A 144,179-nucleotide genomic window follows, 5' to 3' on the forward strand; every position below is an offset into this window, starting at 1 on the left:
CCGGGGAGGGGCCGCGGCAGGGGGGAGACACAGGTGTGGGCGGGCAGATGTGGGCAGGGAGAGGTCTGGACACAGGTGTGTTATCCCTGGCTGGGCTCTCCGAAACCGCAGGGCCAGAACGTAGCGGGCTGTCCCATGCCATCAGCGATGACCGGGATGACCACAGCACCCGGGTAGGAGCAGGGAGTCCCGGAGAGCCGTGTCCCGGAGCGGGGTGTCCCCGTCGGGGTCGCCGGGAAGGGACAAGCCGTCCCGATCTGTCGCCTCGCGAGCGGCTCGGGACCTCCGAGCCTCCAGGGGGAGACGCATGTCACTGCCGCCATGCTTTGTACTTCCGCGGCGGGCCGGAAGCACCCGCCCTTTCTCGGCAGAGCGCAGCCATGGTGAGAGCGCGGTGGTGCGGCTCCCCGCCGCCATCCGCCGCCATCCGCCGCTCATCGCGGGCTGTGGCCACCCTCCCTGCGCGACAAGCGCGGGAGGGAGCTCGGCGCTTGGGTCTGGGGGACGGGAGTTGGAGGGAGCCGGGGAGGGATGGCTGGGGGGGGCAGGGCCTGGCGGCGGCCCGTAACACACCGCTTAACACGTCCCGTCCTGTAGGCCCGCGGCCCCAAGAAGCATCTGAAGCGCGTGGCTGCACCTAAGCACTGGATGTTGGACAAGCTGACAGGCGTCTTCGTGAGTGCCGGCCTGGTTTGGGTTAAAGCTGGGGTCGGGCGTGGGTTTGGGATTCAGTCTGGGGTCGGAGGTGGAGCCTGGGGTCATGGCAGCCGCAGTCACATCAGGAGAAGTGTTCGGGTGCTGCGTGGGGGCGGCCGTGAACAAGGGCAGTTGGACGCGGCTGGAGGTAGGGTCTTTGTGAATAGCGTTCGTGTTCCCCCGTTTGCGGAGGATGTGATAGGGTCGTTGAATGTTCTCTTTTAATCTGTCTGCTGTGCTTTTCCACCTCCGAGTTGAGATGGATGGTTGTGCTCTGTTGGGGACTGTGCTCTGTGAGGCTGGCAGGACTTAAAGAGACTACTGTGAATACCAAGAAGAGAGAGCTTGAGCCGGTCGCTGGGTCGCTGCCTGCGTGGCAGCTGCGCTTTGTGCCGCTGCCCTTCCGTGGTCTTGCGGGAGCTCTTGGCGCTATGGTTTCCTTCTGTGGGGTGGTTGATGCTGCTTGAGCCTCCAGCAGAAACTTTCTGTCGGCAGGCTCCCCGCCCATCAACAGGCCCACACAAACTGAGGGAGTGCCTTCCCCTTATCATCTTCCTTCGCAACCGGCTGAAGTATGCTCTGACGGGGGATGAGGTCAAGAAGATCTGCATGCAGAGATTCATCAAAATAGATGGCAAAGTCCGCACCGACATCACCTACCCTGCAGGCTTCATGGGTGAGTAGGGTTGGGGCAATTCCTTACGCAACTCTTCTACGCTGGAAGGAGAGTGTTTTGTGGGGCTGGCATTATTTGAGGGGTAAGGTTTCCCTGCTGGAGTTAAAGAAAATATAAGCAGTGGTTGCTTCGTTTGGAATTGTGCACTCCAGTGAGTACCATACTCATATACTTGTAGCCTGTAAGTGCCTGCTTGACCTGAGTACCTTGCTGTTCAGATTCCAGCCTTCAGCAGTTTTTGCTAATTTGCAGTCTGTTGCCTGCAAAAGATTGTGAGTGTTTGCTCAAGGGTAAATCCCAGCCTCATCAGTCACACCCTAAGTGTTGTTCAGCATCTTCTATTTCTTTTTAAGCGTGAACTTCATCCTAAGTTAGGGTCTTGGGTAGTGAGCTGATAACAGCTGCTGTTATATTTCCCTATCTGCAATCAGATGTCATCAGCATTGAGAAGACAGGTGAGCATTTCCGCCTGGTGTATGATACCAAGGGCCGGTTTGCTGTTCACCGCATCACACCTGAGGAGGCCAAGGTGAGGAGCTTTGATGGTGGTGTAAGGGTGGGCCCACTTGGGTTTGGTTGGGGCAGTCCTTCCTCTTTGGTATCTCCTGAATGAGAGCTGATGTCTCTCTTCTCTGACAGTTGAGGCTATGCTGCACTTGGGATTGGGGCACTCAGAGTTGTGGTGAAGCCTGTGTGGGGGGGGGGAGATCTCCTTGTTACATAGAAGTAGTTCACAGATGGCTGTAGGGTCATTGTCTGGTGCTGGAGATGATGCTGTTGGCATCAGAGAATTTTGGGGTGGAGGGGAGTCTTGGCTTTGCCAGCTAACAGTGACTAGAAACATGGAACTGTCTGTGGCAAAAAGCCTTGAACTTCTTCCCAGAGCAACAAAACTGCGTACTCACCCTGGATGCTGGGGAGCAACTTCCTCATGCATCCCTTAACCCAGGCGTGGTGTTCCTCAGCTGCAATGCTGCTCTCTGGTTTGCGTCTCCTTCTTTAAGGCAGGCTGTGCAGGCACGCAGCTGTGTGGATGGCAGAGCTGGCTGTGCTGGAGCCAACTATGGTGTAGTTCTCCTTGTGATGTTCTTCTCTGATGACTACTCTGTGTTGATCTGTGAGGTCCAGAGAGGCTGTGAGGGAGTTAGGGTGATAGGCAGGAGAGAAATCAGTGCCCTTGAGGGGACAGATCTCTGTTCGGTCCTGGAGAAATGCAGCCTCTGTCTCTGTTGTGTTTCACAGGCTTTGGGGAAAAATAAGGGAACTGTCCTGGTAAAGATTTGGCTGTGAAAGTGCAGCCAGTGTTTGTGGGGAGGCTGAAGCTCAAGATGGGCTGCTACTGCCAACAGCAAAGGTGTTTTGGTGTGGGGCTGTAGCAGAGCTGCTTGGCAGCTGTTCAAAAGTAGTTACTGAGGCAGGGAGCTGGACAGGTCACTCTGTGGGCTCATGTGTAAGCCCTGAGTGTCTGGGTGTTCTGCTGGCTGGTGGCTCTTTGGAGTACAAGAATTCCCTAGTCCAAGGTACTGCTCGCTGCCTCAGCTGAGAGATGTTGGGTTTTGTTTGCAGTACAAGCTGTGCAAGGTGAGGAAGATCTTTGTGGGCACCAAAGGAATCCCTCACTTGGTCACTCATGATGCCCGCACTATCCGCTATCCAGACCCCCTCATCAAGGTGAATGATACAGTCCAGATTGACTTGGAGACAGGCAAGATCACAGACTTCATTAAGTTTGACACAGGTAGGTCTTGCATCACATTAAAGCACTGTACCCTTCCCCACTGCGGAGAGCAGTTGAAGTTAAATGCTAGGCATATTTGCACTGAAATAGGGAGGCAGCGGTGTCATCCTTGAGAAGGGGTTTGTTTCCCAGGAGCATGTCCACCTGGAGGTGGAGCAGGGGATTCTTCCTGCAGTGGGAAGCATTTCACAGGGACTTGGCAGTTCTGAGGCCTCAGGTAGAAGCAGCGAGCTGGTGGAGAGGTGCTTCAGCTTGTCTTTTGGTGATGAGAGACAGTTTCAGTCACAGAGCTGTGAGCAGTGCTAGCACGGGTGGGATGGGAATGTTTGGTAATGGGCAGAGAGCCCAAGTGGAAGGACTTCACAGCACGTGGTGCCAGCTCTTATCACACCTGTATTCCCTTACTCAGGTAACCTGTGCATGGTGACCGGCGGCGCAAACTTGGGCCGTATTGGGGTGATCACCAACCGGGAGAGGCACCCTGGGTCATTTGATGTGGTTCATGTGAAGGATGCCAACGGCAACAGCTTTGCCACCCGGCTGTCCAACATCTTCGTTATTGGCAAAGTAAGGCTGTGGAGGCGCCAAGTGGGGGGGTTCTCTTGAGAGGGGCTCTCTCTTGTGAGGAGCTGCTGGCTGAGACAAAGAGCCTTGCTGTTTCCTTGGGCAGCTGTCTTCCCACACAGTGGAGCTTCAGTGCTGGCCTCAGTTCTGACTCGGCTCCCTGTATTTTTCCTGCTCTGGGAAGGGGAAGAAGCATTTGCAACTTTAGCAATGACTGTGTTTTCAAGAAGCAGCCCTGAAACCTGAGAGCTGGGGGCTGACCAGTGCTCAGACTTGGTGTGATCTGAGCAGCTGCTATGACTCCGAGTGCCCCCCAGAAAACCTCTGCTGTTTTGCCATCCCTGAAGACTCTTTGTTGAGGTTATGGAGGGACAGTGTTTTGGTTTTGGCTGAAGCGCATTCTTCATGGATGTGACTGAAAGGCAGCTGTAGACCTGTGCATCCTTGGCACCTTCCTTAGGGGCCTCTGCTGCACCAGTGCCATCACCATGTACACCTGACCCAGCATGAGCAGGGGTGGGCTTGTGCTGCTTTCCCCCTTAGAGAGAGAGAGAGCTGTGTTGCTATCTGGATTTCCTGATGTGAAGTGGTTTCTTCTCCCTTGCTGCAGGGCAACAAGCCATGGATCTCCTTGCCCCGTGGAAAGGGCATCCGCCTGACCATTGCTGAAGAGAGAGACAAGAGACTGGCGGCCAAGCAGAGCAGCGGATAAAGTCCAGCTCAGGCTGGCTCTGGTGCTGTCAGTGTGTTAATTAAACTGTTTACTACATGGCTCTGACTGCTGGGGAGTGTTCTGGGGCTAGGGTGGGGAGCCATGCTGCCAGTGCAGGCCCTGCTCCCCAGAAGGTCCTGCTTCTCCTGTCTGGGCAAGTACCACAGCCTTATTCCAGAAGGGCAAGGAGGAAGGGTGGGAGAGCCTTCAGACTGCTCTGTCTGTCCCTGCGAAGGTGTTTGCACGAATGCTTCTGGATGTGCGGGAGGAGCAAGGATATGGGGAGAGCTAGCTGGGCTCTCCTGTAGCCAGTAGTGCCAGATCAGTTTGAGGGGCTACCCCAGCTTTGTTGGCTTCAAGGGTGTTGGCACTAAGTGTCCAAGTGGGACTTCTCCTCCATGTCTTTTCTGTGGAGGTGGAGGGTGCAAGTGATCACACTGACAGCCTGACCTAAGCGGGAGGGGAATGGGCTGCTGGGGACACTTGAGCATCAGCCTGGCCTTCAGGAGCCAAGGAGCTGGGGACTGGTTGTGGCATTGGGAATGGCCCTGGAGGACAAGGTGGGCTGGTGTGGGCAGTGCGTCCAGTCAGGAAGGGCAGCTGCACAACTGGGCTGTGCCAGGAAGGGTGAAAGAGGCATTTAGGAAAGGGGAGTCTGTGCCTGGGCACGGTGTGCATGGTGTACCACCAGGTCCAGGCAAGTATGGGCACTGGAGCAATGCCAGTGGAAAAGCTGGAGTGATGGAGGCATAGAAGAGGCTGAGGGCACAACCTCTGCTCTGCTCAGCCTGGGGAAGAGGAGTCCTGGGGCCTCTCCCACTGTGCCTGCTTGTGTCAGCCTTGTGAGCACCTGTCTTCCAAGATGGATGGGGCACAGATGCGCACGATTGCAAAATTGGCATCTTTTATCAGCTTCATCAGGTGTCCATGGTGAAATGTAATTGAGCCTCATGAAGTGTCTGCAGCCAGCTGTATTCTCATGTTATGCTCTTGGGAAAGCTGAATGCTTGTGGCACTGCCCATGTTCCCTCGAGTGTTGCTGTGCTGCTCCCTCTGGATGCTGCACAGGCTCAGAGCAGCAGCATCTCCAGGGTGCTGGCAGTGGGCTTGGTGCTTGGGCTGTCCTGTGATGCACAGATGTGAGCAGCTAGAAATGTAGGGAAAATCCCCACATTTTCATGCACAGAGCCAAAAGTAAATGTCACTTGGTTTTTATGTTGTGAAAAAGCTTTAGAAAATAGGCAAGTTGAATATTTGGGAAAGAAAAACCCAGTTGTTATACTAGCAAAAAATTCCAAAATGGCAATGAAAACGACAGGTGGGAAAATTCGAGGTGAAGTGTGTGCAGTTTGGAGGTGGGTATTGCAATGGATTATCCACTGTGGGTCAGTTAGCCGCATGAGGTTGCTTCGTGTGGATTATCCCAAATGAACTGTCTGCTGAGCATTATCGCGGGTGGATCTGGTGTATGTCATCTCTGTGTGTTTCTCGTGCATCTCCCCGCCTCCCTCCGTGTCCTTTCCCCGCTCCTCGGCTGTGTCCTCCCACTCTCAGTGCCCCCAAGGCGGCCCCGCTGAGGCGCCACCGTGCGGTCAGTAGCTGCTCCTGCAGCCAAGAAAGCCGCGAATGCGCGTTCACCGCAAAAGGGGGTTTCTCCCTGCTGCCGCCCCCTGGCCAAACTGCCGTACTGCAAGTACCCAGCGAAACCCGCGTGTGCGGGACCGGGCTGGGAGCCGCCTCTCGGTAAGCGCGCTCCGCTGCCGTCCCAGGGGCACCATGTCGGCGCCGCTAGGAGTGTAAAGCTCGGAACTGCGGCGCCGTTACTGTCGGAGCGCTGCTGTCGCCCAACGTTTGAGTGCCCCTCGCGGCCGCCGGGCCTGGTGCCCGCGCGGATTTTGGGAGCGGTGTGGCAGAGCACTGGGCGTGGGGCCGGGCGGTGGCAGCGGCAGAAGAGGGATGAGGTCGCGGCAGCGGTGAGGTGACAGAAAGCCTCAGCGAGTGAGGAAGAGCCGCCTCGGGGCCGCCGCGGATGGCAGGGAAGAAGCTACAGCCCACCGCCGCGGCTGCCGGCCCGGGCGGGGGCGGCCACATCTCGAGGCCAGAGCTGGGTGTCTCTCCATGTGGCCAGAGCTCTCCTGAGCCTCTCGACCGCCCCTGTTCGCCTTGTGCCGTTGCCTCTGCTCCAGCATCGCCCCTGAAACCTGCCCTGTGTCCACTAGCCACCCCACGCGGCAGGTTGGCTGTCGAGGTGTCCCCCAGAAGCCCCTGCAGAATGAGGGATTCGTGCAAGGTATCTACGGTAATAACAGTCGCTGCTGCTTCTTTCCCTCTGCCAGAGGCCGCAGCTGAGCATCTGCATGTCCATTCTTCCCCGAAGCATCCCCAGGCAATGATGCGAGTGACTGCACCCGCCTGGGGCTTGTTTGGGTCGTTAGTGTTATAGATACATATTATAATAGTGGCTTTTCACAAATATTAAAATGGATTTATATGTGGGATGTTAAAGTAACTTTCTAACAAAGATACTGTTTTTATTTCTGTTGTTAATTAAGCTTAGTGAAATAGCTGATATAAGTATGCTTGTGTTAAAATGCCTGCTTGGATGAAATAACATCCAGTGAACACAGGATGAGGACACCTGCTACAGATATGCCAACTATCAGCACTCACCGTCTGAAGGCAGTGTGGATCAAGGCCCAAAACAGGAGATGATAAGAATGGATTAAAACCCCAACCAAGGAATACACATGCTCTAAAAATGTGGAACTGAGGAGGAACCATGCTGAACAGTTCTTGGAACATGTAAACTAGTTTGGGGAAAAAGTTTACTATGCATAAGGGCCTATGAATATGTAACAGGCTGATGTAATAGAATAGTGTATAAAGGGTGTTTCCAAACTAGCAGGCATGGTCTTGGCTGAGTGCCAAGATGCACCCGGCCATAATAACCTTTGCTCTGCAGTCCTTGTCTCCTTTGGTCCTTTATTAAACTTTTTAAATTTTCACAGGAGAGTGAACAGACTTTTCACATTAGTGTCACTGAAACTGCAGGAAAAACAAAAACAGCTCTTCAAAGTTTTTAGTGTTAGAGAATCAAGGCATTACTTTATTCTGGCCAGGATGTTGTTCTGGCCAGGATGTGCAACAGAAATAATTTCATCCACACATTGCCCAGATTGTGCAGAGAAAATAATTCAATGACTCAGCTCTTTACTCGATTTTTCACGTATTTTATACAGTCAAAACCCATAGAAATTAGTTGGTTCAATCTCAATTATTTCCAAGTTGCACAGTTCTTAATATTTGGTTTCCTGTTGGATACGAATTTCTTCACCTTCAATGCTAATTAGGTTTTCATTCTTATCTCTGTTTTCTCAGAGCAGGTGTCTCTGATCATGCCAGGAGTGTTGTCTGATGTTGATGGTTGTTAATGGTTATTTCCTTTTGTGTATCTTCTGAGCTACTTCCAGTCCCTTGAGTTTAAGCTCATCAGACCTCACCTGGTGAACCAGTCCCCTGAAAAGAAACTTCAATTCTCTTCTCCCTGGGCAACAGCGAGCTAAACTGACTAAAGTTACATTAGAATTTAAAAATTTTACATGAAAAACTGAAACTGTATATAATTTCCAACCTTAGTACCAGCCTTACTCCCTCCAGGCCGTAGGTTGAAGAGGGACAGGATGAGCACTTACTGGCTCAGACAGGAGCTGCTGTGGCAGAGACTGGAGAGGCCATAAAAAAGACAAATAAAAATTGGAGGCCATCCGGCAGGTCTCTGCAGACAAGTGAAAGCCTGCCTCACTGGGTGAGAAGGGGAAAGATGCATTCAAACTGGTAAATTTTCCCGGCAGTGCCAAGAATCATCCGAGAATCATAGCTGAGGTAAGTCTAAGGTCCCTTGGGCCCTGTCTTCCGTTTTGTGTGTCTCAAGGCCTCTTTGCTTCTCTCCTGACTCGCTTTTTTTCACATGCTGCTGTGACTGTTTTATTTTGCTTCCCTATACCTCTCTTTTTGTCTCTTATTTGTCTTGCTTCCTCTTCCTACCTGTGAGAAACAGCTACTCACTTTTCATAGTTTAGGAAGATTTATTAAACCTTATCAAAAATACAACAGAAGACTGAATAGAGAAAAAAGGTTACGGTGCTGGGAGGAAAAGATTTCCCCCACCATGTGCTCAGCCCCCCTCACAATGGATGTTTCCCCTTTTTAACCCTTTAACCTCTCCCAAAGTTCTGTCCATCATCCCCTTCTTTGCTGTCCAGTGGTGGAGATCTCTTCCTCAAATCCTGACTGGAAGTCAGATGTCCCCATAGTGACAAGCCAGCCCTTCCAGATGTCCCAACCCAGCTGTCCCTTGGTAACAACATGAGGGGGTAAAACATAACAAAAAATCAATAAAACTTTTGTAAACCTATATACATGATATTTGTCTATTAATTGTGAGAGCCAATCATCGCATTACTCATCTATCACGCTACCACACTCCCTTTCCTTTTTCTCTCTATGCTTCTGTCTCTCACCAGTTCTGTCTCCTTTTTTTATCCTCTGTCTCTCTTCTGCAGCTTACAGCTGTTTTTTACTTCTCCATTGATTTGTTCTGAGGTGAATATGCCTCTTTTCTCTTCACAATTTATCTGGCCTGTTCTTTGGCATTTTTTCCTCTCTGTACCTCTGTCTACTGCAGTGTGTTCCTGCATTCCTATCTCTTTCCTCCTTCCTTTTATTTCTCTCTATCCTTTTGTTTTGCTAACTGTTGCTGTTTGTTTCAGTTCTGGATCTCACTTGTGTTATAAATAAGCAATACGATGGTTAGCTTTCACAATTAAGAGATGAATATTATGTGTAAGTAAAGAGAAGTTTTATAGATGTACAGTTACGTTATATGTTCTCCCCATAGTCCTCTTTCACTTCCCCCTTGTACTGTAGTCACTGGTCGGGGCATTTGGGGGGGCAGGCTTGTTACTAGGAGGTGCGGCACGGCAACACCTGACCGCTAATCAAGTTGTAAGAAAGGGATCTCCATCAATGGACGGCAGAGAAGGAATTGACTGAAAAGACTTTGGGAAGGGCCAAGAGTATAAAAAGCAGACCATCCATTTTCTAGACAAACACGTGGCTGCTGGTCACAGAGACTTCCAGCATTGTAATTTTTTCTTATTCAGTCCTTTGTTTTATTTTTGTTAAGGTTTAATAAACCTTTGAAATTTTAAAAGTGACCACTGATTTCTCACACTTTCCCTTTCCAATTTGCTGTTCATGTATTAGTGTGATCCTTTTGCTGTTTCCCCAACCCTGATATTTATTACTCCAGCCAGCTGGCCCTGTTTTTTCTTGTTCTTCATATCTCTGTTATTCTCTGTTGCTCTCATTGTCTCTATCCCAGCATCCTTCTCCCTTTCACAGTATCCCACTTTCTCACTCCTTGGTTTCTATATTGGTCTGCTCTTCCTGGTTTTTCTTGTTGCTCTGGCCTGCTGCCTGTTGCTGTCTTCTGTCTTTTTATTGTTTTTTTCCCCCCATTGCTCTGCCTTAGTCCTGTCATTCTTCTGCTCTGTCTCAATTTATAAACACAGAGTGTGAAAAATGCATGTATTTTATGATTGGCTTTTTGCAAATATTAAAATGAATATTATATGTGTTGTGTTAGAAAATAATGTTGTATTAATTTTCTTAAGTACTGTGTTAAATATAATTTTAGGTTATAAAAATTGTTAAAATAGAAACTATGCTATGTAAGATGCTTTGTTTAACAGAAAGGGCTTGCAGCGAGATAGCAGCCACAGGACACCTAAATCTATGAGAGAAAGGGAATTTATTGCCTTTTCAGAAGAAATGAACTTCTTCCCGCCTTGGAGGCACTGTTAGGATTGGAAGGAAGAAGTTGACACTGCCCAGACAGAATCCTGTGTTTGAATGGAATTTATGCATAATGTATAAAGTGTATGAATATGCAACGGGCTATTCTTCTTAAGGATTAATCCTTTGTTAACAGGTGTCCTTTTTCGGGCTTGTGATGCCCAGAAAAAGGTACCCGGACGTCCATAACTCTTTGTTTTTTATTGTCTCATATTGTCCTAATTCAATTTGTCCAAATTGTTATTACTCTAATTGTGTTACTATTCCTTTTAACCATTTTATTATGATTAAACTTTTAAAAATTTTAAAAGCAAGTGATTGGTGTTTTTCACAATTTGGTAGCAGAGGATGGTTGCTAACACCTCGCTGCCGGTGCTTTAGGAGAGTCAGAGTGGGGAAGGCGCGCCCTGCCCTCTTTGGCAGCCTCGCTCTGTCTCCCGTGGGGTGACCGACAGACGCAGGTTACGATCTGTGGACAAAAGGAGGCAATAAAACAAAGAGAAGGGAAAAAGGCTCCCTACAACCGCGGTAATTGGCCCCCTAGGACTAGTAGTGCGCACGAATAACCCGGGAAGGAAAAAGGATTGGTAAGTATTTCTCGGGGGGGGGCAGGTACAGGGGGATGAATGCGTGTCAATGAGAGGCGGGCTGCTTGTCCCAGACCTGCCAAGTGAGTGCGGAGTCTCCCGTGCTGCGTTTCCGACTTTTCGCGAGAAAAGCGGCCAGTAAAGAGACGAAGCGAATGGTAAGAGAGTGAAAGAATCCCCCGGAGTAACTGGGACTGGGTCGCAGGGAGGGGTTGGACCCCTCGGAGGTAGGGAGCAGGGTTTCCTAGCCCAATCCACTAGGAAACGGGACAGGAGGGGCCCCTAAAACCTGCTGGGTTGAGGGATTTATATTCCAAGAGCATCCAAGAGCAGGGTTGAGCAGAATTCTGTCCGAGTGAGGATATGCCCAAGAGCACTCAGGGTGGGACAACACAGCTAGATTGGGGGATGAAAATTTTGCCCAACCGCATCCAGGGTTGGACAACACAGCTAGATTGAGGGATGAAAATTTTGCCTAACAGCAGCCGGGGTTGGACAACACAGCTAGATTGAGGGAAAAATTTTTGCCCAACAAGATCCAGGGTTGAACAACACAGCCGGATTGAGGGATAAAAAATGCCCAAGAACATCCAGGGTTGGACAACACAGCAAAACAAATTAAATGCCCAAGAGCATCTGTAGTTATACCACACTGCTGGGTTGAGGGACAGAAAATGCCCAAGAGCATCTGGGGTTGAACAACACAGCTGGATTGAGGGAAAAATACCCGAGAGCATCTGGGATTGGACAACATGGCAGGATTGAGGGAAAAATTGCCCAAGAGCATTTGAGGTTGGATAACACAGCTGGGTTGAGGGATATCCAATAGCACCGGGACTGGCCAGTAACACCTAAACTTGTAATAGGTGATGTGAAAGTAAAAGGCACCTTACTGTTGTTTTGTGGTGTGCGAGAGTGAGACCCACACAAAGTCAGCCTCAACTTCCCGGGCGGGTGGGAAGGGGGAGGCAGCGGAAAGAGGAGTGAGTGACCTGCACACCAGGCTGTAGCTCCCGGCTGGGTGGGGGCTTCTGGGCCGAAGAGGAGTGAGTGACCTGCGAACCAGGCTAGCGTTCCCTGGGCGTGTGAGGGGCCGTAGCTGAAGAGTGTGAAAGACACGCAGACAGCCTCACAGGGGAACGGACACCAGAGGCAGCCAGAGTCAGGGCCCTTCTAGGGGGCCTGGTGACACTGAGACCTGGAGGTAAACCCCAAAGCAAAAGAGGGGGCCACAAGGACCTGTGATTTTCTAGCAATAAGGATCCACTTTCTGTCTTGAGAGTGTGAAGGAATGTGTGAAAGTGAATGAGAAATAAAAGTGAGTGAATGGAGACGAATGAAAGTATAGGTAATGTAGATTGTGCACTTTAAGCCTTACCATATCTCCTTGGAGGGAGGTGGATTGTATTGAAAAGCAGTGTGAGAAAAAGGGGTTTTTTTTGGGTGTAAGTAGTTGAAAGAAAAGTGGTATTTAAATTGTTAGTAAAAAGTGAAAAATGGAAGCAGGGGATGAATAGATAGAAAATTGAAAAATGAGACAGAAATCCAGTAAGGTGGATACAGGAAAAGAAAAGCAAAAAAATTACCACCAGAAATACCCCAAGACAGCACTTTGGGAGTTATGTCAACAAACAGATACAACTCCTTGCAAAATACAGGGTATGCAGAAGTTGATGAGAAAAAACATGCAAACTTGTGAATTCTATACTTTAAAAGAGCATTAGAAAAATTAACACAAAAGAAAGGAGTTATATATTGATTCAAGGTATGCCTTTAGAGTAGCACATACCTTAAGAAAAATTTAAAAAGGGAGATTACTTAATTAAAGAAGAAAGATTAGTACATGAGAAACTTACTTTCGAGGTTTTAGAGGCATTAAAATTACCTAAGAGAGATAGCAATAATACATATTAAAGGACACCAAAAGGTAAAGACCCAGAAATAAGAAGAAATAATTGGCAGATCAAGAAGCTAAAGATGTAGCAGAAAATAGAGCTGAAAGAGTTAATATTAACTCCAAATGAAGAAAAATTGGAAATTCCAAAGTTTAGAGAAGCAAAAAAAGGGAATTAAAACAAGATAGGTGGCGAACAATATAAATCGGGGAAAAAGAAACGTCTTGATGGAAGACAATTAGATAATAAAACGCTTACTAGGGAATAGCAGAGGACATGTATCAAAAAGCCCGGTGGGATACTCAGGCTTTGTGTGATCATTTTTTTAAAAGAACTATGGGTGCACGGAGACTTTTAGAGTAGAAAAGCAAGTACCTGAAACATGTATAATTTGCCAACAGATAAATAAAAGGGTGATGAGAAAAACAATATGAGAAGGCTCGTCGACCATTTCAAAGTATCCAAGCAGAAGTTTAGATTTGTTAAGCTCTGGATTTATTTGTAAAAACCGTTTAATCCAGAAGAAAAAGAGTATACCACATGCTGGGGAGGGGGGAGGCTGTAAGAAAATAACGTTTTTGAAAGGCAGTAAAAGAAAAACGGGGAAAGTATAGAGCTGAGAACAAAATTACCTCATCCATTGCCGTTCGTTCCCCCACTCGTTCGCAGCTGCACCCCCCCAGCCCCTGTGCCGGCTCCGGCACAGTCCGTCTGTCCCGGTCCGTCTGTCCCAGTCCGTCTGTCCCAGTCCGGCCGCCTGGCCCGCGGCCGCTCCGCAGTTCGTGCCGGGGCTGGGGGTCTGTCCGGCCGTGTGCACCGTGGTTACCGCGCTGATCGCACCGAAAGAGAGTCCCATCTGTCCCGTCTGTCCCATCCCCGGCTGCCCTGACTCTGTCGGCTCCCGCCGCTGCAGCCGGGGTCAGTCCCGGCTTTGTCTGTGCCGGATCAGCCACCGTGAGCCGTGAGGGGGCGATCCCCGCTCCAGCTCGGCCTGCACCGGAACGGCCCCTCGGGCGATCCGAACCACAGACCCCGCCTTTGGAGCCCCCAGACCCTGAGCTGGGCCGATCCCCTCGGGCGATCCCAACCACAGACCCCGCCTTTGGAGCCCCCAGACCCTGAGCTGTGCCGATCCCCTCGGGCCATCCCGGCTGCAGACCCCGCCTTTGGAGCCCCCAGACCCTGAGCTGGGCCGAGTCTCCCCGTCCTGCCCTGAGCTCCATTCCCTTGGTAACCACAGCTCCGGCTGCTCCGGGAAACTCTCTAAAGGAATCACCTTATCCCAACACTAAAAGTTCAGTTAGAAAAAAGCCCTCTCCTGATTCTTCCTAAAAATACGGGAGAAAGGCTATAGAAGATAAAAATCCAAAAAGAATGGGATAAAGAGATTGGTCTATTTCCATTAAGAGAGGTTCTCATAAGAGGGAACAGATCAGAGTTTGTAAATGCTCCTTTGACTTCGTCTGAGGTCTGAAATTTTAAGAAATAATTAAAAGGGATATTTGGAGGATCCCATAGGCATAGCTGAACAATTTGACCAAATTTAGGTCCAAACATTTATACTTGAGAAGAGATGTGGTTGGTAATGAAAATAATGTTTTTCTCAGGAAGAAAAGCAATTAATGAGAGCAACTGAAATAAAAGCTTAAGAAAAAGATAATCTGCGGAGACCCCCAGAGAAGACAAAATGCCAACTGTACCTCCTGAGTGGGGTTAAAATAATGAGGAGGGGAGCAAACCCATTAATAGTTATCGTAATTACATAACCAAGAGAATAAATGAGACAGCATATCAAAGGTGAAATATGAAAACAAAAGGTTTTTGAGGGACAGCTTTTAGAGGGGAAAGAAGAAATTCCAAATAAATAGATAAACAAACTTGAGAGAAAAAGGAAAATGATTCTAAGTAAGCAGAAGATCTGAAAATCTTTAAAGAAATGGGCGCATAAAAAAATAAAAAAGTCATAGGCTCTAATTTTTTTTGGGGGGGACAAATACCATCTGGAGCTGGTGATAACTTTAAAAGTGAGTCCCTGAGAAGAAGAATTAGAATTTGTAATAGACACAGGGAGAGAGAGAACCTGCCTGTTAAACGTTCCAAAAGGTTATAGTGTGAGCAAACATATAGTGAAAGTAACAGGGGCAAGAAGAGAAAGTTTTACATTTCTAGTCATTAAAGATGCGGTAATTGAGGGAAGAAACTAAAATTTAGATGGGAGATGTGTTATTGGTCCCAGGGGCAGGTAGCAATTTATTGGGAAGAGTCTTACAAGTGCAATTAAGAATGAGAGTTATATCAGAAAATAGGAAAATGAGAGCTAGAGATTTGAAATTACACCAAGAGGATGGAGAAAAAAAATCAGCAAAGAAGTTAGGACTGGAGAAGGAAATAGGGGAGGATTAAATATCAATCCCATAAGGGTTACAATTGAGAGAGAAGAAAGACAGAAGTTGAAGTAGAGAAGTAGTTAGGAAACTCTGAGATGTTAGAATGTGAAGTGATGACATCTTGGTGCTAGAAGAGACCAGAAGTGTGAATGAAGGTTTTTTGCATGAAAGGCAGGGAAGTATCTTAACACATTGTTGTTAAGAGGTTATTCAATGCCGCACTGGGGTCCAGAAAAGCCTTGCAGAACGGGCCCTCCTTGAAGAGGAAAGAGGATAAGTTGATGAGAGAAAGAAAAAGATTGTCAGGAGCAGCTGGGCACGCCAAATTTGGGGTTGTCAAGGCTGGGAGGTGTCTGACCGCTCCCTACGAGCAGCAGGGTCTCGGTGGCTGCGGCAGGGACCGATCCATGGAGGTGACCCGTGGCAGGGCTGGCAGCAGAGGACACAGGTTTGCCAGCCAGGAGCGGGCTGGCAACATGGCAGAACTGCTGGGGGGGCTCCCAGACTGTCAGGGTCCCAAGTCCAGGATGGCAGCAGAAGTGATTTTACAACGGTTGCAGAGTATTTTGAAGTTTATTTCCCTAGTGACTGGTAAGGAATGGACGTGAGCCATGCGTTGAAATATGCTCACTGTCTGTATTCTCTGATGAGGGAATGCTCTATAGAACTTGTCTGCTGGCAGAGATTAGGATTTGTCGGTCTGCACCTGTGTTTGAAAATGTCTCTTGTGCCTTGAGATGCACAATACAGAACTATTACCCTTCCAAAGCCATCTAAAGATAATGAAGACTGTTGCATAAAAGTTTTACTGGCATTTTGTTTTCTTTTGAGGGAAATGTGATACTTGTTTACAGATATTATGCAGCAGTCAGCAGCCCTTGAATAGTGTCCGTCCGGCTAGCAAGGGCGGCCAACAGCCCACTGCAGCAGTGGGGAGTCAATCCCGGTGACAGGGCCCCAGGATCACTCCTACGGACGCCCCTCGGTGGCAGTGGCTTTTGGGCTGCGTCCGTGGGGACGAGATCGTCGCTATGAGTCCAATACCAAGCTGCAAGGAATGACGAGACAAGAGACGGACACTCTCTGGGGACGGTCAGGTTTATTGCCTAGACGGAGGCCAGCCAGGGAATGACAATCTGGCTCACACCCAACACAGGTCCAACAGGGACTGACCACGAACAACAAGTGCAACAGAGTTATAAAGGGGGGAGGAATCCAGGGGTGGGGTTCAACCAGAACCAATCCAGGGCGTAGAGGGAGTGAACTTAGGGTAATAGACAGTAAAAGGGAACCAATCGATACATAACAAAGGAGGGGCCCTGGTCCCACAGCCAATCATAGCTCCCAAAGTAAGGAACATTCTGGAAAATAGGTGGAGTAGGGAGTGACTGGCAGGGCCCAGGGAGGGAGGAGTATGCTCCCATATAAGGGAACAGGGGGAGAAGAACTTATATAACAAGGGGATTGACAGGGCATAGGGCAGGAGAAACCATAGCAACAGTGACAATACAGTGGCGGGAAAACAGTTGAGGACAGAACCATTATACAAAATGGGAGAGCAACTGGGCAAACTAACATAACACAACACACTACAACAATATTATCGATGGATAATGAGATGATTGGCTCTTGCAATTAAGGGATGAATATTGTGTGAATATTAAGAGAAGCTTTATTGATGTATAGTTATGTTATTGTAGTTTAAATGTCCTCTGTTCTCCCCATAGTTCTGTTATAAATGATCAATCAAAAGCCTAATTATCAAAAATTAGAAAAGATTTATTTATCTTTTTCCACCACCAAAATATGGTCCTCAAAACCACCAGAGCCAAAGAGAAAGCGTTGAGCCCAGGTTTGGTGCTGGGTGAATCTGGATCCGACCTCTATCACATCAGACACTCCCTTGTTCATGAGGGCCACTTTTAGTGGGGATGTTTTATACAGTTTATTATGCCTGAGGCAAAGGAGTCCAAGTTTCTTTTGTAACTCTGCATATTCATAGTTGGTTCTTTCACTGTGCAGAGCTGGACAAAGGCTGTTTCCTGGTTGACAGCTGGCATTGATCGAATCCCGGGAAGTCGTGTATTCATATGTATCTTTCTGACCACTCTGGCTGTCTTGATCTATGTTATCAACAGGGCAATGATCGCTCTTAGGTATCTTCCAATGGCTCAAGATGGTGGTGATCATCGAGCAGGGTGAATCTATTCATAAACTAAGTGCTGATTGCTCTCCTGCCGCCTTCAGGAATTTTGGAATTCGAATAGACACAGACGTCTGCCTCTCAGGCTGCTTGTGGTCAGAGACTCGTTTGGATTTCACAATCTTTATAAAATACATTCTTTTATAGCATGAATTATTTCCCAACGTATATTACAATCCCTCCCCTTTTACATCAACACATTAATTCATGCTCCCTCTACAACCCAAATTACTATTATCTATTTAATTTCTACATCTACCCTCCACCTCTACGGGTCTCCTACAAGGAGAAGGCTTTATTAAATTCTCATCACGCCCTGTTGTCCTTGCGGGATCCCTTGATAACCATTATATTTGTTCTCGTTGCGTGTGACCTGTTTCTCAAATTTTGCCAGTACTTTGGCAGCACTGCTTGCACACTTTCCTTCTCCCAGGCTCATGATTTTGGACATGCTGTTTCTGGAAGCCAGCTCCAGGTCCACAGGTACTACTGCTATCTGCATACCCTGCACCACGGAATGTATCAGTCTAATAAAACAAGGGGTTAGACATGGAAGGAATATGACTCCTGCTACTGAACAGAACACAAAAACCATTATTTTGTTTCACCAGGCCCCGTCAAATAATCTGTCCCACCAAGATGACTGTAACATTGAATTCCATTTCTGAACTGGGACATGGGCCACTTTCTTATTTTGGCTGCCAAACCTCTTATGGTCTCTCCATAATCATAAATTTCAATGTAACACTCTGATTCATTGAATTTTCCACACGCTCCCCCTTCCCCGGCCAGCAAATAGTCTAAAGCTATTCAATTTTGGTACAGAAAAGCCCATACCTGAGTGTGCTGCTGACTTAATGAGTCCAGGGCCTCTGAGGTGTGATTTGACGCAATTTCCACCACTGCCTGCAGCCTGATCAATCAGTTCAGCAGATTGATTGGAGTCCTATATCCATAGCTTCCGTCCTGAGCCCATGTGGCTGGCCCGTAATCATCAATTAGCCTTGCTGCTGTCTATTCTTCCTCCCCTCAAGTTTGCCTGCTACTTATGACAGCTATCATTTTCTTCAAGCTTCTTCTCTCCCTGTTCAAGGTCTCATATAGTGGGGCCCCTAGCAGTTGCTTTTTGTTCGAGGAAGAGTGAAGAAAACTGGCCGGATCATGCCCAAAGTGCATGATCCCTTCCCCCTGGGAGGTAATTCACTGTACGCTTTCTTTCCACAAATCCAATCAATTCCATCTGGATCTTTCCACCTGATATTAATTTTCCCTGGGTTGCCCCAATACTCTTTCAGCCCTCCCAAGGATTGATACGGATTAGCTCTGGGACTCTTGACCCAGTAAAGTCCCATCTGACCATTCCAATCACAATTTCTCTCGTTTTTCTGACTCCAGCATCCTGTAGGAGGTTCTGGTTGCCAGACTTTGGTCCTACTATTTGAATTTACCGACAAAATGGTTATACACAGAGTATATCCCACCCTTTCACTATATTCCTTCCCTTCTTGACTGATGCAGATTGTTCCCATCACTCACTGGTCCAACACCCATCCCTCAGGTCTCTGTGTCAATTTTGAGACCCTTGGATTGTCCCATTTCAAAAGCTCTTCCAGAGCTAAACTCTCACCCTTCCAGGGCCACTTCTCTGCTGATTTCAGCTCTCCACAAATCCAGCAGTTTGACAGTCCCAATTCGGTGGCAATCTCTTGAACCAAATCAATGAATAAGTTTTGATCTGGGGGAGGTAATCCCCCATCAGCGTATTGTTTCTCAAGCTGCTTGTACTGTTCACTCAGGGTCTTCATCCTCTCTTGCTCCACCCTTTTCTTTCTTAATTCGGACTCCCTTATTTTCAGTTCCTGGGTAATTTCTTTCATTTTTCCCTCAGGATCTATTCCATCTTTGTTCCTCGCAAAACAGACAGCTCTATCATATTGCAGGCAAACTCTATCATTGTTTGCCTGTGCTAAATCCAATATGGTCAGCTCTCTATTCATGGTGAATTTGCTATCAGACTTTGTATTTCTTCCCACCCAGTACATTTTCCTGTTCATCACCCACGTTCTCAACTTTGAATTGTCACAACACAATGGATTGACTGGATGATATGTGACAAAAATCGATTCCGTCTTTCCCCTGACCCACATTGTCCGATTACATTGACTGCAAATGGGGATCGACATTGGCTCCACATTTCTTTTCATTATTTGGTGTTTGTGCTTGTCTGGCTGTCTGTTCTGTGTCACAGCCTTCAGATCTAAACACAGGATCTTTTTGCCCATTCTACACAATTTTACCTGAGTGCTGTTTGTCAAACAGTACTTGCCAGACTCCCTGATGCATTCCTTTTGGGCTTGGTATGCTGAGATCCCCTTGTCCCTTTGCTCAGTCAGGACCATCTGAGTACACTCACTGCACTCATCCACGAAGCTCTGATTTCCATCATGGATTAGGGCCTCAATGTGCAGACTCTGTGTCCCGCACATGGCTAGGCTCAGGCCAATCAGGATTCCCACTAGGCGCACTTCTCTGCCTTTGCCTCCGCCACCTGGCGTGCCACCAGTAGCGAGGTAGACCATCTTTGTGGCAGCAGGAGTATTCTTCAGAGAATACATTCTTGGACGTTGCCGCATACCTCCTCTTATAGGCGCCCCACCTCAATATCTTGACAGCATGTGAGCTGCATGGTACCTTGACTGACTTTTGGCACTCCACATCCAATATCTCTGCCTTAGATTTGAGCTTTCCACACACACCGTTCTGAAAAATGTGGAACCACTCTTGTGAGTCTAATTCGATAATACCTAAAGTTGTGACTAGGGTTAGATTGTGGTCAGTCAGCTCAAGCTCCTCCTCCAAACACTGGGTGCATGTCGCAGACATTTTTTCACAGAAATTCTTTCTTTCAGATTTGTTCATCTTCTGGGAAGCAAAGGCCCCAGAAGAAGAATGTAAACAATGATTATCAGCTGCTGTGAAACGCAATAGGATGCACCTGTTTCCATGTGTACCATTAAGGGCCAATCACAGAAGCAAGCTCGGGGACAGATTCCCTGGATACAGAACTTTGTTATTCATTCTTTCTATTCTATGCTTAGCTTAGCAGCTCTGCAACTTCCCTCTTTATTCTATTTAGTATAGTTATAATGTATTATATATCATATATCAATAAATCCAGCCTTCTGATCAAGAAACAAGATTCTCGTCCTTCTCTCTCACCCCAGCGACCTCCTCAGGTCGCTGTAATAGGTGCACAATTCGTTTGGTCTCTGCCCCCTTCTACAATGCACAACAAAAACCCCTTGACAATATTCACACTTGAAGTGTTCAAACGGGTAGCACACACAGTCTGACAGTATACAACCTATCCGGTCCCCTTCGGTCATTTATGTGGACGATGAAGCTTGATCTTTAGGTCGCCTGGAGAAGAGGTGATCCTCCACTTGGGAGCCTCCTCCTGATGCTCGACATTTTTCACTCTGGACGCATGTGTCCAACCTTTTTCTGCTATCTGTATGGCCGTGTCCGTTGTCAGAAGGACAAGAAAGGGGCCTTCCCAGTGAGGGGAGAGGGGTACATCTTTTCATACTTTTCCAAGCACCCTGTCACCTGGTTGAATTTTGTGGACAGCAAATCCCAGAGGGGTGCTCTGAGATACTATCCTCTGTTTTCTCAATTCCTGTAGGTTTTTATTTATCACTAGTAAATACGGTTGAATCTGGCTGTCCTCCAACCTGGGGTGTCCCAGCAGCATCCCGTGCTTATATGGCATTCCATATAGCAATTCGAATGGTGAGAGCTCAGTTTCTGGGTGAGGCATAGTCCTGATATTAAGCAAGGCAAGAGGGAGGCATTTCAGCCAGGACATCTGAGTTTCTAATATTAATTTAGATAACTGCATTTTCAAGGTCTGATTCATCCTTTCAACTTGTCCCAAGCTCTGGGGGTGCCACGGGGTGTGATGCTTAGTGCCTCTGCCATCTGCTTAATAATCTTTGAAGTAAAATGAGTCCCTTGATCTGAGTCAATGTAATTCACTACCCCATATAAGGGCACAATTTCTTCCAGCAATTTTCTGGACACTGTCTGATCTGTTGCCCTTGGACTGAGGAAAGCTTCCACACAGTGGGTTAATTTGTCCACTATTTCAAGCAGAAATTTGAACTTTCCCACTTTGGGCAACTCAGTAAAATCAACTTGGATTCTCTCAAAATTTCGGTATGCAATGGGGCAACTCCCCAGGATTGCCTGTCTCGCCTTAGTCTTGTTAATTTTCTGGCAGATCAGGCATCCCTGTACCTCTTGTTTGGCCAATTCATAAATTCCTCTGCACCCAAAGAACTTCAAAAATTGTTCACCTAGAGCCTGAGCCCCCAATGTGTTCGCTGGTGCAGTCTCTTTAAAATTCTCCTGGTAAAACCTTTAGAGACTAGTTCTCTCCCATCTGGTAATTTCCACTTATCTTCCTCCAATTTTCCCCCTATTTTCTCATAACTTTCAATCTCCTTTTGGGAGGGTTGAAGAGGCTTGTCTGGGACCTTGATCTCTTCAATCTCTGGGGACCTTACTGTCACCAATGCCAGGCTTTTGACCTCCTGGTTTGCCAAATTGTTTCTCCGGGTCCGAAACTGCATCCCTGCCTCATGTCCCTTCACATGGACAACTGAAATTTCTTGTGGCTCCCTTATCACTTCCAGAATTTGCTGCATCAATTCCCTGTGCATCAGTCCCCATCCTCGTGTGTTGATCAACCCCCTTTCCTCCCAAATTTTCCCAAAGGTGTGAACCACCCCAAAGGCATACCTAGAGTCTGCAAAAATCGTTCCCTTTTTTCCCTTCAGTCCTTTCAAGGCTCGCAGATCTGTGTACAATTTGCAAGCCTGTGCCGACTAACCTGTGTTCAAAAGGCCTGCCTCTATCGCTTTTCCTGTTCTCCCATCCACAACTGCATATCCTGATTTCCTATTCCCTTCAGTCACCCTGCTTGAGCCATCTACAAACCATTTTTCCCCTTTGTCCAATTCTTATTCTTCCAAATCTAGTCTTATTTCTATCTGCAATTTGACCGCTTCCACACAGTCATGGACTAGCTTTTCTGAGGCTTCCCCAAACAAGAACTGAGCTGGATTTTGCATGGTTGTTGTCTGCAATTCCAAATCCGATGAATGAATCAAAATTGCTTCATATTTCAACAACCTAGCATCCTTGAGCCATTTATCTGCTTTCTGTTGTAGTATACCCCGCACATTATGCAGTGTGAATACTACCAAAGGTGCTCCAAAACTTATTGTCTTGGCTTCCTCCACCAACAATGCTACAGCTATGATCGCTTGCAAGCAGGTGGGCCAGCCCCTGCTTACAGGGTCCAAAAGCCTTGACAAGTAACCCACCGGTTTCCTGAGCCCAGCCCAGTCCTATGTCAGCACACATTGGGCTGTGTGATTGCTCACGTCCACAAACAGCTGGAATGGCCGTCTCATATCAGGGAGGCTCAGCACTGGTGGTGCTGTGAGTGCGTTCTTGACACCCCTAAATTCCTCCTCATCCTTTTCTGTCCATTTGATTCTGTCTGTGGTGAGTTTTTCATACAAAAACTTCACCTTCTCACTGTATCCTTCAATCCATTGCCGTCAATATCCCATCAACCCCAGCAACTGCCTTACTTCTCTTTTTGTCCGTGGGGGTGGTAGGGCAATAATCCCCCCCACCCTTTCAGGAGCCAACTTCTTTTCCCTTTGGTTAACCAATGTCCCAAATATCTGACCTCGGGCTCTGTGAACTGCAACTTTGACTTAGACACCTTTAGTCCTTTTTCCCCTAAAAGGTTTAATGAGCTTTTAAACTTGGTGCTCATTCTCATATCCTCTTCCCTTGGACCTGCAATCAACAAATCATCTACATAATGTAGCAATTTTGTTCCCTCTGTTGGTACAAAGTGACTCAGCACTTGTTCGAGTGCTTGCCTGAAAAGGTTTGGAGAATCAATGAAGCCCTGAGGCAACGATGTCCATCTGAGTTGTTGCTTTCTGTTCATTTCTGGGTCTTCCCACTGAAATGCAAAGTAATCTCTGCTGTGCTTTGCTAAAGGTCAGGTCCAGAAAGCATCTTTCAAATCAATCACACTGTACCACATGTCCTCAGGAGAGATGTTGTTCAGCAGGATGTAAGGATTCGAGACCGTGGGGAACAGTGTCTTAGTCCTTTGACTCACAGCCCTTAAATCCTGCACTAGCCTGTAGCTACCATCCATCTTTCGCACTGCCAAAATCGGGATGTTGTGCCAGGACATGCACAGCTTCAACGTTCCTTTGGAGCTCTATGTCCAGTCTCCTGGCCTCCCCTTGGACATGCCAAACCTTCGGATTAATTTTCTCCTCATCCTGAGTGCTGAGTTGATACAATCTCACCTTGAGCTGGGAATCTTGCACTGCTAAACCAATTTCCAATGCCACTATCAAATCCCTTCCCAGGAAATTGAAGTCTGCATCTTTTATCAATAATATATTTGCTATACACTTTTTAGTTTCCATCTCTATTTCGACATTCTTTATGATTGGAACCTTAAAAGGCTCCCCCTTTGCTCCTATTACCATCATTGCGTCATCGCTCAGAAAGCACCCTCGTGGTAACTGCTGCACCATGGTCTGCTCAGCTCCAGAATCTACTAAAACCAAATCTCCTGCCTGTGGGGTCCCACTCTCAATTTTATCAAGGGCTTCCTTGGTATTCCAGACCCCAAACTGGAAAGCCTCTGACACACCTAATCTTCCTGAAACATAGTTTCATCTTTGACCTTGTTGGGACACTTACTCCGAATGTACACTTTTTGCTTGCAGTAGTAGCACTCAAAGTCCTTCTTCTGGTTGTTTGAGCCCTTCCCTTGGGAAGGATTTTGTTTCTTCGCCGGTGCTGTTTTTGCCAAGTCTCTGACCTGTTCCTGTTTCTGTGCCTCCCTCACTGCAGCCACTAGCACTTTCACCTGAATCTTTTGCTTTTCTTCATCTCTTCTCTTGTAGATCTTCTGGGCTTCTCAGAGCAATTCCTGCAGTTCTCTGTCCTGCCATTCATCTATCTTTTCCAATTTCTTCTTTATGTCTTCCCATGATTTTGCCACAAATTGGGTCTTCAACAAGACCACCCCAGTCAGGGATTCAGGGTCTGTCCCAGAATACATTCTTAGACTCTTTCAGAGCCTTTCCAGCCATTTTGTGGGGTCTTGTCATTTCCCTGACATTCCCTGAGTACTTTGCTCATGTTCTGTTCCTTCAGCACCGGCTCCCTGATATGTTGTATTAACATATTTCTCAAGTTTATAATTTTCTGTCTCACTTCCTCTGTCTGGGTGTTCCAAGATGGCTTCTGGTCCAGCCACCTCTGATCTCCTCTCTCCCCCTGGGGATTTCTCTGTTCCCAGTCCTTGATCCCAGTTTGTCTGAAAATTTCTCTGTCCTTGTTGTTGAACAGCAACCTCAGGATCGCATTGAGATCCTCGTATGTGTAGATGCTGATTCCTAGGAATTCATCTTGTCTTTCTGCCATCCCCAAAGGGTCATCCATCAGCTTCTCCATCTCTTTCTTGAAAGCCCTCATGTCCCCAGTGTTGATCAGTGCGTGTACAAAGCTGATAACTCCCAGAGCCGTCGGTACCTCCTGGTCTTTTCTTCCTCGTTATCACTACCTCCATTGGTTGCCCTTCTTGTCCTTTGCCTTGTTCGATGGGCGGGAGGAGAGCCTGCTTTCTTTGAGGAAAATATCTGTTTCTCCTCAGTCTTGGGAAGGGTCGGTGGCTGGGGCTGCTCTCATGGAAGTGGAGGCATCGATGCCTGCTCACGTGGGAGGGAAGGCACTGCGGCCAGCTCCGGTGGGAGCAGTGGCACCGAAGCCTCTCCCTGCGGGATCGATGCCTCGGGAGGCAACGTGGGTGCATGAGGTACCTGGACTGGCAGGAGCTGGGGCGGAGGGACAAGGTACGGAGATGGAAGATTTTCCAGTGGTTCCCACTCCTTGCCCAGGTTTGCTGAGCATCTGAGAGTTCTGATAGGGTACAATCCTGAACAAGTGTATTTCCACATCTTAGCGTACTCAATTTACTCAAAATCCTGCAGGTGGTGATCGACTATGTAGTTGTACAGGGATTCGCACATCCTTATCTTGAAAGTGCCAAACACTGGCCAAACCATGTATTTTACTATCTCCTTCTCCTCCCCCCCCCCCCCCCCCCCACTTTTCCATACAAAAATGTATCATCTTTTCCTTGGATTTCCCCATCCTCCTGGGGCTTTGTCCCAATGTTCCAGCATCCATCCCAATGGGCTTCCCCTCGGGATTTCAGGCAAAAACTTCTCGGGATCTTGGGGAAGTTTTTCCAGGGGCTTTTTCTGGCACTTACTCTTTTTCAGTCCCATTTTCCCAAAAACCCCACTTGCTATTTTTCTCACCTTGAGTCCTTCGGATGGGATTCTCGACGCAAGTCCCAAGTCTGGTCCGGTATCGATTTCCTAAGTCTGTGAAACACCACAAGTCTACTCAGCTGCACAGAGAACTGCTCCATGGGTCTTTCAACTAGTATCGAGCTCTCTTACCTGCTTCTCCAGATCAGAAGATGGACTGGCTACCGAAATCTTTCGGGAACATTCTTTCCCCTCCTGACCCCAACTGTGATCGACCCCCTGAACTCTCTATGAGTCCCAGCTCCCACATGTAACAAAAAAAAGCACTCGCTTCCCCCTTGATCAACCACTTCCCTCGCGGGAGAGTGGAACTGCAATCTTGGGGTCCACACTCGCTTTGTGATAGAATCACGTCTCACACACATGCTCGATCACATCCCACTCAACCACACGGTACTCACAGTTCCTTTTCCTGTGTGGATTCTTTGTGCACGTCAATTTTCCAAGTGAAAAAAAGCAACGCAGTCTTGGAAATCCCTCTTCATAGTGTTCTGAGTTTCTGAAAGCTCTGAGCCCATTTTATCCCTCTTTGGCTGTGGTTCTGGATTCGGTTCGGTGTTTGATTGGTTTTACGAACTCCCAATCCCATCACACTACTGAAATCAGTGGGGCGCCTCCTGACTGGAGAGAGGTCCCCGAACCCCAAATTCAAATCACGTCAGGGTCACCAGAATTGTTATAAATGATCAATCAAAAGCCTAATTATCAAAAATTAGAAAATATTTATTTATCTTTTTCCGCCACCAAAATATGGTCCTCAAAACCACTAGAGCCCAAGAGAAAGTGTCGAGCCAGGTTCAGCACGGGGTGATCCCAGATCCAACCTCTTACACATTGGACCCTTCCCTGTTCACAAGAGCCACTTCTAAGCGCGGATGTTTTATACAGTTTATTATGTCTGAGGCAAAGGAGTCCAAGTTTCTTTTGTAACTCTGCATATTCATAGTTGGTTCTTTCACTGTGCAGAGCTGGACAATCGCCGTTTCCTGGTTGATAGCCGGCATTGATCGAATCCCGGGAAGTCGCGTATTCACACGTATTTTTCTGAGGACTTCAGCTATCTTGATCAATGTTATCAACAGGGCAATGATTGCTCTTAGGTATCTTCCGATGACTGGGTGCGTCTATTCATAAGCTAAATGCCGACTGTTATCCTGCCTTCTTCAGGAATTTCAAAGTTTGAATAGATGTCTGCCTCTCAGGCTGCTTACAGTCAGAGACTCGTTTGGATTTCACAATCTTTATAAAATACATTCTTTTATAGCATGAATTATTTCCCAACATATATTACAGTACCCTTTCTCCCTCCTCTGTATTGTTCCCACCAGGCAGCATGGGCTGCCTAGGACAGGTAAAAAGAAGGCGTACACATGTCCATTGAATGTCAGTTGGGAATGGAAAAGCTTGGTGCTTAGGGGGTGAGGCATGGCAACATCTGACCTCCAATCAAGTTACAAGAAAGCAGTGTCCACCAATAAATGGTAAAAAAGAGCTGACAGACAGACTTTGGGAGGGGCCAGGGTTGGCTGATGCAACCCCAAGGGGTATTAAAGACTGAGTGTTCATCTTCAAGATGAGCTGCCCACATAGTACACAGCCACAAGGGCAGTTCCCAGCACTGCAATTTTTCCTTATTTAGTCCTTTTGTTGATTTTTTTTTGAAGTTTAATAAGCCTTTTTAAATTTTGAAAGTGAGCAGTTGCATCTCATGCTATTGCAGTAACAGTGGTGTGTGTGAAAATAATCACAGTATTGTGAAGTGCCTTGTACTGCTTTCCTCTCCCTGTTTTCTGAAGGAGAATAAACTTATACTTCAGTAGCAGTGGAACTGATTCCATGCAAAGTTCATGACTTTGGGAATGCTGCTAAAGTTAAAAGGTTTGAACTCTTCTCTTGGGTGCAAGCTCATAGAAATGAACAGCCTCACTTCTCTGTCAGGTTAATGTTTTGGTTATTTTGGTTGTTTTGGTTATTACTTATTTTGAGTATCAATAATTGCATTGATCTCCAACACACATACCCAGTGTGAAAAACGCCAATACTTTTTTTTTTAATTTTAAAAGTTTAATAGTAATAAAATGGTTGTAAAAATAGTAATACAATTAGAGTAATAATAATGTGGACAATTTGAATTAGGACAATATGAGACAATAGAAACAAAGAGTTACAGATGTCCAGGTACTGTTTTCTGGGCAGCACAAGCCTGCAAAACATGTTAACAGAGGATTAACCCTTAAAAACAACAGCCTGTTGTATGTTCATACATTTCATACATGAGGCACAAATTCCATTCAAACAAAGGATTCTGTCTGTTCATCATCAACTTCTTCCTCCTAAACCTAAGGCGCCTTCAATCCTTAGCCAGGCAGGAAGAAGTCAATTTTTTCTGATAAGAAGGCAATAAATTATTTTTGTCTGAAAGATTTAGGTGTCCTGCGGCTGCTATCTTGCTGCGAGTCCTTTCTCTAAAAAAAGTATCCTACATAGCATAGTTTCTATTTTAACATTTTTTATAACCTAAAACTATATTGAACAGACTACTTAAGAGAATTAATACAGCATTACTTTCTAACACAACACATAAAATATTAATTTTAATATTTGGGAGAAGCCAGTCATAAAATACACATTTTTCACACCCAGGTATTGAGTTGATGCTGTGCATTTCAGGTGCTCAATTCACATTTGTTCCCTGAGGCTACTGATGAGTCAAGGCTTTTTTACCTTGATCCACAGAGGTGATATATTCTGTCTGACAAGCACTTGGGCTCAGGTAGCACTTGGGCTCAGGTAGCACTTGGCAATGCAGCTCGTTACACAAATCATTGCTCTAATTTTTCACTCTGGCACAACTCAAGCCCAGTCTGCAAGAAACAGCTCCTGCAGAGTTGCTATTCTGCTTCCTGTGTCCCTTTGTGCCTGAGTCTTCCTGCTGGCTCTGTGGTCAACGCAGTTCTCAGCCCAGCCCGGGCCTGTCAGGCAGGGAGATGCAGAGGTGCAGATGGACCTCCTGTTGTCTCAGCTGATGCCCTTTAACAGTGTTTGCAGGTTAACATGAGCTGGGAGACACCTACTGCTTCATGCCCAGTTGTCTGGGAGGAGCTCAGTGTGCCATCACTACAGAGAACCAAAGATGCTCAGGCTGATGTTCACAACAGCATACGACTGGTAGTGTTAGTGATTGATCTGGTGTTTCTACAAGAAGAAAGTGTGAAAAACACGTTCACTCTCCTGTGAAAATTTAAAGAGTTTAATAAAAGACAATGGGAAACAAAGAGAGTAAAGCAAAGATTACGACTGGGTGCATCTTAGCACTCAGCCAAGAGCACACCGTCACCTTTGGGGATACCCCTTCAATGCCTTTTCCATTAGATCAATCTTGTGAAACATGCCAATCATTTGTTTTGAAATTTTAAAAGTTTAACAGTAATAAAATGGTCATAAAAACAGTAATGCAAATTGGAGCAATAAGAATTTGGACAATCAGAGTTAGGACAATAAAGGACAATAAAAACAGAGAATACGAACATTCAGATGCTTTCCTAAAAAAGCATGTCTTGCTAACAAAGGATTAACTCTTAAAAGCAATAGCCTGTTCCCTATTCATACATCTCATACATGATTCAAAAACTCTTTTCAAACAAAGGGTGTTTTCTGGTTATAATTCAACTTCCCCCCCTTCATCTTGTAAATCATGTCAGACTCCATGAAGTCTGCAAGGAGACTAGTTTTTCATGATAAGGAGGATAATTCTGTCTCTTTTGGATTTTAGTGTCTTGTTGCTGTTATCTCTGTGCGAAGAATTTCTTGATTATCTCATCTCTTTTTTGAGCTAGTTAAAAAGTATCTTACGTAGCATAGCTTCTATTTTAACATTATATTATAACCTCAAACTATATTTAACACATGACTTAAGAAAATTAATACAGCATAACTTTCTAACGTAACACATATAACATTTACTTTAATATTTGCAAAAAGCCAATCATAAAATATACAGTTTTCACAACCTGTTGCACATTCATAGACCCTCATGCATATCCATAAACTAGTTTACATTTTCCAGGAACCATTTAACATGGTCCCTCCCTCCTCGGGTCTGCCTTTTTAGCATATGGGTGTTTCTTGGTTGTGGTTTTGGCTCCTCGTTGTCACTTCCAGTTTGGGCCTTTGTCCATACTTTCTTCAGATGGCAGACGCTGATAGTTGGCATATCAATAGCAGGGTCCTCCTTACATATTCACTGGATTTTATCTCGACCAAACAGAGAGTTCACCCATAGCTATCAGCTACCACTACTACTATGTCTACGTTTTTGTTAATAGCAGAAATGAAAGCAAAGTTATTTTAACATTATGCATATAACATTCATCCTAGTATTTGCGAAAAGCCAACAACATATTATATATTTATAACAAAAGTTTGGATCCAGAATTCTCAGTGTGCCATGAGCTCTGCTTCCCTGCCCAGGGGCTGCCCCTGCGGCTTTGGGTACACTCTTTTCCCCAGCTTTCTGCCTGTGACCAGCTGCCTTTGGAAGCTCATCAGGGGCAAAAGTTTCTGTTCATTTGCCCAGCTGTGACGGGACAACTCTAGCAATTTATTCCAGAGATTAGGTCAGTCTGTTGTTTCTCCATGGTTTAAAATCACTCTGCTGTTCAAGCCAATGTTATAAATAAAGTGGACTTTTGTAGGCAGGGTTATGAATCATTAACGATGTAATTTTATTCTGAATTGTTAATTAATGTAATAGATTGTGATACGTAATTTATGTAGTAAGTTATGAAGTAATAACTTAGAGTTAAATGTACTGTGGTATCAGTGTGTGCCCACTAGAGGGGAGGTGGTGGAATGAGTGGGCGAGTTTTCTAAAAAGCTACCTCATGAGATGATGACATTAATATGAACTATGTTTGGAAGACTAGCCAGCCAATGAAGCCTCAGAATTCTAGAATAACTGGCCAGGAATGCACTATCTTATGGACCAACTAGCAACCAGGAAAAGGACCCATCAACAACTGAATTGAAAGCCTGGTGTCTTTCTGTGAAACGTGAAACTCGAGTTGGAGGAAGCACCCTGTATTGCAGTTTGTTAGTTTGTATCAGTTTGTTAGTTTGTATCTCTGACTTGTCACGTAGGCCCCTGGCTTACCCTGAGGTCTCATCTTCTGTTGCCTCGATTTTTAATGAAGAGGCCCAAGCCTTTTAAAAGAGCTTGCCCTCATTTCACCTGTTTCTATCAGCCAACATTGTAACACAGTGCAGAAATAGGTTTTCTGTAAGACTAGCATGGATTTGTATCTGATAAAACCCTCTCTCTTTGCTCCTGAGCTGAGCGCTTGCTCTGTTTGCAGCCTCTTCTACAGTAAGGGCTCATTGCAATGCTAATAGCAGGAGTGGGTGGTGTGGACACACTTGTGAATACTAGTCTGAGAAGGTGGATTGTTTTTCAGTTTGTTTTGCACCAGTCAGCCCTGCTAGAACTTAAGATTCAGTGGCAAAAATACAAGAGAAAACCTTCATGTTTGTGCTTACCATCATTACTACACACTGAACGATTAAGTACGGTGCCACAGATGTTGGGGATGGTGTCACAAACAAAGGCGACACCTGCCCTCCCTCGTTCCAGTGTTGCCAGGAGCCGGCCCGGCCCCTCACACCGAGTGCAGCTTCCCCGCAGCTGGGACGCTCTTCTCGCATTCCCGCAGGCTCTATGTCATCCCTGGTGGGGGCCGAGGCGGCGGAGCAGACTCTGCTCGTGGGGAACTTGGAGAGTCGGGTCCAGGAGGAGATCCTCTATGAGCTCTTCCTGCAGGTAGCAGACAGGTACCCTTATATATCGAAATGCTGTTCTAATGCTCGAGAAGAAAAATTCGACCAACGGGATGTTCAGTTAGGAAAGCTGGACATGCTCTCCAAAGATCCCTTCAAACCCTGACCTTTCAGTGACAGTGTAGAAGCACAAAGTAGTTGGACCTGTTTGAAGATTCCTGCCTGTTTTCAAGATTAAACAGTAGTCTGCTGTATAACTGTAAACTGTAAATGTGATCTTAAGTTTATCTTCTTAGGGGACATAAGTAATACAAGACAAAATGTAAAAGTGATAAAGATGGTCTTAGAACACAGTTTTGCATTATTCTTCTGCATAATCTGCAACAGCCATCCAACTGCCAGCTTTTATCTGGGTCGTTAGGTCATCCCAGTAACTTGTCTTTCCCTTGTTTTATCTTGCTTTCATTCCCTTTTGCTGCAACAGCCTATGCTTCTCATTTTAGTTTTGCCCTGTCATTGAAAATATCCAGTTCAATATTCCTGCAATGGCATAGTCCTGAACATAGATCCCTGACCTCCAGCTCTTCCCCTCCATCAAATGATGACCATGTATCTACTGCTACTTCTAAACTATTAATATTTTTATTTATGAACTGGAAGGTAACTTTTGCTATGGAGTCAGCAAATTATTCTTCCCCTTTGGGAAACTAATTATTATGGCATGGTATTCTAAAAATAATAAAAATTATGGTTATGAATGATTAAACATGAATTGATGCTTGGTTCCCTTTTAACTTGGCTCCCTTTTAATTTCTGGAGTTGATTTTTGTTTGTAGAAGACTCAGAATTTGAGCTTTGGGAATGTGGAGACACATTTTCAAAGTAAGAAACTTACTGGTTTCTGACTATGGCTGAAGAAAAATTATTAAATATTCAAAACATAATGAAGTGTCAGTTTCTCCTAAATAATAGAAATTTCTTTCAGGCTGGACCATTAACCAAAGTGATGATTTGTGAGGACAAAGAAGGAAAACCTCAGTCTTTTGGATATGTCTGCTTTAAACACAAAGTATCAGTGCCTTATGCAAAAGCTCTGCTGGATGGAATCTGTTTGTATGGAAGACCAATTACCGTGCAGTATTGGAGGGGTATGTTTTGTAGTCCCAATGGTAAAGTTTAAGTGTAAATGTTTATACTTTTTAAAGAACAGTTTTGAATCCTAAAGCCTTTTACAAAGATAAGAATTTGTAGTTGGAAAATTAATTTTTTTGTTAAGAAACAAAGACTTCCTGTGGCTTTTACATAGGGAAGGATTCAGTCTTTGTATTTTTTTATTTTCTAAGAGAATACAATAGATTGGGTCAGAACATCATAGCTTGCAAGCTGTGTCAGACACTGCTGTATGGAAAACAGCAATCCAGGTTTTCATGCCAGATTACATTTAGGAATTGGGGTGTAACTTTACCTTGCAGCCTGACAGAAAAAATTGATTCAGTATGGCCAGACACTATTGAACTCTTGGATAATTTTTAGACTAAAGCCACAGAGTTATCAGTGCTTTTGTTTTAAAGGTAAGAGGTTGTAGTTCATATTATATTCTTAATCAGGTATCGTTTGCAACCCAGACATTAAGGACTCGCATTCCTTCAGTGCTACTGCTTCCTTCAAGGCTCTACTGAGCAGTTACTGGGTTTAAGCAAATGTCTGTTGTTCTTAATATCAGAAGCATCTCTTGTGTCTGTAACTGGGTGACGATATTGTTCTTGATTACTTCAACAACCCTGATTTGTGCTTCTCTAAGTGAATAAATGAGAAATGAACATTTTCAAGCTGTAAAATGATGCTATTGATTATCTGCCGTAAAATGGCAGCATACCTTTGCATACTACCTTAGATCTACTAGGAGACTACAGATGACACAAAACACTTTCTGTGGTTTTTAACTGGTTAATTGAATTGTCATAACTGAATAGTCATTATGCTCTTGTCTTATTTCCAGGGAATTCTCCCTCACCACAACTAGACAGTTGTACAGACGGTTTTGAACACCATATTGACTTAGAGTCTCCTGCAGACAGGTAACAAACATGACCTTTGAATGAACCTTATGATCATAATTAAAAAAAAAATTGTATAAAGAAAGTGAGTTGATGTGGTAGAGCAATTTCAAGGTTTTTCATCAAAATAGCATCTTGCTATTGCATCCTTACTGAGGGCTTGTGACAGGCTGCAGTTAATTATAATGTTTGGTTGTTAAGCTTACCAGATGATTAGTTAGATTCAATTTTCCATACTTTATTTGTTTCTGCAATATTCAGGACCATGAGAACATACTGAACCCTGGGGTTTGTACTGACAATGTTTTCAGTCATTGGGGAACAAAATCTGACAAGTCTTTTTTTAACCCCACCAAGTTTACACCTGCATTTTTGTGTGTATATGCACAAGCAGCTGTCATATACATATGAATGCACAGTTATAAACCTGTTATAATGGAAGTCTGAACACTCCAGATTCAGTATTTAAGCTGAACTCCCATGGTGAAATCTAGTACCCTTTTGTGCATGCACATAAGAGGATTGCTCATTAGTTAAACATTTGGGTATATTTCATTTGTTTTATCTTTATTTTTCATGTAAGTCCTGTTGGATATTACCATTATTACCATTATCATTACATCAATTGTCCTCTTGGTTATTACCATTACAGCCCAAGAGTTAAGCCTCAGTACTCTGATCAGCAGTATGTGGTGGACATTCAACCTTTGTACATTGGCTTGTTTTTTCTTTAGGCATCAAGAGCTTTCTGGAAGTCATCCATTTCCTCTTACTCCTTTGCCAGTGAACAACAGTTTACTTCATGATCACCCTGGCTTTCAAGAGGTGGTGAGTTAGTGTTAGAAGTTAAAAAATTTGGGAGTTTTTATGAAGCTGAATGCATTTTGCATTTCTGCAAAAACCAATGCTTGCTTTAGGACTCAAAATGTGCTATAAGCACAATATTAGGACACTTCAGGATCCTCTAAAAACAGGAATCTACCAAATCAAACAATTTTCTTCCTGCAAGAATAGCTTAAAGGTATATAGGTTAAGAAAGCTAAAAAGTGAAGTCTACGAAACTTTCTCCTGCACTGTGTTCCAAATGGGGGGACAAGTTGACCTCATTGGACTACAACCGTGCAAGCAAAAGCGTCTCCACATATAGCTACGTCTTAGTTCCTCTTCTTAATTCAGAAAGGCCCACCAGGAGTTTAAAATGTATTAAAACCTAATCTAAAACTCAGTGAATCACCAAGTTTGGGAAACAACAGTTTGAGGTTTTCTGGCCTAAGCCTTCACATGCCTGTGTACGTCTGTCCTTCATGATTTACTTTCACAGCAGTAGATGACAAGAACCCACACTTCACTTCCCCTCTACAAGATTGGTGCATCAGACCATTATTACCCTAAATGTCTTGTCTGCGATATTCCACAAAGCAAGGAAACTGGTCTCTTCAGGTGGAAATCTGTTCATCAAACCTACTCCCCAAACACATCATGAAGCTTCTGAATCTGCTGAGTCTGTGGACTGATAGGATTTAAGAAACTTAGCCTTTAATGTGAGGTACCAACTTTAAAATGAGGTACCAACTGTGGACAGTCCTGCTCACCAAGTCTAACTGAGGACTGGCCAGCCCTTGGAACTAGAGAAGGGGAGCAGTCTGGATCAGTTACCCTTGTTGGCTGCAATCTGAGCACAAAAATGGAGAGCATCTATTCTCCATCTGTGGGGTGGGGGCCTGCCCTCCCATCTTCCCACACCGTGCCCTGAGAAGGGCTGGTCCTTGTATGAACTTGCCCATCTCCTACTCCCTTTTGAAGGCTCAAGTGCACCATCTTACCCTCTGTGCTTGCTGATGAACCTACTCCTCAGTAACAAGGCAGTAGACCAGCACACACAACCAACTTCATCCCATTTTCTGCTTGCCAGAGAGGATGGTAGTGAAGTGTGTTTCACATGATAGTTTGCTGAAGCTACAGCAGAAGTCTCTCATCACTAGTATGCCATAACAAATCTACCTCACCTTATGTTGGCAGGTTGCCAGGCAGGTTGCTCACTTGGGAATCTTTCAATGTCTTTGTTGGAATGCTTTGTTCCACATCAACTTTAAAATTCCTTTAACCAGGTTTGAAGAACTTGCAGATGTGCATGCCTTTACAGTTCCAACAGGCACTGCAATTACAAATATTTATCAAATAGAGATGAAGAAATTAAAGGAATACCATCTTTCTTTACCCTATGTGAGGACTACCTGGTGTAGTAGTATAATTTAGCGTTATATCAGGTTGTCTCTGTTCTAACCTTGCCATGAGAAATTTGTCTACTTTTCTGAACTATACTAGTTGTTGTCATAAAATAGCTTTACTCTCAAGCATTCTGTGTTATTTTATAGTTTGCTGGTATTTTAACTTATTAGGTCATGATGCATGCAAAATGAAGTTCTTTAAAATTTCCTCTTAACAATAAAACAACTCAAGTTTCTATTTCTCTAAATGTACCATGTTCTGGCATAGCAGTATACAGTACAGAGTCCAATGGGTTAACAATTTCTTTATTAGCAGTACCTTCATACTTATCCTTTTCTCCCTATCAGAATCAAACTGCACAATTCAAGACTGCGAGGAGTTATCCTGAATTTGCCACATTTAAGTGACTGTGAAGTGCACCAAGCCGGATGAAAGAAAGAGAAAATGGCAAAGTTGTGACAATGACTAGTACTGAGGAGAATAAAAGGAGACAAAGACAGTGTGGCCAAAACTGGGGGAAAAAAAAACCAACAAACCCAAGAAAAAGACATATTAATACTGTATATTTTTTATTATTATATTTGCTTTCATCTTTGAACTTTATTAAAGAAGGAATGTTCAAGATCCATAGTATTTTTGAAATGCATTATGCATACAAACTTAGAATATCCTGAGTCGGAAGGGTCATGGAGTCCAAACGGACCCACACCCTCCCTGCAGTCCCCCTTCGCACCCCCTCCCAGTACACCAGCCCCTGGGGAACAAGTTCTCTCCCCAAAACCATACCAGAGCCCACTGAAACCACAAGGTCTGGCTTTTGTGCCCCTTCTATACCATCTGCCACAACTGAAAGGAGTCTGGCTGGCTCCGCTGTACTTGCAACAGCCCTTTAAGTAGCTGCAAATTTCACGGGCCCAGCTACATCAACCTCTAACCTTTACTTATCCTCAATAAAAAGCATTGATTTGAAATAAATTCACAGAATAGTTAGTTGGTGGTTGGAAAGGAGCTTTGGAGATCATCTAGTCCAATCACGCCACCAATGTAGGGTCACCTGGAGGTGACGCAGGAAGTGTCCAGCTAGGTTTTTGTCTTGAATGTCTCTGGAGAAGGAGACTCCACATCCTCTCTGGGAAGATGTCCCAGTGCTCTGCCACCCTCAATGTAAAGAAGTTCTTCCTCATGTTATGGTGAAGTTTGGTTGTTCATTACCACTGAAGTCAAAGGCTGTCAGCTTGTGTAGCTATTTATACTTATAAGTAGGTAATCAGAATAACCACTGGTCTATAACAAGCAAAACAGAGTTTACTTTATTGATTTTTTTGTAGCAGTAGAAGGACCACATTTTTGCAACATTTTTTCAAGAATGGTTCAGCTCTTGTGACTTTAATACATACGGAAATAATTCTGCATTTAACAAGAATGACAGTTCCATAAAACTGTTATACAAATAATTGCTAATTGTGTGGAAGACCTGTCTTGCACTGTTGCACCTGTCCTTACTCTTAAAATAATCTAAGCCTAATATAAAAAACTCTGAACCCAGGAATAAACCATAACAAATTGTTAACCACTGAAATCTACAAAAACATTACCTGAGCAAACCACTTTGATAACAATAACAGGTATTTTTTGTCAATTGCTTTACAGAATTAGATAAAAATGTGATGGTATATTGCAAAGCATGAAAATCAACGCTAAAATGCTTTGTTATTTTTATTTCTGTGCAAAATGTAAATGGCTGAAACAAATTATAAACATGCCAACCCTAGAATGAAAAAAAAAAAAAAACAACAAATTAAATTATTAGACAGTGCATTAAGTGCAAAAGCTGCTCCATGTGCTTAGATCTAGCTTTGGCTTCAATTTGGATTGTAGAAATGTGTCTCCTTTTTTCCCTGTGAGAACAGTCAGGCATTGGAACAGGTTGTGCAGAGAGCAGTAAAGCATTGCCTGTCCTTGGAAGTTTTCAGACCAGGCTGGATACAGCCCTGAGCAACATGGCCTAACATAATACCTAATCCTGCAGTGACTGGACTAAAAACTACCTGAGGTCACTTCTAACAGGAATTATTGTATTCTGACATAGTATTGTGACAGAACTAATCCTAGTAACAATCTACAAGCATTTCTGTTTGAAGGTTCACCATCACTTATTTCCTTAGACAAAATACCCCCAAATGGTATCTGATAATTTACAAGCAAGCTTGCATTAGAAACCAAACTTCGTTGGAACTAAGTTAGATTCTTACACTATCAAGTGTCGAGAGCCTGAAGTATAATTCAGCAAGGACCTTAAAAAAAAGAAAACAGAATAAAAAGTGTACAAAACCTTATTTCTGGACATCAAGCATCTTTTTAATATACATTTTACATTAAGTATACTGTGAGAATGATAAAGATCTAATTTTTGATGAACCATCAAGTGTATCTTTACACTGGGAGCAAGAACATCCATAGGCAAATGTCCCTTTCCTGCCTCCTAATCATTTTTGCATTCCTCATGGACTGAACGCAGTGCATTGAGGGCTTCCACTGTCACTGTGAGCTTTCCAATTACTGCACTGGCATCTTGTGAATCAAAAACTAGAAAGGAAACATCAGAAAACAGCATTAGCTATTCAACTTAAGATTTCACTTTTGTTTTGGTAGTTTTCTTTAGTGTTTGGACAGATTAAAGAGCAACTAGCATATGCTAAAAAAAAATAAGGGAGAGATAAATAAATAATCTTGCAGTTCACACCCTCAGACTACTGGAAATTAACCACTCCTAGAAGTAGAATATACATCAGTAAATGCATTCATGTTAAAATTAATTTAGAAAGGAAATATCAATATAATAATTGTTTATATAAAATAATTATTTTTCACAATATGTAAATAAAGATTTTCCAAATTCTATTAAACTTATATCTACATACAAAGGAATAGTTTTAAGTAAAAATACAGCAATTAATGCTTTTTCTACACTGTGTATGATGGACGGGTCCAAATCAGCCTCGACAAATCACTCAGTGAACTGACAACTTCAAGAGCAGACTTCAGGGGACAGTATCTTTTTTACTTAAAAGAAGAGCAGGATAATTATAGTTAATTATATCAGAAGATAACACTAATTCTATTTTCTCCCTTTTTATATTGTCCTATTATCTCTGAGACATACTGTTAGATGTTTTTACTACAATATTTTTCATCCATCTTCTTGCTTAGCCATTCATTTACTTGCTTCAAATTTCACATAAACCGCTTTGACACAATCAGCAATGAAAAGAACAAAATATGAGAAAGATATATTGTTGCAATCCTCAAAAAGAATAAAGGAAGTTTGGTATCTAACTTAAGAATGACTTTATATTTATGCAGTAGTGTCCTATGAATTTCCCTGTGTCTAGGTTTACTATTTTTCCTTAAACCAATATCCAACTCAGAGAACATGTACAACACTACTTAGCAATTCTGTTTATTGTGCCCTTACATTTAATTGACATCTTTGTTCAGATCTGAAGAATTAATCCTTTTACAATTACTTTATCTAAGAAAATATGCAGATACATTATTTTGCCACGATCTGACATATTTTAACATAAAATTAATTTAAATCCTCTGAAACATATTAATTTTCAGAAAATATAGAAGTTTATATGTTATGGATGCAATGAAAATCCCAAAAAAACTGTACAGCATATGCAGGAAAGGGGAGAAATGCAGAAGGGAAAAAGAATAAAAGTATTTCTAGCTATTATTATCATTTTCATATATATAATTAACATAAAGTAAAAATTGGTTTAAATTAGTCTGACAGTTAGAGGAAGAAATGCTCCTCACAATATTTTAGTAGTTGTCATTACATGGTAGTGATTAGCTTACAGTAACTAGTAATAAAACTCAGTCCTTCTGGTCCTAATAACTCTCTCAGATGAGTTTTGTGAAAAGTGACTTTTAAGAATTATGTTTACCTAACTAATCAATCTTATCAAATGGGAATCATGACAGCGGGAGGTATGGTCATAAATTCCAGAAAAAAAATCAGTCTTCCAGTGAGAGAGTGCAAAATAGATTTTTGGAGGAGCTTTTGTACTTGGAAAAAAATGATTGGTGGAGAAAAGCTTAAGTTCCTCAGCCAGAGCAGGAAATGCATCATATCTGTATATTATTCTTCCTGAGTATGGAAATCTGATGATTCTTGGAATTTTCCTTATCGCGTTCCTGTAAATTTAAGTATTTTAGCAACAGCGTGGATGCAAATCATGCATGATAATGGAAATGGATAAGAAAGCGTATTTTTTTCCCTCATTACTCAGCTTCCTATTGCTCAAGTACAGGAATTAGACACAACAGTAGAAGTAGTAAAGTTACATTTCCCTGGCATTCTGCTGGGGCTCACTCGAACTCTTGCTATTGCAAAAGGAACTTTGTGAACATGCGTGCTCTGCATCCAATCATTGAACTAGTTCACTTACTGGGAGAGTTACTCTTTTATAAGAGAGGTGCTTTCAGCTTCTTCACTGAGCTTCACCCCAAGGGGGAAAGAGGATTGAGAGGAAAAAGTAAAGAGAAAAGTGCACCATTGGTAATCATGTCTCTGCTGCCATGGGGAACAGGAAATGAGCAAGGAGAACATTATCCTCACAGTTGACAAAAGGACCAAAAGGCTTTCTTGAGTCTTCTTATCAATGTTATAAAAACACATCCTATGACCTTAGGAAAAGGAAGATTCCACACTTCTTAATCACATCACCTTGCTCTAATGGAGTCACAATGACTTTGGTCAGTCTGTTACAGAAGGGTGCTCACTAAAACTGATTCCTAATTAAAACCAACAGTATTTCACATTGTATCATACATATTTCATGTGGAGGAAACAAACTTGAGGTACTTGGGGCCATAACGTAATTTCAAATAAAATACAGACATTAGTAATACCAAATTGCTGATGAAAATTTTAATACAAAACAAATTTTTATACAAAATACATATTTATTGTCATACCACAATGAAGTATGTTGTAGAAAAGGCAGAATTATAGCAGTGGACATAGCTTGAAAGTTCTTGGGTTTCATAAACTAATTTCTATGAGGTGAGAATGCTATTTGGTTTGGGTTTTTTTTAAAAAAAACTTAAGGGAATAATACTAATAGATAGTTTTTGCAGACTTCTGCAAACAAATGTAGAAGTTATTAGTTAGTATTAAATAATTTCTTATTGAAACAATTATTTGCACAGTAATGCCTGCAAAGCAAAGTAGAAATTCAATTAATTTTAGGCTACAGAAGTTTACAAGAAAGTGATCTTTAAAACTTACCATCAATATCTTGCTCAATGATATCTCTTTGCTTCTGGAATATCTCTTTTAAACTGACATAAGCAAATCCAATGTCCTCACATTCAAGATCCTGCTCATCTTCTGGAGGATCACTGACCACTGTAAATTTTAGGCTAAACACACACACACACACAAAAAGGTATTTTGCTTTCATAAAGGGTCAAAAATCAAATTACAAAAAATGAAAAGAGAAAAACCACAATTTTACAAGTTTAAAATAGAGAAACGTCCTTGGTGTTAAGGGCAGAATATTTCCATAAATTTTGTTTCTTGGTGGTCCTCTTGATACAAAAAAATGGGAAACTGGACTACTGGTGAACTTCTGCCTTCCTATTTATTCAATACAGAATTGAAATTTCAGCACAAGCCAAACCAGACATTCTGATAACTGCAGGAAACAACCTACTTGTAACACAGGGGACAGTAGTGACATGATGGCACATGTAAGAGATGAATGCTTCTGTTCTGAGAAAAAGCTCACTGCTGTTATTTTACCTTATTTGTACCTCAGGTTTGTAAAATATTTAGTATAGTTATCTAAGTATTTATAGGGGAAATTGCAGCACACAGACCAGCTATTGTTTCACTGTGTTGAGGAATCAATCCAGTGCAGGTGGCTCAGAAGAAGCTGCAGGTTGAGCGCTGGAGGAGCCCAGCCCAAGGTAAGAGGCTATGAAGCTACTATCCCTTAGCACAACAAAGGCCCAGGGACCCATGGCCCAGCCAGGGGAAGGACACTCAGAGATACAGGCTGGAGCCAGTAACTCCCAGACTTTGGGTACAGCCAGGTGAGGGACACTTCACAATGTAGCAGGAGCCACAGACTGTCCTGTGAGGGTGTGAAAGCCGAGAGGTTCCTTTGTTCAGGGTCCTTACTCTGAGGCTCCAACTTGAACTGTTATTGTCTTATTTAATTACTGCACCAAAACCTTATTTTAAGGATTGGGACCTCTAAGTGACTGGACATCTGTGCTGGAGTTGGTGAAGGCAACTGGTCTGACTGGGACAGTTGTGGGGGGTGTAGCTGCCAAGGGACCTCAGTCCCAGATCAGGTGGTGAAGTGAAACTGCCACAGTGGTCCTGGATGGTTGGACAGGGAAATTTATTTAGCAACTAAATTATCTATCAGGGAAATAAAAAGGAGTATTTTATCCTCATTATTATTAAATCTTAGTAAAACATGCTTTAGTAGAATATGTTTAGCAATGTTCCTGAGAGAGATGCCAAATAAGAAATATAGAATGAAGAAAGATCACTCTCTCTTTCTTAGAGTGAATCAGTGAGTAAGATTTACAAATTACTCTGATGCTTCAAATGCAATCAGCAGGTATCCTAGTCTTCTGTAAATGGAATGGATCTTTAAATTAATAGTGGTTCCATTTTAATGAATATTGATATTCAAGAAGAGACAGAATCAAAGTATGTCATTCCTTCTCTCCAAGTAATACACATGGCTATCTCAATGAAAAAAAAATGAATAAGAATAAATTTATTACTATAAAATGGAACAATTCTAATTTCTAGTCTTTCTCATATGTATTCATATAATAGATGTCTGCTACATCCATATATACACACATATAATTTTTTTACTTTAAATTCTGGGGCCAAGGAACACTTCCTGCAGTTCTTAAGACTTCTTTTAGTATTCTGAATTCAAAAAGCAACAAATGTACTACTGTACCATGGCACAGATATGTGCTTTTCAAATTCATTACTGATAGACTACCGATGATAGACTCCAGAAACTCTGTTTTGTAAAACAAAGTTGTTTAAAAAAAAAAAACACCAACAAAAGAAACAACCTCCCCCCAGAATTAAACCACAGCACTAAACAAACATTAGATAAGTTTGTAATATTCCATTCCATATGCACCTACTCGGAGAAGAAATAAGACCAGCAGCAGCCAGATCACAACGCAGGCATCATTCCTAGCTGAAACAATTATTTTTTTCTTGTTAGTTATGCATTAACTACTTAGGGTTACCTTGTCAATAAAGACAAATAAAAAGACAAACCACAAGCATTTTTTACAAAGACCTATAATAGATGTTTTTAGTATTAATCTGTACCTGTCAGCAGGTAGATCTGGCTTTAGAAGAATTGACTTGAGATACTCTCTTTCTGCATGATTATCTTCCTTATCTACATTTATCACTGCAAAGCAAATAATATAACTGGTTATCAATTGTTTTGCACCTAGTAGAAGAAAAAAACATTTTTTCACCTATTAGAAGAAAAGAACAAAATAAAATAAATGTTTATTTCATTTTCTTTTCTAAGGAAAAACAATGTTAGAATCAAATGTTAGAATCATGATCTACTGGTGTGTCACGGGCAGGTTTATATGAACACTGTCAAAAAAGATACAAAAGCAGCATCTAAGCATGTCACAAGGCTGCCACTTTCTATTAACAGCAATAGCAGCCATGATTTTAAAAGCCATGATTTTAAAAGGGTCTTTACTGCTTTGTATTTGAAGTGATTTACTGTATTTTCTTCCACTAAGGAAGCTAGAGATAATGTATGGCAAAGTGCATGTCCGTTTTGACAGCCTCAGTAATTCAATCCTCCTTTCCTGCCGCAGTATTTCAATAGAAGAAATCTTCAGACCAATGGACTGGAGAAAATCTGTCATCTATATTCCCTCTCAAGTGGTCAATGCCAACATAGCAGTCGTTGATGTGACATTTCTGATTAATTTCAGTCTTCAGCTACACATGGAACAATCCAATAGTCTACGAGTAAGAGGAAGATCTAAATGAGTGAATTTGGGAAGTTGCATTCTAAAATCAGGTTTGTAGATGGCAGCAATTTTAAAGATCTGACTAAGACACCTGCACACACTAAGACACACTTTGCACCTTTCTGCAAAGCCACTTTTACGTAATTATTTTAAAAAGAATGCTTAATTTGAATGTCTGTACTAAGGGTTTGTCACAAATGGCAATAACCCTAACCCTAACCCTGATTCACCCACTACAGAATAATCTCAGCTAAAAGTCCAAGACTGAAGCACTCAGGCACTTGGAATCTTAAATGAAAGAAAATTCTACCAGAAAGAAGAAGTTAATTGAAATATGATGACACAGCTGGGGAAATAATTAACAAGAGAATTTTAAATTATTACAATAGTTCTATGTATGCCAGTAGTGTAAATATAAAGTATTAATTGGCTATGTATTAGTATGAAACAAGGATTAATTGTTAAAAAGTTGTCATTAAAAGAACACTGAGTATTTGCAAGCAGTGATGAAGTCCAATTACATATTCTCTCTTTTCAACTAAGTTTTAGATGTACAGGTTAGAATGTTTTTCTTTTGCTAAGATGTATCATCATGTACTGATAGAAAAATTAGATCATCATGCTCTTCTGAAAAGAATATATAGATTTTAGTTATGTATAGTCTAATTATGAAATTTATGCACTACCAGCATATTTAAATATGTTGTGGTGTTACCATTTTATATACCAGCCTCCTTCAGCATTTCATTGTATACTAGATAATTGCATACTTACCTCATTTCTTAAAAATCACTTTTAGTATTTCCCAAAATATCTGGAAAATCGGCAAATAGAGTTGGCACATAAAGAAATGCAACTATAATATATAGAAAGTAGGCTTTATTGCAGGTATTTTCATAATACAGATTTTAAGAGAAGAACCAAGCCTGCTCAGAAATACATCAGACTTACCAGTGCTATAGTTATAGTGAATCCTCTGACCACTAGGGGGTTTTGGAAGTGACAGTGGGGTCTCCTCCGCAAGGAAATTGTTTAATCTGCATTCTACAAACAGCTGCTGTATTGTTTCATCTTCTGTTATTCGTGACTCAGTAAGACCAAGTGATGTAATTTTAATCTGGATTTTTTCAACTTCCTATTTAAAAACAAAATATAAACATAATACAAATGATTTTTTGTTTCTTTAAGTGTTAACACAAAACAAACACACATATATATATGTGTGTATGTAAATCATCAGCTTTTTATATGACTAATACTGATTGATGGACATATAAAAATGAGAATCTAAAGCTCCAGGGTTTGTAGCTAAGACTGTTATTGCAAGAGATACTGATTTCCATTTAATGATTAAAACGTTTTTGTAGTAGTCATAGTCTGCTGGTTATCTTTAGGTAAAAATGCTATCTGAATCACAAATTCCAGCTGTCATCATTTTTAGCTACACAGCAAAGTGATCCTGTAACTGCTTAAAATACTGTCAGTAATACAAGGTACTGAAGTTTTCCAAATAAAAGAGAATTGTTAGTACCTACTGCAGACTATACTACAAACAGTTCAATTAAAATCCATCAAATCACAAAATTGTTAGGTATGTAATGTAATAATGTATTTGCAAAGAATTCAACTTCATATAGTGAACCTTCCTAGTTAAATCAAACACACCTTACAAAGTTAATTTTAACATGTGATAATAAAAATAATATCCCAGTTGTTCTTCACTGTAGCCTTTTCTTATTATCTTTAACTGAAATTACATTCTTCTATTCCTTATATGAAATGGTTTCACACTGTTCTGCAAAGTCTGGAATATTTATGTACAGATAAATTTTAGTAAGTTTGATTTAGGTGGGCATGTCAGACTCAAGAGAAAGAGTCACAAAGATTTCCTGAAGTTACTCCGGGAAGAAAGAAAAGCCACAATGGTTTCAAAATTGGAATATGTAGGTGAGCATTCAATGATGATATTCTTCAAAGAGCAAAGAGAACACACTGGATACAGAAACGTTGAATGTTTTTTAAAACTTATTTCTTTTCAATTTATTACTTTCTTTTCATAACTTAATTAAAATATTTATTCTCTAGGGATAAATTTTGACAATTTTAATTTCTAAACTAAAATCACTTGAAGTACTAAATCACATTCAAAGTACTAGCTTTCTATATTCAGTCAGAATTCCAAATGAATGTTCTTATTTAATATGGAGATAGCTTACATTTTGCTGAGAAAATTATAAAACTAATCAAAATGAAAAGCAATGTATCTTATTGTAAAAATAACCACCATACAGAATAATTTCCATTGCTGTCAAGTCCTCTCAGTATTTGATTATGTAATTTTACCCCTCCTTTCAAAAGACTTTTCATTATGTATCCTATGACACTTTAACAGAAAGTCCAAAACTGGATCAATATTTCAATAAGGTTCTTCCACTATTCAGCAGGTACATGGAAATTCTACCAGGATGAGAGAAAAAAATCCACACCATTCTGTCTCTACTAATAAAGTTTCATGGCTTTAGAAATTTTTTCCCTAAAATCTAGTAAGTTAAATGGCTACTGAATGTCATTTAAGTGATGATCTTTGACTTGAATATGCTTTCCATATTCAATTTATAAATGAAATTAAACAAAATGAAGCATTTTATAATCAATCATACATCATAGACAAGAAGAAAAAATAAAGAAGCAACTGGTATAGTTTGATACTGGAAAATCTGTTAGATATGCCTTATGATCAATATATCTAAGAAATAACTATGAACTGTCTAATTTGCAACATACAAATAACCCTGGTGTAATCTTAGATTACTTATATAGTGTGGCATACAATTCATATTTATAGGATAATTAGCACAATAATCTCCAAAAATCACAAAACCTATTTACAGTATTTGAGTATCAGCAGGATAATTATCTCAAAAGATAAAAGGCAGTGATTTCTGATCTTAACTAAACAAAAAAGAATTCAACAGCCATTTTGACATGGTGTATTCTATAATCAACCCAAGAATTCAAGCAAAGTAATACTTATTTTTAAAATCCAACTTCTATCACACGTTGCCTTAATAGTGTACAGCTTTTACTGGTTTTATCTACTGTTCACAAACATGCACATTGTTACCAAGAAACAGATCAATGGAGGAATGCAGAAATTTATCAACCTGAAATATATCTACATACAAAATCCTCTCAGAATTGCTTTAAAATAATTTTGATAAAATAAAATACAGGATGACTAGAAAGGTATAGAGCAACTGTATTATAGTTTGACTTAATAGTGATGACTAGTATTCATTTTAGTTCTCAAAATTACACCTGAATTTTTTTTACATTTTACTTATAAATAATGCAATCTTCAAAGGTACCTTCTGTATTTTTCTGAAGAACATATAAGTGACAGCATTTCTACAAATCTACTGTAGTTGAAGACATGTACTTCTGAAAGATGTACTTTCTACACCTTAAAAAAGGAGCAGTATTTCTTATACATGTTTCTTGTTACTAGTTACAGAGCCTTAAAAAGAGCACTTAAAAACAAACCCCTACCTCTAGGATATCACATTGCAGAACATTTAAACCTGTTAATTTTAAGTACTAGTTTTATGGCTAAGATGGTTCAGTCAATGTTAGATCTAAAACTGTGAAAAATTTTTTTTGAGAACTATCCTATTGAAATACTGTTCAAAATAAGTTTTCCAAATTTATATCATGCTGTGCTATTTTGCATATACAACTTCTAGTCCTGAATTGCTGGTTTTAAGAGTAAGTCAAGAGATTTGATACTGTACATGTACAGCTTCATTGAAAACTCATGTTAGATACAGCAAAGCTACTCTTAGAGGATATTAGCATTAAAATATTTTTCTTAGTCTTACCAAATAATTGCCATGTATACTGTGACTCAGCTGTTTAATATTTGTGGATACTGGACTTGAAATAATACAGTCATCACTATCAGTTTTTATTGATTCAACAGCATCATCCTCTTGATGATCTTCTTGACCTTAAAAAACAAAAAATCAATGCAGGTAACACTCGCTATATTTTAGACCACCTAAGACTTAATAAGGAATCTGATAGCAATAAATTTCCTTTTCTAATATAAAAAGAGTAAGTGCCAGGTAAATCTTCTCTTCCTTGAAGAAGACTAACACTTTGAACTGATGACATTTAGAGTCATGTAATATGTATTTTTTTCTGGATTGTTAAAAAAAATAATAACGTTTTCCAGATGCAAACTGGTTAATAGAGTAAGTCCTGAAATGAACTAAGTATGCACAACTTTTAGCTTTATTTAAGAATATGGTCTGAATTTCCTCTGACTTCCTGTACCACCATGCATATGTAAAAGAAGAATGCATCTTTTTTCTTTAGTAAAAAAGTAGTTCTGTATGCAGGTGCATTACTTTTTAGAACATTGCAGAGCATTTTTTTCCCATGAAGCAAATTATAAGGACAACTGGTATTCAAAATCAACATTCAACAAGTTTTTCCAATCTTTTTAATGATTTCTTATGCAAAAGCTGCCAACAACTAAACATAAAATGTTAGCATTCTGCTTCTGCTTTTATTTTAAACTTGGTATCATGGACTTGGTTATTGCTATAATAAACAGTTTAAACTTGGAGCTGGAACAGGTTGACCTGGCTTTTATAATCTTTAAATAAATCTAATAACTTTGTGTCACACATGTGATATAGCATCCTAGCCCTCTCACTCTCTGAAAGGATTCCAGTATCAGCATTGGCTGTTATATGTAGACAAAAAAAGCATATTCATTAAAAGAGTCTTTGGAACAGCATAGATCCAAGGGACAATATGAAGACATTTAAAATAGAAGCCAGGTTTCCTTTAATAATTTTACGAATCTAAGTCATATATCAGATTTTGCAATCAATTACAATATGGTTTCCATTTGGGGAGAAAACACATCTTATCTACCACCCCCACCCAGCTTCACCTGTAGCTTAGGCCAGAATATAATTTATGTCATGAAGTTTCTCATAATGAGGCAGCTTCCACTACTAGTAAGAAATGCTTATGAAAATGGAAAGAGAAAGATTTTTTCAGAAAATAAAGCTACTTATTAATAACCATGAATTCTACCTTCTGGTTCCAATTCTTCAATTATTTCTGTCTCATCTCTAGAAGTAATCAATGTTAGGTCAGCCAATTGCTCCTCTGACAGATGAGAAAGCTCTTCTTTTTCCTGCTGAATTTCTTCAGCCATGTCCTTCACTTTGTCACCCAACAGCTGTTTAGCATCCTGTACCACATGCTACAGAAAAAGATAAACTTATAGTCTTTAAAAAACTCCTTGAAAAGCAGAAGTTACTGAAGTTCAAAACTTGAAGAGTTACAGCCCACATTCATTATCCAGAGCCTTTTAGCAACTGTATTGCTTACGCAGTGCAGGAAACAATGAGAAGGCGTCAACTGCTGTAACATATAATTAATATACAGCAGAAGGACATTTATCTAACTGCATTTGTGAAAACATAACTATTATAATGATTTGTACCTATCAACATATATACAGCCTGTTTGATTTCCAGTTTCATTTATATTTAATATTTTTCTACAAGTTCTACAAGACTCAGTCAAAAAACCCCAAAACACACACTGTACCCAAGAAGAACTTTTGATAGCTAAATTTACACACATAGGCCTGCACATAATTTTACCTGTGTGCATGTGAATTGATTTTGGTATGAATGTTACTATCTCAAATCTGTAGTTCGGCCATTATTATAAATGTAGTGAACCCTATGGAACTGCATTTTAAATGTCAAAGTACTTCCGTATTATTTTCAAATACAGATCCCTAAGTTAGGAATAAAACAAGGGGAAGCCTTTAATATGCAGTAGATAATTATTATACAAAAGTAGGTATAGATCTACTGGTGGAAAAGCATGTGGACAGAAAATGCCTCCTTTGCCTCCTTGCATTAGCATCACTGGTTCTTATTCTCTGCTAGAACTTTTATGTATGAGGCTGGACAATTCTCACAAGCAGTTTGGGTGAGACAAACCATTCATTCCACCTTTTAGTGAGTCTCCTTTTTTATTTGGTTTGGCATGTATCACATTGACAAGAAATTTTATTAAGAACTAGATTCTCTGCTATTGAGAGAATGAACTGGAAAATGAAACAGACTTCCCATTTTAATCTGTCGAACTTCTGTTTTTCTACATAGACACTTTCTTGCCATTTCATCACAAGACTCAGACATCAGAGAAGGCCCAGCTGTTTCATTATTTAGGCCTAATAGTACTTTTGTCCTTAACCAGAGAATGAGGTTTAGATCTTTAAAACGGCTAGAGGAGCTGCCACCCAAGAACAAAGATTTCTGATGGAGACCAAGTAGCTGTCTCACTTAGAAAATCCTAGTTCATGAAAAATTGTCAAACTTTGAGAAGCTATTGTTTGGACAGCTGAAGATATTTTGTGTGTGCAACTATCCGGCTAACATTTCAGTTTTTCATATCTAAGCTCTCAAAAGATTATATTCACCAACATTTGACTTTTTGTTTTTTAAAGTTGATAAATACAACTGATCGATTTATTATTCTTATTTTCAGTCTATATTCTATAGCTCTCAATGAAGTTCTAGTCATAGTAAACCAAACAGTAACAGAATCTGTTAATCAAAAATTGATATTAACATTTCAAAGAATAAATCCAATTAAGTAATTTATGAAAGGAAAAAACTCCACAACTAGTTTTTAATTAATGCAATATTATTAATATTATAATTATATGTAATAGATAAATAAAACCTTTTATAATTGCCTGTTGAAGAACATACCTTTACTTACTGGATTTACTTAAAAGACTAAACACAACCTATTTTTAGTACTTCCAATGCAAATTATTTCAGAAGAAAATTTACAAAATGCAGCAAATACATCTGAGTTAGTTCCATGTAGACTCTGTTAGACTCTGGAAGAATGTACAGATGACAGTGTATGCCAAGTTAAGAAGTATCATTATTTTCAGAATGTGTGCGATCTCAGCTGATAAACTTAATTTTCGAGGTGACTCTGAACTGTGTCAAATTGTGTATCCCATTAGTACAACAGACAGGATCTGTTTGGATTAAGCCGGTTTCTATAGAGGCACTTATATGCAGTGCAAGTGGTACACAGCAGAAAGACACTTGAATAATGCAGACAGTTGAGAAACACAGCGTAGAGCGAGCTGATTGGTCCTGTTAGAATCTGCCCTAAGCCAGTGGAAATTGAAACTTGTAAACTGTGGATATCAAGCAGTTCTGAGGGAGTCACACAAATATCACTGCATTGCGTTCTCCACCTCTATGCAGTACTATGCTATCATTCATTGCCTGGGACAGTGCAGTATTGTGCTGCTAAAATAATCCAGCATTCTTAATTATTAGTTCTACAAATTGCCCATATGGAGCTACAAGTAGCCTTTCATGCTTCATTGTGCATGACAGAAATACTTAGAACTTACTGCCATCTGTACTGCACTAAGATCCAGAAAAGAGACTCTCTTGTGTGCTTGAGCTGCACGATGCTTCATTTTGAGTGTTGGAGTCTGCAATAAACAAATATATTGAAGAACATTTATTACCATCTTATTTCATAGCAAATTATGAGGAACTCTTAATTTTTTTCAAAGCCAAATCTAATGGCACTAAATTTAATTCTAATCAGATACAATTTAACAGAATTCATACACAACATACTTCTCAGATTACATCATGGAACCCATGGAGATTTTATATATAATATAAATTTACATAATGGAATAATATAAAACATCAGAGTTTCCCCAGACATAGAATATTCTAAAGAGCTTAGGTTAAAATAAGCCCACTAAAAACTCTAGTATTTTAATTTTTGCATTTCAACCTGTTTGCTTTTATTTCTTAAATGAGTGTTAAAGATGTTTGAAAGTCCCTTTTTTCCTGTGGCCCCAATTTAAATGTGATTGTAAAGTGAATTTTATTTTCAAAACGCTCTTCAATATCCAGCTAAAAAACTCAGTAAAAAACCCATTGTGAAGGAATTTCAATCTCATAATACTCCAATGTTAAGGACTTCAAAACCTTGCTGAACAACTGCTTCACCCACTCTATGTATCCAACATCTAGTTGGTTTAAAATTCATGACTACGATACTATGAGTATTATCTGCCACTTACAGCTCAAAAAAATGAAATAAAATGTCAAATGTTATAGTGACAATTTCAGTAAAAATAAGTAAGTTTAAGACTTTGCCTCTTCAGAAAAGGGATAATTCAACTAGTTCTTGATCTCTTTATATGAAAAACTGCTAAAGTGTTTTCCAGTTCAAGAATCTTTAACTTTATTACACTCTGAACATATCAACCCTAGACCTAAGCTATTTGAACTTAAAAAGAAAGAATGGAACAGTTTATTTTATCAAAACTATTGCAGAATCAGAGAATGGCTTGGATTTGAAAGGAACTTAAAATTTAGTCACCAACTCCCTGCCATAGGCAAGGATACCTTCCACTGTATCAGGTGCTCCAAGCCCCATCCAACCTGGCCTCAGACACTTCCAGGGATGGGGAAACCCCAGCTTCTCTGGGCAACCTGTCCCACTTGAAGAATGGCTGGAGTAGTGTCAGCAGAGGGACAGGCTGGACATCAAGAACAGGTTCTCTGCACAGAGGGTGGTTGGGCACTGAACAAGCTCCCCAGGGAATGGTTATGGTCCCAAGGCTGCCAGAGCTCTGGGAACATTTGGACAATTAGGATTGTCCCAATTTGCATTTGGAGCATTTGGGATTGTTGAGTTGTCTGTGCAGGGCCAGGAGGTCAACTCATTCATTCTGATGTGTGCCTTCTAATTCAGCCTATTCTATGATTCTGTGAAGAATTTCTGCCTTCTAACCTAAATCAACTTTCCTTGAATTTGAAGTCATTCCCCCTTGTCCTGTGCTCTTGTAAAAAGCCTCTCTCCAGCCTTCTTGTAGGCTTCCTTAGATACTGGAGGGCTGCAATTAGGTCACCCTGAAGCTTCTCTTCTCCATGAAGTAATTCTCTCTGTCAAGTACAGACCCAAACATACCTTGGATGGTTGTTCATGCTTCCTAAAACTGGGCATTATCCCATATCCCAGAATCTTTGACCTCTGTTTGTAGGGAAGAATAGCTTGGTCCATAGGAACTTGCAACCTGATCCAGTATTCTACAGTACCATAATTTTGAATGTGTCCTGCTTTTCCTAAGGAATAAATAGAGGATTGCAATAATTTTCTTTTCAACATTGAGGTATGTTACTTAAAAGCTAGGAAAAACCAGAAATGCAAGATTTATAGAACAGCCACAAATTAAAGATTGTGCCTATGCATTACACCAGTGCTTGTGGTGTGACATCTGTAGTTCATCTTAGAAATAGAAACAATTCCTCAGGCTCCCACTGTATGATCCAAAATCAAAACATAGCCATTTTCCCCTACTTATATATTTGGTATGCAATTCAAATTACTGGCAAAGGTACCACTGTACAATGTCTTATTAAACCAGATTCTCTACAACAGTAGGCAGTTAAGAGGTCACTGAATATGCTGATCTGACAAAATGTTTCTAGAAGAAAAAGTAAGCTGCAAAGAACATTCAAGACATCTTACAAGTGTCTTGTCCAGGATACCTTAATATTATTTTAATATAATGAATATGAATTTGCCTAAAACAATCCACAAAATGTAAATAAACACCCTCCTAGATTATGCTACTATATATATTATTAATCATAATCACCATAATTTGTACCTTTTTCACTATTATATGGCAAACTTTGTATTACCAGTTTAGATTTAACCATTTCTTCCTTTGTTTATGATAAGGAAAGAGAGGATATACTTATGACATTTAGCCCAGATACAAAGCATTGATGGGCAAAGTGGGGTGCCTCCTTTTTTGGGTTTTTTCCCTCTTGCCCTGGGGCTATATGCCATTATGGGCAAAATTGTACCCATTCCGGCTTTCCACAAATGTTGGCAGAACCACAAAAACATGCTGCACATCCAACAGAAAATAGCATTCTTGTATAAACATATTTTTTCTTTTGAAATAGTAATGCACAAATTCATTTTTGGTCAAATATGCATTATTTATCACTTGGAATATAGTGACACCTAATCAAACAGAATACTTTGTGAGATCTTAAATACCAACTAAATTTGCTGTGTTGTAGATCTTGCCTTCCTTTTCCAAGATTTCCTGGAACTTAAGCTGACAAGAAGCAATTGTTTCATAATCTATGCCATACGCACGATGAACCTCCAGTGTGATGCTGTTTTCCTGTATATAGTGAAAGAAGCTATCATCAGACTGCACAAGAAACTGAGAAGTGAAGTCATATGATGGGGTCTTCCCATGAACTACTGGGGTTATCTGAAGTTCAAAGTCATAGAATGCGTAAGTACAAAAGGTTGCAGGTTCCCAGTCACCAAAAGTGTGCATAGCTTCAGAAGAGAAGATCACTTTGCTGATATGAATTTCAAAAAGGTTCTCTCCTCTTTCTAAATGAACAGTTTCAACAAATCCACCCACTGGATCATTCAGCAATACTTCTTGTCTGGACTTAAGTGGTTTTGTATCATACACAATGTCTCCTAGTTGGGCTGCAACAGATAAAATAGAGTTTATAATATGATTGTCTTTTTAAAAACTCAAATACAATTAATGACTGAGAAGAAAGGATGAAAGTATAATTCAATTATATTAACAATGTTACTTTCATAAAGGCATTATAAAAAATAATTCATACACTGAATGCCCACTGAGCACACTGGCAACAATCAAGAATACTTCCTCAATGGATCTGCCTCAGTACGCATAGACACAGGCCTCTAACAGTTATTATCAGGTTATAAGGGAGTGAAAAAGGTAAAATTCAGAAGTCTTATGCAATATTCAAAGTAAGTATCACTATACAAATGTAGCAGAGATTTAAGATACACATTTTAGTAGGGTTGATCTAAATTTGCCAGGGAAAGAAATAATACATCTGACTTTTAATATATGTTACATCTTGAGTGGATAGAACTATCAGCAAAGACCATCACATGTTTCCCAGCTTCAGGTGATGAGTGGTTAAAAAGTGATTAACACAGGTCGGATGGGGCTCTGAGGAGTCTTCTAGTGGAAGGTGTCCTGGCCCTGGAATGGGTTTGGAATAAGATGGATTCCAGCCCAAGCCATTCTGGAATTGTATGATTCTAAGAAATCAAAATACATGCTTACAGAATTAGGACATAAACCATGATGCAATAGATGCAACTTGGAGACAAAATGTGAAAATTGTTTCAACATCAAAGTTTGTAAAATATCCTATTTGAAGCTTTCTATGCATCTTTTACACAGTGAAGCCCAAAAAAAAAACCTTGAAATTCATCCTGTTTGAATACTATGTCAATATATTATACCAAGACTTGGGGGATTTTAGTAACACAAAGTGATTCTGCAATGATAGTACTGTAAAGTAAAAGGTTGACCATAAAAGTATGATTTATTAAAAAAAACAAGTTTGGTAATTTTATTCTTATTCAGCAATAGCTGCAATATAAAAACCAGTTTGTTGGATTTGGTTTAATTATTAACTGTCATTTAAGTCAATGAAAATTAGCTGGAATAGGAATCTTTCCATGAAAGAACTGACCTTTCTAGTAGTTTTAGGAATGGAAAAGTGCTTCACCTGGAGAATAAATTGAAAACAGTAATTTGGAAGAGATAAAATATAAAAAAATTAGTGAAGAATATAATTTAAAGATACCTTCTAGTTTTCTGATACGTGCAGCTCTAATATCGAGAAGATGGGTATACTGTTCCAATTTTAACTCATAATCTTTCTGTAGATTTTCCATCTTTCTTGTCATTGTTTCTACTTCAGTCTGAAAAACAATTGCATGTAAAAAGAACTTCTTAGAATTGTCTGTACTGATGTTGTAAATGCTTTTGGGTACAAGTTAAAATACAATTAGATTTGAGGAAAGAACATTTAGAGTATGCAAAAATAGCAGTTTTTTACTTATCAATACAACAAATCAGTTCTAATGTCAGCAAAATCTAAAAACATCAACAGGAAAAACAGAGTAGCTTTTATTTAGGACAATATACCTAACAGTTTCTTTAATGATTTTGTTATTTTAAATGCTAATTAATTAAATGAAAAGTCAAAATATGATCTGCACTACTCCAACAGTGGAAGCAGAAAGAAGACAGTGAAAGCAGAGTGGAGGTATGGAAAAGGAAGCTTATTTGATAAGCACATTTTCTTGTGAAGACCTGGTAGAAGCTCAGAGATAACGCTCAGAGACAAGGAACAGTCTGAGGGTTAAGGGCAGGATAAGCTAAAAGACTACAATTTAGTCACTTGGATCTCACATTTTTTAAACAATATCTTAAGCAACAACAGATTTTATGTTTGGTTCCCTATGCACAGACTGGCTTTGTTGCTGAATTTGCAAGTTTTAATTATTACAAGTGTTAGAGCTACAAAGGTTAAAATGTTATTATCAGGTTATTTCCCACTGTGAGTAGATTTAGTACCTGGTAATTTTTGCTAATTTTATGCTGCACAAGTAACAAATTCCTTGTCTTTTCAAGTTCTTGCACAGTTTCCACATGTGTTAACTGCAGCTCCTGCATGGAGTATTCTACATCTTTATGGATATCATCTTCCACTTTTTCCAAGAACAGAAGGTCCACATTCTTTTGTTGCTTTCTATCCTGGAGTACATTAGAAAAATTACAAGAAAATAATTTTGCAAAAGATTTGCATGCATTTGTGCATGGCTTAATGCAACACTGGCATGTACTCTTGGTACAACAGTAAGGCAGTAAGCAGAACTTTATAAACTTTAAGCACATAGTAACACAAAAATAGGAATGAGGTAGACTAGAATGTGTCAGGATTGTTTTCAGCAATGTAATTTCACAATTATCAGGAACCAATTAAAATGTATCAGATATTCAGAAGCAATCACTCCTGTCAATCCAATGAAAATACAAACAGATATATCTGCCTTTCTCATAATTAATAATCCTGCCTCCATAAATATACCTGAATTATTATTCTCAAGTCTACATTCCTTCTGTTATTAATACTGGGGAGCTAGTTTTCATTGAGGTTTTCTGTATTTTTGGGTTTTTTTTTAAATTATCATTATATAATCATCATTACAGTAAACACTTCCTCAAGAAAATGAAACATAAATTACCCAAACAGTGTAAACATTGCAAAATTATTTGTTCACTGATTTCTTCCTCTCATTCCATTTTTAATTTATGCAAAAGAAAAAAGAATAGAGTATTTTCTGAGTATTTTTGTTTTTCTGTTTAATAATCAAAGATAAGTTCCTAAGGTAAGTTCCTCTGGTACTGCTATACTGCATACTGGAATTTCCATGCTTATGGTATACTTGCATCAATTACAGAATTCATAAACAAAATCAGTTTTAGTAAACATTATAGGGATCACAAGATGCTGTGATAAGTCATTTAAGTGAGAGAAGAGAGAACCTAAGTTTTTTTTAAATGGCTGTGAATCTGATTTAATTCTCCTTTGTTATTATAATGAACTATTTACATAAATTAAGATTTAATTCTGGCAATCTTTTCATCTTCCCTTCTGATTAACTGTAACTAAAAAATGACAAGACGAGTAGTTAATGCCTCATTTGAGCTTGAGGTATTAACTACTGAAAGATGCTCAAATAATTCAGCCCTTGAAAATTCCAGGTGTGTAGAAAGCATACAATGGTCAGCCAAGGGTTTAACAAAAGAAAAAAAAAACCCAACAAAACCAACAAACACACCTTGCACAAATGAGAAAATAGGAGAATGCAAAATATGGAATTCTAGAATGGTTTGGGTTGAAAGGGATCCTAAATATTATCTAGTTCCAACCCCACATTCTTTGTAAGATACCTTTATAAGTAATAGGGTTTAATTGAATTCTGCCACACCAACACCACATTCCTGAACTTTAATGGAAAGGTGTTACCAGATGTGAATTGAAGAAATACATTCAGAATAACAAGATACATTCTCACTAGACATGATATTTTGCTTGATAGCATGAATAAATAAACACTTACTTTTCTATATTTGACTAGAAGAAAGTATCAAGAAGTATCTGCACTATGCATAAAACATAGAGGGTTTTTTTTCCCTCCTATTTGAAACAAAAATACAGTTTACCTTGGTTAAACACTTCACTTGATTTTTCAGATCATCTAGTTGCTGTTTTTGTTCCAGGTAGCGCAACTGCAGGTCTTTGTTGTCTTGCATCAGCTTTTCCTTTTGGTCTTGATATAGAAGAACAAAATATTACACTTAATTCAACATAGTTAAAAAAATTGCAAACTTGATTTTTTCATATTCATATATGCATGAAAATTTCATTGCAAAATGCAGAAACTAATGTATTTTGTATGGGGAAATATTTGTTTCCTTGTTCTGGTTAGGATAGGGTTAATTTTTCCAAGACGTCAACTTTTACTGATACAATCAATACTTCTCTATTAAGACAATAAAAAAAATTGTACTTATTAAATAGTATACTCTGTAGAACAGTACTATAAATAAGAACAACAAATGCAGCAATTAATGAGATTTTATTAATGTAAAATAAAAAGTACCTAGACATAACTAAGTAAATATATACACTGTATGAATTTATGAGTGACAACAATCCTTGCTATAGGAATTGTTTCAACTTAGATTTTGTATTAGCCTATTTCAGTCTTTTAAAACCTGAATGAAACACTACTGTTAGTAAGCTTCAATGAAGATGAACCAAACAGCTATTGTAATTTATGGCTGAGAATCTGGGAAATACTGGTAAGACAAGAAACACAATGTCTAAGGGAAATGAGGCTGGTGGAAGGGTGATCTAGCTTCTTTAAGTACTATATTAAAAAAAACCCAGAAAACATAGTTAGAGTCTTGCTCTATTTTCTATCTAAATACATTTCTTTCAAGTATTACAAGTATTACAAACATTATGATGTTATGGCCAGAAAAATACTACTAAAACAATCAGATCAAATTACAGGATTATTGTAAAAAGGATATACAGAAGGAGGACACAGAAAATGTCAAGATGATGTTGGTCTCCTGTAACATTAAGAATTTTCAAGGCTTCATTTATTTTACCATCTTTCTTAGACATGGAAAAGCTTAGAAAAAAGACTCATATGCCAAACTACAAAGGCTAGACAAAACATTATTTCTAGACTAGTTCTAGGCAGTACTTTAATACAAGCGTTAATTTCAATTCTTGTATTGAACTTTAAAGAGGAATGAGTAGCAAAGTCAGATACTCTGAAATATGTGACTGAAGAAAGTTATACTGCCTATGTTTGGTTAAAGACGGAGCTGTAATCAAATCCTATATACAGAGGCCTAGAAGGATATTAGAACATCTACTCCAGCTGCAGAAAGTCAATTAAATAGAAATCAGAAGTGTAGTACTCCAGTGTTTCAGTTTAGGAGTACAACAAGCTACCTGGGGAAGGGATGGTAAACACCTGACAGTTGAACATGATGGCCACAGGAAGGAGAGAAGATGGAATGCCAGGTTTTTCATAATCATGCTACAAATAACAACTGTTAGTATGTCATAACTTCATAATAACGTAGCTTAAGGCATCTTTATTTTAGTATCAATTAAGGCTAATTTTGCAAATGCTTACTGTGATCAAATAAAATATTTAAATATTCAATCTGGTATGTGAAGTCAGCAGAGCTACTGAGAATCCTAATGGTACGCATGTGCTGAACTCAACCCATTATCATAAGAATTATTCACAACAAGTTGGCCCACTTCATTCCATGAATTGTTCACAGAAATACACCTCTTAAAAATACACATTTGAAGAATCAACTCTAAACTAACTATCTTCACTTTCTGTCTGTGCTTGTCTTTTGTAAACTTCATATTGCTACAGTAAACAGTGCTGAGATTAAAATAAAGATTGCAAGGTCAGTATTCACTAAGAAGTTGTCTTACAGCATGACGAAAACACGTATGAAATAATCTGTTCATTAGATTAAAAGACAACTGTTATTTTAAATGTACAATGCTGTAAATAAAAATTAGTATATACTGAAAATAAAAACAAATCTGAATTAATGAAGGACAAACATTGCCAAGGGGCTATATGGGCTTCACATAGCTTTGTACAGTGAACAGAATAGTGGTTTATAATTTGAGAGAGACTGTCAGAAGGGTCTCTTTTCCACAAGAACTTTCAGTGTAGAGAAGAAAAGAAATACTGAATAAAGAGTAAATACGAAAACCCAACAGATGAAGAATAAATGCAGCTGAAATTATATGAGCCTCATTCAGCTCATATTCTGTATTGGGTCATATTTTGCACTTAATAAATAGTCATAACTTAGGTATATTTAGCAAATGTATACTTAAAATGCAGCTTTGAAAACACCAGCAACAGAGATTCCACTTTTCTGGGCAGTACATCTCAACTCCAACATGGGTATACTCTCACATTTTGAGAAAATACTAGTTTTCTCAGAAATATACCTCTTTCTACTTTGATCTTGTCAAGGATTTCATTTTTGTCTGCTAGATCATTTTTGATAGCTGCCTCTAGTTTAGCAATTTGCAGTTTCAGTTGCTGTTCCTTTGATTTCCATTGCTGTTCATGGGGCAGACTGAAGACACTGCAATAAAACATATATGAAAAACTTTTAGAAATCAGCTTCAGCAGAAAACAATCAAGGAGAAAACCTTTTAGCACCACAGAGACCACTGTGGCTGAGGAATCATGTAAACATGTTGGTCGGCTGCTCTTGAAACCCAGGTGGCTCTCTCAGGATGGAATTAAAAACCATAAAAGATTTGTGGGATGAGCAAAGGAACTGACCTTAATTTACAGCTCCAAAGTTAAAAAAAGTTGGTAGCATGCAACATTTGTGGGACTAGGAAAACAACTGAGATTCATATCTCAGAATAATCCACAACAGCAACATTCAGCAAGGGACAACTACAAAACTAGGGGTTTTTTGTGTACAAACCCTCTTAATGTAGAGAACTGGAATCATCCACCTGATTTCTTTAAAATTTGTGAGACATGCAGAACCTCAAGTCAGTTGCCTGGTCAAAGAAATATTGACCACAAAGTGACAACAGTTTTCTCATACTCTAAAACAATTCTGCTACTGCTTAAGAAGTGCATATAAAGTAATCTTTCTCCTACTTGAAGAAATAAAAAAAAAAGTGGGAGAAGAAATTAGAAAAACTATTTTGCCTTTAACATTATTTGCTTGTAAACTGCCAATCTACTTGCAAGGACTGCAGGGGTACAGAATCAGAACTGCTGAAACCATAACAAAATGTGTAACTCAGACTGAAATAAAAGTAATTATATTATGTAATTTACAGTATAATTCCTTGCAGGTAAAAAGAAAAAGCAATGTAATGTGCTTTCTTAGCCAGTGAGTACTATGCTCTTCATATTACTGTTGCTCAACTCTTGCATTCTTATTGACTGGAAAAATGTCCACCTTAACAAATCATAGACCAGTTTTATTCATTTACACATTCTGTGAAAAATCATAAACTATGGGGTCTTCTTTAAACAAAGGTATCAGTTCCTCAACTCTTTCCTTTGCAGAAGCTCACCAGTTAACAAATATTATATTTTATATACATAAATGTATTAAAAAATCTTCTGGAATCTATTTTGCAGCCCATCTCTCCCAGACATCTATGCAACAAGCCTCAAAAAAAAAAAAAAAAGAAAAAAAAAAAAGAAAAAAAAAAGAAAGAATTGTTGCAGAAGGGACAGCCCACAGAGCCCTGTAGACTGTACCTGTAGACTCAAAGAGAATGCCTGCTCTGATGGGTGACTACATTCAGTGATTCTGAGTACTTGTAAGTGCAGTTACATCAAAAATATTTCAAGAATGACCTTAAAGGAGAAAAAAAAAACTATAAGAGCATGAATTGTAGACTCTGATTTATATGGAAGGGTCTTCTTAAAAACTGTTTTATTTCCCAGTATTTTGTCATTTCTTCATAGTATACCTAAACTCTTTAATACATTTCTCCAGGCACAGAACATCTTACACCTTGACAGATTATCTTTTACAGCATGCATGAACTTATGGAATACTTCTAAGTCCTGCAGTAAAATAACAATAATATTTTACTCTCCTATAATTTTGAAGATAATATGCAGGGAATATAATGCACTGCACCCACTATCATTCCATAATACTGTCTAGGTATAGAAAAGATACAGTGTGTTCTCTAACTGCTTAAAGTCTCATTGGTCCCATAAGGAAAGAACAAAGCATATCAAAAAAGGTATCAAATACCCTTAGTTTTCACACTTCTGAAAGTGTTTTCACATTTCAGTGACAACTGTATGTGCATTTGCTAGCTTTGGGTACAATAATTTCACATAAAGATGTGGCTACATCTATTCCAGTTTTTTGGAAGACTATACTGTCAGAGAAACCATAAAGAGTTACTATGATGGCAGTTCAAGATCTCAGTATTTAAATGAAGAAGATTTCAGAAGACAGATTTCCTCCAAGCCTATGTAATGCTAATGATTACATTTAAAGTCTGATGTTTAATGATTATGCTTAATGTAATGTTTTAGTTTGAATTGAGTCCACTTGTGTTGTTTTTTCGTTTGAATTTAAGATTCACATGGAAAATCTGTCACATCTACGGTATTTCATCAGAGTAAAAGCCATGTGAATAAACTATAATGGTCAACTACACTGGGCACTGTTTCTTTTGAAAAAATTTAGGCATTTTCAGGTTGGCATTACAAGGTCATATGAAAACCATCTTCCAAACCCTTTATCAAAATGTATTGTTTTCTTGGACAAAGAGTAAGTAATAAGAGTCAACTGACAAATTCATACTTGTTCTTTGCAAACTTTACAGGTGCAGTTCTGCAGTCTTGTCTTTGGCAAAATTGCTATCAACTTCCCAAAATTAACATCAGCAAAGGATGGATTTGTGCGTCTTTTCCTCTATTAAAAAGATTTATTAATGATCTAGCACCTGTGGGCACTTCCTACCCACCACTAGCAAAAAGTAAGCTGCAGTAGAGTTCCATTGTGAAAATAAGAAACTGGAAAAGCTAGCCATTAAACAGTGGTTATAATGAAATTATCAATTTCTCTAATTTCTTGTTAATCAATGTGCTGGTTTTGGCTGAGGCACAGGTACTTTTTGTTCCTAGTGGTTGGTATGGGGCTGTGTTTTGGATTTGTGCTGAACATAGTGATGATAATACAGAGATGCTTTTGTTACTGCTGAGCAGGGCTTGGAGATAACCAAGGCCTTTTCTGGTGTTCAAACTGCTGTCCTGGGGAAAGGGCTGGGGGAGTCTGGGAAACTGGGAGGTGACACAGCTGGGAGAACAGATCAAAGGAATATTTTCTAGTAGTTAAAGTGAGAAGAAGGAGGAGAAAGGGAGGACATTTGGTGTGATGGTGTTTGCCCTCTGAAGTAACTGTAAGGTGTGATGGGGCCCTGAAGGTGTGAAACAACTGCCTGCCCCTGGGAAGCCAGGAATTAATTCCTTGTTTTGCTTTCCCTATTAAACTGTCTTTATCTCACTGCACAGTTTTTCTAGCTTTTACTCTTTAAATTCTCTCACCAGTCCACTGGTGGGGAAGTGAGCAAGGGCTGTGAGTGGCTTGGTGGCTGGCTGGAGTAAAACCACAATATGGAATGATGAAACATTAATCAACGTTTAAATGGGACTATATGAAAAGACAGATCATTTTAGATAAAAGAACAGCCATATTGTAGGTTACTACATAGTAACAGAAGCATATTTAAATTTATTTAAACATCTTAAATTCTCTATGACCTAAGTAGAACAGGAATATCATAAGTTGATTTCTCAGTAAGTGTTACTTTTCTGCATAATGATAAAAGAGAGAAAGAAATCCTAATCAGTTTCTTCAATCAAATTTTGGAGAAATCTACAACAATGAACTTAAGTGACAGACAACTGATCAACTGCCCCTATACAAATCTCTGAGTATCATGATAATACAACTGTTACATCTCATAAGTAAAAAAGTATTTTAAATTATTTGTACTCACCATTTTTCACTTCTATAATTTTTAATTTTACCACAAACAGTACAGGAAGTATAAGAAATATTGTAAGAATTCTAGAAACAAAAATTGGTATCACTCACATTGTATTTAGTCATTGGTATTTTTTTGACAGACATCACACTGACAAGCCAAACACTTTAATAGGAGAAATAATTTCAATATAAGAAAATATGTTAAGCATTTTACATACTTTCTGAGGCAGTCGTTAACTCTAAGACACCTCTCTTATTATGTAACCCTCTTTAGTGCAATAAAATCACAGTTTCACAATAAAGGAAAAGCTCATTTGAAGGTCATTTTTTTCTTTCATATGCTTGTGGCAATTGGCCAGAATTACTTATTTCTGTATCAGTAGTTATGAAATGATAGATATTAAAAAAGAAACAAACCACACCTCAAAAGTAATTAGTGGAAAAGCTAAATATCAGACTTTACACAGGTTCACTGTGAAGTGCTGGAAGAACTTTTATCCCACTGACAAAAATTCAAACACCTCTTTGTTAAAAAAAAACCCCAAGAAACAATCCCAAAACCCAAAATAAATCCAAATTAATATCTCTACCTAGAAGTATCCTTCTTTCAACAATAACTTTAAAGAAAATAATGAGAAGTTCAACTAAAAATTCTTTCATTTATGTTCAAAATAAAGTAACTCCTACTTATTTTTAATTTCGTTTTTAAAAGTAGTGTCCTATTGTTTCAAGAGTATTAGAACAAGTTGGTCCATTTAAACAGGGCAGATGAAATACAGGCACAGTACCATGAATGTTTCCATATACACTTACTGATATGATAAACTGGAGCACAAACATATTTACATGTGTGCACAAACACTCAATAGCCATATTCCAGCACTTAGTGTATGAAGTCCTACTCAACAGGACAGGAACCTAATTTTTTATATACAGAATCCATAACTTACCTGTTATGCAGCTTATCATAGTTTTCCTTCAACAGTTTGTTCTCATTTTCTAGATCATTTATTCTTTCCTGTAACTAAAATGAAGAAGGAAGTTTTTTTTGATGCACAGCACAAAAGCAGATTACAATGAATGTGTGAAGACAGATAGTTAATTATTTGTAGGCATTGTCAAGCTATTATTTGTTCTTTTTATACAAAATCAGCATCACAGAATATTCTGCGTTGGAAGGGATACAAGGATCATCAAGTCCAATTAAAATGAATTGCCCATTTGGTGATGAAAACCACAACCTTGGCAGTATTAGCATCCTGCTCTAATCAAAAGAGCCAATCTCAGGGTATACATGCAAAATAATATAAAAATCTAAACGTCTAAGTGTATTACTGACATGTTAAACAACACATTCTTGCTTTCAAAACATTCACTAAAGCAAGACATAACTTGAAAGCTATGAGATAGCAAGAAGATACCTTCATGCATTACAACAGTTTAAAGGTTTGGAGGAACTATCTTTGAGTTACTTCTTGGTAAACCTGGTTCATGCAAATACATTTAAAATAGGTAAACCAGGTGGTGAAACTAAATTTAGTACAAAATGTAACAGAAAAACAAGTAAGACTGCAGACTCTTACTCCTCATGCATTGAAGAGAATGAGAAATAAACCACTTGATTTTTAGCCCTAAGTGTGGATGACATCCATAGAGAGCCTCTAGACACAGAAACAGAAGTAACTGATTTGAACTGCTAAATCAGATATAACACTATAGTATACTGGAATTAAATCAGTACACTATAGTGTTATATCTGATTTAGCAGTTCAAATCAGTTGAAAGAATACTAATCAGGTTGAAAGAATACTAAAAAAATATTACCAATAAATTAAGTATCATTTTCTTTCAGTTAACAAACCACTTGTTCTCTATCAGAATTGACATGGAATCTTATACCTTAACCTCAACTATTGTCCAAACACTGGTGCAGCGACTATGCGGCACAGGGATCAAGTGTGGTTGATTTTCTACCAAATGCAAAGCAGCAGCAGCCACTGTCTTTTTCTCTTTAATGGGATAAAAGTATATATATCAGTAGTATATATATATATCACCATGTCAGTCTTCTAAATGTATTTGAAACATCTATTCACATTTTCACAATTAAAAGGTATCTCATCATTAACTCTTCCCTTATCTGTATGTACTTCAAGTAGATTCAAGATCTCCTGAACACAATCTCACCTCTTCTGTCCTTCTGTTTGAAATAGTTACTGTCTGCAATTCTTTTTGAAGATGAAAGCACTTTAACCGCTCCTCTTTAAGCTGAACATTCAGTTCATCACCTTTTGCTAATAAAGCATCATGGTTGGTCTTCAAGTTCTTTAGGTTCTGTGAAAAGGAAGGAAGGAATATCAAAATCAGACCTTGTAGAATGTTCCCACACTGTGTATTTCAACACGGGGCTCTCAAGGTGCTATTGAGTAGATGTTCTCAATGTGATCAGCAAGACACGTTCTTGAACTAAGTAACTAAAAGTAACTTTCACTTCCCACGGCCCACAGAAGGTGACCTGGTTGCCCTCATGAATTATCAAACCCTCGGTTTCCTCATGATGAAAATGACAAAGAAATAAATCTGTAAAGCAATTAAAAGATTTTGCAGAGCTTACAGTGGTTGTACATGCTAACCAAAAACCACTGCCGCAGCAAGCAGAAATCAATGTCATCCACATATATGTTAATCACAGAGCTTGCCACAGCTCTCTTAACCCTTATATTTACATATACATATATACACACACATACAAATCTTTATACTTGTAGATACACATATACACACAATTGTAGATATATGATTCTTTTGCAACCCTCATGCATTCAGCTCTATTTCCCAGCTAGAAGAACTTTAATAAGGGACTTCTGATTTATATCATATTTTCATTTACTTTGATGGCACATTTAACCAACTTTAAAATTAAATGGAGGATGCCAATAGAGCCTCTATTCCAGAATATTAGTTAATATTATACTGCCTACAATCCTGTAATTAGGCCTCATTCATTAAAAATTCACATGTAAATCACATTCAAATTACGATTTGAGAACAAAATAGTTGAAAACCCAATTTCCTGTTTCATAAAATAACTGGATGGTAATTTATGCCAAACACATATGTGAATATAGTTAATGTTTAATGCTTTTAGACAGAAAGAAGTTAGCTTCATTTTTTTCCATACAGCATTCCTACAAAGTAGTTAAATGGAGAAGCTAAATGTTAATCCTGTAAAAATTGTTTACATTCATATGCGGTCTGAACAGACTGGAAATTAACAAAAAACCTATGAAAAATCAGTCACCAACTTGATCTTCAGCTTTTTGTATTCACTTCCAGGAAGACAAAAATCACAAAGAATACGCAATATTAGCAGTCAGTCTAACAAAAAGAAATAGTTATTTTTATAGCTATTTTTATAAGTAGTTATTTATAGTTATAAACAGAGAGAATTTAAATTCTAGAGTAAACTCTCTCTATTTTAGCTTTCTTAAAGAGAAAGAAGACAAAATGCCATGTTAAACCTTTTCTCAGTTTGGCAGAGAAGATACAGGAGTTACACTGAAGAGGGGAAGGAGGCACAGCAAAATAAAATGCAGAAACAGGAAAACATGGCCAAAAAAAGGAATCAAAGAAAAATCTAATGGCACAAGTGTTATTTAGCATGCTAACAATAAGCACACAGGTGTTTTTAAGGATACTCAGTGCTTCCACTTCTTAAGGCTGGATACATAATAAAGCTCTATTGCAGGTAGGATTCCTCCTTACAGGAAGTCTCCCATTTCCAAGGTATTATCATAATACCTTTGTATGCATATGCAGTTTTCCATATACATAGAGGAAAAAAGCAGAAAAAAAGCGGTATAATTAAAACTTACAGAGATATTTTCATAAAATTGCTCTTTTTATAAGGAAAATTATTACTTAAAGTGGCCCTCTAAAATAATTTCCAAGAACATATGAGCAGAGGTTAAATCCTAACAGAAGAGCCAAACTGCCCAAACTTCAGCAAAGAGTAATAAAGTGGAGGGTGCTTGGTAGTCTTTTTTGATAAATCAGTACATCTAAGTCAAAGTCCTCTCTTTAAATGATCATGGATCTCTTTCCACAGCCAGACAACTCAGTTCATTCTTCATAATCGGCTTGGTATGACTTTGCAGATGAAATCACTAAGACCTGCTGGACCTTGCTGAAAAAAAGATTAAGACTAAAAATCCCTACTCCATCTGGAATAATTTGAGACAAATCTAGGATGTGGTTTATTAGATTATGATCCCAATATTATCAAGTAGATTGTGCCTGGGCTCATCTGACCCCTGCTGCTGGGCTAAAGGTGGCAACTGTGGTGTTTCACCTCAGAGACACCTTTGGCTGGCTGGGTGTTGCAGCCGGGCACTGAAACAAACCTAGGCTTGTAGCTCAGGTGGAAGGGCTTCACTTAAAGAGGAAAAGGAGACGGATTCTGCTGGAGGGTTTATATCCAGAGTTTTATTCCATGGTCATAGACATCTGAATCTTAGGTAACAGCTCCAACAGAATCCCGAGCACATGGTCGGGGCTCAATTTAAGCCTAGGGACAGGGGGAGGGGAAGGGACTGGTGAGCACCAACCACGTGGGAGGAGGAGGGTCTCAGAGGGACACATAGACAGGCCAAAGACCCCAGGCCTGAATTGCATCCTTTGAACTTAACCAACCACACTGAGTGCCTTGCTGGAATGTTTAAGACTGATTGACAACCCAGCAGGGGGCGAGGGGGAAGGGGAAGAGAGGTATTGCCACACCTGGGAAGGGACTGGGAAGTTTAAAACAGGAATTGTATTGACTTAGAATCAAGAACTGTGTATAATTTGTCTTCTGTTTAGCATGCTTATGTGATAAGAGCATAGAAATGTTACTCATCACATTGCAATTACCTCTTCAAGCTGGAGAAACTTTCCTTCCATTGCTGAAAGAGCATTGCTTTTCTCAGCCAGCTGTTTACGGACCTTGATCATTTCCACATTGTCCTGAATGTTTAGCCTTCAAAATTAAAAACAAATGCATCATAAACACATACTTCGAAGAAGATGTAGTGTATAATAGCCAAATTAATTTGTTCTTCTATAATTCACACTAGAGAGTTTAGGTAAATACACATTTTACTGTTTGATGACACAGCAACTTCAATCAATACATATACATCTTTGTTTATTGTATAAAACTGTATATGACAGAAAAAGAAAACAATCCTATGCCTAAAGAGATTGTTTTCCCTCTCTCCCGCCATCCAAAATATTTGGTGCCAGTAGAACACCATTTTGTGAAGTTTCCACCTATCAAACACTGCAAAGAAAATGAGAGCTAGCAATTTAGACTATAACATCTTAAGTCTGGTATTCAAACAAGCTGCCAGTGTGTTTTAATTACATGAAAATAATTTAATATCTATGCAGATATTCTTACAATTCTAAGATTAATTTGAGCCTGTACTGTTTATTAGAAAGGATGTTCAAAATCATTCAAAAATTTAAAAAATATTTACTTAAGTTTTTTTCCTTACTTCAAACAGTGCAACTAAACCCCATTATTTCTGCAAATATGAGAGGAGAAACCAGGGATTTTTATTAATATAAATTATGATAAAATCAGAATAGATTTTCAATATCTGAAAAGGCAATTTCTCTTCCAATATTTGTTTATTTTAGACACACAGGACAAATTGTCACAATGCCATGCTGGAGTGAGTGAGGGGGGCTACAAAGCTTCGACATCTGGAAAACACTTGAGTATGTGAATAAAGTAATGTTGCTCTCTAATACTAAAACAGTGTTAGAGACTTTCATTTATCTCAACATTTTCTGCAACAGCAGAGCAGAATTTTTCTACTATTTGTAGACTCCAAATTACTGAGTACTAGTGAACATTAAATTGTCCACTATGAACCCACACCTAAAATTTGATAAGAATTAAAGTGAAGGAAAAATAGGTGATTAAAATTTCATGACTTGAACTTCAACTGAACCTGTATCAGCTGGAAAAGAATTCTCCAAAATGGTAATTATGAACTTTTTTGTTTATTTATGAAAGAATATCATAACTTATCATTGTAACTATTTCCTTGCTTAGAATTATCCATGCTATTTGGCAAAACATTTTATGGCTTGGTTTCACCAATCGGACAAAAATTAGTAAGAAGTAACTTCCACAGCTACCTACAAACACTATGATATAACTCTTAATTTTTCACAACACCTTTGGCTTGCTGTACCCTGCTCTTTCAGCCGTAGGGTGGATTCTTCAATTTCCTTTTCTTTCCTTCTTAGTTGATTCCCAAGAATCTCTCTGGCACGGTCTAGTTCCTCAATTTGGTTCTTTTGGGACTCAATGACAGTCTCCCTGCAAGTACAAGCATCCTACATTCTAAAACCAGTTATAGATTTTTTCAAGGAAAAAAAAAAAAGAATACTCAAGTAAGCCAAACTTTTAAGTGTTCAGCAAAATCTGTATTTCTTATTAACACACATTACAAGAGAGGCTAATGAGTTTAAATTTCTATTAAAGTGCAACACAAACTCTCAAAATAAATATTTCTGTGGACTGAATAATGCTTAGCAGAACCTCCCTAAGACGCTGTTCATGGTTTCTTATACTCTGTATTAGAAGTATCCTCCTTCTCATCCATTAGCACCAATGGTTTCTCAAAAGCAAAACACCATTACTAGCTATCAAAAAATTAGATCTTCAATGGATGGAGCACTGAAAGCAATTTTTAAGCTTTTATTCTGAAATGGAAAAATCTAAACCCCAAAAAAAGCAAAAAAGAAAACAAAATCAAAATATGGGTTTTGAACAGTGGAATTTATCCAATGAATGCATGAAAAAGTAATTTATAGGAATAGTTCCATACAATTGTTTATTATTCCAGTTAATCACTGCATTTATAAAATTTCAAGCACAAAATAAACGATTGCACATTAATCCATGTATTTCTAAACTTAGCTTGCCCATTAATTGTAAATTTAGCATTGCCAGAGAAGGTAATCGATAATCTGATTTGAGTAAATCACTGTGAAAATAAACTAACAGCTTTTAGAAAAACCAGGTTCTAAACATAATTCAGAGAAGAAAAATATTCTAATCAGACCTCAATATCTTTAAATTAAATGCTAACTACCTTTTCTATATAACACCTCTCTATTTCTCATGCTATCTCTACATCAAGGATGCTGCAAGGGTTTCCTAAACTTCAATTTCAATTGAAACGTGTAGATGAATTACAAACCACACTTCAAAATGCAAAAATGAATCAGAATAATTTTACATAACTATCCCAATACTGTGCTTTTTGTGCTTATCCATAAAATCTGTCTGCCTCTAGGAATGAAACTTAAATGCATCAGTGAAACACATTCACATAGTTACCACTTGCATGGTGGTGCACATTTTAGGACTTATGTCGGTAAAGATTTTGCAGCTAGGGTTCTTTCTTCTTTTGTCAGCTTTGACCCATAACAAACAAGGCAGGCATTGCATCCTAGCAAACAAAGCCTCACCACTGGAGACCAGTTTTAACTTGTAGCCAAATTCTTATGTACCTACATTTTGCATTCTAAATACTTCATTTCCTGTTTTCCTTAACATTCTGCATTGTTACCAGTGTTATTATTGTCAGAACCAACTGTTTTATTTTCTGAACTGAAAACTTCTTAGAATATATACTTTTTTTTTTCAAGAAAACCTTAAGTTCTAAGAGCTATAATGACAAAAAAAGAAGTAATATGAAAATCATACAAATTTCTGATTTCAGCTCTTGAATCCTCGAGCAGACTCTGTCCATATTTAGGAAGCACAAGATCAGGTGATCTCACTTCTAAACCTTGAAATCTCATTCCTGAATACAAAAGCAAAGATAAATTTTTGACTTGTTGAATGAGAAAGCTCTTAACAAGAGCTGTTGTGCTATCTTAATACAGCACAAATAATTGCAACTTCTATATAGATGTCAAAAGAAGTATTTTTACAACAAAATCACATAGAAATAATCATAATATGCACAACATAAGCTGCTGTAAAATCTGAAGGATGAGTGATGCCAAACAGTGTTAAAGCAAACTGTTAAAAACATGTCCTGAAAGATTTTGAGAAGACTTTACTTTCAAAGAGAACAGAGATCGTGTCTTCAAAGAAAATAAATATCAGTATTATTAGACAGGAACATGAACTTATAATCACTTTTTCTCATCATTTTCTCTGCAAAATCGCAAGAGACATTCACCCAGACATGCAATTGTTAGGACTGTATTTTAGTAGCAGTGCAGATAATTTCATTGTGTTGTTTAGAAGCATCCTAAGCCGATGGTAAAGAAAAGAAGTGAGAAATTAATTAAGGAAGAGTTATTACTTTAGGAGCAAATGCAATGGTTTCTCCACATTTTTCTCCTACTCTTAGCAAGAAGAAATTATCCAAGTTTTGTGGTGGGACCAAATACATTTCATTTCAAAGACAGCATTAAGGCAGCCATTCCTCAGTCCTCAGAACTGCATAACTTAGGTTTAAGGTACAATGATGCCAGCAGTTTCCCAAAATGCCTGAAAAACTTACCTACTATGCTGCATTAACTTGACCTATTTAGAATTTTGATCTTTACGTGTTTTTTCAAGGTACTGGTAATTGCGATATAGATATAGATATACAGATATAGATGCGCAGGTGTGTGTATACGCTTAGAAGTTTGGTTTTTTTTGTTTACTTTTGTTCAACTCAAGGTACTTCTTACATGACTGCACTCAAAGAAAGCAAGTATCTCCAGAACATCCATACCTGATTAGCTTTCCATGGTATTTTTAAATCAGCCAAACAAAAAGCAGATACAGGAAGCTCTAATTATTATTTGTAGAGTTTTCTTGTCTCTTAACACCTTAGAGACAGCTAAACTATCCTCATTTTTTCCAGGCATTTTATTTTTCAATAATTGCTCTGCATATTTTCTGATCTGCACTAAAAATGTTTTGAAATTCAGAATCATGGTTTCAAGTGCAATGAAAGAGCCAGCTGTTTTAATAAATTATACCCTTCTTGGTGTGCTCTGGCATGCCAGCAGTCTCACTCTCTTTTTTGAGACCAGTGTTCACACGAGATTGAACGGAGCTGTACGGACAAGGCCTATGGCCTTGAATCTGGAGCTGCTGTTTAGTTGAAATGAGTTTGTTGCGGAGGCTCTCATTTTGTTTCTCAAGCTCACAGACTTTTTCTCGCAAATGCTCAATCATTTCTTCCAGCTCCAGAGCCTGACCCAGCCGCTTGGGTCCAGAGCCAGCCTGGTCACATTTTCTTTTATCATTAACGAGCCGTATTAACTTGGTGGTCATTCTGGGGAAAACAATTCACAAAAAAGAAAAATAATGTGAAAAGTTAGCATAAAAAGTATTCCGTTGAAAGGAACATAACCACTGTGGAGACGTCAGCATAGGACCTTGATAATAAATTTCAAGTTTTGATATAACTATTGTTGCCTGGGACAAACTCCTTGAAGATAACTGATACCAGTGAGCAGCAACCTGCATTATAGCACTGACGAATAACAGTTTCCTAAGGCTAATCATTTAAGGTTAGTGAAGGAAGGACACCTTTACATTGTATTTTTACCTAAGTGGACTAAGTACACCCACCTGGTGTAAGTGGATCATGAGTGGTATTTCCTGTGCACAGAAACATAGGAACTGCCATTTGAAATAATGAAACAATTAATTTCATCTACAATCTTGTATTTGACAACAACCTGACAGAAAAGATGGAACTTATGTAATGCTGGTCAACTGGACAGTGGCTCACTGAATACTGAGTCAAAATAAAATAATGTTTTGTATTTTAAAGTATGAAATAGGCACTATTTTCAACTACCCTTTGATGAATTCATTAGCTCCTTGTGGGAATCCATAAAATCAGAGGGTTTTGGGAAAGCTGCAAAAAGCAGGCATCAGAGACAGCAGAACTATGATTAGAGCTAAGCAGTCACCGTAAGTTTGGTCAACAGAAAAATTATGTAAGAAGTAGAAAAGGACGAATAGAACAATGGTCTGTGTATTAACGCTTGTCTAGAATAACTCCCTAAGTTGCAGAAAAGTGTATCTAGCAAGATATTTGGAAGTTCTAAGCTTAATAATGGTGGTCTGTGCATTGTGCTTTAAGGCTTACAAGCAGGTATTGGATTTGAAATAAGCAAGCATTGTTTTAACCAAAGCTACATGTGCTTATAGTGGTTGGATGGAACTACTGTCAATATGCTTTTGCTTAGTGTCATTGGTCAAAAAAGTTTTAAAGTATGTTGTAACACTAAGTTCTTGGTCTGCTGCCTGGGATGTGAGCTGATGGCATCTTCCCATTGTCATAACCATGTAATGAGACTGATACTGGAAAATAAAACAGCTCAAGACACGTTCCCAGCAGTCCTGTCCTGTCTGTGATTTGTACATAGCCCCCGGCTGGCGATAGCTCCTCACCAGAAACTGGCTTAGATGCAGAAAGGCTTTGTTAACAATTAGCACAATGCAAACACAGAGTCACAGCATTCAGCCTTTCTGCAATATCGTAATGCTACAAACAGCTCTTCACAGTCCAGATCAGTTTGCCACCACACTAAGTCCTGGCAAAGATTAGCACACAAATCCTAGCATACTGAGTTTAATAATCAGCCTAAAGTTGCTTGTATATTTGTGGGTAAACTGGGTACTGTGCTCCCCATGCTATTTGGGACTTCTTCCCTGAAGTTATCTATTACGTTTAATATGCACATGTTTCATGGTGTCAGTGGCTGGAGACAGGGACAACACACATCCTGACGTCGATGTAGCAAAAGAGCGTGTTTATTCCTCAAGCCCCTCTTTATAAAGGGGTTTGAAAAACCCAGTCTGGAGAGCTCATTGGTCTGATCTTTGACACCGCCCAAGCTCCTGGACCAGTGAGACATCTGCAGCTTAGGATGGAATGTATTGGCTGAGGTTCCTGTCAGTCAACCCAGGGGCCAGGTTTATGGAGCCGGCAGGGCTTCTTATCTATAGCCAAATTAACTGCCCAGTACAAGCCAGCTTGTACTGTGACATAGTGTGACAGCTTGTCGTGGTTTGACCGGAAATGGGACATCTGGGATATGTTGTTTTTGCTGTAGTCACCAATGGGTGGTCGGATTTTAAGATGAGCACCTGGTTTGACCAGTGGGGTATTGTATCCGCCTCTTGAGACTACAAACCCAAGGAGTTAAAAGCAGGGCTCTTGTCCTTCAGAGCCCTCTTGGGATTTCCGGCGTGAAGGAATTGGGTCTTCCTCCCCTGGCCCAGTTGCTGGCTGGGCTGGGGGAGGGGAAAGCCACGTGGCCCATCTACGGTAGACCCGGATTCGGTGGAAGGGTGGGGGAGCATCGAGCGACCTGTTTATTCCCCCCCCCCTTTTTGGAGATGGAGAGAATGCAGCCTGTGCTGTTACTTTGAAACTTGATATCATGTGCTGGCAGCACGGCTGAGAGGAGAAGGGGGGGGCAGCGAGCAGCCCAGCCACCTGGGAGAGCTTTTAACCCTTGTGGATAGTGAGATCTTCACGGAACATTACCTTTCCTAGGAAAGGGATAAGAGTGGAAGATGAAGGAAGAAATAGGCCAGTAAGGGAGTCTGGCAGAGAGAAAGAGAGATGTTGAAGGAATGGAGGAAGATGGAGTGGCAGTTTTGCTGGACTCTTTTGTGTAGCCATGGACTGTTTCCTGGTGATACAGAGGCTGCATTGCAGGGGGAAGCGGAGGCTCGGAGCCAGGAGAGTTTGGTGTTGAGACCCCTCGGCCCCAGGGGGTATAGAAGAAATGGGGGGGACAAAGGTCCCAGAGGTGAAACTGTGCTCTGCTTGGAACGAGACGAGGCATCCTTAAAACGGTCCACCCTGAAAGCAGGCCTCTGCCTCATCCCATGCTTGGTGGTGAGAGCACCTTGGCATGGAAAGGAGATGTCACGAGATAGCAGGACTCCGGGCGGTGCTAATGTGACAAGAAGTCCATGGTACAAGGAAGGACTCCGTCTACTCTTCATGAGCTGAAGATTTGATTTTCTAAAGGGTGGTGCCAGACCGAGTGTGGATAATTTTGGGAAATGAATTGTACTGGGGATCTGGAGGAGGAGGGGGAAGTGTTTCCGTGTAGTTTTCATTCTCCTTGTGTTTTCTTTTTTTTGTGTGTGTAGTTTAGTAATTGTGTGTGTAGTTTAGTTAATAAACTTTTCTTTCTGTTTAAGTTGGAGCCTGCTTTGCTTATTTCCTGGTCACATCTCACAGCAGACCTCAGGGAGGAGGTATACTCATGGGGGCTTTGGCTTTGCCAGGCCCAAACCATAACACAGCTATCTACTGAATAAAGAAGTGATGATTATAAAGACATTTTAGTGCTAATTCACCAATAAAAAGCTAAATGCTATTCAACTTCTTGAAAGACAGACTGGGACAAAAAAGGGGCAGAATCTCTCTGGATAGACCATTCTGATTCTAGAATGAAAAGCCTGAAGAACCATTAGGCTTCTACAGCCTGCTCTCCAATTCCCAGAACACTCCACCAGCACAGCTGGGAATCCAAGGTATCATCTCTGATGTAGTAAACAGCAGTGTACCTCTGTACAGGGAGATCTAACAGGCATAGAAAAAAACCATCTCACATACTCAGAGACAACAGATTGTAGAAATCAATACAAAAATCATGTCCAGTGGGTGATTTTTGGTACTGTATTAAAAAGTGCTCTGAGAGAAATCAGCGTGATTTTAAATTTGTTGATGATGCTTTAAAGAGACAAAAAGGTACTGTGAGTTAAAATAAAAATATTAAACCCCATACCTTTTAATTTTCTCCTCTTGCTTATTGGCATACTGTTTGAGTAGGATATGGTCATCACGTAGACGAAGAAATCTGTCTTCCAGTTCCTCTCGACTGATTCTTGATATGACTTGTCGAGCTTTTACATTCTGTGTAGATGATGATTCTACCCAAACCAAGGCAATTTTAAATTACCTTCAATACATTCAATAACAACATAACTCAAAGTCTAAATCACTTTGAAATTCTGAAAAAAAATTAACAAAAATTTTCAAGTAAAATGTATTTTACACTTGTTTCAGTCTACTGAATAATTTCCTCAGACTTATGGGCAGGTTAACCACTTCCTTTTTCCTTTCTCTAAGAGACTAAAAAAAACCATAGTTCAAATGATGCAGCAAACTGATTACTTACCAGGCAATGCAAATATAACAATTTAGCAAGCAACTAGGAATGGTCAAACATAATTAAAAGATAGGATGAACATTACCATTGAGATGTTTTCTAATGTTTCAAAGTGAACATACGCTCTTGAAGCTTGAAAGAATTAACTCACAGTTGTGAAAACGAACTCAAATACAAGACTAAGCCCAGCAGTCTCATTCTAATAGCAGTTGAGTAATATATAAGAATTGCACAGTACTTTTGGCTCCCATTTTCTTAAATGGATCTGACCTTGTCCTCAGTTCTGCAAAAAAGCATTCTCATTCCTTCTGGAAGGAGGAACATTATAGTTTGATGAGTTTTCCAGTTTTTAGCATCTCACAGCAACTTCTCTTTACAACGACCTACTTGAACACAGAATGAGTCACCGTACCTTTCAAAATTTAACCCAGATTTTGATCTTCATTTTGTGAAACATTTTTAGAAAGAAGCTAAGGAAGCCACTGAGCAAAGTCTGCAATTTCAATAAATAGCATCTGGTACAAACCTTGTAATCCTTCAATTCCAGCTGGAGTAAGGACTGTATCTCTCACAGCCAGGTTCCCCACAGTTTCATCAGCTGAAACAGGCATGGCTTAACTAGGAAAGACAAAATTCAAATGCTTCTCCATCTACAATTTAAACTGTGAGACTAGAATGAACGACAAAACATCATATAAAATGATGGCTAAAGTAATGACAGATTCACTGGAATGACTGAGTCATGTATTACTGTAAATGTTCCTATCTCAACTGAATTCCTCAGAGGACAATAAAAACCGTCAAGTTTAACATTATGCCATTTTTAATCCATGCACAAAATATGGCTTATTTGGTTATGCAGTAGCTAGCTCCAATTGTATTTAATGCATGCATAATGCATGAGCTTTTAAAGTTCTAGACCGTGTTCAGCAATCTTTGGGCTAAGAACATATTTCCAAGTGGATGTGGGAGGATCTGATGGGGTTTCTTCTGTGTCTTTGTTTTTGGGGTGTTTTATTCAGTTGGGTTTTTTGGGGGCTGTTTTGGTTTTGTGGGATTTTGGTTTTTTAAAATTGATTGTTCATTTTAAGTCATGTCGAAGCTTAAGGCATCAACTGATAGGTGAATGACATCCTTCACATTCTGTATGGGACTCTAAAATGAAGTGCTGGGGGTTATGAAGCCATTTCAGTATTACCTGCCAATCTCTTAGTCTTCTTTCAATCATTGTCCTAAGAGAAATTACTTTTTAAAACAGAGACATTCCTATGAATGATATTCATAAATCCAAACACATTTCTTTTTTAAGACACCAGAAAGACCAGCTACATGACAAAGTGAGATTAGGAAAGTATTAATTAGAGTATTAATCACAGTAATACATGAAGATACTGCTGTTTTTTTCTTGTCTTCCAGTGCAGAAAATTAAATGTTGGCCAGAGAATTAAGGAATGCTGACACAACATGAAAAGGAGGCACATGAAGTTCTTAGGATGGCCTTTCCCCCCCACACTCACACCCTTCAGATGATATAAATCCTTAGCGAATCCAAAAGTATCTATGAATCTATTGGCATATTAACAGCAATGTTAAAAAGACTTGCAACAGAAGACAGAAGTGACGTAGTACAATCCACAGACATTCCACGAAATATCTCTTAATTTTTTCATCAAAACTGTTGCCTATGTGATGCCTTTCTTCTACCAGCAAATCCATCTATTATAAACTAGTCTCCATATAGCTTTGTCCTAAAAGAACAAAAAGGATTAATGGAAGTTCCGTTTCCAACAAGTCAGTCTTGCTTTCAATATTTTTCATCACTAAAATTTAGAATAAAATAACAATACCTGGACAGATCCAGATGCTATGCTGAACCTTAAAAATTTTAATCAGATTTTATTTCTAAGAAAAGTAACCATACAGTCACTTCAGCACTTTTGTTAATCAAAAATAAGTGAAAAGAACTTCACATACAAGGAGAGGAAAATTTTCCATATCTCTAGAATTAGCCTATAAGAACTTCCAGTTCAATATAAAGAAGAATTTTATTGTTACTGGAGTTCAAGAAACTAAAACTTTCTTATATACTGCAGTACTTAATGTTTCTATCACCATCTGACAAATTACAAAACACTGTACACGACTTTGCTGAGTTATGCAAGACCAGCCTGTAACGAGATGAATGCTTAAAACTAGAGAATCAAACCTCATGCTTTAGGTCCAAATTTTTATGTAGGTCACAGAAGCAATCTGTTGCACCAGCATCGTTCCAAAGTAGCGAAACTAAAGATGGATTACCTAAATTTTAAAAAGTACTCAGCCAGTGGGGTAGGAAGCACTTCTAGGGAAGGAGGTTTTAGGGAAATCTTAAAAATTACGACATCTAATTGTTTCAATGTGGATAGAGAATTTCATGAGTCTTGTACATGGCCAAAATTATGCTTTTCTTGCTATTTTTCCATACTCGGGCAGGGTAACACACCTCCCGCTTGAACGCAGTGGCCAACTCCCGCTTTTTACGTACAAAATAGACACTGCAACCGAAAAGGCCTCTCGGGCTGTTCTAAATAAAGCGGTGAGGCACTGCCTTTCCCACGGGCATCGAGCTGCGCGCGAGTGGCCTCTCGGGCCTGACATTATCGCTTCACGAGCTCCGCCGCAGGCTGGCTCCCCGGCTGGGGACAGCCCACTGCAGGGAGCGGTGCCACATCCCCCCGAGCAGCTGCAGCTGCGGCCGCGCCGCGCTCCCCGCGCTGCGCCCGGAGGAAGAGCAGCCGCTCCCACTCACCGCCCCGCCGGCCCGGCACGATCCCCGGCCCACCGCCGGAACTGCCTCGGGACAAACGGCTCCGTCCGTTTCCGGGGGCGCGCGCCCCGCTGCCTGCTGGGAGTTGGAGTTCGGGGCGAGGCCGAGTGCCGCCGCTCCACGCTCGGGACACGCTCTCGCCCTCTGCCCGCGCAGTGCTTGGGGAGCAGAGGAGGGGAGCTGCGGCGAGAACTTCAGATGTGCAGTATGCAAACATTTTCTTGAATGTTGCTCTTTATGGCTGTTGTACCTCTGCTGGGTTTGTTTACAAAATAGCAGTCCAGAAAAGCAGTAAGTGATTCCTTTGAAAGTAATTTTAGTGATGTTAATGAAAGGAAGGCTAATTCTATAGAAATATTAGAAAAAGCTTTCTAAGATTGCAATCAGATACACCTGTACAGGGTATGCTGGGTTTGGTATTGCTATTAATTTGCTATTCAACATTAAAAGTGTTTCACTATGGGGCAAGTGTTGGGAGGACAAGGTTAAAAATGGATTGCTGACGACAAAGTTGTTTCTGGAATTGTTTTCCCTCAAAGACCAACCTTGTCCCTGAGAGATCCTAAAATTATTCAGTGTGGAAATTTTAGGTATTTGTGTTTGCTTTAGGTTGTTTTCTCTCAGCTAAGAGAAATGGAATTCACTCAAAGAAATAACAGGATGTTAAAGACTTAAGTGCATTTCCCCCATGTGCTTAAGCCTACTTGTGGTGGGTGGGAAGTGGGGGAAGAGGGATAAAGAAACTTAGAGATTGTAAAATCACAGCCCTGTGAAGCGGTGTGCCTGTGCCAGGCCTGATGTTGCATTAAAGCAGGGCACAGGCCTGTTGCATGCAGTTTTTGCCCTTGCTAAGATAGAACAAGCTTAGCAGTGTTTATGTCTAAAGTTTTGCCAGCGTGATGATGGAATAAATCTATTCTTTATACTTCACATATGGATTTTGGCCATCTTGGTTATCTGCATATATTTTGCCTCCCACAGCAGGGGAAAGATCTGATCTAAGTCTGCAACTAAGGATTTTAATGGAAAATAACTTCAGAGCCTGTTGGCAGTAGTAAGATTCTTAACTCTTTAAGGACAACCTGGTTATTTTGTAATTGGTCTTGTTTTGATATAGTTGTATGCAGTTAAATGCTGTCTGTCAAAATCCCAGATTGGCTTTTGATTTGTAATTATGCAGTATGTGTCTTATATGTGGTAAGCTGGTCTCACTCTCTCAAATTTTCATGTATATAATGAGTTTTCATTTATGATGTTATAGAAGAACAATTCTGTTCCAAGTACACATATTAGAAGTTCTTTAGAGTGCAGGGCTATGTGGTGGTTTAATTGGAAATTGGGTAGAAATATTAATTTTGTGTAGTGGTTTTGGTTTGCTAATTTGAGATTTTGCTAATTTTGAGATTTTTTAGGTAATATATTGTTATAGATACATATTATAATATTGACTCTTTGCAAATATTAAAATGAATATGTGTTATGTTGGAAAGTTATGCTGTATTAATCTCCTTTAAGTAGTGCTCTATTAATCTCTTTTAAATAGTGTGAAAAGTTCTTAGACTATAGCATAATATTAAAATAGAAACTATGTAAAATACTTTTTGTAACTAGCTCAAAGAATGAAAAAGATAATCAAGAAATCCTTCGCATTATCCTATCTGGATAGAGATATCAGCAAACAGACACCAAAATTCCAAGAGAACAGTTATTGCTTCCTTATCGGGAAAGCTCAGACTTTGAGGAACCAAGAAGACTGGTTTACAAGATGGGGGGAGGAAGCTAAAATTAAGCAGAAATACCCTAGTGTGAAAGGAATGCTTGACTCATGTGTGAGATACATGAATATGCAATAGGCTATTGCTTTAACGGGTAATATATTGTTAGCAAGGTGTGCTTTGTGGCAGAGTGCCAGGCGCCCGGACGTCCGTAATTCTTTGCTTTTGATTGTTTCTTATTCTCCTAATTTTTATTACTATTTTCATTACTATTAAACTTCTAAAATTTTAACAAACGTGAGTGGCGTTTTTTGCATGTATTAAAGAGTGTGGTGGGTTTGTAGTTGGTTAATTACTAATGTTATGGGTAGATAAAGCTGCCCATTTTTTAAAAAAGGTTGCAGAGTTAACAGGTTGGGCCAGTTGCTGCCAGGGTGGAGTTCTAATTGTTTGTTACTGTAATCACCTATCGTTTTCGTTAACTGTCGTTGATGGATAAGAATTCCCCCTTTTGTTGAGTGACACCCTGCTGCTTCCTGGAGGATGACACCCAGACAGTGAAGCGACATCGAGTCGACATGACATCGGATCCAGTATGCAACGGGAGAGACCCCTCACAAAACCTAGCCAAAAACCCCTAAAACAACGAGCCAACACAAAATTGATGAATCAAAGCAATGTCCAGGTGTGAGGAACAGAATCTAGTGGCCACCAAGACCCTTTTTACCCCTCACCCTAACCTAAAAAGATGTCGGCTAGACAGAGGACCTCTAATGTTGGACTGAAAAGCAAGGGAATTTCCCGATGCTCTCGTGAGGACAGAGCCTCCAGCTCTGCCCACAGACCAGTGGACAAAGCTGCACTTTTCCTTCTCAGAGTCACTCCTGGGAGCAGCGGCGGTGTGAGCGCAGACCCATTGGTTCTCCCCACCCGAGCTAATTGCTTCTAATAGGGGATTGAAAAGGACAAAGGTCTCCTGCCCGTGTTTATTTCAACTAATATATTCGTTTTTTTGTTGTGAAATAGGATTAGGAGAAAGGTAAAGTAGGTTTAAAATTTTAAAAGGGTATAAAGAAAAATTTATTAATAGTAATTTAAAGAAAGAGTAATAAGATTTACACTGAAATTTTTAGAATACTTTTCTTATTTTTGTAACTTTCTTTGTAACTGATAATGTAGAGAAGTAAAATTTAAAATTTTAGTTAATTATTTTTAGAATAGTTTTTTTTTTAGTTAGTGAGAGAAGACTCTTTTGTTAATATTATGGAGACCTCGATAAGAAAAAATAGGGGGTTTGTGGGTTTTTTATGAGTAGTACCCACCTGAGGAAATCTGTAATTGTGAAGTTTTTTAATAAGTTTTTTTAATAGTTGAGTTTGTTATAAAAGATCAAATCGGTAGCCAAATTTATAGAAAAATTCAACAAGAATTTATTCAGTCAATTAACGAAAATAGAAAATTTGAAATCCCACCACAGCCAAGACAGCCCCGGGCGCAGCCGCTGGGTGCCCTTGCGATCCTGCTGACTGACTGCCGTGAGATGAGGACCCCAGATGAGTGCTCATTTTCTTAGGAAAATTAATCCCTGATGGCAGAGGTTTTTATCCCAAAAAGAGACAGAGGAGTCCCGTAACTTTATTGGAATAAGTGGAGAGGCCATGGGCGATTTCCCATGGGGTCTTTCAAGTCGTTGAGGGATGCAGCCCCCTTTTTATCCTAAGTTTCCCACTGCATCGCATTCTTCTTTGCCCCATTGGCTGAGCTAAACACACAGTACAGACTTCCCGAATCACCTACTCTATGCCCCACTCTAATATGCACTCTCCCTTTTGCTATACAAAAGAAAGAAATAGAAACTCTTCCTAATTCTATGAAGTCTCTTGCTCTGGCTTCAGGAATTTAACATAGCTTTGGCTGAGCAACAGTCTGTGTTGATTAGTAACAGTTTCTATAACTAAGAATTTCTCCTATTACTTCACTAGCCATAAGTGGGAAAAAAAAGGACATAATGAATTCTCGTCATAACGAGCTTCGGAGCTCAAGAAAAAGGAGAGAGAGAATAAGATCAAGGCCATTGAATGCAGAAAAGGAGTACTTATTCCTGGGACATGGGGAGTTAGACCTGAGCAGTGGGAACAAACAAAGTGAAAGTGGGAGGAGAAGAACTAAAGGAGACAGAATAGGAGAAGAGAACAAAGAGCAAGAGGCACAATCAGCTTGGATTTTTTCCCTAATCTCATAGGGGAAGGGTTCTTTGCTGATGTTAAGGATGAAGAATAGTCTTAAATTAGTTATGTGGGTTTTTGGAGGTTTCTCTCTGTTCCTTGTGATATGTGGCAACATCTGTAGTCCAGATAGCATTGACAGAATATGTGTCTTACTTGGGCCAATGCTACTGGGGTGGATTTCTTTTGTTTATCCTTAACCATGCCAGGAGATGTTTCCACACATGTTTAATTGGCATCCCAATAAGTAACCTTATTGGTTTTGCAAAATGGGTAGGAGTTGGAAGCAAATAAACCAAACGTGAAGGATCACTGGTGTAACATAGCCAGTGGTGTTACAAAATTGGACATATGCTAAAGATTAGGGATTAAGGCAAATGGCGAGGGCATCCAAGCCAGTATTATAACACAATCACAGAATGAAAGCGGACTAGAGCTCCAATAATTAGATTTGTTAGGATGAGTACCTGAAAATTATTGCCTGTTTTTCAACCACTTTTTAAACCCACAATCAATTTATATGAGCAATGTCCTAGTCCCATGACCCAAAAATAATACTGTCATCCTCAATCCCAATTCTCCATGGTATCAGAAAGTGACCAAATATTGCCACAATTGGACTTATCCTGGAAGTGCTGGTGCAAATGTGACTGTAAGAAAGCTTACACCAGGTGTCTTTTTAATGTGTGAGGATAGGGCATGACCCACAATTCCAAGTGATTTGTTTGATGGTCCTTGTTACTTAGGAAGACTAACCATGTTTTCTGCTAGCATGCATGAAATGCTGAATCAGACTACTTGGAGGGCAGGACATAGCAAGATAACTGAAAGAGCAATCACAAGCTTAAGACCTGATTGTGACAGTTGTGTAGAGTTTTGGGGCGCTCCAGCATAAATCATCCCTTACTACAGGTGTTGCTGCTGCTCAAGCTTTGGCTACACTTAAATAAGTTGGAATGCTGGACAGTCCAACAACTAAAGGTAACTTCACTATTTTAAATCAGATGTTCACTGGCGTAGATAGCATTAGACATGGCACACTGCAAAATAGAGCTGCTATAGATTTGTTGTTGTTGGCACATGGGCATGAGTATGAGGAGTTTGAAGGAATGTGTTGTATGAACCTCTCTGACCATTCTGCAGCCATTCACAGGAAACTCAAACAACGACAAGATAACATGAAGAAATTGACTGGGAATGACTAGGGTTTGGATGAATGGTTTGAGGGATGGGGAAGAACTGGATGGTTGAAAGATACCATAAAGGGAGCTTTGTTATTAGTAGTAGTCATTATTATATTGCTTTTTGTTATTCCATGCATCATGAAATTGGTGAGCTACTTGGTAGAAAATATGATGGAAAGGGTCTGGCTGGTTCAAGAAGAAGAAGGGGGAAAGTTTCATCTTTTCTTGATTGTACTGGTGGCTATACATTAGTTATGAATAGAAGGGAATGACTTTTAGGGATATGTTGCAAGTAAGCAGATTGGTAGCTCTGGTTCCATTTCCATTGTCTAAGAAGAACTCCAATTCCTTTTGGACCTTTCATAGACTTCTGACTAGATTAGCATTTGTCTTTGACCCCGTAAATCTTAGGCTGCTAGGCTTGACCAATGAATGGAAAGGGGAAAGTCACAGAGCTTAGGTGGTTCCCTTGTCAGCAACTTCTCAGTAGTAGGGAGATTTCTGTCCTCATGTTTGTTACTTCAGCTAGCAGATTATGCTCACTCCAAAAGAAGGTGAGAAGGTTGCTTCCCTAAATGGTCCAATAATTCTTCCTCCTATCTGTGCCTTTTTTGTATGACTGGATTTTGTATTACTGGAGATGGTTACAAAAAGTTAGATTAAGTCGCATGCATGCGGTCCTGGGGGGAAACAGAGTATTCTTTAGCCAGTAGCATTTAGGCTTTTATCAACCTGAGATTGTCTGAACAGACCAGACACTTTAAACACAGTAAGTCATGCTAGTTCCAATTCCATTTTTAGGCTCGAAAAACTGAATGGTAAACCTGCACCAGTAGGGAGGGAAATTTAATTGGACTTTCTCCTTTTTAGAGAGAAGCTAATGAAAAAGTTTCACCAGAATCAGAGCAGGCTGTAAAACAAGAAAAACGTCATGAAAAGAGGCCAATCCTATCCTCTTAGTGTTACTATTTGTGATTGGACTTGAATGAAATGTGTCAACTCTGTGTTCCTGGGTATCACATCAGTAACAGGTACTTCAGCTGCTGTACTTCTCTCCTAAAGCTAAGAACAGAATCCAAAGAATTGTGATTCCATGGTCACAATTCACCCTGTGATGCTGACAGGTGAAAAAGGAGTGGAAGATGCACAGGTAAATGAACTTGAATGGCCTATGTAAATCAGCGGCCAATGATTTCCTGAAGGCTTCAACAGGTTAGTTGCCTATGTTTTTCTTGGAATTGTTTTAACCTTTGGTCATGTTTTTCTTGGGATTCTTTTAACCTTTCCCCATTAGTTCAGCCTTTGCTCTCAAGCCTTTGCTGACATTTCCAATATCTCGGTAGCCTGGAAATGTGTTGTCTTTATTTATCATGCCATTATTCACTTCAAAGGGTTGTTTTCCTCAAGTCTCAGTTTGGCTGGTTTTCTGCTAGTTGATTGTCAGAGGGCAGCAGGTGTTTTGTAAGAGCAAGTACACAATGCCATAGCTTGCTTTTCTTTGGATTTGGCCTGTCTAGAAAATGGAATGACTGAACATCTCTGAGAGGCTTTTCTCTCCCCATTAGGTTTCACTGGAAGGAGGGCAGATGCAAATCGTCTACCTAAAGTCTTGGCACAGAAGAAAGTAGTGGTTTGCTGCTGCATAGAGCTAGAAGCTTACAAAAGGAAGGCCTTGGGCTGAGGCCCATTACTTTGGCTAGGTAGAAAAGGACTGTGGGAAGGTGAGGCAGCTGACTTCGAGGTAGATCAACAACTTCTAGAACTGTCGCAGTTGGCAACTCTAAAATGAACCACATGTCTGCAGTATTTTAACATGTGCCATATTTAGCAATGTAATTCAAAACAACTAAAAAGCAGTCCCTTCAATTTGGAAATAGTTTTAAATTGTTTTTGAATATACAAAACATACCCTTACCGTACGCATTGCATGCAGATTTAATCATCGTGAAAGCAAACCCTATGTTTCTGTGGGGATAGCACGGTTTTCCACAGTTTTCCACAATTGTTCTTGGCACAGTTTTCTACTTATGTGTCTGTAACAACACTTGAAGGTACTTCTAAGGTACTGTAGTAAGCAGAAAAGGAGGAGAGGTTGTGCCTTATTTCTGGCTTCCTTTGGTTTCCTGTTTGGTTTTCTTCCTCTTGCCATCCTCATGTTACTGTTCAAGATACTGTAATTTAGATTTGCAGTTTACTAAGCTGTGTTTTTTGTCTGGAATTCTTGTAAATGCCGAAAGGAACCCAAACTATAAATATACATCTTTTTATGATTTGATAGCTACATAGAAAATTTTCCTGCTGTTCTAAAATGCTTTTATTTGATATGCATTTTTATCACCATTCAAATGAAAAGAGAACGGTTCCTCTAGTCACTTTTTTTGTACTGGATTCAGTTTGTGAAATATGAGAGTTAATTCATGCTGTATAAGGAAATGTATGTAGTTATAGAATGTGGTAAATGTAATAGAATAGACATTTTAAGTGAAACAGACAAACTAACCTCCCCAGCCAAGAAGCAGCGTCCTATTCAAATTATAACTACTTCTGGGCAACACCAAGATTGTATCAAGCTGGCTTTAAGTCTGAATAGGACTGCCTTGGCCCATTATCGGTGATTTCCTTAGACTCTGCACCTGGGAGATAAACATGGAGGCCTTCCTGGCTCATAACTCCAGGAGTTTCACAAGACATGGACATACCATGATGAGCTTACAGGAACCGATATCAAGATATTACATATGAAAACCAGCTCTGCCTGCTTCCAGACTTCATGTCTGCAAACCTGGGTCTGTCTAAAGAAATGGATTTGCATTCGAAGAAATGAATAGAAAGATATGGTCATCCATGCCTCAGGCAGAATAAACTGTATACAAGCTGTACTGTGGAAGGCTTTGGTGTGGACCTCTGAGGAGATACTGCCACTTTGTTGGTTGACTCTTTGGTCTCACCCAGCGTCTGATGCCGGGCTGATGCTGTCTTGATTGTGGATGTTGCACGAAATTCTATTTGTTTTTTGGTAATTTGTTGTTAAATTTTTTATAAATTTGGCTGGTGATTTGATAATTTATAACAAGTTCTATGTGCACTAATAGTGCAAAAAAGTCCTGCTGGAAGAAAGGATCTGCATAGAAATTCACCAAGACATGTGCTGCAAGGGTCTTGTAAAGGTTCAAAGTTTCTCTACCTTTCTGGCAGTCTGTCTTCACAGCAAGACTTGATGAGGTATTTTGCTAGCGTTTCTTTGACAGAAAGCAAGAACAAAGCAAGCAAAATGGAGCAGCAAAAGAAGGTAGCAGCAAAAGGCACATTATGCCCTCTGTTATTTATCATTGTCAAAACAAATTTTTTCTCGCCATGTTAAATAAAATATCTTAGTAGAGCTAAAGACTAGAAAAATGCAGCTCTGTTCTGGATTCATTAAAAGCAAAGCCATCTGTGGACAGAAGCACCCAGCGTGATGCTGGGAACTCCTAGCTGGTTTCACTAAGCTGTCTGGAGAACTGCGTTTTTGGTGGGCTTTAGCTGCGTGTCTGTAAGGTGGGGAGTTTATGTGCTCCCTTGAGCCCTGAGAGTGCCATGGGCACAGAGACCCATCGTGATGCTCTCTGAACAGCTTCAGCACACTGAGGCATGATGGATGACTCCCAGAGTTCACGTGGTAGAAAGGTTTTCTGCCCCCGTGAAAGACGACACGTCCATTTTCTTGCATAGAGCCACTCTGTATGTTACAATGGTACCTTGAATTCATCAATTGCTATTTACACAATGGCCAGTGAGCTTGGATTCTTAAGCTTCTCATGTTTGATCTGTTTCCCATTTCAGTAAATAGCAAAACTTCCAAGGACTGCAACAACAAGAAGATGAAGCTGCTACCATATTTCAAATGTTTGCCTAATAAAACGGTGATTCTTGCACATATTGGCAATGGTAATTTTGGGTACTGAAACACCGGCTCTGCTCAGGGCAATTCTGAAATTGACTTGAGCTGTTTTCCACGTTTCTTAGCGGGTGAACTGAAACACTTCTAGCTTTCAAGGCAAGGCGTTTGACAGCAGCCTCAAAGAGGCTCAGGCTGTTGGATGAGAAGGTGAAAACACTGAGGTGAATGGGGGGAAATTTCACTTCTGGTACGTGTCATAGATTCAGCCAGATGATCAACAATCATTAGTTTAATGAGGTTTTAGTTTTTGTGCAGGTTTTTTTGGGGTATTTATTTTTGAGGATTTTTCGAAGGCGATCCCCTGTTCTTTTTTGCCTCCCCTCCCTCAAGGCGAGGGGGCAGCCTCCTGCTGTGGCCGGCGACAGTGCTGCCGCCTTTTGGACAGAGAGCAGTACTGCAGCCCTCGAGCCAGCGCCCTGCCCCTCGCCGCTGGGGGGCGGGGGAAGGACGTGGCTGCCGAGCGAGGGAAGGGCGAGGGGCGGGGCGGGGTCTGTAAATAGTGCCAAGATGCTGCTGGAGGAGAGAGCGTGAGCTCCAAAGCCCTGAGCAGAGCGCTGGGAAACGGGAGGCGAGGAAGGCTTGGGCTAAGGATGGGTTGAAACGGGGCTGGCTGGTAGTGCATGGACAGACATTTGTCATTCACGCTGCCAAAACGAACACCTGGTACATCCTAGGTCTTCCTTGTGTTTCATGTGTTTTTATTTCATATTCATGTCATCACAAAAAGCAAGGATGGAGTAGATGAGACTGGTCCCCACTATTGCTGTGTGAAGGCTTTTTACAGGCTACTGTATTTATGTTCTCTTTTTTTCACTCCAAGCTTGACTTTGTCCATCCTTTTCCCATGTCTGCTGCATTGGGTGTCCCCAGGAGGGCTGGATTCCTCATCAGGGGTCTTAGGAGTTGCTATTAATTCTGATTTTTCTGAAGGTGTATAGAAGTGTGCTATTGAAACAGCTGTTTTCTCTCCTGCAAAGCTTTCCATCTATGACCACCCATGCATCTATATGTTTTAATAATGTAGCCAGTTGCACTAAGGTTTTTACTTTCCAAGCCAAAACATGTCACAGATGACTGTTTGCTTTGTGTCTGTGAGAAGTGGCATTTGTGCTGGAGAGCTGCACCTGGGAAGAAAAGATGGATTAAATGTGCTCTGGGGATGGATGGACATGGAAAGAAACACTTGCACAGAAAGGCAAAGCAGTGATGATTCTAGAGGAAAAATGAGAGATGATTGCTTCTGATCCATGGGGGCTTTCCTTTGGAATACCGATCAGAGAGTGTATGGAAGCAGAGAGCGTATTCTGGTTATTTCTACTCTGTAAACTTCTCTCTGGCTTCACAGGTCTGTGCTGGAGAGTGGGAGAAAGGTCCCTGCTGCTTGCTGTATCTTCAGCGGGCAGAGAGCTTTGACCTTGGCCGGATGGGCTGGTGAGTATTGGATCACTCCCTGCCTCCTCATTAACAAGTTGTTTAAGGAGTCCTTGCCAGGGGCTGCTTTTAGCCAGCTTTGGTTCGGGTTCTTTTACACAGGTTTCTGGGTGTTTTGATCCTGACAGCGCCAAACCCTCAGGTTTGCTGAATTAGGGCTCCTACCTGTATGGCGCATGAAATATCCTGGAAGCTGATTGATGTCTTGGTGCTCCTGTTGTGTTCATTTGGCCTGTGCTTCAGGCTTCTCTCCCTGGGCTCTTACAGTTGCTGCATTTCTTGGATGCTGTGCAGGACAGAATCAGGCAGCCAAACCTCAGGTCCACCTTCTCCCTGACCCTCTACATTGATCATGTGGCACAGCAGATCCTGAAGCCAGGTACTGGAACTTGCTGCATGTGTCACTTCTGGGGTGAAAAACAGAGCCTTGGGGAGTGTTGATCTCCTCACCTGCTTTGTGCTCGTGCACTCTTGATTGAGCTTTTCATTCTGGGGAAGAGAAGGGGAGGCTGTGCAGCAATCGAGTGAGTCTCAGAGCAAAGGCCTTCTGCAGTTGCTGGACTGTTCTGCTATCTTGGAACACTGCACACTCGCTACAGCTTCCACGGATTGTCGCGCATGGTTGTGGGTTGGGAAAATTGTCCCCCGTAGTGCCAACTTTTTTCTCTTTCCAGAGGGGCACATGAGCACATGTACATAAAGGTAAACAGATTCCTTCTGTCATGCCAGTATTTGGACCTGAGGAAAGTACCATGTTTTTTCCAGCTTTTCTACAGTTTTGATTTTGAGGTAAAAGTCCCATTTTAGGTATCCAGTAATTCTTCAGAAATGTATTAAAAACAGCTGTAAAAATACAATGAAATCTCATTCTCCATAGATAGTTAATTGGAAGCATCTTTCTTATGTTTTATATATGAAAAATGGTATTTCTGTGGGGGTTTCATTGTTTTCTTAATACTAACGCACAATGGGTTGTGCTGTGTATGCTCTGTGAGCACAATAAACAGAATATTCTGCCCCAGCTAGCTACAATTCCTCTTTAAATTTTGATTAGTAACTTTGTATAGTAAAAACAAGGTGACCCTTGTGGCAGGGAGAAATGATGCATCTGACTCCATTGATATCAGAAGGCTAATTAACTACTTTATTATACTATATTATTCTATACTATATTACACTACATCTAAACTGAAACCGCACAAGCACTCAACAAAATCTTGTGACTGTCTGCTGACCAATAGTTTGGACGTGCGCTTGGAGCTGATAGGCCAAGGAAACAAAGCACCATCACTTTGGGTAAACAATCTCCATATTGCATTCTACTTTAGCACAACACAGCAGCAGCAAATGAGATAAGAATTGTTTTGTCATTCTTTTCTCTGCTTCTCTCACTGCTTCTCTCGGGTTCAGAGAATGTGAATCCCACAACTTTGAGTTCAACTGAAGTATTTTAGAAACAGGAACTTCTAAAATTCTATTTCCACTGCATGTTTGGGCTTCAGACTGACTGTTCCTGATGGATGTTAGTGATTTGATAGGAATTTGATAGGAATGGAAAACGAGAAGTCCAGAACAAGCTGTGGTAAGCCCTGAGCTGGCATTCAGAAGGAACCAGGGTTTTGTGCTCTTAGGAGCAGGTATTCTTTGGAAATGTCTGATGGTGGTATTTTTCTTTGTGGCTTCCCGTACAAAACAGAGTGGATTCTCAGATTTCTTGGAGAAGGGCTGCGTGACAAACATTGCTATGAGCTTTATGACTACCAGAGGGTTTTCTGGGTAATTCTATCCTTTCTCAACACTCCTTTGTGTGACAAGGGCTCCCAGGTAAGAATTTAAAAAGAAAGTTCCAAAAAACTCCAAACTACAAAGGTTTGCATGGCTTCGAGATCTCAAGTACAAAACAGAAAGGAACAGCTGACTCTGCCTTGGCCCTGTTGAAAATCTGTTCCTTGTTGGTTTTGTGTATGTGTGGAGGGGGAAATAATTGCTTGTGTCTAAACCAGTCCCATCCTTATCCCCTGAAACTGGAACAGGTTCCTGACATCATGGAGCCTCATGTGGGTGCCATGGTTTTGCTGCTACAGTCCCTTTTCTTTTTTTGGGGTCTCTATTCCCCAGCCAGTGCATTTATTACCTGAACAGTGCTTCAGCAGGAGGGAAACTCACATGCCAAGAGCTCTCAGGTTTGGGAGCATCCACCCTAAGTATTTCAGGTATCAAAACCTTGGACAAAAAGATAAAATTGTCTTGCTACCTGAATACTTCTTGTAAGAGCAGCACCTGTGGTATGAAGCTTTGAAGGGAAAATGTCTTTCCTTCCCTGGAGCTGCTGAGAAGAGGTGGTGTTTATTTTACTTTGAAGTTGATCAGATAGCAGCCAAATTGCTAATTTCAAGTTAGATAATTAGATCCTGACTATAAAAGAACAAGTTACATTTTCTGTTTCAGTGTCGTATTCTGGAGATACTGCAAAGTGCTGCCTGTGTCACCCGAGCTGCCTATGAGCTGATAGAGGATTACAGCCTCCTCACATGGGTCATGAACAGCTTAGAGAAAAGGTAACCAGAGAAGTACAGGAGAAATGGGAACAGTTTTCCTGTCTACAGTAGAAGAATTATGTGGCTGAGGATAAAAGCAAAGGTGACAGACATGGAAATAGGGGGCACCAAGGGCTGTACTGGCAGAACTTGCTGAACTCTGAGGTGTTCCTTGTGGTTTTGAAAACAGAAGCAAGATGCTCATACGTTGTGGTAGGAGGGAGGATGGTGGGGGGGCTTTGCGATTTGGAAATCACTTCCTTGAAAAACTGAAAAAGCAAAATGGCACCTTGTGCTGGTGTTTTTACCTTTTAAATTTCAAGCACTCTCTGTTCACATCCTGTCACAGGACCTGTTGCACAGGAAGCAGCACAGTAATGGATTTGAACTGTCTAGAACATTCCTCCTTGCCTTGCCTCTCCCTCACAAAAACATCTCTTCTGCATACATAGAGTGCCCTGACAGGTTCAGGCAAGTGCACCAAAAGTGCACTAGAGTACGGTCCCCTGTAGGTGATGGACCAGCTGCTGGTGAGGATCTGCCTTTCAAATGTGGTTTTCTTTTTTGTTTTGTTTTGTTTTTCAGGTTTCTGGAGAACAAGGTGATAAATAAAATTATTTCCTTACTCCATACTCTATGAGTAATAAATTTAAGAGACAAGAGAAAACAAGAATCAATCCCAGAAGAACAGCAAACTACTTCTTAATAAGCTTGTAAATGAATTTCTATGTGTTTTGGTCACGTTAATCAAACATATTTGGTAAGTCCTTTATTTTGTTTTTTTGTTTTAGTCGGTTTGCATTTCATCCTCTGCCCAGTTTGAACTTTATTAAGTTTTCTTTATTAAGAAAAAGAAATCTTTATTAAGATTTATCTCTGATAGATGGATGGCTCTTTTCACCTTCAGTTTGTGTGTTGAGTAGTGAATTTGGATGAGATTTCTTTGACAGGAGGATTTATGTGTTTGAATACATGGGGAATAAAGTAAAATGTGATGCACAGTTGTTGTCAAGTCCTTCATCCTTAATTCCTGGCCATTCTGACAGTTGGGATTAAGAGCAGTACTGATGAATTAGCATGCATGGCACTTGTGTTTTGACAGGACTAACGTAGATCTGGCCAAGCTGACTGAGTTGTTTGGCACCCTCATCTCTGTGCTGGAATACTGTGCTGTTGTTGTGGAGGCTTTTAGTGAGATGAGGTGTTTCACAGTAAATGACAGTGTCCTCTCCAGCAGGGAGCTGCTGCTGCTGCATAAGTGGAGTCTTGTCAGCAAAGACCTGCAGCTGCAGAACGACCTGCAGGCCCTGGCTCAGAAGTACCAAAACAAAGAATTGCTCAGTAAGTGCTGAAATACTTCAAGGAAGACGTATTTTGTTGTAGCTGTTAAAGACCAGCAGTTCAATGAGGCAAACTTCTCTGGAAGTAGTCCTAATGCCTTCTGTCAGACTGATGTTCCTTGAGGGAGGAAGAAAGGAAATGGAAAGGCATTTTTCAGATCTTCCTTGTGGTTATTTCAAACCTTGAAACAATTTGGAAGCTTTGGAGAAACACAATTTATGAAGGGAAAGAGTTTTAAAATGAAACTTAGTGGCAAATCTCGAGTCAGGCTTTGAAAAAGAGTATTTTTTAAATGAAATCTTAAGAGAAAAAGCAGTGCCTGGAGGCTTTGCGCTCAAAGGTGTGAGTCATTCTGTGAATCATTCTGGATGGGAATCTGAAAGCAATGTGTAAGTAAAAACAATAAATACATAAAGCAAGCAGAAGTTAATAGTTGGCGTCTCTTGTTGTCACCAGTTTTGAAGAAAGGAAAAAAAGCCAAGACTTGTGTGACTTCTCTTGTTCTCTCTGTGAACAAAAAGTATAACGAACTTGGGAGTGGGAGGTCCTAAAGCAACGCTGTTTTTTTTTTTTTTTTTTGCAGCAGCTGCTTTTGGTGCACATTAACGCTTTTGTTTAAATGTTTGTTTAAATGTTCTGTATCGTTAAGAAAGTATCATATATTTAAGGGATTCTGTAAAAGCTTTAGCTTTTCTACAGTTTTTTCACCCTTTACAGTTTTTTCACCCTTCAGAACTCCTCAGAAAAACCTAAAGAGAGTTTTTGGAGTGATGCCTGTAACTTACTGCATGTGTGGGTTGTGTTGCTCCAGGCTTCAGGAGCTTCTCTGGTCTCCAGGCTGAGCGATCCAGTTTGGAGCAGGGTTCCAGCCTGGAGTCCCTGGGAGCTCCTGGAGCCCCTTTGAAACACGCAGGCTCCATGAGGCTGCTTAACGAGGCGGTACTTGCCATTGTAACAACTGAATCAACACAGGAAAGCACCTTATTTGCACAGTTTTGTACCAGGAAAATCCTTTGGAGTATCTGATGTTTGTTTTGGTGGTGGTTATCTTCTTACAGAAAATATTAAGGGCAAGAACAAACCTCAAGCCTCATCTCCTGTGTATTGTCACACTCGGAAATGGAACAAGGTGGGAGAAGATGACACTGCTGCAGACATGGAAGTGTCTGAGCTGGAGAAAGCAGAGACCATCTGAATTCCATACTTGCCCTTTGGGACCCTCTTTTCCCAGCACCACCTTCCACACAGAGAGGGGAGACCCTCAGAGCCAGTGAAGGTGGGGGTGAGGCAGTGGCTATCACCTGTGCATCCACTCATGCCGTCACTGAGTAGCTGGTGAGGTCCCTGGCTGAGCAGAGCCCCCTCGGGGAGCAGGACATGTCACCAGTGCTGAGGTGGCTGCGGAACCGCATCCTACCACACCCAACAGCTGTGCGGAAGATGCTCAGGGATGAGACTGAGGAAGGACCTTTTCAAGCTTTACACCTGGCTCTGCCAGGCCAGCAGCACCTCAGCCGGGCTCTCCAGGCAGCTTGGTGGGCTCAGTTCCATCATGCTTCAGCTCATGGAGGAGCAGGTCCTGTCCAGCACCTTCCACAAGCTTGTGAAATCTCTGTACCTATCAGCAATGGTGGAAGAGGATGTGCACAAGACAGGTGACTTGTCTTGTTCTTATCACTCATGTTATGAGGCAGTGATGGGAGAAATTAGGAGATTCCATGGCTTTTTTAATCCATTAAATCAGTTCTCCCATATCCACCCAGGCTCATGGCTGCCCTAAACAGAAGCTGTCTTTGGTGGGATGAGGGCAAGGGTGGGCAGCAAAGAGCGTGGTCACACTGGGAGGTTTTCTGATACTACAACACTCCCACACCCTCTAAGAAACTTCCCTTTCAGGGACTAAAATGGAACAAAAGGTACAAAAGAAAAATAATTCCAAGAGGGAAAATAGTCAGCAAAAAAACCAAGTCCACATGGGCCTGGATGCTGATCCCTATTGCTGATCAGTGAGAGCATCTGACAGGTCAGATTTCAAACTGCTTTATTTAACAGGAAACGGGTTTGTTTCTTCTTGTGAGTAGGATCATTGGCTTTGCATGGGCAAAGCCACTCCAGATTTTTCAGCTAGGAATAGAGTTAGAGAACTCTTTTAAAACATAATCCTGGAGGTACCAAGCAGCTTGACTTGGTAATACTGTGGGGAAATAGAAGAATATCTGTTCTGATTTTTTCCTTATCTTTCTTCCACAGCTGCTTCTGTATTCCTGACTTCCCTTCACATCGGGGACATGTGGCTTGGAGCACAGGACCCGGATATGTCACTTACCTGTGTCAGGTTGGTGGAGGTTGCAAATTACAGAGTGACTTGGAGACTCAGAAACAAAGGAAAGAAACTGTTATGTCTCTTAGCAAAAAAATTTGTCTACATCAGGGCATTAATTCAGGGGACTAACATTCATCTTTAATGTTCTTCTGTGCTCTGCCCTCATCACCGTGAGCTGTGAAAGCCTCCTGAGCTGTTCTCATACAGACCTACCTTGTCTGGTCAGAAAAATCAGTATTTTATTCCTCTGTGCAAACTCAGGGGGAAGATTTTATTCAACATCTCTCAGTGGGACATTAAAGCTCCAATTTCCCTTTTCTTGAAGAGTTTGAGAGACAATATTACTTAAGTAATTTTTATTACACGCATTTTTATCTTTTTGAAAACCAGAAAGACTGTTTGTGTCTGTGTGTGCCCTTAATATTCATCCTCTCTCTAATACAGGATGGGAAAAAATGGTTGCAGAGCTTCATGGGGTATAAGTGCATAGAATGAGGAGACAGAGGTTTAGTCATGATGATTTCTTGGAGAATCTGGTTGATTTAATGATACCAAAACCAGTATGAATAGAAGACTGGACTTGGGAATCAGGATGGTCTTCTTGGGTTTAAAAGGCTTGAACGGCACTTCAAGACACTTATATCAGACCTGGCTTATTTTTATTACCCTTTTTTTAAATTAAGAAAAAAAAAAAAAAAAAAAAAGCCCTGATCCATCACTGCTTTTGCTGCAGTGTGCAACAAAACCCCATTTTACCTCCGCTAGGAACAGCTGAGAGATGGAACTAAACCCTGAAGGATTTTCTGCTCATTGATTATAGGTGAGTTTTATTGGGATACTTTGTTCTTGAATGTTGCCATGAGGGTAGTTGAGCATGGCAGTCCAGGTCTGCAAACACGCAGTGCCGGAAGCAGAACCTTTGAAATGCAAAACAGGATTTCTTCAATTGAATCACGACTGTGTGCTGTTCCCTAGGTCCTTTGCACAAATAGTGTTTGGGGGGGGAAAACCAGAACTGCACATTGCTTGTGATATGGAATTTTGGGGGGGTTAAATAAAAACAAGATGCAAATGAGGGCATTGCTTCTACATGTAAATATTCTTGTCCTAAAGGAGCCACCAGCTCTGTCCTGAGAGTTGAGTTAAAATTATATTTCTTCAAAAACCCGCAAGCCTTTTAGAGTCTGTTATTTGTGTTATGAAGAATTCCTTAGGAGGTGCCATTAGGGAATCTGCGAGCCGAATGTAGCTGAGCTCGGCCAAATGGCCGAATCTAGATGAGTGTAGCCGAAATGAGCTGAGTGTAGTTGAAGAGCCCAATCTGGCCGAAATTTCTGAACCAAGGTGAGTTCAGACAAAAAGCTGAACTGTAATGGGTTAAAACTTTAAGTTTTTTCATCAGAGCTGACAAAGTAATTCCAGTAAGACTGTTGCAACACCTCTAGTTTGTTTAAGTAAATTTCCAGACTTTAAAGGATAAGTAAGATGAAACCAAAAGACGGTAGGTTTCACAAACATTTGTTTATCTGTCTAATAAACTGTTAATATGGCTGGGGGGTTTGCTATGATTGATAACAGAGTATCAGTTTATCCGCTCAGTAAACTTAGGATTCCAGGAACTCAACAGATTGAGCCTAAGAATTCCAGGAATCAGACAAAGGAAAATTACCAACCTTCATCTTCAGACCCCAGGAGGTGGACTATGACCGCCTAAACACAAAAGAAGAATATGCAGAGTACTACACATTGTTATGAACAAAAATTCGGTTAATATTTTTTTCTGTGAGAAAAAGTTAACACTACTGCTGGGCTGCTGCCTTTGTTATTGTAATCACGGGTCGTTGTCGTTAATGGTTGTTTTTGTATTAGTAAGAGCCCTGGCTGGGGCGAGGTAATGGCCCTTCTCCTGGGTGGGGACCTTGCCCGAGGCTAAGTTTTACCTTTCTCAGAATAGTGAAGACACCTGAGAGGGTGGGGGGGGTTATGCAAAGTGACTCCCAAGACCAGAATGCTTTGTGGAACCCCCGACTCCAAACCCACGGAGAAACCCCAAAAACAACGAGCCACCTAAGAGTTGAGAGACTGGAGTGATGTCTGGACGTGAGGAGCCGAATGCTGAGCCTGCAGAGACGCGGAACACCTTCGGACCCTCTCGCCCTGGCCACGAGAGTTGACCCCGGCGGTGAGACCAAGCTGACGGAATGGGAAGGGCACCATCTGACGGGATCAGCAGGCCCTAAAGGCTCCCAAGAGGATCTGATCCCCAGCTCTGCCCCTGGTGGACAGAGCTGCACATTCCTCCTCCTCTGAGTCGCCCTGGGAGAGACGACGGGAGACTGCAGCCCCGCCGAGCTACCCAATCCTGAGCTGGTCACTTTTAATAAAGGCATTAAACAGGAGAAGAAGTCTCCTGGCCCTTGTTTATTTCACACGTCAGCCTGGAAGAAGGACTGTATAAGAACTCCACGGAAAATCAGAAGAGTGTGACAGTGTTAGAGCGGAGACTCTCCTGTCGCCCAGCACGCCCGGGGCACTGACTTTGCCTATTATCGCTTGCTCTATCAATTAATAAATTTCATGTTATTTGGACTTATTAGTCGGTGATTCATTCCCCACCGCAACTAACCTATAACATGAACTAGCTGAATTTAACTGAACAGAACTGAATGTAGTCGCGTTCAGCCGAACAGAGCCGAGGTCAGCCGCACCAGTCAGAGATCAGCCGAACTTTACGAGGTCGGCCGAACCAAAGCTAACCACCGAATTTTATGAGCCCGGCCAAACCGAACCGAGCTCCGCGGAACCCAGCCTCCTGCTCTCATGACTGTTATAAACAAAAAATCTGCCAATATTTTTTGTGAAGAAAAAGATTACAAAAGCTAGTCAGACCACTGTTGCTGTGCTGCTAAAGTATTAATTGTTTGTTATGATAATTACAAGTCATTGTCGTTAATAGTTGTTTTTGTATCAGTAAAAGCCCTGGCTGGGGCTGAGTTAATGGCTCTTCTCTCAGACAGTGAAGGGCGGGGACCTCCCCAGACAGTGAGGAGAAGAGACGTAGGGGGGGATGTCGCTGAAGGACACGAGAGAACACAAGCACACCACCGCTCTGAAGGTGAAGGAAAAAAGGGAAGTTTTATTCTCTGACTCCAATATTTATAGTTTTACAAAAGTGACAGTGGATTGGAAGGTGACAGTGGCACCTCTGCAGTGACACTGGTCAAACCAACAGTCCATCAACTCTTTCCTCTGCCATAAAGGAATGCAAAACAATGAGTTATTTACAGAAAGTGTGTGAGAAAGTTCACTACAAGAATGTCAACATCAGAAGGCTTAGAAAATCTTAAAAAAACAGGGTAACAGGGGGACATGCAAAATAACTTTGGGATCAGCATGCCATGAGAAGCTGCTATTCCAAACACACTGAAAAGACCCCCTAAACAACGACCCAGTATAGAGTTGAGAAATTGGAGTGATGTCTAAACATGAGGAATGGAGTGCTGAGCCTGCGGAGATGCTGGAGACCTTTGTGGCCTCTCACAATGACAGTGGGAGTTGTCCCGAAGCCGGGAGCTGAAGGGGGGTGAGACTGCGGAGTTGAAAACCAGGGGTCACGCCCAAAAAGGCTCTCACCAGGAATGGACCCCCAGCTTTGCCGCTAGTGGACAAAGCTGCCCATATCCTCCTACTCCTCGTCAGCCTGGGAGACAACGGAGGCTGCAGACCCGTCGAGCTGCCCAATCTTGAGCTGATCACTTCTAATAAAGGCATTAAAAGGAGAAGAAGTCTCCTGCCCTGTTTATTTCAATGACCATTAATTAGCGCAAGTGCAGTCACTCCCTAATGAGCTTCTGCCTAACCCCCCGCTCCCGTCCGTGCCCATGCGATGGCCGGGCCGCCCGCGGGACACGGCAGCAGGAGAGCCCCGAGCTGGGCGAGTTCAACGTGAGAGGGCGCCGCTTTCCCGCGCAGAGCCTCGCCCGCGCCGCCCTCAGGGAGCCGAGCCGAACCGAGCTGGCCGAACGCAAAGAGCGGCTCCGAGTTCAGCCGAACCGAACCGAGCTGTGCCGAACGCAAAGAGCGGCTCTGAGTTCAGCCAAGCCGAGCTGTGCCAAAGAGGCGAATCCACTGAATGCAGCCGTTAATAGCCGAGTTTAGCCGGCAATAGCTGAACTCAGCTGAAGAGCCGACTCTAGCCAAGTGTCTCCGAAGCGAGCCGAGCTCCGCCGAGCGCAGCATCCCGGGCAGGGCGGGGAGCCGGGGTGGGCTTGGGGTGCAGCCGGGGCTCAGTGAGGCTTCCCCGCCTGTCCCTCTCTCTACCCGTCCTTCCTCGTGCCCGTATTCCCCTTAGTTACCTCTCTTTCCCCCATTTGCCTCTCCCTCCCCCCGCCAAACCGGGCTCCTTTCTGTCCTGTCCCTACCCCGCTACTCTGTTCTATTCCACCTCTCTCCCTCCTCTGTCCACCTCCCTCTACCCCCTTCCCGGGCTTTCCCTTCCCGTCCCGCTTTCCATCACAGCCCAACCTCCCTCCCTGCCCTTTCTCATCCCCTGCTATTGCTCCTCTCTTCCCGTCCTCCCTTCTTTCTCCCTTCTTTGCCCCACAGCCGCGGGGCTCGGGGTGCCGGAGAATAAAGCCCCGAGGGCCGAAGCCCGGCGCCCCTCGGCCCTTGCAGGAGTCCCCGCACGGGGCCAGAGGCTCTCGGCGGATCCCCCCGTGCCGGTCAAACGCCCCGCCCGACCGCGCCGGAGCTGCGGCTTTCTCGGCATCGCGCTGAGAGCGGCCCCCGCTCTGCGCCGTGCTGTCCCCGCCGTCTGTGCCGCTCCCTCTCGCTGCCCCTAGCCCGTGACAGTGAGGCTGGGGAGGAACCTCAACCCTTCTGGGGCTGTCCCCCCTTTCTTGTTACAACAGAGTCCCTTTCTGGAGGCATGTACCTGTGGAAAGGTAGAAAGGGCTTGAAGGAAGTGCTGCACTGTCCAGGGCAGTTTGACTCGTTCTGGGCCTTCTTTGGGGGTCAGAAAAAGGGGGTGAAGACTCGGGGCTCTGATGCCATTGGGGGCACCCCAAGGTCCCTAGGAGAGGGAGCCCCACTGCGGTGCAGGAGCAGGTGGGTGGCAGACGAGGAAGGGGGTCATGCTATGTGCTGTCCCCAGAGGGACCCAAAGCTGACACAAAATTCACAGGGAGATGTAGAATACTAAAACCTGTCAAGTTTTTCATTTTTATAGGTATTGGTAAAGAATAGGATTTTGTCTCTGAATTCATTTGGAAAGAAACCCACTCTCTATCCACTCATTTGTATACAGCAATGTAGGAAACTCTGTCTAGAGATGAGTAGTAGTTTTGAAAATAATGCCATAACGTTTTTTATCTAGGAATGAACCAGGCAAGTGCCCTGAAAACATAAGAACAGCTGCAGGGGCTGAAGGGAATAGAAAGGGCTCTCTGGCACCTTTTGCCTCTGTTCTCTGCCAGTCCCCAAATCGTGTCGCAGTGCCGGAAGAGGCGCTTGTCATCCAGACTGCCAAAATCTACCTGTAAAATCCTGGCTCTGCCTTGTGTTTCATGTGTTTTTTTTTTTTTTACTTCATATTTATGTAATCACAGAAAGCAAGGAAAGAAGAAATGTGACTGGTTCCAACTATTGCTGTGTGAAGGCTTTTTTTAAAGGCTGGTGTACATATATTCTTTTTCCAGTCCAAGCTTAACTGTCCCCCTCCTTTTTCGAGGTCTGCTGTATTGGATGTCCCAAGGAGGGCTGGGTTCCTCAGCAGGGGTCTTAGGAGTTGGCGCTGATTCTGCTTTTTCTGAAGGTGTATCAAAGTGTGCTACCAAAATGACTGCTTTCTCCACTGGAAAGCTTTCCCTCAATGACCATTAATGCATGTACGTGTTTAAATCGCGTAACCAGACAAAGAAAAGCCAACACCTGTAGTAGATTTCTGTTTAGCCTGTGTCTGTGAGAAGTGGGCTGTGTGCTGGAGAGGGAGAGGCGCTGTTGGAGAGTGGCAACAGCCCCAGGTGTGAGCTGTGAGGATGATAAGGGCTCAAAGCAGCCCCAGGTGTGAGCTGTGAGGATGATGGGGGCTCGGAGCAGCCCAGGTGTGAGTGTGAGGATGATGGGAGCTCAGAGCAGCCCCAGGTGTGAGCTGTGAGGATGATGGGGGCTCGGAGCAGCCCAGGTGTGAGTGTGAGGATGATGGGGGCTCAAAGCAGCCCCAGGTGTGAGTTGTGAGGATGATGGGGGCTCGGAGCAGCCCCAGGTGTGAGTGTGAGGATGATGGGGGCTCAGAGCAGCCCAAGTGTGAGCTGTGAGGATGATGGGGCTCAAAGCAGCCCCAGGTGTGAATGTGAGGATGATGGGGCTCAAAGCAGCCCAGGTGTGAGTGTGAGGATGATGAGGGGATAGCTCCTGCCGGGGGGAGGCTGTTTTAGGGGAAGGGTTTGCCTCAGTTTTCTTTTGCATGGAGCTGCTGAGTGGAGAGGTTTATGAGGGGCTCTCGGGGCTGTCTCATGGAAGGACTGTGAGAGCTTCTCACTGGGTCTGGGGGGCGCACCTGGATGCACACTTGGAAACATGAAGCATAGCTAAAGGAAGTGCCAAGGGACAAAGCTTTGTGCCGGGAAGCAGCAGCCGAACAGGTGAGCCTATGTGGATTTGTAGCGGGGACTTTACTCCTTTCTCTTTTCAATTTCATCTTGCCGATCCCTCCCTGGTGCCCCGGGGGGAAAAAAAAAATATTCAGGGAAGCAAAAGCAAGTTCTCTTCCCTTATTATCTATGTCTCTATGTCTGAACTGGGGGGATCCACCTTCACTTGTGGTTTTAAGGGTAATGATTTAATGAAAACCTGTCTTTTCCAGGGTGTTAGGGGTATCAAAAGGGTGAAAGGGAATCCCTGTGTTCTATTTTAAGGGGAAGTGGAAAAATACTTGTCGTATTATGGGTTTGATTTGAGGGTAGTGCACCGATTTTCGTCATCCTAAGGATGAGAGGGCTGCCCTGTTGTCCCTCCTTTTAAAGGATTTGAATTGAAGTAAAAATCCCCCTTTCCCCCATCATTTGAAGGATTTCATTTGAGGAAAACCCCTTTTTTCTGCTATTATAGGGGATGAAATTGAAGGGGAGAACACATTTATTTGCCCTTGGGTTGGTTGAAGTGAGTTGAGCCCCGCCTGTGGCGTCAGTTTCGGGGTTCGGTTGCGGGAAGCTGCAGCTCTGGCAGCGTTTGCAGGGCTGCAATGGGGCTGTGCCGCTGCATTGGAGGGCGCTTCTTGTGCCCGCGGCCCGGCCCGGAACGTTCCCGCTCGGGAGCGCTGCTGGCACGGCCTGGGCAGCTGCCGGGGCGCACGGGGAATTTGGCGCGGCCGGGCCGGCCAAGGGGGGCAGTGGCGGAGCCGCGCCGGTGCGAGCCGAGGGGAGCCGGGCCGGGCCGGCCGAGGGCGGCAGAGGCGGCGCGGGCGCTGCTGCGCAGGCCCGGGCGGTGCCGTCCGCTCCGGGCGCGGGGCTCGGGCGCCGCCGGTACCCATGGGCCCGGTGCCGGCCCCGCCGGGCGGGGCTCTCCGGGGCGGCGCCGGCCCCGCGTGCCGGAGGAGCCGCCGGAGGAGCCGCTTTCCTGCCGGGAGCCGCGCTCCGTCCGGGGCCGGCAGCGTGGGTTTTAATTTTTGAAAGTTCTTTTATGTAGTGGTTTTGAAGTAGTTTTTAGGAATTTATTGTGATGTTTTATTTTGTTTGCAGTTGGTGTATGATATAGGATATGGTCTACTTCTTGAATGTTATGGTTCTTGGTTCACGTGTTTATGATAAGGGGTTTTTAAAATTTATTTTGTTGCTAGATTTTTTTTTGGTGGGGTATTATGTTTTTAAAGGACTTATTTTTTAGGGTTTACAATGGTTTTTTTGGGTCGTAGCATGAAGTAGAGAGTAGTTTTTAAATTGTGTCGTGGTGGCTTTTATTAGCGTGTGTTTGTGGTGTAGTGTTTATTTTGGTGGGTTTGAGTCACTGTCAGGTAAGTTAATTGGTGATTTTTGTTAGTTAGAGATTACTGGTTTTATTTTGGGGTTAATTTGTAATTACTTTCAAGGTTTTAGGGCGATTTACGTTTTTGATAGAGTGTGCTGTATGATGAAAACAATTTATTTGTTTTATGTGGCATTGGTGACAGCGATATTTGTGTTTTAGTGTTTGTTTTTGAGGTGGTTTGGAGTTTTCTTATAGGTTGGGGTTTTTTGTTGTCTGGTGGAGGTATTCTGACTTTTTTATGATATTGGTGGGAATTTTGTGCTGTTTCTTTTGTTATTTTATTTTTAGGAATTGGATCTTTTCAGTAGGCTTTTTGATTTTGCTTTTTTTGATAGTAAAATTGTTTTTTAGGAGAATTTGGATGATTTTTAAACATATTTTTGCTGTGCTTTTTATCTAATTTGGTTCACTGTAGATGTTTTGGAGTTTTTTTTTAGTGTAATTTGGATGAATGTGGTTGGTTTTTAGGTGTATTATATGGTTTTCAAGTGAAAGTAAATCAAGGTTTAGTTAGAGGAATGGAGAAAAATGTGTTGGTAATGTTAATAGTGGTGTGTTATTTTGTTGTTTTGAATTTTAGTTTGTACTGGAGTTTTAATAAGTTTGGTGCAGTAGTATTTAATGGTGAATTTATTTAAGGTATGGTAGTTTATAGTTAATTTTTATTTGTTTCAGATTTGTGTATAGGTTAAATGGGGTTGTTGAAGGGTGAGTGGGTTTTGTTGAATATTTTTTGGTGTTTTAGTTAATGGAGTATTTTTTGGATGGGAGTTGCAGTATTTTGAGTTGTTTGGTGTTGCTGGTGGTGTATTGTTGAGGTGGTAATGGGTTTTTGTTGGGGTTTTCCTTAAGAAGTTTTATTGTAGATGGTCCTAGATAGTTGAGGTCAGGTGTTTAATTGTTTTATGTTTTTTAGCTTTATATTAGTTATTTTACATGTTGGAATTTTTGGGATGTTTTAAATATTTCTTTTGGAGGAAGTTCATGTTTAGAATATATGAATTTATGGGTTAAAACAGAATTTTAAAATTTTATTTTTAATTAGGTTTTTTAGGTTTTATTACAGTTTAATTTTGTGATATTTGTGTTAGGTAAGTAATAGAAATAGGTTTTGTTTTATATGTTGTGATGAGGGTAGTGTGTATTGCATACTGGTGTTCACTAAGGTTTTATATTTTTGTGGTTCTGACGTGTTAGGTTAATGACTTCATATAGTTTACAAGACATGTTTTTTCTGTTTTATTTGGTTAGAGGCAGGGCTTTTTTAGTTTTAGCGGGGTGTTTTTGCATAATTTTAGAGGTTTCATTAAAGAGATTGAACGTGGGCTCTTTGTTATTGAATTTGGTGATTTGGTTATGGGTAATTGGAGTTGACTAGTTTTGGTAAAGTTTTTGGGTTTTGTTTTCTCTTTAAATTTCTGTATTTCTGTGGTTAGGGTATTAGAATATGATCCCAATATTACCCGGTGGAACACGCCTGGGCTCGTCTGACCCTTGCTGGGCCAAAGGCAGCAGCTGTGGTGTTTCACCTCAGAGACACCTTTGGCTGGCTGGGTGTTGCAGCCGGGCACTGGAACAAGTCGGGGCAAGGTTAGAAACTCAGTTTACCTCTGGTGGAAAGGCTTCAGGCGATGGTGAAGGCAAAAAGGAGCAGATTCTGATGGAAGGGTATATCCAGAGTTTTATTCCATGGTCACAGACATCTGAATCTTGGTAACAGCTCCAACAGAATACTGACCGCATGGTCCTGGCTCACTTTAAGCCCAGGGACAGGGGGAGGGGAAGGGACAGGTGAGCACCAACCAGGTGGGAGGAGGAGGGTCTCGGGATAAATGACACTTGGCTACGCCAATGACCCCAGGCCTGAGGAGCATCTTTCAAACTTGACCAACCACGTGACGGCCTTGCTGGAATGTTAAAATTGACTGACAACCCAGCAAGGGGGAGAGGTATTGCCACACCTGGGAAGGGACTGGGAAGTCTAAAACAGGAAATGAGCTCACACTGCATTAGGGTAATGGTTTTTCTGCTGCATCTCTAAGTATCCAATCTTGTTTGTGTGCTTCAGGCGGCCCACTGGTATTACACTGAGATCCCCTCAGAATCGGGGCAACAGATCCGGTTCCTCGCTCTCATGGGAGCTCGGGAAGTAGCACAGGGCTCTGTGCTGAAGCCTTGACCTTTTCCATTTGAAGGTGTCCCCCAGGGAGCCTTCAGGAAGGGCCGAGGAGTTGCTGTAAATTGGGGAAGTAATGAAGGGGGAGTCAGGGTCCACTCAAGTTTCAACAATGCCAAATCACCTTGTCTCTTCTTAACCCAGGCAGTCCCTGTGATGATGGCGTCGGCCCCCGAGCACAGCCGAAGCGTGTGGCCCGAGGAGCCGGGCATTCTTAGGAGAATGGTGAGTAGCAGAATTGTTGGGTTTTGTCTGCTGTGCAGCTAAGCTCATGCAGTGATGTTTGATATTCCTGATTGTTGCTTACCAAGGGACCACAGCCCGGTGACTGTGGGAAATTCCCAGTGGGCGAGGCAGCCTTCCTTGGTACCCGATATGAATCCTCATCCCCGGATGTCTGAGAGATAAGTGGAGGGCTATGACCCCCCAGAGGAGATGAAAGTGAGGTGCTCGGAGGGATTTTTGAGTCAGCTTTGGAGGTGGGGATGTGCAAGAGGTGGACCCTTAGGCCACATAAAGGAAAAGTCTCAGAGTGCTGAGGTGCTCAGGGCAGAGCAGTGCCAGTGCGTGTTGTGTCACTCGTTGTTTATCATGCCTTCTGTGTCTTTTTTGCATCTGGTTTCTTTTGTCTTAGTCCTTTGAGGGGCTTATCAGAAACCCAGATGTCTATCTTTGCATCTTGAATCTCTGTGCTCCTTGGCACGGTGCTGATTGCTTTGAACCCTTGACTTGGGAGTCTGGACAGGCATCAGTGTAGAATCTGTCTTTAGAAGCATCCAGTCAGATGTCTTTTAAGGCCTTGTTCTGAGCTGTTCTTGACAGCTGTGCATCGCAATTTTAGCAAATAGGACTTGTACAAATGCGAAGACAGGCAGAGCATTCTGACTGTAGGATTCCAAGGTGCCCATCTTTGTGGTGCTTGGAATAGGTCATTCAGTTAGCATCTTGTTCCTCCAGGGTTCTCTGAGTCTCATCATCTCACTATCGGTGTCACCTCAGTCATGTCGTTCCACGTTCTCTCTATCCTTGCTGGCATTCTTCTCACTGAGAGCTTTCTCTCCCTGTTGTGTCCCCCCATTTGTCTTGTGCTGTGTCACAGGTGGTGTCTGTGTATTTGGCCCAGAGGTGCTCTACCCTGCTGCATAGCCTGGTGTAGGTATAATAGGACAAGTCCCAGGGCCTGGAAATTTGTAATGTAGGGTGTAGTTGGATTCTAGCTGAGATTTGTAGATTGACACAAGATGTCTGGAGCTGTTAAGTTATCCTGCAGTGCTCTGACTTTTGTCCTAACATTCTTTCAGATGCAGACAGACGAAATCTGTGGCAGAGCGCCCCATCTGGGTGAAGGGTTCCCACGAGAAGGTTGGTCATCATTTGTCTTTGCAGGGGAAGTTTAAATGGTGACTATGGTACAGCACTGTTCTTTGTCTTTATTGTTAGGAAGGAAAGCTGGATATGTGTAGTAAAGGTCAATGAAGTGAGGTGAGTGGCAACTGGTGGCAGCAAGCAGTTGTTCTTGCTCAGGTCTCAATTTCTGGTTAAACTCTAAGCATACTGTTGGCTTATTTATTTTAGGGAGTCAACTTGCAAAATGTCTTCGCCCAGGATGCTGGAGACCAGGTGGCTGCAAGGTTAAGGTGTACTTGTTGCATAATTCACTCGCATCAAGGAGGTTGTATTTTCACAGAATCTAGGAATGCATTTTTGCTTTGTTTCTTTGCAGGTGCTGCCACTGCCGTAGAGTTTTGGTATCAGATCAGAGGTGACCTTTGGGGCTCTAAGGACTTGCAGGGTCCTAGTTGCTGGAAACGTTAGTTTTGGAGAAATCCAGTGAAGTTTCATAATTTTTAGTTTGGAACCTGATTACTGGCCAGTGTGAGAGGCTGCCAGAGGAGACCGTTTTCCATAGGAAAAAAGAGAATTCTTTTCCCCAGGGTCTGGGTATAAGCTCAGAGGCGGCATTTGGTGTGCTTAGGGCATGCACGATCCTAGTTTCTGTCAACCTTGGATTTGGGGAAATCCAAAAAATTTGCAAAATTTAGGATGGCAACCTATTATTGCCAGTGCAAGAGGCCACAAAGGGAGCCCATTTTCCATTGAAAAAAGAAGTCCTTTCCCCAGGGTCTGGGTGTCAGATTAAAGGTGGGCTTTGGGGCTCTAAGGACTTGCAGGGTCCTAGTTGTGGCAGCTTTACTTTTGGAGAAATCCAGCAAAGTATGCCAATTTCTAGTGTGGCACCTCCCTGTCAGTCATGGCGACTGGCCACAAAGAGAGTCCATTTTCCATGGAAAAAAGCAGTCATTTCCCCAGGATCTGGGGATCAGTTGAAAGGTGGCATTTGGGGCTCTAAGGACTTGGAGGGTCCTGGTGGCTGGCAGCTTTAGTGTTGGAGAAATCCAGGGAAGTTCGTAAACTTCTGGTTTGGCACTGCCCTGTCGGCCAGGGCCAGTGTTAGTGCCCAAAAACAGAGGCCATTTTCCATGGGGAAAAAAAGTCTTTTCCTCAGGGCTTGTGTATCAGAGCAGGGGTGGCTTTTGGGGCTTTAAGGACTTGCAGGGTCCTACTTGCTGGCAGCTTTAGTTCTGGAGAAATCCAGCAAAGTTTGCCAACCTCTACCTTGGCACTGGCCTGTTGGCCAAATGGAGTGGCCGCAAACAGAGGCCATTTTCCATGGGAAAAAGAAGTCATTACCCCAGGGTCTGGATATCTGATTAAAGATGGCCCTTGGGGCTCTAAGGAGTTGCAGGGTCCTTGTTGCTCTCACCTTTCATTTTGGAGAAATCCAGCAAAAATTGCCAATCTCTTGCTTGGCACCGCACTGTCGGCTTAGGCGAGTGTCTGGAAACGGAGTCTTTTTCCTTGGGAAAAAGAAGTCATTTCACCAGGGTCTGGGGATCCGATTAAACGTGGTGTTTGGGGCTCTAAGGACTTGCAAAGTCCCAGTTCCTGGCAGCTTTACTTTTGGAGAAATCCAGCAAAGATTGCCAATCTCTAACTTTGATCCCTGTCGCCCAGGGCAAATGGCCACAAAAGAGAGCCATTTTCCATGGCAAAAACAAGTAATTTCACCAGGGTCTGGGGGTCAGATGAAAGGTGGCCTTTGGGGCTCTAAGGACTTGCAGGGTCCTGCTTGCTGGCAGCTGTAGTTTTGGAGAAATCCAGCGAGGTTTGCCAATAACTAACCCGGCACCACCCACTTTGCCAGGGGGAGTGGCTGCAAACAGAAGCATTTTTTCCGTGGGAAAAAAAAATCATTTCCCCAGGGTCTGGGAATCAGTTGAAAGGTGACTTTTGGGGCTCTAAGGATTTGCAGGGTCCTAGTTGCTGGCAGCTTTAGTTTTGGAGAAATCCAACAAAGTTTGCCAATTTCTAATCAAGAGCCACCATGTTGGTCAGGACGAGATGCTGCAAACGGTGTACATTTTCTGTGGGGAAAAAAGGAGTCATTTCCCCAGGGTCTGGGGATCAGATGAAAGGTGTCATTTGTGGCTCTACGGCCTTGCAGGGTCCTAGTTGCTGGCAGCTTTAGTTTTGGAGAAATCCAGCAAACTTTGCCCATTTCTAAACTGGCACCGCCCTATTGGCAAGGGTGAGGGACTGCAAATGAAGCCCATTTTCCATGGGAAAAAGGATTCCTCTCCCCAGGATTCTGGTATCAGATGAATGTTGTAACTGGGACTCTAAGGACATGCAAGGTCCTTGTTGCTGGCAACTTCAGTTTTGGAGAAACCCAGCAAATTTTCCAAATTTTTACCCAGGCACCTCCCTGTTGGTCAGGGTGAGATGCTGCAAACAGAGGCCATTTTCCATGGGAAAAGATGTCATTTCCCCAGAGTCTGAGTATCAGAAGAAAGGTGGCCTTTAGGGCTCTATAGTCTTGCAGAGTCCTAGTTGCGAGCAGCTTTAGATTTGGATAAATCCAGGAAAGTTTTCCAATTTCGAGCTTGGCACCGCCCTGTTGGAGAGGGCAAGTGGCCACAAACAGTGGCAATTTCCCATGGGAAAACGAAGTCATTTCCCCAGGGTCTGGGGATCAGTTAAAAGGTGACATTTGGGGCTCTATGGACTTGCAGGGTCCTAGTTGCTGGCAGCTTTAGTTTTGGAGAAATACACCAATGTTTGCCCATTTCTAAACTGGTGCTGCCCTGTCGGCCGGAGCGAGTGGCCTCAGATGGAGGGCGTTTTCCATGTGGAGAAGAAGTCCTTTCCTCAGGGTCTGGGGATCAGTTGAAAGGTGACTTTTAAGGCTCTAAAATCTTTCACAGTCCTAGTTGCTGGCAGCTTTAGTTTCGGAGAAATCCATCAAGGTTTTCCAATTTCGCGCTTGGCAAAACCCTGTCAGACAGGGCTAGTGGCCCAAACAGAGGCATTTTTCCGTGGGAAAAGGAAGTCCTTTCCTCAGGGTCTGGGTATCAGTTGAAATGTGACGTTTAGGCCTCTACAACCTTTCAGGGTCCTAGTTGCTAGCAGCTTTAGTTCTGAAGAAACCCAGGAAAGTTTCCCAATTTTTACCTCGGCACCTCCCTGTTGGTCAGGGCGAGATGCTGCAAACGGAAGCCATTTTCTATGTGGAAAAGATATAATTTCCCTAGAGTCTGGGTATCAGATGAAAGGTGGGCTTTGGGGCTCTATAGCCTTGCAGAGTCCCAGTTGCTGGCAGCTTTAGTTTTGGAGAAATTCATCAAGGTTTCCCATTTCTAGCTTGGCCTCGCCCTGTTGGGCAGAGTGAGTGGCCACAAACAGAGGCCATTTTCCAGGGAAAAAAGCAGTTATTTCCCCAGGGTCTGGGGATCAGATGAAGGGAGACTTTTGGGGCTGTATAGCCTTGCAGGGTCCTAGTTGCTGGTAGCTTTAGTTTTTGAGAAACCCAGAAAAGTTGGCCAAGTTCTAACCAGGAGACGCCCTGTCAGCCAAGACAAGAGGCCTCAAATGGAAGCCATTTTCCAAGGGAAAAAGAAGACATTTCCTCAGAGTGTGCATATCAGATGAAAGGTGGCATTTGGGGCTGTATGGACTTGCTGTGCCCTTGCTGCTGACAGCTTTAATTATAGAGAAATCCACTAAAGTTTATCGGTTTCTCGCTTGGCACTTCTCTGTCAGCCTGGGTGAGTGGCCACAAAACGGAGGCATTTTTCTGTGGGAAAAAGAAGACATTTCTCCAGGGTCTGGGGATCAGATGAAAGGTGGCCTTTGGGGTTGATAGCCTTGCAGGGTCCTAGTTGCTGGCAACTTTAGTTCTGGAGAAGTACACCAAAGTTTCCCAATTTCTAAACTGGAACGACTGTCTCGACCATAGTGAGTGGCCTCAAACAGAGGCCATTTTCCATGGGAAAAAGAAGTCAATTCTCGAGAATCGGAGTATCACTTGGAACGTGATGTTTTGAGCTGTTTGGACTTGCAGGGTCCTAGTTGCTGGCAGCTTTTATTTTAGACAAATCTAGCAAAGTTTGCCCATTCATAGCTTGGCACTGCCCTGTCACGATGGGCATGTGGGTGCAAAACGGGGCGATTTTCCATTGGAAAAAGAAATAATTTCCCCAGGGTCTGGGGATCAGCTGCAAGTTGGCCTTTGGGGCTCTAAGGGCTTGCACCGTCCCAGCTGCTAGCAGCTTTAGTTTTTGAGAAATCCAGCAAAGTTTACCCATATTGAGCTTGGCACCTGCCTGTCGGCCAGAGCGAGATGCCGCAAATGGAGGCCATTTTCCTCAGGAAAAAGAAGTCATTTCCCCAAGGTCTGGGTATCAGTAGAATTTTGACTTTTGGGTCTCTATACATTTATGGAGTCCTAGTTGCTGGTATCTTATTTTTGTAGAACTCCAGTAATGTTTGCCAATTTGGAGAATGCACCGCCCTGTTGGATATGCACCTTTATAGAATGACCACAGCAAATGCGTGAAAGGAACTAGGACAAGAAAAAGAATAGAAAAGAAGGGGAGAAAGAGAGAGGGAGTATAGCTACCAAACGTGGAGAGATGCAGTCCTCGTTGTCCAGCCGATGGAGTTTGCCTAGTCATGTCTGGAATATCTCAAAGTCCTGCTTAACTCAAGGTTCTATTATAGTCCACTGCTGAGGGGGAAAACAGATCTTGAAATGGCTGAGGCGGAACAGATATAATCAAGAAGTCTACTGAAATTGCTGCGGGGAAAAAAGGTATTGAAGATGAGTACAGACAGTCCATATTCTCTGCAGGATAAGTCAGTATCAGCAGTGAGTGGGGCCCATTGTTTCAGGACTGCTTTCTATGGGAAACCAGTCTAGGTCCCGTGAACACATCTGTAGGCAACATTTAGCAGGCATCCTGCTTCAGTCAGGCCAGCGCCCCTGGATCAGAATTACAGAGGTTCCAGTCTCAGTCCTCAGCAGAGGAGTTTCAATCTTCGGCCCTCACGGTGGTAGTGGAGCAGATGAAGAATTTTCCATGGGGGGCTACCGAAGTTGCCCCAGCAAGTTCATCTGGTCAAGAGGTGGGAAAATTTCTGGTCTGTTGTCGCGAAGCAGGTGCAAGCATATAGGCCACGTTGCCCTTTGGCAGGCCCTGCTAGAAGCAGTCACTGTAGACACAGCTGTGAACAATCACTTGGCAGGCCAGAATTCTGCTCAGGGGCCTCAGGAGTTTTGGTGTTCATCCACCACCAGCAGGCCAGAATTCCCATCAGGGTTCTCAGGGTCCTGATGTCTGTCCTGTGGACGGTCATGAGGCAAATGAAGGGAACTTCAGACCGTCTTTCGCATCACCTGGTGACTCACTACATTCTTCAAAGGGTCTTCGTCAGCAGTGTTCCATAGTATCGGTGTGAAGTCTTTAGGACTTGTCATACATTGGTTCCATATCCCAGAAAGCAGAGACAGTACGTCAGAGAGAGAAGGGAAGGAAAAGAAAAGATAGAAAAAAGGAGGGGAAAGGAAACATTAAACTAATGTAATTAATATTGATTTAAACAATATTATTTTAAAACAATGTTTACAATTGTTCAAAATGAATCACAAATAATCAAAGGCAATAAAGCAATAAACAAATCAAGAACAGTTTATTTAAAATAATTTTTTCAAAACAATTCACCAAAAGTCAAAAGTAATTTTCATATAATCACAAAAGAAAATTGAAGATTATTTCAAAACACTCTTATTTATAATCGCCTTGTGTCAATAGTCTTGGAGATTTCCACAGTGAAAAGGACATCAGCCAAGTTGTGTGCATTAATTACAGATGTCAATTTTGTTAACTGTTTCATCATTCTCCAATTTGTAATGAGTAAGATTGCTGATTAAAAAACCCTAATCAAAACTCAAAAGGACAATGATGGAACGACACATATTGTTCAGGACACTTGTGGCAGTAGGTGACCACCCAAAAAGATTATCCCATCACCTGTGTTCAGACCGTGTCTCTACGACACGGTGTATTTCTTTCACACTGTGGTGAACAGTTACCAGGGTAACTGATGAAATCCTGATGAAGCAACAATTGATTTACCAAGGTAATGTTCATCCCAATGGGAGTAGGTAAATGTCCTGACTTAGGGCAAATTTGGGAGAAAACCTCCAAAAAGGGGCCCCTCCAGAAAGCAAACCCACACGGCACCTCCCCCCCCAGCCGGGTCGGGAAGGATTCCTTGGAGACAAGTGGAAAGAACCTGCTTATTTAACAGGCAAAGCACCCCCCAGCACACAAAAGGAACAATACCAGATGACACCACTCTTTCACCGCTCTGAAAAAGATGACAACTTCAGAAAGTCTCTCTTGGGGCTGGTTGCTCTGTAATCAGTCCATTCTGTCCTGGGGTAGCTGCTGCAGGGCACAAGGTGCAAACTCTCAGCGTTTCCCAGGTCCCAGTCTGGAGCAGGCTCAAGTAGGTCCAAAAAAGGGAAAGGAGAAACAGTCCAGGGAAAATCTGGACTGCTTAGCTAAACTAACTAATGAGTAGAAGCAAAAAGCAAGAGTAAAGCATGAGCAAAGCAGAAGCAAGAGCAAAGCGAAAAGCAAAGCAAAAAGCAAAAGCAGCACCATGTACTGCCCTGTCTCTGTGTCCTGCCAGCCATGGGAGAGTGGCTGATAGCAAAACCAAAACAAAGCATTCTCTCTTCAGAGCCAATCTTGAAGGCACAGAACATGATATCCAGCATAAACAGAACACATGCATGAGGATACATCAGACCTTTGACGCTTACACATTTCCTTTCTATCTCATGTCTGTGTGGTTTAATGTACAGACAATGACAATAACATCCAACAAACAGTGATATTTGCATATCATTCTCACCCCACAATCAGATCTCCCTGAGGTACACATCATGTTGTTCCATCTCTTTGCATTATCCACCATGTGCAGCCGGGTCCCTGAGCACAGACAACCCCGTGAATGGGTTTGTCTGTACTCGAGGCAGACTTGATCCACACAGTCTTCCCTAACAAACCTCTGATATGTACCACTGGGATTTTATCTCCATCTATTATATTCAGGGACTCAGGGCAGGACCTTCTTGGTTGGTGGAACCTTGGCTGTTAACTAACCAGGTGGCCTTTGCTAAATGCTGCTCCCAATTTTTGAAAGATCCCCACCCAAGGCTTTCAACTGGGTTTTTAGTAGTCCATTGTACCTCTCTACTTTTCCTGCAGCTGGTGCGTGGTAGGGAATAGAGTACACCCACTCAATGCCATGTTCCCTAGCTCAGGTGTTGATAAGGCTGTTCTTGAAATGAGTCCCGTTGTCTGACTCAATCCTCTCAGGGGTACCATGTCTCCACAGAACTTGCTTTTCAAGGCCCAGGATGGTGTTCTGGGCAGTAGCATGAGACACAGGGTAGGTTTCCAACCATCCTGTGGTGGCTTCCACCATTGTGAGCACCTAGCGCTTGCCTTGGCATGTCTGGGGCAGTGTGATCTAGTCAATCTATCAGGCCTCCCCATACTTGTACTTGGACCACTGCCCACCATACCATAGGGGCTTCACTCCCTTGGCCTGCTTGATGGCAGCACACGTCTCACAGTCATGGATAACCAGTGAAATATTGTCCATGGTTAAATCCACCTCTCGGTCTCGTGCCCACTTATAGGTGGCATCCCTGCCCTGATGGCCTAAAGGCATCATGGGCCCATTGAGATCGGGATATCTCTCGCTTCTGTTCCCAATCTAGGTCTACCTTGGACACCCCTATCTTTGCAGCCTTGTCTACCTGTTCATTGTTTTGGTGTTCCTCATTACCTCTACTCTTGGGGACATGGGCATCTACATGGCGGACCTTCACAGGTAGCCTCTGTACACTGGTAGCAATGTCTTTCCACTCATCAGCAGCCGAAATTGGTTTTCCTCTACACTGCCAGTTGGACTCTTTCCACCTCTCCAGCCATCCCCACAGAGCATTGGCAACCATCCATGAATCAGTGTAGAAGTAGAGCTTTGGCCACTTCTCTCTTTCCGCAAAGTCCAGGGCCAGCTAAACAGCTTTGAGTTCAGCAAGTTGGCTTGATTCACCTTCTCCTTCAGAGGCCTCTGCAGCCTGTTGTGTGGGGCTCCATACAACTGCTTTCCACTTCTGGTTCATCCCTACAATGCAACAGGAACTGACAGTGACAAGAGTGTAGTGCATTTCCTCTGGTGGCAGTTGGTTATATGGAGGAGCCTCTTGAGCCTGTGTCACTGGTTCCTGTTCTTCATCTGTGACACCAAAATTTTCACTTTTGGGCCAATTTTAATTATCTCCAAAATCCCCGGGTGATTCAGTTTACCTATATGGGCGCGCTGAGTGATAAGAGCAATCCACTTGCTCCGTGTAGCACTGGTGGCATGGTGAGTGGAAGGAACCTTGCCTTTGGACATCCACCCCAGCACTGGTAGTCAGGGTGCCAGGAGGAGTTGCACTTGTATACCAATCACCTCTGAGGTGGCTTGGACTCCTTCATAGGCAGCCAAGATTTCTTTCTCTGTTGGAGTGTAGTTGGATTCAGAGCCTCTGTAGCTTTGACTCCAAAATCCCAGTGGTCGACCTTGAGTCTTCCCAGGCACCTTCTCCCAAAGGCTCCAGGACAAGCCATGGTTCCCAGCTGCAGAGTGGAGCACATTCTTCACCTCTGGTCCCATCCTGACTGGGCCAAGGGCTACTGCTTGAGCAATCTCCTGCTTGATCTGGGCAAAGGCTTGTTGCTGCTTAGGGCCCCAGTGGACATTGTTCTTCTCATGGGTGACCAGGTAAAGAGGGCTCACGATCTGACTGTACTCACTGTGCATTCTCCAAAAGCCTATGGCAGCTAGGAAAGCTTGTGTCTCCTTCATATTCATTGGTGTCACTACAGAGGTCGCCATCCCAAATTCCTACTTGAGTCCCTTTGGGTCTTTGAAATACCCACTTTGGAGGTAATCTATGCCCAAAATACATGGAGCCTCTGGGCCAGTCCCAATAGGATGTTTCTTCCACTCATTTCCAGTCAGGCTCACATCAGCTTCCACCAAAGTGAAATCCTGGGATCCCCCTGTCATGCCAGCCATAGAAACAGACTCTGTCCCCACATGTCTCAATGGGTTTAATGTGCATTGTACACCATATCGACCAAAGCCTTATATTCTTGTGGTTCTGGTGTGCGAGGCCAATGAATCCACACAGTCCAGAAAACATGATTTTCCCTAGCCTCTACCTGGCTAGAGGCAGGGCCCCTCTAAGCCTGGTTATCCTTCTTCCCTAGGACATATGTCTTGGATGTTCCTTCAAGGGGATTGGACATGTCATCATCAGCATCACACCTGGCAGTTCAGCTACGGGCAACTGGAGCTGCTTTCCTTTTGGTGGAACTTCCTCTCTGAGCCCTGTCTTCCTCCAATTCATGCACCCATTGTGCCAGAGCAACAGTAGGTTTTCCAACCCATCTCCTCATGTTTTCTCCACAATCACGCAGGAAGAACCACAGCTCAGCTCGTGGGGTGTACCTTCTCTCGCCATCTGGGGAACATCTGTGTTGGGTACCAGAACCTCTGATCTGCACTGCTGAGATTGGAGAAGGCCTTCTTTAATCTCCTCTCTGAGCTTCTTATGATTCTCCTCTATCTTGTCCTCTAATTTCTACAGACGTGTTTCCACCACTGCAATTCTGGCATGTGTTGGGCCATGTACTGCATCTGCATATGCTCGGAACTTCTTTGCCATATCAAGCACAGTCTCATCCCTCTCATCCCTCTTCATTATGGCTAAAGCAGAAGCACATTCATGTGGCCCAAGTTGTACAAGTTTCTGCCACATCACAGACGTGCATGGTACCAAGTCTGGATTCCTAGTTGTTACGTCTTCTGAGAAGACAATCTCTGCCACTGCCATTTCTCTCAGGTGTTGGATCCCTTGTTCTATGGTCTTCCACTGGGTTTGCTGCATATAGAGATCATCTGCAGACAGGTATCTTTGTGCTACATTTTCCAAGACCCGTGCCCAGAGGCTGTGAGGGTTAGCCCCCTCCATCATTCCTTGGTTGATGACAGGATCCTGTGACAAGGATCCTAAATGCCATCCAGAATTGTAGCCTCACCTGCAGCATCCTAGAGATGGACTAACCAACTAATTATGGATTCATCAGGTCGTCGAGTGTAATCCTTCTGTAGGCCACGAAGGTCCTTCAGCGAAAAGGACTCAATATTTGTGTCTGATCTTGTGCCTGCTGCTTTGACTCTTGATTTTATGTCAGGAAGTGTTCAGGGTCCTTCTCCTGCATCATCATCATCACCATCCACTGGTTGATCGGTCTTGTTCGTACACTTTCCACTTCTAGTGCTGGTAACAACAGCCATTGGTTGAGGCTTATTGTCTGGTTTAGCTGCTGGCTTAGGCTCACTATCTAGTTTGGCTGCTGGCTTCAAGCCTGGGGTGTTGGCTGTAGCCTGACTGGGATAGCTGCTGATTTATCTCCCTGGCCCCCTGCCTCTGTCTGCTGCCCAACAGTATCTAGCAGTGTGCGATAAGCACAAGCCAGGGCCCAGCTCACTGCAATGATCTTTTCCTCCTTAGGGTCATCCTGCTACTTCTCTTTCAGGTATTTCCCCACCTCAGCTGGGTTCTGAATTTGTTCATGGGGAAAGTCCCAGACTATAAGATCAGAGAATTCCTTCAGGATTTGGCCCATATCCTCCCATTTCCCACACCACTCAGGATTTTCCACACCTGGGTCAACTCCTGGGTCAGGAGTCTCATCAGCCCATCTAGAAATCTCAGCCCTCATTCTAGAGAAGCTGCAGACTGTATAGAGGAAACTTACCAGATTGAATACCAGAAAGATGGTCTCTTTAACATTCAGGGGAAACTGAACATTCTCCAATAGTGATGTAAGAGATTCAGAGGAGAAGAAGGAAAGCAAAGGCTGAAAAACCTCATTCCCTGCTCCTCCTCTAACAAACTGGGTGCATAACCATAGCCACAAACCATTCATACCTGGAACAGACCCCAGCATGTTTATAAACTTCTCACAAATCATTACTACTATAAAGTTTTTGCAAATCACTACCACCAAGAACAGCAGGAGAGCTATTCTGGTCACTGCCCCTCTGCTGTAAAAACTACCAATTAGGGGCAATAGTAGAGCCATTTCTGGATAAGAAAATAAACCTAGGGACCATAGAGGTATTAAGATCTCAAAAAAAACCTAGGGACCAGAAATGCATGCAAGCCTTCACCCCAAGAGACATTATGAATTCAAAAAGCATGGCTATTAACTGCTTTATACGAACACAGAATAATGGCAATCAAAATGCACTCAGAACAGGGTTTTTTCCATCTGTCTCGAGCCCCACACTTTGGGTGCTAAATTTTGTCCTGGTTTAGGGCAAATTTGGGAGAAAACCTCCAAATGGGGGGCCCCCCCAGAAAGCCAACTCACATGGCCCCTCCCCACAACCAGTTTGGGAAAATTTCCTCAGAGAGAAGTGGGAAAAAAACCTGTTTATTTAACAGGCAAAGCACTCCCCAGCACAAAAAATGAACAATACCATGTGACAAAACTCATTCTCCGCTTTGAAAAGACAACTAATTCAGAAAGCACCTGTGGGTGCTCACTCTGTTATCAATCCCTCCAGCACTGGGAAAGGCTGCTGCCCAGAGTAGGCCCCCATAGGCCATAAAGTGCAAGCTCTCGGTGCACCCCAGGTCCCAGTCCGGAGCAGGTTTGAACAGATCCAAGAAAAGGGAAAGAAAAAAAGACAGTCCAGGGAAAATTCTGCCTCAGCCAGCTAAACCAACAAAAAAGCAAAGGAGTGCTTTGTTCTGCTCTGTCAGTGCCTGGACAACACAGTGCAGTGTAGAATGTGGAGCAGTGTTGCTTTTTGAGGAGTGAGTACAGCTTCTGATAACAAACTCTGTACTACTTCTTCCCACCTTTGCTCTCAGAAGCAGTCTTGAAGTCAGACAATATAATACACCGCATTAACAGAACAGATAACTGGGGATACAAACATCATAAAGTCACCCTAGAACACTTCTCTATTGAGATATGTCACCAGACTATGCTAGGACAAAGTTTTGGTACTGCTAATTAAAACTTGAATATCACAGTTAAGTTGAGGAGGAAACACAGCTCACTACAGTTACCTTGTGGCATGCCAATACTTCCTTGTAACGACAAGTGGTGGCTTTGCCAGGCAACACAAAAGAGAAGGAGGCAAGGCAATAAGACTCCTAGAAGGAGAAGTAAATGAAAGATTGGAGCTGGACAAATGGGAAGGAAGAGAAGGATAGGTGAGCAAGTCAATGCAAGGCACTGGGTTGGTATCAAGGGCAAGGGGAGGATTGGGATTTTAGCTGACTAGAGACTGGAAAAGTACTGGACTCAGGCTAATTCCAAGTCCTGCACCTGCAAGATAGCGTGTCCTTGGGCCTAGCTGTAGTATGATAACAAATAGTGAAAGAGACATGAGAAAAGAGAGGTGTAACCCCTAAGGAATGGGGAAGAGCAGATGTTGTGGTGTGGCCAATGGACGGTGTAAATTACAGAATATTCATGAGCTTATTACTTACTGTATAAGTGTCTGATGCTCTCTTCAATAAACGGAGCTTGCTGAACACTCATATTGAGGGTCTCGAGCCTTCCCTGCACTGAGACAAATGGCCTACTGCAACAAATGGCGCCATGAACAGGGACCTAAAGGAAGTTTGAACTTGAGAGCCACAGTCCAGTGCAGTATTTCGGTGTCAGTCCCGACGCAGTCCAGGAGGCACAAAAAGCGGGCCCTGCCTCAGGCGACTCTATATAGGAGACCTGGAGAAAGGCGAAAGGGCAGGCTTTGGTGCCCTGGCAATCTCATAGGAGAGTCCAGCTGACTGAACGCCGCCGATGTCCTGGAAAGGCTGCAGCATGCTGAATATCAGGTTAAAAGGTAATACAGAGACAAGTGGCATATAATCCTTTTAAATGCTTTTTAGAAACGCAGGGACTATAGACTGTCGACTTGGGAAGAGAATTCCCGAGATTGCTGCATATAGACTTGCAAAAACATGCGTTGTGGTGCTGGCACTGCAAGTACACACACAATAAATCAGCGACCCTGCTGTGATGGCGGCAGCAGCCGTGGCTCGGGGCGCCTGCGGGGCTGTGCCACTCCAAACTCGGCATGGGCGCTGTGCCATGGGGAGCAGCCACGGCAGGCAGCTCGCCTGAGGTGGCAGTGGCGGCCCCAAGTGGCGGGGGGCACGGGCGGCTCGCCTGAGGTGGCAGTGGCGGGGGGAGCTGAGTGCCGCCGCGGGGGGAGCGACCCGCGCCGCTGCGGATGCTGTGCTGCGAGTCCGGTGCACGCAGTGATTCAACCTACAGTGCGTCTCGCGAAACAAGAAGCCCAGCGTGGGGGGTTCGCCCGTTCCGACCCAAGAGGCGCAGGACTAGAGCGCTTTTCCAGCGCGAGCGCTTCTCTCTCTGCCCCGCGGCCGGCGGGGGCCTTAGTTTCAACTTGGCAACCTAAACAAACTGTACCTTAACAGACTCCAAGCATTGCTGCGCGGCTCAGCCGGCGCCACCATGGACAGTGTCTCCGGCGCGCAAGGCTCACTGCTGCCGGCTGGCGCTCAGCGGCAGAGACAACTCGAGAGTCTGCGTGAGCCCAGCTTTTCCGGCGCATGAAGCAGTTAAGAGACCAGTGATGATAAATAAGCAACACCCAGGAGCATTACTATCAAGACGCTCCTCACCTAAGTTAAAAAGACTTTTTGTTCTTCCTGGCAGAGACTGTGAAAGAGAAATCAGTGTGGTGAATGCGTTGGGCCAAATTTTGGCCGATTTGGCTTAGCATCCATTATGCTGCCTTAAAATCACCTGTATTAACATAGACTTTAAACATCAGAAGCCCAGATAACTCAGTCATTGGAAGATCAATCTCTGATATTGTATTTTGAAAAATTTAAAAATGTTAAAGATGTGTTAAAACCATTGTTTAAGTAAGATGTAATAAGTGTACTTTTTATATTCTTTGGGCTTTGCTTGGATGTGGTAGATATAAAAAGCAATCACTGAATTCAAAAGAATTTTTCCACAGGTATACCTTGAACAAACTCTGTCACAGACATCTTTTGTGAAAAGTCCTTTCTTTGGGATTTTTCCTTCTGGGAAGCTGAGGCCCCAGAAAATGAATGTAAACAATGGTTATCTGCTGCTGTGGAATGCAACAGGTGCACCTGTGATTGGCCCATGTTGGATGTTTACGATTAAGGGCCAATCAAAGGCCGAGCTCTCTCTGGGACAGAATCAGAGAGAGCTCCTTTGTTTATTCATTCCTATTCTATTGTTAGCTTAGCAAGCTTCTGAACTTTTCTCTCTATTCCTATTAGCATAGTTATAATGTAATATATATCATAAAATAATAAATCAAGCCTTCTGAACATGGAGTCGGGATTCTCGCCTCTCTCTTCACCCTGCAACCCTTGCAAGCCCAGTAACGAACCTCCTTATGTTATGGTGCATTCAAGTGTAAAAATGCTGTAGCAAACACACAAAGAAAGTTGTTTTAGCTTAGTATTTTAGAGTTAGGCCTGTAAGTAAGTTATAGTAAATTCTATATTCTATTATATTTCTATAGTAAGTTCTATCTGTTGCTAAGTAGTTAAAGTTAAATTGTTTATTAAGTGTCATTAAATGTTAAATACTGTTAAAGTTAAGTGTTTTTAAGTTTCATTTCTGTTAAGTTTAAGTGTTATTAAGTTTAAGTGAAGTTAGATTCTGTTACATTTAAATTATATTAGGTTTAAGTTATGTAGAAATTAAAGTTGGTTGAGTTCTGTTAAGGTTCTGTTAAATTTAAGTGATTTTACATGTAAGTTCTGTTGATTTGAAAATCTGTTAAGTTTAAGTTCTGTTAAGGTTAAGTTTTGTTAAGATTAAGGTCTGTTAAACTTAAGTTCTGCTAAGTTAAAGTTCTGTTGAGTTTAATTTCTATTAAGTTTAAGTAAAGATAAGTTTAAGTGATGTTAAGTTCTGTTCTGTTAAGTTTAAATATTTTAAGTTCAAGTGTTTTAAGTTTAAGTGCTATTAAGTTTAAGTGATATTAGATTTCTGCTAGACATTTATTTTATGACTTGTGTGCAAGGTGTTGTCATGAACATCAGAGAAACTCTAGTTAGAAGAGACAATCAGAGGCATTTGTGAGTAGAGCCATTCCTGTTTGAAGTATATCTGCTGTTTGAGAGTGGAAAGCAAACTTAACAGACAATAGACACAGATGAAACCTGTGCACATGTTGCTCCTTTAGCTTATTTTTGTAGGTTGTATTAGCACACCTGAGTTTTATTTGAGCCTTGTAGCAGTAGAGAATCCTTCTTGTATCTGTTGTGTGGCATGTCCTATAAATAGTGATAGCCTTTTCGGTTTGTCTCCCTGGCTTAGATCCCTTGTAAGAGAGAAACCTTGCTAGTTGAGAATACTGCTTGTAATATGTAATGTAATAGTTGTTGGAATTGCCTATTTTTGTATTGCAAAGAGTGTGACACAGCTAGCCATAGAACTTTGCTTGTTCCAAAAGAAAACGGGGGAAATGTTGGGATTTTAGCCGACTAGAGACTGGAAAAGTACTGGACTCAGGCTAATTCCAAGTCCTGCACCTGCAAGATAGCGTGTCCTTGGGCCTGTAGTATGATAACAAATAGTGAAAGAGACATGAGAAAAGAGAGGTGTAACCCCTAAGGAATGGGGAAGAGCAGATGTTGTGGTGTGGCCAATGGATGGTGTAAATTACAGAATATTCATTATTACTTGCTGTATAAGTGTCTGATGCTCTCTTCAATAAACGGAGCTTGCTGAACACTCATATTGAGGGTCTCGAGCCTTCCCTGCACTGAGACAAATGGCCTACTGCAACAGGGGAGGACATGCATGGGTCAGGAAGGCAAAGAAAGGAATGGTCAGCAATGACAAGGAAACGCAAGATTGGGTAGGAAAGGCAAGGCAATGTGGGGGGGGGGATAGGCAACACAATGGGTGTCTTATCAGGAAATGTCCATGCACAGTGAGACAGAGTAGAGATCCATTCTGAATTAGGTGAAGTGTCTAGGAGAGGTGAAAAGTCTGTGAGGCCAAAGCTGAAGGAAAAGTCGGATGCCGGAGACAGCAAGACGACAGAGAAAGAAATACAGAAATGACCAGAAAGTCAATTTGCCCCCCACCTAGGAATTCCTTTGATAAAGAAGAACTGGCGATAAATGTCACGCGGAATGAATATGTATGAACCTATTGTGAAACTGTATGCATATGCATTTGGAAGGGGGATAAAAGGAGACCTGAGGTCTTCAGGGGTACGCATGCCTTTTGGGGAGGCTTGCATCCGGCGCGCGTCGTAATAAAGGCATACCGGGCTTTACAACTTTTATAAAATTGTGAGGTTTCTTCTTTTCTCCGCAAAACATTTTGGCGAGCCAGCCAGGAGTTCTCTGTCCCCGCAGGGGCAGGGGGGATAGACAGACCTCCAAGGCGCACCCTAGGATTTTTTTTCCTGGTGGGGCTCCGCTTGTCTCGCTTGCCACCTGCGGAGACAGACAATGACCTGCTGGCCTGCGGAGGAAGATACGGTATGTACTGAGGGGCCCCTGGGGGAGGGAAAGGAGAGCAAAGGAGTAAACCACCCAGAGACGTCTGGGTTCAGCTGATGGAGCAGCTGTATTAGAGACGGGGTTCATAGTTCTGATAGAGCAGAACCGCTAGTGACCCTGGTGGTGGGTCGGGTGAACCCATGTATATGTGTATTGGGGGTTCATTGTTGTGATAGAGCAGAACTGCTGAGCCCATGTGTGTTTTGTTTGTGTGTGTGTGTGATGTCCGGACACTGTGTTGCTGTATGGTTAATGCATTGTGTGGTCAGTGCACTGTGTTTCTAATAGTGCAAGTGTATAAGTGTATGGTATATAAAAGAGAGTAAATCTACAGTGCCCTACAGTGCGGGGGGTTAGTACTACCTATGTTTGAAGCAGCTGAGTGAGGCCTGAGGCACCGGCTGCAGCAGGCTGTGGGGGCAGGGAGAGAAGTGCCCTGCGGAGAAGCAAGTGGAGGAACGTCAGTGATGGTATTTATTGTGTTTAAATGTAGTGATTTGTGTAAATTTGGTGCATTTTGACCATGAGTATGAGCTCAGAGAGTTCCTTTGCCCTGGATGTTTGTACTTGATCTCTAGACTGTGTGCTGTTATTTTGATTGTGTCCAAGAAAAACTGATGTGAGTAAATGCTGAATTATGGTATGCTGTGTTGTGTTGAGAAAAGTGAGCATTTTGAGACATATGCCCTTTCCCAGTGATTTGTGTGGTGATTTTCTTCCACTGCATTGTGGTAATTTGATTCTCAGATTGTATAGTGGTCTTTGTGGAGATTTTAAGATTTTGTTTGCAAGAAGAGTAGCATTTTACACAGAAGAACTATAGTATGGTGATTTATGCTTAACTACAATAAAGCGAATTAAAGGAATTCCAAGAATTCTCCCCCTCACAGCAATTCAAGCCTTGACTCTAGTGAATTTGAGATAAAAGGGGGGGGGTGCACATCTGTGTCTGTGGGCATATCAGAGTTTCAGCTGTGACAAGTACAGCCTTTTTTGCAAGGCAGTAAAACAAGTGTAAGTAGACACAGTGCTTAATTTTGTAAAACAGAGTTTAGATAGAAGAGATGAATTAGTTAATGAGACTTCAGCTGGTACCATAGCATGTCTGGACTGAGAATAGTCTGCTGTAGGGATTTAAAATTCTCTGTAACAAACAGAAGAGCCTGCCTTTGTGGGTGATTTCGGGGAGCCTTTGGTGCATCGAGAGGCTGGCACACTGTATAAGGTGACAGTGGCTGTCCCCTGAGCACAGGGACAGCTCCGGCTGCCCTGTCTCCCCAGGGAACACGGGAATGACCTGTGGGCAAAAGCTGGATGTGCAGGTATTATTGCAGTGCGGTGTTTGTGAGAAGCGCTCGTTCTAATAAGCGTCAGGGCACATGCCCCGAGTGTAAATAAGAGGTTTCTGATCAAGTGGATTCAGAACCTAAGGTCTTAGAGCTTGTGTGTGGGAATCACATCTGATACCTGCCACCTGGAGCTGTGTGTGTGTAGGAGGAAAACTGAGAAACTACTGTGAAGGTCTGTGAAAAGAGGTTTGAGTGGAAGCGAGATAGGGTAAGGAGAAAGAGGTAATGAGAACTGACCAGAGCAAAGAGGTTCCTAAATTAGCCCCTTTTGGGAGGGGCTCACTGGGAGAAGGCTGCCAGTAAGAGCAGCTCAGAAAATAAAAAGATTTATAATACTTCATTGCAGTTAGTACTGTTTTAAAATAGGAAGATAAATGGGATGGGGTTTTTGTATGCTGAAATGTCTTTTTGTTTTAAGAAATCACCCAGAATGGCAAAGAGACTGTGAGATCAGACCGCCCTCTGGTCTTGGCCCTTGAAATTCAAAGGAAAACAAGGCAAAGAGAAACAAATCAAACGTTTTGTTCAGCATACAGCATAAGATAGCAATGTATGAAGTCAAACAAAGATTTTCATGCTGAAATGCAAAGCAATCACAGTTCGCAAAATGAATACATATGATTTGTTAAGGTCCCAAGGTAAGGGAGGGAGGGAGGATAAAGATGACCTCCCCAAAAGGGAAGAATTTTAGTCTACACAATGGCCATATATTCAGTTTTAAATAAAGCTTTAGTACCTGTGGAGAATGTTTATGTTGTAGTGTGGGGAACAACTGAACAACTGGCCAGTCTGAGAAGGCATACTTTTGCAAACCTTTAAAGTAACATGTGTACTATGTATACTTACAATTAGCTCAATTGGAAATGAGAAAGGTTACTCTGGAGGCAAATGATATGAAGATGTTAGGCTTAACATTAACAGACACTGAAATTAAGAAAGACACTGGTAAGGAGATATTAGAATAAGTAAATAAGTGTTTTCAAGAGTATGGGCCTCTGCTGTACCAGGGAGAGTGAAAGATGCCCCCCCCATGGTAATCAAACTTAAGGAAAGAACACAACTAGTGAGAACTGAGTAGTACCCTCAAAAGGAAGATAAGGAAGGAATCAGCCCAATAACTGATAGTACTGGATTAAGGGCTGTTAATAAGATGACAGAATTTATACCCTGTGGTAGCAAATCCATATACTTTACTAACTTGTTTCGCACCTGAGCTAACCTGGTTCACTGTTTTAGGCCTAAGAGATGCCTTCTTTTGCCTCCCTATCTACGAAGCCAGCCAGAAAATTTTTGCATTCAAACACAGCTCACATAGTCCATGTGCCTAAAGGCTTCAAAATTCCCCACCCCTATTGGAGAACGGCTTACAAAGACCCAGAGTCCTGGGAAGCTCCACAAGAGGAAAAGAGGCTGTTGCAGTATGTGGACGATCTTCTAGTAGCCACTCGGACAAGGGAAGTGAGAGAAGCCTGGACGGTAAGCCTTTTGAATTTCTTAGGATTCCAAGGATGCAGAGTCTCAAAGAAAAAGGCACAGGTAGTGAAACAGAAGGTAATCTACCTGGGGTAAGAAGTGAGTGCTGAGCAGCAGACTTTAAGGCAGGGAAGCCATATGCCAAACCTTGAAACCCCAGACAACGAAGGAACTCTGAACCTTCTTAGGCATGGCAGGGTGGTGCCAGCTGTGAGTTTATAATTATGGACTGTTCGCCAGACCCCTCTATGCTCTTATTGCCAATGGAAACAGAGATCTCCAGTGGACAAAAGACACCACACGGGCCTTTCGCCAGCTAGAGAGTGCCCTCATGTCGGCTCCAGCTCTCAAACTTCCAGATGTAAGTAAACCATTCTTTTTATTTTTCCACGCAAGGAATTGCCCTGGGAATATTGGCTCAGGACTTGGGTCCATACTGAGCATTACTTCTCTAAGCAACTAGATGCAACAGCCAAGGGCTGGCCAGGTTGCCTCAGAGCTGTACCAGCAGTTGTGCTGAATATTCAAGAGGCACACAAGTTTACCCTGGGACAAAAAAATGACTGTGCTAGTGTCCCACACAGTGTCCGCAGTGCTGGAAGTAAAGGGTGGCCACTGGCTCTCACCGCAGAGGTGTCTGAAACACCAGGCCATCATGGTAGAGCAAGATTATGTAGAGATAGTGGTGACTAATATTGTCAACCTAGCCTCATTTCTCAGCGGAAATCAAGGAAAAGCAGTACACCACGACTGCCTAGAGACCATTGAAGCTACCTACTCCAGCCGCCCAGACTTAAAGGACACTCCTCTGGACGATGCAGAGACCTGGTTCACTGACAGGGGCAGCTATGTTGCCAATGGGAAGCGACATGCTGGGTATGCAGTGACCACCTACAGAGAGGTAATCGAATCTGGACCCTTACCAACAGGGACCTCTGCACTGAAGGCTGAGATAATTGCCCTGACCCATGCCCTGGAAAGGGCAAAAGGGAGGAGAATAACCATCTGCACAGACTTGAGGTATGCATTTGGAGTCATACATGCACATGGAGCCATCTGGAAGCAGAGGGGACTGCTGACCTCACAGGGAAAGAAGAGACAATCCAGCTGTTGGAAGCTGTTCAGCTACCTGAAAAAGCCTATTAAGGCGCACCAGAGAGTGAGCTTAAAATTGGAGGAAAGGAATGAACTGGCGGATGGAGAGGCAAAGAAAGCAGCAAAGGGTGAGGTGCAGATTCTCCTCAAAGGTAAGCCATAATACAATAATACTAATCAAAAGAGACGTACAACTGCAAGGGGTGGGCTACCATTGAAAGACAGCTAGTAATCCCTTCCCATTTTTGTGGTTACTAGTGAAGGAAGAGCACTAGAAAACACACTAAGGCCTAACTACTTAAAAGCTTTCTATAGGGTGTGGCTCCTTTCTCAAAATAACCAAGGCTGCCAGTGATACAAAGTGCATTGAAATGAAGTGTTGACTTTGAAGTAGTAATTTCCACAGGCTTTCTAGAACACACATCTGATTGAAAGAATTGTTGTATTGTTGTGAGGAATTTATATGCCGCTATCACTCAAGTAAGTTGACAATGTGATCCTTGCCTCCAGACTAACCCCAAAATACCCCCGGCCAAAACTCGGTCAGACTAGGAGAGGCCATGGGCCTGTACAGCAGTAGCAAATTAACTTTTCAGAACTCCCAAGGAAAGGGGGGGTATCAGTATTTACTGGTATTAATAGATACATTTTCAGGGTGGCCAGAAACATTCCCCACCAGAACTGTCAGAGCTCAAGAGGTGACCAGATTAGTTTTACAAGAAATAATACCACGCTTTAGAGTTCCAGCCACGATGTCCTCAGATAAAGAATCATATTTCATTTCCAAAGCAGTGCAACAGATTAGTAGCCACCTGGGCATAGATTAAGAACTTCACACTTCATACTGCCCCAATCAAGTAGCCAGGCAGAGAAAATGAATAATTTGGTCAAGCAGCAGATTGTAAGACTGAGGCAAGAAGTTAATCTACCCTAGCCCAAGCTCTTCCACTAGCACTATTGCAAATTTGAACTAAACCTTGAGCTAAAGGAATGCTGAATCCTTTTAGAATGCCTTATAGAAGACCATATAGAATACAAAGGGAATGTCCAGAATGTACACCTACATAGTGGCTTTAAGCAAACAGCTCAGAGAAATTGAGAAACATGTGGCTGGAACTCGGAGCAGGGAGTTAGATAGCCTGGGGATGATGTATATGTTAAGTCTCTTAGAGAAGACTTCGGAACCACAGTGGGACAGACCACTGCGAGTACTTCTCACCACCTTCACTGCAATCAAAATCAAGGAGCAGAATGCCTGGATCCATCACTCTCGGGTGAAGAAGGCCCAGAAGCCCCTTCAGGAGTGACACCAGGAGACAATGAACTGAGACTAAAACTTACTCGGGCAAAATGTGTATATTGCAGTCGGGAGTAGTTCATACTTTAGTTTACAGAATTGTTTTGTATGTAATTATAACTGAAGTTTTAGAACTAGAGAGTACCTCTATCCAAAGCAATGCTGAATGGCCTTGGTCCCAGGCATTTAATCAGTATACTAGATCCATGAGAAAACCTTCTGAGATAAAAGATTTAAACATATCTACTGTAGTAATCCACGAGAATCAGGTATATGAAGAGCAAGAATAGCAGGAACAGGAACTGTGGACACTTCAAGGAATCAGAGGAGAAGAAATCAAAGTAAAGTGCTGGGTCATCAATAGGACGGCTTATGAGAGACCAGATGTAATTAGTGTCTGAACCTCCCCTGGTGTATATGAACACCAGGAAGTCTGTGACAACCTAAGTGAATCAGACTGTTGGTGTAATTTCACCTTGATACAGCCTGTAGAAGTGACCTGCCTTTGAGCTCGAGTTGCTATCAGACTTTCATTTAAATTCAAAGCAGACACTGCACCTTTTACCACAGCAAGGCCTTATACACCCCATACTAGTTCAGACTCTACCCAAACTTGAACCCAAAGTGTATGAAATAGGCCCCTACATAGTAAAGAATGCGAGTGAACAACAGCTATTATTCAACCCAGAATGGTCTCTCAAATGTGTAGAGTTGATAATGCAAATTAACATCTCAAAAATCCAACCAGCCTGCCCATCCTTCCTAAAACTTTCTTTGAGGACTGGACCACATGGTTACAAAAACAGGCATATCTCAGGAGCAGAACAAGAAAGGAAGGAGCCAGGTCTCCTGGTGCCTAAAACCAGGAACACCAAGAAATCAGTTTCCTTAAGTCATTTTCTAAGCTGGTTGACTGAACACCCAGGCAATGGCTGGTAAAGGGTGCTGAACTGCAGGTGGTGAATTAACCCAAGCAAGGAAGGTGATTTTCTTTATTTATAGCTATCCCCTTTCCTACTGAAATTTGGATCCATGATTGTCCCAGTCTGAGGCAGTTGGATTCTGCTTAAAAGAGGTAGACAGACCCCCTCAGAGCTCAGCAGCAGGCTGTAGGGTTTTGAGCATCACTTTTGTGCTGTGTTACAAGTAGCAGAAACCTGATCCCAGTTTCTTCTGAGGCACTGCAATGAATTTAGGCTCTTCTCTCAGATTTCCCCTTCATTATTTACTTGAGGCTTGGACCTGAAATCTTTCTACCCAAATCCCATTTGTTCCAGCCAGTTTTATTCTTATCTGTTTGACAAATACTGTTATCTTCTACCCTGAACACAGTCCACAGCTTGATCTTAGCTAGGGGCAATGTGGGTGAGGTTTTGTAGACCATGAGAGACATTCCTGTTTGCCACACATCTGGGAAATCGGGTGATTTGGGGGAGGAAGGAAAGGTTAGATTCCTTGAGGTCTCTGCATTTCAGAGCAAACATTTGCTTCATGTATGACCTAAACCTCTGTCAGATACACTTGTGAAGTGTGTCTGAATTTGCAGTGTGAGCCCAGCACATCCCTCTGGCAGGGAGGGATGGTCATGGACAGAAAGCAGTTCCTGTTCCCCATAACAAACATCTAACTGGCATATTAGGGACAGGATTAGGGGTTTTAAATGGAATTGATTCAGAAATACTGATGAATAAACTGGCCACTGCAGCAGGTAGCCTAACAAAATTGAAGCAGCCTTTATAGTAATCTCTATTGGCATTAGGAACTAGCCAGTGACAGATTTCAAAGTACTGCCAAAGTAAGGAAGTATGAAAAGGCTGGGGACCAAGACCACAAGTTAATAGTAGAAGCACTTAGTACAGTTCAAGATAATGTGTTTTTAGCTTTCAGTTGTATACAAGCACAGTTATGATCATACGGGAAGGGGGTGAAGGTAATTTTCCATCTGAAATTTGGAAGATTGTGTGGGATAATGCAATTGATTTTGAAAGGAAGTTTCAGTCCTGGTGGACTATGGTGAATTTCACCTATGATCCTGTTTCTAATGTGGCAACTGCCTTTGTGCTTACCATACGTAATGCCACTGTTTATGTTATCCATCCCATTGTTGCCCTAGGATTAAACCATGAAAAAACAATACTCTATCCTTCAGAGCATAGAGTGTGGGCATGAAAGATGAATGAAAATGGCAGACAGTAAACTTAGAATCCTGCATTACTAGAGAACAGATGGGATTCATTTGTGAAAGCAATACTATTAATGCTCAGGATGTGTGTTTGGACACTGAACAGAGTATTTGTCACTTTGAAATTCATCCAGTCACTGACCAGAAAACTGTGCTCGTATATACTGGAAAAGGGTGTATATGTCTGAGAGCTGCCTCTGCTGCTGTAAAAATTGATAGCAGTGGTGTTATTCTGTCTAGTAGAAATCATTCTAATTTCTGTATTTGTAATTTTGTTAAGATTATCGTGTGTGATTTTTCGTACTTGGCCCCAGTGACATCCCACCAGCTGATTAAAGCTAATTACACGATGTATCACAGACTACCACCTACTCCTATTGGGATGAACCGTACATTAGTAAAACAATTAATTAAGCACCAAGGCCTATTGGAGATCTTAAAGGAAATCCAAGAAGGTGGAAAGGAAACCTTAATCACTGTCCAACGTGATACAAAGAAGATAACCAGAGTTCTACAAAGAATAAAACAAAATATGGATCATCACTGGTGGGATGTGATCTTTGGGTGGTCACCAACTGCAAATGGAATCTTTAATAAGTTGTGCCACCCCATTGTAATTTTACTAATATTTGTTGGGATAAGCTTAGGATTATCTATTATATTGTTAATTTGGGACTGGAGAATGCTACAACGAATAGCTGTACTAACCTCTTTGTCAAACGTACATGGTGAAGCATTAAAAGACACTTATTGTCGTGAGGGTTTTCATTAAGTAAAAGAATTTACTTATTTCCTAGGAAAGGGGGGAATGAGACAGACTAGAGATCCATTGTGAATTACGTGAAGTGTCTAGGAGAGGTGAAAAGTCTGTGAGGCCAAAGCTGAAGGAAAAGTCGGATGCCGGAGACAGCAAGACGACAGAGAAAGAAATACAGAAATGACCAGAAAGTCAATTTGCCCCCCACCTAGGAATTCCTTTGATAAAGAAGAACTGGTGATAAATGTCACGCGGAATGAATATGTACGAACCTATTGTGAAACTGTATGCATGTGCATTTGTATGGGGGATAAAAGGAGACCTGAGGTCTTCAGGGGTACGCATGCCTTTTGGGGAGGCTTGCATCCGGCGCGCGTCGTAATAAAGGCATACCGGGCCTTACAACTTTTATACAGTTGTGAGGTTTCTTCTTTTCTCCGCAAAACAACAGCAAGGCCAAGAAAAAAGTGGTAGAGAGGTCAAGGTGGGAAATAGGTGAGTGAGTGCAGCTAAGAAAGAAGGAAAGAAAGTGCATAGCTCTAGTGTGTGTGTGTGTGTGTGTGTGAGTGTGAAGTTTGCAGGATATAAAGCAAAGAAAGCTGTCTCTTGATTGTGGAGTGAATGGATTTTTTCGAACATAAGTGGCAAGGTCCAAGCAACCTTTTCATCCTGGCATATCTGCATGTGTGAGACATAGCCAGAAACTTCTCAATTTAGATTCAGACTGCAAGCAGGACATAGAATGTGAAGGTGTGAATAGCTGAGCAGGAAAGCACATCACATGAGCCTGTTTCAACAGAAGCAGTTTGTGCGAGGAGGAGATGGACATGTGGTACTCCAGCAATATGGCAATGCACTCAGCTGAGAAGCAAATTGCAATGCCTTGGCGCATGCTCTGAAAATAAAAAGCTGCAAGGAAAAGGCAAGGGACAGGTCAGTGAAGCCTTTCTGTCCTGGTACACTGAGCTGTTTGAAGGTGAACCACTGTTTGGTTTCACTAAGAGCTCAGCGACATGGACAGGATGTACTTGTCTGTGTAGCTAAGAAGGAAAGTGAGACTCACCGGTACGTTTGGCAGAGTTTGTAGGCTGCAAGGAGAAGGTGACGGCCAGGCCTGGCTTTTGGCTTTGGCACTTGTTGCAAGGAAGAAGCTGCTGGATGGTTTAAGCTTTTGGAGATCTGTGAGAGTGAAACACTATGCTGGTACCTCATTAAACTAATAATTGTTGATCATCTGGCTGAATCTATGACATGTACCAGAAATGAAATTTCCCCCCATTTACCTCAGTGTTTTCACCTTCTCATCCAACAGCCTGAGCCTCTTTGAGGCTGCTGTCAAATGCCTTGCCTTGAAAGCTAGAAGTGTTTCAGTTCACCCGCTAAGAAACATGGAAAACAGCTCAAGTCAATTTCAGAATTGCCCTGAGCAGAGCTGGAGTTTCGGTACCTGAAATTACTATTGCCAGTTTGTGCAAGAATCACCGTTTTATTAGGCAAACATTTGAAATACGGTAGCAGCTTCATCTTCTTGTTGTTGCAGTCCTTGGAAGTTTTGCTATTTACTGAAACGGGAAACAGATCAAACATGAGAAGCTTAAGAATCCAAGCTCACTGGCCATTGTATAAATAGCACTTGATGAATTCAAGGTACCATTGTAACATACAGAATGGCTCTATGCAAGAAAATGGACGTGTCGTCTTTCACGGGGGCAGAAAACCTTTCTACCACGTGAACTCTGGGAGTCATCCATCATGCCTCAGTGTGCTGAAGCTGTTCAGAGAGCATCACGATGGGTCTCTGTGCCCATGGCACTCTCAGGGCTCAAGGGAGCACATAAACTCCCCACCTTACAGACACGCAGCTAAAGCCCACCAAAAACGCAGTTCTCCAGACAGCTTAGTGAAACCAGCTAGGAGTTCCCAGCATCACGCTGGGTGCTCCTGTCCACAGATGGCTTTGCTTTTAATGAATCCAGAACAGAGCTGCATTTTTCTAGTCTTTAGCTCTACTAAGATATTTTATTTAACATGGCGAGAAAAAATTTGTTTTGACAATGATAAATAACAGAGGGCATAATGTGCCTTTTGCTGCTACCTTCTTTTGCTGCTCCATTTTGCTTGCTTTGTTCTTGCTTTCTGTCAAAGAAATGCTAGCAAAAGCCCTCCTCAAGTCTTGCTGTGAAGACAGACTGCCAGAAAGGTAGAGAAATTTCAGACATTTCCAAGACCCATGTAGCACGTGTCTTGGTGAATTTCTATGCAGATCCTTTCTTCCAGCAGGACATTTTTGCACTATTAGCGCACATTGAACTGAATCCAATACAAAAGCAGTGGCTAGAGGAACCGTTCTGTTTTCATTTGAATGGTGATAAAAATGCGTATCAAATCAAAGCATTTTAGAGCAGCAGGACGATTTTCTATGCAGCTAGCAAATCATAACAAGATGCCTATTCACCAGCTGGGTTCCTTTCGGAATTTACAAGCGTTCCCGACAGAAAACACAGCTTAGTAAACTACCAATCTAAATCACAATATCTAGAAAGGTGACATGAAAAAGAGCAAGAGGAAGAAAACCAAAAAGGAAGCCAGAAATAAGGCACAACCTCTCCTCCTTTTCTGCTTACTACAGTACCTTAGAAGTACCTTCAAGTTTCCTAACAGTCACATCAGTAGAAAAGTGTGCCAAGAACAATTGTGGAAAACTGTGGAAAACCCTTCTATCACAAGAGAAACATAGGGTTTGCTTTCACGACCATTAAATCTGCATGCAATGCCTACGGTAAGAGTATGTTTTGAATATTCAAGATCAATTGAAAACTCTTTCTGAATTGAAGCGACTGCTTTTTGTTTGTTATGAATGACTTGGCTAAATATGGCACATGTTAAAATACTGCAGACATGTGGTTCATTTTAGAGATGCCAACTTGCGAAGGAGGGAAGGATTTTGTGTGCTTAAGAAAGTCAAGTATTGGAGAGTGCTTTTGTTACTTCTTTAGAAGGTTAGAGTATGCCGAAAAGATGCTAGCTGGGGACTTGCAATTAATGAATTATTTGCTGTAAGTAGGTCAAATGACATTAGCTTTCAAAAAGGAAAAGTAGTCTTATTCCACCTGCCAATTCTAAAGTAGATTAATAAGCCTTAAGCAGAAGATGGATATGAAGAGGGATATGACATGAAAGGTTAAGCAACACTGCTGACAGCAAAAGGCTTACCTGCTTCAGATACAGGAGACAAAATACTATTTTGACACAAACATTGCTATTCAGACAACAGTAAAATTCTGAGTGACAGCAAAATTTACTCAGTCATGACAGTAAAATTTGCTCACATCAAAATGTGCTAATCAATTCTTAGTGTAAGCTAAGCACCTTAAGCAAAGGGTAGTTCAAGCGTGACTGGTATTTGATAGCAAAAAAGGCAACTTGGCCTGCGTTTCTCACTTCTACTCCATTCAAAAGCTTACTCTGTCTCAGATTCCTTTGGAGGGATACCAACGCAAGCCGTGAAACTGCACGAAAATGATGATTTAAAGAAAGATAGATGAGAAAAATTGAATAATGGTTCATGTTCTTTTCCTTCCAACTGCTTTGTTTGCCCTTTTAAATTTTTGAAGTCCTTTCTGGTGTCACCATGGTTGCACTGCAGCAAGTGTTGGGCTGTAAGCTGTCCATATTGCCAGCTTCTGGACTGCCTTCAGAAAACTTCCCACTGGTTTTGTCTAGAAATCACAAGCAGTAGAGATGACAAAGACTGCAGAAACCTTCTCATCTCCTTCTAGAGCAAGACCATGTCTTTCACCCACTCTTAACTAGACAACTTTCATCAGTCATGAGGGAGTCTCATGTTCAAGAGCTAAGCAGTGACAGCTGTAAATGACAAAAAGCAGACTGAAATTCTCTTGGGACTCCAGCAGAGAGCAATGAAGGAGGTTGAATTCACCTTCTTGGGAAGTTCAAAAATGCGCATTAACTTGAGCACAGGAGCTAAGCCATCGTAACCTTTGTTGAGTATGTCTGCGTAGACAGAGTTTCCATCAGAGCAGATGGAATGTTATTTAATCCATGTTATCATCTCTAGCTGCTGAGCTGCACTTCTTGCAAAGTATCTGCAACGTATTTTACAGGGTGGGCTTTTATGTGTAATCCCTGAGTAATAGTGCAAAGAGAAGTACTTGGGGTGTGGGGTGGGGGGGAAACCGCAGCTCTTAGGTTTTTCAAATCATGGTTCCATTTGAAAGTCAAAAAAGATGTCAAACCTTTCTTTCCTAGACGTATTACCAGCACAAACTATACCAGAATTTATGACCCGTAACTGTACCGTGGATGCTCTTTCTCTGGACTATTCTTTAAGAAACAAAGTCCTCACTAGAAATAAAACAAAATTAGCCAAAGTATTGGCCTGGATTAGTTCCAAGGCTCTGTACTAAAGGCCAAACACGTGTAATAATAGTAACGAGTGGACTAAAAGTTAAATCAATAGAGCATGACTCAGTTCAAAGACCTCTTGTGTCCTAATGTTCTCACAGAAGACTGTAAAAACCTGTCTGTTTTTGTGGGTTTGTTTTATCCATTTAGCTGTACCTTCTACTTCTCTCCACTGTCTGAGAACATTGATGATAAGGTTGGATGACCTCATGTCAACTTGTAGAAGTAAAGAAAGAGAAGCCAGTAAAGAAAGGCAAATTTGTTAATTGCAGGTGGAAAGAGGGAGGCCAACAAAAGAAAACAAAAGAACAGTACTAATGAAATGCTCCCCTGTCTTCTGTGAAAAGTAAAGGCACAGACAAGAAAGAACAAGTGCAAAATTCTCACTAGAGAAACGCACTTGATCTGACTCAAGTATTTTGCGGTACATTTCTTGCTGTTTTCTCATGCCAAACATATTAACCATTGAGGGTGTCCCTTTCCTCTTTCTGGAATACAGCTAGGAAGATGGCTGTGTCATTGCTGACAAGCTGCTGTTCTCAGAGGTGTCCAGCTGAAAGTCCTAGATCAATTGATTTGCTCTGTCACTTTGATATGGCATGACTTACAGTTTCAGCACCTGAACTTGCCAGCCCTACAATTCTTTGCCCCTTGAATGGTTAGATAGGCTCCTTGGCAACTGGCATTTGTAAGGACATGAAACTAAGCAGAATTTGCACCGTGAGATGATGCCAAATGAGTCATGCCGGTAGATTAACTAGGGCATGCAAGGCAGAGAGAGGGAAATGAGAGCACAAGAAGAGAGTACACAAGAAGAGAGTACAATCTCCTTTTTTCTGAAACACTGAAGAGATCAAAGTGAACACAAATCCTCCTAGGGGTAGTTCTTGCAAAAGACTAAGAGTTCTTTTTGTGTTCACAGGCCTGGAATATTTATCTTTGGATCACGGCAAAATGTAGATGACAAAACGAGGCCTTGAAGTCACATCCAGTATGAAGCAGTAGGAAAGAGGAAAGCAGCTGAGAGCGTCAACCCTGCTAAGTAGTCTCAGTATTCTTCCTGACATGAGCAGAAATTTGAAATGAGTCTCTGAAAATGACAAAGGAGGCAGAAGAAAAGGGAGCGATGACTCCTCTGGCATAGTGTTTTCCTAACAGGGATCTTCAAAATGTCAAGGTTGTATCATCCTTTCAACTGAAGGAAGGTATGAAAACAACAGGAAGGAAATGGCATCAAATACTCTGGGCAGTGTACTTCTAGACAGAAAGGCCACTGATGGAAAAACCAACTAAACTGGCACCAATGCAGCAGCATTGTACTAAAGCCAGAAATGTCCAGCGCTTCGCTCTCTGCCATTCCATTCAGATGCACACAGCAGCTCTGCAACATTCCTACTGATCATCTCCTTGGCAAACTGGCAGTGAGGGTCCGTGGTGATGCAGAGTCCCCAGGCAGATTCAAAGGAGAGCTGCTTTCTTGCAAAACCCAGGCTTTTGAAACACTCAGGCCTTTATCAGTTCCATAGCTCTAAGCCATAACAAACACAATTCAACCAACCACCATGCACCACGCTGTGAACACACGACGCTTCTAGAACTTGTTGATCTACCTCGAAGTCAGCTGCCTCACCTTCCCACAGTCCTTTTCTACTTAGCCAAAGTAATGGGCCTCAGCCCAAGGCCTTCCTTTTGTAAGCTTCTAGCTCTATGCAGCAGCAAACCACTACTTTCTTCTGTGCCAAGACTTTAGGTAGACGATTTGCATCTGCCCTCCTTCCAGTCAAACCTAATGGCGAGAGAAAAGCCTCTCAGAGATGTTCAGTCATTCCATTTTCTAGACAGGCCAAATCCAAAGAAAAGCAAGCTATGGCATTGTGTACTTGCTCTTACAAAACACCTGCTGCCCTCTGACAATCAACTAGCAGAAAACCAGCCAAACTGAGACTTGAGGAAAACAACCCTTGGAAGGGAATAATGATGTGATCAATCAAGACAACACTTTTCCAGGCTACCGAGATACTGGAAATGTCAGCAAAGCCTTGAGAGCAAAGGCTGACCTAATGGGAAAAGGGTAAAAGAATCCCAAGAAAAACATGACCAAAGGTTAAAACAATTCCAAGAAGAACATAGGCAACTAACCTGTTGAAGCCTTCAGAAAAACAGTGGCCGCTGATTTACATAGGCCATTCAAGTTAATTGACCCGTGCACCTTCCACTCCTTTTTCGGCACCATATTGAGTGAATTGAGACCATGGAATCACAATTCCTTGGATTCTGTTCTTAACTTGAGGAGAGAAGTACAGCAGCTGAAGTACCTGTTACTGATGTGATACCCAGAATCACCGAGTTGACACATTTCATTCTTGGCCAATCACAACAAGCAAGACTAAGAGGATAAGGCTGGCTTATTTTCATGACAGTTTTCTTGTTTTACACCCTGCTCTGATTCCGGTGAAACTTTTTCATTAGCTTCTCTCTAAAAGGAGAAAGTCCAGTTCAAAGTCCAGCCCTACTGCTGCAAGTATACCATCTGGGTTCTCGAGCCTAAAAATTGAATTGGAAGGTATGGAGCCCCCTGGAGCTAAGAGTCGCTCCGGGGCGTCTTTCGGCAGAAGCCGCGCTAAGGAGAGCACTGTGAGCGGCACAATCGTCTTTGCGCGAAGAAGCCGCATCTTCGCCTCCGGGAGCCGGAGACAGCAGCAGCTTCGGAAAGGTGAAGAAGGAAGCTGTACAACACTGGGATTGTGTGCGCAGCTTGCCAACAGATAGGAAACAGTGCCTTTGCACTCTCCTGACTTTTCCAATCACATGAACATTTGATTGGAAGCTGTTTTGGAGAACTTTCTGTCCCTTCTTCCAAAACACTCGGCACACCTCCGTGCAACATCTAGAACACGATGGGAGATGTTTTCTGTGCTGGCACAGTTTTTCCTAGCCAGACATAGTAGAAAAGCTTTTTGTGAAGATGTAGACAAGAAGAGACGCTAAAGACGAAGGTACGATGGTCTCCGGAGCTAAGAGCCGCTGCCGGGCATCTTCCGGCAGAAGCCGCGCTAAGGAGAGCACAGTGAGTGGCACAATCGTCTTTGCGCGAAGAAGCCACTTCTTCGCCTCCGGGAGCCGGAGAGAGCGGCAGCTTCAGAAAGGTGAAGAAGGAAGCTGTACAACACTGGGATTGTGTGCGCAGCTTGCCAACTGATAGAAAACAGCACCTCAGCACTCTCCTGACTTTTCCAATCACATGAACATTCGATTGGAAGCTGTTTTGGACAACTTTCTGTCCCTTCTTCCAAAACACTCGGCACACCTCCGTGCAATGTCTAGAACACGATGGGAGATGTTTTCTGTGCTGGCACAGTTTCTCCTTGCCAGACATAGTGGAAAAGCTTTTTGCTAAGATGTAGACAACAAGAGATGTTAAAGACTGGATATAAGCAAATGACACCCATCTTCAAAAAAGGCAATTAGGAGGACTCGGAATCGTACAAACCAGCCAGCCTCTTTTTTATCCCCAGGAAGTTGATGAAGCAACTCTTCCCGGAAAACCTTGCCAGGCACATGAAAGACGACAAAATAATGTAGTTAGCATGATTTTTCAGGGGAATTTCATGCTGAACATCACTTTAAACTCCTCTGATGAATCAACTTGACTGGTAGATGAAGGGAATATTATCTGCCTGGTATGCTATGTTGTGTTGAGAAAAGTGAGCACTTTGAGAGATATGCCTTTTCCCAGTAGTTTTGTGTGGTGATTTTCTTCCGCTGCATTGTGGTAATTTGATTCTCAGATTGTATAGTAGTGTTTGTAGAAATTTTAAGATTTTGTTGCAACAAGAGTGGCATTTTACATAGGAGAATTATAGTACGGTGATTTATGCTTAATTACGATAGAGCTAAAGGAATTCCAAGAATTCCCCCCCCTCACAGCAATTCAAGCTTTGGCTCTAGCAAATTTGAGATAAAGGGGGGGTGCGAGTGCGAGTGTTTGTGTCTGTGACCATATCAGAGTTTCGGCTGTGACTAGCACAGCCTTTTTGCAAAGCAGTAAAACAAGTGTAAGTAGACACAGGGCTTAATTAGATTGTGCAAGAAGAGAACTAGAAAAGACTGATATTTTGTTTGATCAGAATATAGTGTCTATGTCACGTTTTTGATTAGCATGCTGTGTGAGGTGACAGTGGCTGTCCCCTGGGCACAGGGACAGCTCTGGCTGCCCCGTCTCCCCAAGGAACACGAGAATAGCCTGTGAGCAAAAGCTGGATGTGCAGTTATTATTGCAGTGCGGTGTTTATGAGAAACACTGGTTTTGCTGTTCTAATAAGTGTCAGGGCACATGTAAATTAGAAGTTTCTAGTCAAGCAGATTCAGAACCTAAAGTCTTAGAACTTGTGTGTGGAAACCACATCTAATACCTGCCACCTAGAGCTGTGTATATAAGAAGAAAGTTGAGAAACTACTGTGAAGGTCTGTAAAAAAGTTTGAGTGGAAGTGAGACAGGGCAAGGAGAAATAAATAATGAGAACTGACCAGAGCAAAGAAGTTCCTAAATTAGCCCCTTTTGGGAGGGGCTCTCTGGGAGAAGGCTGCCAGTAAGAGCAGCTCAGAAAATAAAAAGATTTATAATACTTCATTGCTGTTAGTACTGTTTTACAATAAGAAGATAAACGAGATAGAGTTTTGTATGCTAAAATGTCTTTTTGTTTTAAAGAATCACCCAGATTTCTTGAAAAGAGAAAGCAAGGCAAAGAGAAAGCAAATCGAACATGTTGTTCAGCATGCAGCATAAGATAGCAACGTATGAAATCAGGCAAAGATTATTGTGCTGAAATGCAAAGCAATCACAATTCACAAAATGAGTACATATGATTTGCTAAAGGCTCCTCCCAAGGTAAGGGAGGAAGGGTAAAGATGACCTCCCCAAAAGAGAAGAATTTTTGTTGACACAAGGGCCATATATTCAGTTTTAAATAAAACTTTAGTACCTGTAGAGGATGTTTATGTTGCAGTGTGGGGAACAACTGAACAACTGGCCAGTCTGAGAAGGCATCCTGGCATTCTTGTGCAGACCTTTAAAGTAATATGTGTACTATGTGTACCTAAAAGCTTTTGTACAATTCGCTCAATTTGCTAAACATTCTCAAATGAGAAAGGTTACTCTGGAGGCAAATGATATAAAGATGTTAGGCTTAACATTAACAGACACTGAAATTAAGAGAGACATTAGTAAAGAGATATTAGAATAAGTAAATAAATGTTTTCAAGGCTATGGGCCTCTGCTGTACCAGAGAGTGAAAGATGCTTCCCTATGAGCATCAAGTTTAAAGAAAGAACACAACTAGTGAGAACTGAGTAGTACCCTGAAAAAGAAGATAAAGAAAGAATCAGCCCAATAATTGATAGTACTAGACTAAGAGCTGTCAATAAGATAACACAGAATTTATACCCTGTAGTAGCAAATCCATATACCTTACTAACTTGTTTAACACCTGAGCTAACCTAGTTCACTATTTTAAGCCTAAGAGATGCCTTCTTTTGCCTCCCTATCCACGAAGCCAGACAGAAAATTTTTGCATTCAAACACAAGCTCACATAGTCCATGTGCCTGAAAGCTTCAAGATTCCCCCCTCCGACTGGAGAACAGCTTGCAAGACCCAGAGTCCCGGGAAGCTCCACAAGAGGAAAAGAGGCCGTTGCAGTACGTAGACGATCTTCTAGTAGCCACTCAGATGAGGGAAGCGAGAGAAGCCTGGACAGTAAGCCTTTTGAATTTCCTAGGACTCCAAAGACTCAGAGTCTCAAAGAAAAGGCACAGGTAGTGAAACAGAAGGTAATCTACCTGGGGTAAGAAGTGAGTGCTGAGCAGCAGACTTTAAGGCAGGGAAGCCCTATGCCAAACCCTGAAACCCCAGACATTGAAAGAACTCCGAACCCACTTAGGCATAGTAGAGTAGTGCCAGCTGTGAGTTTATAATTATGGACTGCTCGCCAGACCCCTCTATGCTCTTATTGCCAATAGAAACAGAGATCTCCAGTAGACACAAGACACCACATGGGCCTTTCGCCAGCTAGAGAGAGTGCCCTCATGTCGGCTCCAGCTCTGAAACTTCCAGATGTAAGTAAACCATTCTTTCTATTTTTCCCATGCAAGGAATTGCCCAGAGAATACTGGCTCAAGACTTGGGCCCATACTGAAGGGCAGTTGCTTACTTCTCTAAGCAACTAGATGCAACAGCCAAGGGCTGGCCAGGTTGCCTCAGAGCTGTAGCAGCAGTTGTGCTGAATATTCAAAAGGCATGCAAGTTTACCCTGAGACAAAAATGACTGTGCTAGTGTCCCACACAGTGTCCGCAGCACTGGAAGTAAAGGGTAGCCACTGGCTCTCACCACAAAGGTTTACAATGTAGAGATAGCAGTGACTAATATTGTCAACCCAGCTTCTTTTCTCAGTAGACACCATAGTTGCCTAGAGACCACCGAAGCTACGTACTCCCACCGCCCAGACTTAAGAGACACTCCTCCGGACTATGCAGAGACCTAGTTCACTGACAAGAAAGTGACATTGCAAAGTTCACAGTGCCTACCTGCAGAGAAGTAATCGAGTCTAGACCCTTACCAACAAGTACCTCTGCGCAGAAAGCTGAGATAATTGCCCTGAC

General features: G+C 41.9%; 3 protein-coding genes and 1 long non-coding RNA gene across 13 annotated transcripts; 3 read left to right on the top strand and 1 right to left on the bottom strand.

Annotated features, from left to right (window-relative positions):
* Positions 1–353: 353 nt before the first annotated feature.
* On the top strand, positions 354–4,445 carry RPS4X (ribosomal protein S4 X-linked). The gene is made up of 7 exons (XM_059482898.1): positions 354–383; positions 598–675; positions 1,192–1,372; positions 1,804–1,901; positions 2,939–3,110; positions 3,520–3,677; positions 4,285–4,445. The coding sequence occupies exons 1-7, from the start codon at positions 381–383 to the stop codon at positions 4,384–4,386; spliced, it is 792 nt and encodes a 263-aa protein (XP_059338881.1). The 5' UTR covers positions 354–380; the 3' UTR covers positions 4,387–4,445.
* A 12,842-nt stretch (positions 4,446–17,287) lies between these two features.
* Positions 17,288–36,363, top strand: RBM11 (RNA binding motif protein 11). The gene is made up of 7 exons (XM_059482694.1): positions 17,288–17,409; positions 31,119–31,129; positions 31,473–31,579; positions 32,522–32,684; positions 33,536–33,614; positions 34,328–34,421; positions 36,170–36,363. Exons 1-7 carry the CDS (start codon positions 17,288–17,290, stop codon positions 36,227–36,229), a joined length of 636 nt encoding a protein of 211 aa, XP_059338677.1. The 3' UTR covers positions 36,230–36,363.
* A 744-nt stretch (positions 36,364–37,107) lies between these two features.
* On the bottom strand, positions 37,108–80,051 carry RPGRIP1L (RPGRIP1 like). Of its 7 annotated transcripts, none has more exons than XM_059482885.1 (23): positions 80,000–80,049; positions 79,418–79,494; positions 77,738–77,829; positions 76,828–76,972; positions 73,039–73,337; positions 71,759–71,858; positions 70,220–70,363; positions 68,902–69,007; positions 66,178–66,324; positions 64,941–65,014; positions 60,443–60,582; positions 58,096–58,202; positions 56,443–56,622; positions 55,667–55,784; positions 54,063–54,515; positions 52,959–53,113; positions 51,373–51,456; positions 49,002–49,173; positions 47,771–47,898; positions 44,844–45,027; positions 43,219–43,303; positions 41,125–41,258; positions 37,108–38,408 (listed from the first exon to the last, which is right to left on the bottom strand). In XM_059482885.1, the coding sequence occupies exons 3-23, from the start codon at positions 77,820–77,822 to the stop codon at positions 38,305–38,307; spliced, it is 3,144 nt and encodes a 1,047-aa protein (XP_059338868.1). In that variant the 5' UTR covers positions 77,823–77,829; positions 79,418–79,494; positions 80,000–80,049; the 3' UTR covers positions 37,108–38,304. The 7 variants fall into 7 exon arrangements, 6 of the variants coding, with proteins under 6 accessions (XP_059338868.1, XP_059338867.1, XP_059338869.1 ...); XR_009419484.1 differs by lacking the exon at positions 80,000–80,049 and adding an exon at positions 43,026–43,081 and having other exon boundaries at positions 38,379–38,408; positions 79,418–79,986; XM_059482884.1 differs by lacking the exon at positions 79,418–79,494 and having other exon boundaries at positions 80,000–80,051.
* A 10,373-nt stretch (positions 80,052–90,424) lies between these two features.
* LOC132080209 (uncharacterized) lies at positions 90,425–100,433 on the top strand. 4 transcript variants are annotated; one of them, XR_009419524.1, is made up of 7 exons: positions 90,425–90,512; positions 90,780–92,336; positions 92,961–93,070; positions 93,635–93,809; positions 94,152–94,390; positions 95,449–96,045; positions 96,641–100,433. It is a non-coding gene; the product is annotated as an uncharacterized LOC132080209 (long non-coding RNA). The 4 variants fall into 4 exon arrangements; XR_009419521.1 differs by having other exon boundaries at positions 94,284–94,390; XR_009419523.1 differs by having other exon boundaries at positions 94,287–94,390.
* The last annotated feature ends 43,746 nt before the right edge of the window (positions 100,434–144,179 follow it).

The sequence above is a fragment of the Ammospiza nelsoni genome, chromosome 15 (assembly GCF_027579445.1).
Source record: "Ammospiza nelsoni isolate bAmmNel1 chromosome 15, bAmmNel1.pri, whole genome shotgun sequence".
NCBI lineage: Eukaryota > Metazoa > Chordata > Aves > Passeriformes > Passerellidae > Ammospiza > Ammospiza nelsoni.

Coding starts and splice junctions, on each gene's coding strand:
- RBM11 (XM_059482694.1), top strand. CDS start 17,288: ATGGTGGTGATCATCGAGCAGGGTGAATCTATTCATAAACTAAGTGCT. Junction 32,685..33,535: donor TACCGTGCAGTATTGGAGGG/GTATGTTTTGTA, acceptor TCTTATTTCCAG/GGAATTCTCCCTCACCACAA. Junction 34,422..36,169: donor ACCCTGGCTTTCAAGAGGTG/GTGAGTTAGTGT, acceptor TCTCCCTATCAG/AATCAAACTGCACAATTCAA.
- RPS4X (XM_059482898.1), top strand. Junction 676..1,191: donor ACAAGCTGACAGGCGTCTTC/GTGAGTGCCGGC, acceptor TTCTGTCGGCAG/GCTCCCCGCCCATCAACAGG. Junction 3,111..3,519: donor CTTCATTAAGTTTGACACAG/GTAGGTCTTGCA, acceptor TCCCTTACTCAG/GTAACCTGTGCATGGTGACC.
- RPGRIP1L (XM_059482884.1), bottom strand. CDS start 77,822: ATGCCTGTTTCAGCTGATGAAACTGTGGGGAACCTGGCTGTGAGAGAT. Junction 65,015..66,177: donor CAAACAGAAGGACAGAAGAG/GTGAGATTGTGT, acceptor TCTTCATTTTAG/TTACAGGAAAGAATAAATGA. Junction 51,457..52,958: donor AGCATGAACAACCATCCAAG/GTATGTTTGGGT, acceptor TGTTTATTGCAG/ACTCCAACACTCAAAATGAA.